General features: G+C 39.4%; 3 protein-coding genes across 10 annotated transcripts; 1 reads left to right on the top strand and 2 right to left on the bottom strand.

Annotated features, from left to right (window-relative positions):
- The first annotated feature begins 44,783 nt into the window (after window positions 1-44,783).
- Window positions 44,784-82,196, top strand: GNB4 (G protein subunit beta 4). Its single transcript, XM_079766245.1, has 10 exons — window positions 44,784-45,141; window positions 61,254-61,351; window positions 67,963-68,001; window positions 71,357-71,463; window positions 72,736-72,799; window positions 74,448-74,610; window positions 77,062-77,128; window positions 77,235-77,436; window positions 78,414-78,630; window positions 79,516-82,196. Exons 2-10 carry the CDS (start codon window positions 61,295-61,297, stop codon window positions 79,620-79,622), a joined length of 1,023 nt encoding a protein of 340 aa, XP_079622371.1. The 5' UTR covers window positions 44,784-45,141; window positions 61,254-61,294; the 3' UTR covers window positions 79,623-82,196.
- Window positions 82,197-83,609: 1,413 nt separating this feature from the next.
- MFN1 (mitofusin 1) lies at window positions 83,610-120,386 on the bottom strand. Of its 2 annotated transcripts, none has more exons than XM_079766243.1 (18): window positions 120,288-120,386; window positions 119,069-119,187; window positions 116,240-116,375; window positions 113,794-113,956; window positions 111,122-111,246; window positions 109,155-109,263; window positions 107,689-107,796; window positions 104,552-104,705; window positions 104,372-104,439; window positions 97,957-98,078; window positions 95,862-95,988; window positions 95,571-95,675; window positions 94,979-95,081; window positions 94,619-94,848; window positions 92,890-93,033; window positions 91,877-92,073; window positions 89,718-89,852; window positions 83,610-87,763 (listed from the first exon to the last, which is right to left on the bottom strand). In XM_079766243.1, the coding sequence occupies exons 2-18, from the start codon at window positions 119,178-119,180 to the stop codon at window positions 87,682-87,684; spliced, it is 2,220 nt and encodes a 739-aa protein (XP_079622369.1). In that variant the 5' UTR covers window positions 119,181-119,187; window positions 120,288-120,386; the 3' UTR covers window positions 83,610-87,681. The 2 variants fall into 2 exon arrangements, with proteins under 2 accessions (XP_079622369.1, XP_079622370.1); XM_079766244.1 differs by having other exon boundaries at window positions 119,069-119,184; window positions 120,288-120,384.
- A 1,735-nt stretch (window positions 120,387-122,121) lies between these two features.
- Window positions 122,122-132,313, bottom strand: ZNF639 (zinc finger protein 639). Of its 7 annotated transcripts, none has more exons than XM_079766763.1 (7): window positions 132,185-132,299; window positions 130,667-130,802; window positions 128,908-128,978; window positions 128,187-128,255; window positions 126,807-126,917; window positions 125,533-125,667; window positions 122,122-125,400 (listed from the first exon to the last, which is right to left on the bottom strand). In XM_079766763.1, exons 4-7 carry the CDS (start codon window positions 128,242-128,244, stop codon window positions 124,247-124,249), a joined length of 1,458 nt encoding a protein of 485 aa, XP_079622889.1. In that variant the 5' UTR covers window positions 128,245-128,255; window positions 128,908-128,978; window positions 130,667-130,802; window positions 132,185-132,299; the 3' UTR covers window positions 122,122-124,246. The 7 variants fall into 7 exon arrangements, with proteins under 7 accessions (XP_079622889.1, XP_079622887.1, XP_079622886.1 ...); XM_079766761.1 differs by having other exon boundaries at window positions 130,674-130,802; XM_079766760.1 differs by lacking the exon at window positions 132,185-132,299 and adding an exon at window positions 131,978-132,173.
- Between the last annotated feature and the right edge of the window lie 11,866 nt (window positions 132,314-144,179).

Below are 144,179 nucleotides of genomic sequence, written 5' to 3'. Positions count from 1 at the left end.
AGAGATGACTGGTCTGGAGGTAACTAGTTTCATGATATGTGGTCCTGGGAAACCGTTCACCTTTTCTGACTCAACTTAACTTTGTTTATAAATATACCCACTGATTCAGCTACTAAAGAAGGGAAGGAAACGTAAGAGACAATTTTGCTACCCACTTCAGCTTGTCTTATTCAGACATTGAAATTGGTGGATCCTGAGATACTTAAGAATTTCTAGTTCTAAGTCATTTGCCTTTGTTACTTTTCTTTATAAGGATGTGGAAAATACTTCAGTTTCCAGAAGAAAAACTGTTTTGACTGGGGCCAGCTTCATGGGTGTGCAAACTCTGCAATGAAGAGGCCCTGTGCTCAGAGGGTCCTGCACTTAGTTTAATGCAGGGCTGTCACCATCTTGAAATTCTTAATAAATTTTGAACAAGGGTCTTGCATCTTCATTTTTCACTGAGCCTCAAAAAGTATGTAGCCTGTTCTGATTTTTCCTTTCATCCCTGAAAGTGGTGTGTGGTGAATACATGGTTGAAGTTAGGGAAAAGCTGTAACTGGTAAAGTGAATGCTGGGTACTCTAATACTACATGCAATGGGCATGCGCACTTGTAATCTAAAGGATGATGAAGTCTTTGGGACAGTTCAAGGGAGGAGACTCTTAGGAGTAATCAGTCCTATACAAGGCTCTTCAAAATACTTCCATAAATCAGAAGAGTGGTTGCCTATAGAGAGTGAGTGGGGTGGGGATTAAGTGGGAAGAAGCATATGGGAACTCTCTGGGGTGACAGTAATGTTTTATATCTTGATTGGAGTTTTTATGCTTTTTTGAAAAAACTCAGCAAAAATACACTTGAAATTGTGCATTTCATTGTTTGTAAATGTTATATCAAGAGGAAACCTATTGAACTCTAGTTAATGATATTTAGGGTAAAGTATATTCGTGCCTGCAATTTTGTTGCTTGAAATGCATCAAAACTGAGATGGATAAAGGTATGGACAAGGGATGGATGGATAGATAGATAGATAGATAGATAGATTGATTGATTGATAGATAATGTGATAAGGCCAGTAGAGTAAAATACTAATGGAAGACTTTGGGTGATGGGTATATAGGTGATCATTATAAAATTCTTTCAACTTTCTATAACCAAACTTTTTTTTTATAATAAACTGTTGGGAAAATATACTTTCAAAAGAAAAAGGCAGTTTCCATTTGTTTATGAGATTTACAGTGCCAACATTTTAGTGGATTTGGCAGTTACTGAGACAGAACAACTAGGCCAATAGCTGAATTGTGTTTTGCTTAAACTAAAAACTCAAAGATGCTCTTTTCAGATTTGTAAGTCCTTAAAAAGTGTATGAAGAATGTTTTTAAAGTGGAAGATTTCTTATGCTCATCTTAAATCCATCTAGTGCTTGCATGCGCCTAAGAATGCTGGTCCCTGGAATGATCTATAATGCATGGAGTGTGTGCTCTCAGCAGTGTTCTTCCTCTTTTCTTGACGTCACTTGGCATTTGTAAGGGTTGCCAAGGTAATGACCAGACACATCTAAAGACAAGCCTGCAAGAAAGGACAGCATACTTATTTTTTCCCTTTCAGCATCAAATATATTTAAAATTCATAACACATCGGTTTGATAAAATTCTACTTCACAGAAAAACAAAAGTTCACAGTAAAGAACTCTTCCCACCCCACCCCCCTTTTTTGCAGCTCTGCTTTTAATTACTGGGTTTTTTAAAAAACTGTATGTAGACTTTTAAATATGCTACAGTTTTTATCTGGGGAATAAAGTGTGAGGACGTGCTGGTTGTATTTCATAAAATCATTTTGGTCAAGTCAGTAGAAAGACCTAGTTTACCTCAATTGTAGGCAGGGGAAAAAACAGGATCTGTTCAAAAAGGAATATTTTATATTTCTTGAAAAGTAAGTCATCTTAGTAAATTAGTTAAGGAGTAATTTGGGAGTTATCAATCAACATGGTTAATTGATATGTTTCCAACGGAGCAGATCTGTCACATTACACTGATTCCAACTTTTACATCCCTTAGATTTTCTTAATAACCCATTGTGGATTTCATGACTGAACATAAACCTTTATTTGTGACAATTTCTATATTCAGCCTTAACCACTTCTTGGGTAAAAGATTCGATAAACTTAGTACCAAGGGTGTAAGATTGTAGCATAAGGTTTTTTATGCATCTTAAATGAAGACTCAAGCTTCAAATCATGTGCATGTTTGGTATGGAATCTCATGAAAAATTCTGTGTCTGATCCCACAGTTCACCTTTTTCCTGACTTCCAGGACTAGATCGAGCCCCTCTCCTGAGTCTTCACCGCAGACCTGCGGCTCAGAGTTCAAGCCCTGGAGGCCCTTCTCTCTCCTAGTTATTATTATTATTTTTTAATTTCTACTTTGGAACTTCTCCAGCTTCATAATGTCTTCCTTTAGAGTAATCAACATTTCATGTGCATTCAAACAGATTATAGTTTGATTCTTAAATGAATGGATTAGTATATGTCCAATGGTAACATCTTCATGGGATGGAGAAATTGCTGGTGTGGGAAAAGGGCAAAGGAGGGGGAAATTACTACTTGAAACACCCACTGGGTTGTGTTAGCTTTCTCCAATTTTCTGTTTTGTTTGAATTTTAAGGCTAAGAGGCATCTCTTCATGAATCCCGATGGGCAACTTTATGAAAGTGAATCTGTCGCTGCGTACTGACCGAGCCCCTGCACTGAACCAGTGTCGGCGCCTTCCTGCGACTTTCCCACGTACCAAGCTTCAGAGACGTGTGAAGAAAACCAGTACGCCCCTCTGACGCAGGCACAATCCGCCCCTTTCTAAGCTCCCATTGCTTACGGATTCTCTGGCTTCGGGTTCTTTTTTCTGGCTTTCCTTCTTGTAGTGTGACCAGCTCAGATCTCCTGTCTGGCTTCACCAACACCAGTTCTGCACCGCCACATCCAGCCTCTCACCTGCCTCGTTTGCTTACTTCTGCCAGACTGCTCCCTCTCAGAAAGCCTCTTCCCACTGAGGACCTGCCCTGGCACCTTCCTCCTCCGCTCTCTCAGTCTTCTCACCAAAGGAAAGGAGTAGACTTTTTCCAGGTAAACTTCAAAAGTACAGAGAGAGCTACTGCGCGGAGCTCACAGAGAATTAATACAGCAGGCAACAGAGTTGAGAGCTGTGTGACCTTAACAACTCTGAATCTGTTTTCTCTTCAGTAAAAGAGAGAAGATAATGTTCACGTCACTGGATTATTAGAGGGATGAAATAAGGAAGAACCTTACACATAACAAGCTTTGAAAAAGATGGTAGCCATTATTATTTTGAGATTATTTCTGAATTATTCTTTGTTATATTTGTGTGGAAGTCTGAGCCTTGGTTTGAAAACAACAATAACAAAACAACAACAAGGAAATAAATCCGTTTGATCCATAGACATTTAAAGTGAAAATGAAGAGATGGCCCATAGCCACTCTATTTATTTACGCTTCTTACTTTTATGCATGCTCATTCAACTAGCATGCATGAAATGCTTTCTGTTTGCCAGGGGTTATGCTGGAGATAGAGAGCTGAGTAGATGGTCCTCTCCTCCAGACACCTGCAATTTGGTGAGAAGACAAACATATAAATAATCATTTAGTGCTATGTGACAAATATTGAAACGTGAGAAGCCCTTGGCTCTGCCTGGGAAGGCCTGGAGAGGCCAAACCCCTGCTCCCAGCGCCCTATAGAAGCAACAGGGCAAAGAGGAAAGCTTTTACACTATTGAGCTAGCCAGGATTGAAAACTGGTGGCCTATGGGCCATATTAGAACTGCATGCTTGTTTTGTTTTGTCTATAGTACAGGGTTTCAAAAACCAAGAATAACTTACATAAAAGTTCAGAAATATAGATTTTCCTGAAAGAATTATGAGATCTGGCAATTCTAGACTATAAGCAACTGAATCTAGACTTGCTGCTTTTAGTTTGTTTTATGTTCAAACCACTTGACCCGTTTGACCTAACAGGCCTCTGTGGGTATTTGAGATTTCAACCTTTCACGCAGACACACTTGGGTCCAAACCCAACTTTTACCACCGACTAAATGTGTTGCCTTCAACACTTGACCCTCAGTTACCTGTCTGCTCATGGTATGGTATGAATAATACCACCACCTTTGCCTTTTTTATTTTTTTTAATTTAATAAATCTTTATTGTTCAGATTTACTACAATTGTTTCTCCTCCCCCCCCCCCCCCATAGCTCCCCTCCACCTGGTTCCCACCCCACCGTCTGCCCTTACCTCCCCCACACTGTCCTCATCCATAGGTGTACGATTTTTGTCCAATCTCTTCCCGTACCCCCCACACCCCTTTCCCCCTGAGAATTATCAATCCACTCCCATTCTATGCCCCTGATTCTATTATATTCACCAGTTTATTCTGTTCATCAGATTTTTTATTCACTTGATTTTTAGATTCACTTGTTGATAGGTATGTATTTGTTGTTCATAATTTTTATCTTTACTTTTTTCTTCTTCTTCTTAAAGAATACCTTTCAGCATTTCATATAATACTGGTTTGGTGGTGATGAACTCCTTTAGCTTTTTCTTGTCTGTGAAGCTCTTTATCTGACCTTCAATTCTGAATGATAACTTTGCTGGGTAGAGTAATCTTGGTTGTAGGTTCTTGCTATTCATCACTTTGAATATTTCTTGCCACTCCCATCTGGCCTGCATAGATTCTGTTGAGAAATCAGCTGACAATTGTATGGGTGTTCCCTTGTAGGTAATTAACTGTTTTTTTCTTGCTGCTTTTAATATTCTCTCTTTGTCTTTTGCTCTTGGCATTTTAATTATGATGTGTCTTGGTGTGGTCCTCTTTGGATTCCTTTTGTTTGGGGTTCTGTGCGCTTCCTGGACTTGTAAGTCTATTTCTTTCACCAGGTGGAGGAAGTTTTCAGTCATTATTTCTTCAAATAGGTTTTCAGTATCTTGCTCTCTCTCTTCTTCTGGCACCCCCATAATTCTGATGTTGGTACGCTTGAAATTGTCCCAGAGGCTTCTTACACTGTCTTCAACTTTTTAAAAAAAATATATATATATTTTATTGATTTTTTACAGAGAGGAAGAGAGAGGGATAGACAGTCAGAAACATCGATGAGAGAGAAACACCAATCAGCTGCCTCCTGCACACCCCCTACTGGGGATGTGCCCACAGCCAAGGTACATGCCCCTGACCAGAATCGAACCTGGGACCCTTGAGTCCGCAGGCCGACGCTCTATCCACTGAGCCACACCGGTTTCGGCTATCTTCAACTTTTTGGATTCTTTTTTCTTTTTGCTTTCTCGGTTGAGTGTTTTTTGCTTCTTTGTATTTCAAATCTTTGACTTGATTCTTGCGTTCCTCTAGTCTGCTGTTGGGTCTCTGTATAATATTTTTTATTTCAGTCAATGTATGTTTAATTTCTAGTTGGTCCTTTTTCATATCCTTGAGGGTCTCATTGAATTTATCGGCCTTTTCTAGGAAATTCTTATAACCGTGGTTTTGAACTCTATATCCAGTCGTTTATTTTTCTCCATTTCTTTCGTTTGTGATCTGTATCTTTGTCTCCGCATTTTCGCTGTTTCCCTGAGTTGGTAGGATGGCTTTGTGTGCTAGGTGTCCTATATGGGCCAGTGGGTCAGCTTCCCAGTTACCTGAGGTGGACACTCTTGGTGCACCCCTTTGTGGACTCTGTGTACAGCCTTGTTGTAGTTAAGTCTTGTTTGTTGTTGGTGTCACTGTGAGGAATTGACATCCAGGCCAATTGGCTGTGAGGACCCGCTGTGTCTATAATGGAAGAACTGCTGTGCTGGAGACATGCTTATGGGGCAGGACTTGCTTCAGTGGGGCTTTGGTGCTCACTGAGTCTGCCTCTTGAATGTGTCACTTATGGATATGAGTAGTTGAAATCTGGTGTCATCTCACACTGACCACTAGATACACTAGCTTCTGGATCTCCATTGGGGTGCAGGTCAGCTACTGTCTGAGGCCTACCAGCAGGAGCTACAGCAAGAACTACAGTTTTCTCCTCTTTGCTTGGGGTTTGGAGGTTTTGGAGCTGTCTGACCAGAGCTGCAGTTTGTTTGGTTAAGCTTCGATAGGGCAGGCCATTTATATGCAAAAGCCATTGCGCAGAGCTTGGGTGGGTTTGTAGATTGTGCAGGGTGGGGTCTCAGGGAGTCACTAGGCTAGGGCGTGGCAAACAGCGATGGCTGCCAGTTAGCCATCTCTGCATCTCCGCGTTTCCAAGTCCCCATGTCCCACGTCCCAGCGCAGTAAACAATGATTACTGGGCACACCTCTGCAAGAAAGCCGCCCTCACTTTCTGACCCGATGGCAGACAGTCCAGCTTCTCCCCGTAGGGGTTTGGGTCCCCAGCGTCTCCCCAGAAACTGGAGTTCAGAGTAATCGGGAGCTTGTCTCCCTTTGGGTTGAAAGAAGCAGCGCACCCAGACACCCGCCGCCAGCCCGATTCGCGTGCCTCCGTACCTCAGCTTTTCAGCGCTTGTGCACGTCTCAATGCTCTTTTCTCTTTGCTTGTAGTTGTAGAACTTCCACTCAGCCAGCTTTCCTGTGGTTCTGGGTGATAGACGTTTTGTCTTTTAGTTGTAGTTTTGAAATTGTTGTGCGCGGCAGCAGTTTAGATGTTTACCTATGCCGCCATCTTGGTTTCTCCCATCTTTGCCTTTTTTAGAAAGTAGATTCTAGCCCAACCCGTGTGGCTCAGTGGTTGAGCATCGACCTATGAACCAGGAGGTCATGGCTTGATTCCCAGTTGGGGCACATGCCTAGGTTGCGGTTCAATCAATCCCCAGTGTGGGGCTGTGCAGGAGACAGCCGATCAATGACTCGCTCTCATCATTGATGTTTTTATCTCTCTTTCCCTCTCCAAAATCAGTAAAAAAATATATATTTTTAAAAAGAGTAGATGGTAGAAGAGCATGGATTGGAGCAGTGCTTTTTAAAATTTGGCCAACAAACAACTTTTATTAGTATCACATATGACAGTGCTTCTCAAAATTTACTACTCATATGAATGACCTGTAGAATGTGCTCTTTCAAAGTCATAGCATGTGTCAGCTAATACAATCCCAATACTGTAGTCACATTAGCCATGTGTGACTATTTACATTTAAATTAATTAAAATTCAGGTCCTCAGTCACACTAGTCACATTTTAAGGGCTTAATTAAGTGTGCATTGTGGCCTGTGGCTACCTTAGTGGACAGTGCAGCTGTAAAACATCTCCATCATTATGGGAAGTTCTTTTAGATAGTGTTGTAGACAACATTGTCTAATAAATCCACCCGAGATCACCGATTATCTGGGGGATGCAATTTTATTTGTTCTACTACATTTTATTGTTTAGGACTCCATGTCTTTAAAAGTAGGTGTTAACTTCACCCTAGTTGGTTTGGCTCAGTGGTTGAGCATCGACCTATGAACCACTGTTTGATTCCTGGTCAGGGCACATGCCTGGGTTGCAGGCCCAATTCCCAGTGTGGGGTGTGCAAGAGGCAGCCAATCAATGATTCTCTCTCATCATTGATGTTTCTATCTCTCTCTCCCTCTCCCTTCCTTTCTGAAATCAATAATATATATATATATATATATATATATATATATATATATATATATATTTATATATAGTATATATATACTTCTAGACGATTAAGATGCAAATTATTTTTATCTAATAGAGATACAAATTATTCATGTCCAATAGAAATCTTTTGGTTTTATTGTGCTGTGGAACATTAGTCAGTTTCCTATTCTTTAGCTTACTTTGCGATCTACTCAGCATTCTTTTCTTCCTTTGCTAAGACATACACACATGCACGCAGGCATGCATGCAGGCACGCACTCAGGCACGCACGCAAACACACACAATCTCCTATCTTCCCCCTTTGAACCAGCTTGTTTCTTCATAAATGAGGCAAGTAAATCTTGGACAAATATATTTGTATAAAGATCACGTTTCTAACTTTTAAAGATTTGTCCTTTGACAGGGGCAAACTATTTAAATTTATATTTTGGGCAAACTATTTAATCTGCAAAGCCTCAGTAGGCTCATTTATAAAATGAATAATTTCTAAAACAAAGACTTTCCTCATAGGGTTCTTGAGAATTGAGTGAGATAACAATTATAAAATATTTAACACAGCTCTTGGCATGTAAAAATCGCTAAATAAATGTTAGGTATTGTGATTATTATTTAAGAAGGCTTTATCAATTGTATTTCTAGATGTCTAAGCCTCTTAATTCCTATTCTTATGTCCCTCCATACAAATGCTGGAAGTTCCAAATGTATTCTGTGCACAATGCCTGTATCTCCCCACTTTGGCTTCACTACTCAGCATGTTTTCATCCTTTCTGCAACAATGGGAGAGGATCTCTGGCCAATATCTGGCTTCAGTTTGTAAGAGAAAGTCTTCCAGGCCCAAAACAACTAGAAACCTTCCCCTGCAGGCACCCTCTCTCCTCTCCCTCCCCCTTCTCCTCCACTCTTTCCAGCTAGCAAAAGTCATTGACTCCATACTTCCTGCCTTGCACTGTAAACATTCCCTCCAGCTGCTGCCTGCATTCATTCCACGTTTAACTATTTAAATGCTGAATACCCTTTTCCCAGAAGAGTGCACGTACAACATTGTTATCCTCTGAGTTTAAAGAATTGTTCACAGGTCTGGCTGGTGTGGCTTAGGGGTGATGAGCATCGACCCATGAACCAAGAGGTCACGGTTCAATTTCCGGTCGGTGCACGATCCTGACTGATGAATCTCTTGTCATCATTGGTGTTTCTATCTCTCTCTCCCTCTCCTTTCCTTTCTCAGAAATCAATAAAAACATTTTAAAAAAACAAATTGTTCACAGAATTTTCCTCCATTTCCCTTAAGCCTCCTTATGTTCCCTAATCTACGACATCCATTTGTACCATTCAAATATAAAATTAAATTTTTTTGTTGTTAATTCTGGGAATGGTGCCAAGAATATTTTTTCTACAGCTCAGGACTGTTTATTGAGAATCTTCGATGTGTGTCACATTATAATTTATTTATCACCTAAGAAACTACTCAACAAGGAAAAGAGAGAGGAAGATTTTGTTCTTTGGTTTTCCAAGTTTGTACACTAGACTTAGAAAATTCAATCTAGAATGTAACTTGACAGGGTCCTGGCACAGAAGCACCGTTCAGACTTTTGCAATAAAGATAATAAAGACAGTGTTGAGTTAGAGAGAGAATAAAATAGACATGTGCCGGAGAGAGATCAATAGACCATTCAAATAGCTTTGTAGCGTGGCTCTCAGGGGTCATAAGAGTAGTCCTTAGCTTTATGGGCCCAGAAACTTCCATGTTTGGTTTAAACATTAGAATTTCGTGAGGGATGTTTTGGTCATACATCTGCAAATTGGAATGTAACATGTTTTCTCTTCAGTGATCCTGGGGTGGAGAGTGGCAAAGAAATCTTGAATTCAGTTTGAAGCCAAATACTCATATCTTGCTGTTGACTCACAACACCACATGGAGCACTAAGTTTCATTACAGAACGTATATTCTATTTAAATTTTGAGTTGCATCTGAAAGTAAGCAAATTGTCCTTAACACATTGTCAAACAGTAATGCTTCCTATTAGGATGTTAATAATAAGGACAGATGTCTAGGTGAACTAGGCCAATTCCATTTGTATCATTCTCAGTTCTGAATTTTCTAGCTTTAAAACCTGGGGCAAGCTGCTCCACCTTCTTGTGCTTGGTTTCCTCCTCTGTGAAATGGGGACAATGATAGCAACTACCTGACGGGACTGTTGTGAGGATTAAATATAGGAACACTTAGAACAGTGTCTGCTATCGTGTAAGCACTCAGTGTTAACAGCTATGTTAATTTTATTGCTATTATTAAGCCATTTTACCTGAACTCACTGTGTGCTATAAGAATGACTTTTGAATATTTGTATAGAAGTTGGCATATTGTAAATATGAATGGGTATTCAATACCAGGCGGTTGTGCTAAATAACAACAAAACACAGCAATGGAATCAACCTCACTTCTTTAAATAGAAAAGCAAAGCTTGAAGGGGTAGGAACAGTTTCATCATTTTAAAAAGTGACCATTTGAAAGTCTATTCTTTACTAAGAACCAAGAAATGATCTACATCAAATGCTAAACTCTGTGTATCACTTTGCTAGGCCTGCCTCAACAGAGTGCCACAGACTGGATGCCGTAAACAACAGAAAAGGCATTTTTCACAGTTCTGGAGGGTGGGAGTCCAAGATCAAGGTGCTGGCAGGGTTGGTTTCTGGTGCGGCCACTCTCCTTGGCTTGAAGATAGCCACCTTCTTGCTGTGTCCTCACCTGCTGTACATATACTCCTACTTTCTGTGGTATTAAACAAGTTTTAAGTATATGTAATGCAATCCATTTTGAAATACCATTTTTACCACATATTGAGCCTGCAACTTATTTTCTTCTTCTGGTCTTTTAAAATATATATATTTTATTGATATTTTTATTGATTTCCAGAGAGGATGGAAGAGGGAGAGAGAGATAGAAACATCAATGATGAGAGAGAATCACTGATGGGCTGCCTCCTGTACACCCCACACTGGGGATCGAGCCCGCAATCTGGGCATGTGCCCTGATCAGAATCGAGCCAATGACCTCCTGGTTCCTGGGTAGATGCTCAGCCACTGAGCAACACCAGCTGGGCTCTTCTTCTGGTCTTTACTACCACATGGAAAGCTATCCCAGAGTTCCAGAGAAAAAATAGAAATTGTTTTTGAAATTAAAAAAAGCATAGAATCATTCAGTGATAATTAGGAGAAAATAGAGTAAATGTTAATATGGTTAAAAACAAAATAAGGCCGAAGCCGGCTTGGCTCAGTGGATAGAGCGTCGGCCTGTGGACTGAGGGGTCCCGGGTTCGATTCCGGTCAAGGGCATGTACCTTGGTTGCGGGCACATCCCCGGTAGGGGCGTGCAGGAGGCAACTGATCGATGTTTCTCTCTCATCGATGTTTCTGACTCTCTATCCCTCTCCCTTCCTCTCTGTGGAGAATCAATAAAATATATTTTAAAAAAAACACACAAAAAAAACAAAATAAGGTAAAATCTATTTCAGAAAATACCTTCTGGCCCTTATGCATACCTTTAGGATTATCTACACAAAGCTGAATTACAGACACATACACACACACACACACACAGACACCTTGTGGTAAGAAAAGCTATAGATATTTATGCTCATTCCGCTTAACAATGCATATGTGTAGAACCTAAAACTATGGTTGGTTACTTTTACTCTGAACACAAAGTAGAAATGAATCCAGACAAAACATGAAGTGTGCTTTCCCAGAGTCCTATCCTGCCATAGAACACAGCGAATGTTGTCCTCTGGGAGAGAGACAAGCCATTGAAATTCAGAGAACAGATTCTTAACACTGGCAAGCTATTTTTAGCTCAAGCTGTAGCTTAATTTGGAATCCAACCAGTTAAGGTCTTGCCTTTTTCTTGGATTGATTTTTTTTTTTAATGGCAGTAGATAGCTCTACATATGGAGAAAGAGTTCTTCCAAAGTAGCATTTTTAAATGTTCTTGAAGAATATAAATTTTAAAACTCATAGAAAAAGTATTCATGTTAGAGCTTTGAAAGTTTTTAAAATCTGTAGACGGTTGTTTTTAGAGTCTCAGTGTATGGCCCTAAAAGAAAAAGAAAAAGAAAAAAAAGATGCTCTTAATTGGTTTATTCAACCACAGTTCTAATGGGGTATGCCAGCCTGCCCAGCTACCTGATAGAATAGCAATGCTACCTTGATGTCAGGTGCCTGGCCTGGGAGGCCTGAGCCAAATAAGGAAGGATGTGGGGCGTTTCTTGGTTTACTGGAGACTGTGCTACTAATGGTCCAAAGGATCTCCCTGGGCTTAAAGGGTAGCTGATTCTATCAGCCATGATGACTTATCTGCTGCAAGGACCCCCGCTCTTTTTTATATATACGTGTGGGGGTTTTTTAATTGATTTTTTTAGAGAGAGAGGAAGGAAGAGGGATAGAGAGATAGAAACATCGATGAGAGAGAGATATCGATTGGCTGCCTCCTGCACACCCCCTACTGGGGATCTGGGCATGTCCCCTGACCAGGAATTGAACCAGGGACCTTTTGGTTCATAGGTCGATGCTCAACCACTTAGCCACACCAGCCGGGCAGGATCCCTGCTCTTGACTGTCCATCAGAGTGGTCTAAATTCAAATTCTAATAAAATAAAAATTAGCCGAAACCGGTTTGGCTCAGTGGATAGAGCATCGGCCTGCGGACTCAAGGGTCCCAGGTTCGATTCCGGTCAAGGGCATGTGTCTTGGTTGCGGGCACATTCCCAGTGGGGGGTGTGCAAGAGGCAGCTGATCTATGTTTCTAACTCTCTATCCCTCTCTCTTCCTCTCTGTAAAAAATCAATAAAATATATTTTTTAAAAAAAAAAATAATAAAATAAAATAAAATAAAAATTAATGTCCTCAGTCACACTAGCCACATTTCAAATGTTCGGTAGCCACATGTGTCTAGTTGGCTGCTATATTGGATAGTGTAGAATCTTTCCATCATAACAGAAAATTCTACTTTTTTTTTTTTTTACAAATACATATATAAGGCTTACTATTTACCAAGTACTATTTTAAGCACTTTATAAGTTTCATCTTATCCTCATAATAACCCTATGGGCTGATATAATTACCCCCATTTTCCAGATGAGGAAACTGAGGTGCAGAGACATTAAGTAAGGGATAGAACCCGGATATGAACCCAGGCATTCTGACCTCAGAGCCTATGGTCTTAACCACACTTAATTTCGCCCTTATGAAGATTCATGTGATTTTGAAGAATAGTTTCACCTCACTCAGCAAATCAGGAAAAGTTGACCAAATGCTATTTAAGGTCCTTTCCACTGCCAATGGTCTAGGACAGTGGTCGGCAAACTGAGGCTCGTGAGACGCGGTTTGCCGTTCTGTTGACTAATGAGTTTGCCGACCACTGACCTAGACTCTCGATTCCAATAATTACAGGCTGTTGTTGTTCCTTGTGATTAAGCCCCTATCCCAGTGGTCGGCAAATTCATTAGTCAACAGAGCGGCAAACCGCGGCTCTCGAGCCGCAGTTTGCCGACCACTGGTCTAGGATATATCCACTTACACAGTTGTTGTTGAGTGCCCGCTCTTGGTAGGGAGTATATTAGATGCTGCAAACAAACAAAGCAGATATGAGCCCTTGTCCTCACAGTGAGAGAAGCAGACATGAATCAAACACATAAGTAAACTACATGGACAAGTGCAATGGGAAGCAATGTGACAAAAGGTTGGCTTTTGGTGCTGAGGGTGTTTAATGAGATTTGAACAGAGAAGCCAGACATGGCTCTTTTGAGCAGGCAGAACTTGCTGGAGCAGTGCAGCCCAGAGGAGGGGAGATCAGGGAACCTCCACTGTCCTGGCTGCTGCCACCCAGGGCGGGTCAGCTGTGCCCACATGCCCCTGTGGTGGTGTGTTTACCATGGGTCTCTGGGGATGGGGGACAGGAGTGGGGAGGGGAGGCTGGAGGCTGTGGGTGAGCAGGGCCACAGAGAAACAAAAATGTGCCCTCCCTCAGGGCACTCTTCTCCTTGGTTTGCCCAGATTCATGTCTCCTGGGCAACCAGTGCATGTGCCTACGTCAGAGTTAAAAATGGAACATAGGCTAACATCTGTAATGGGGACCAAAAATAATTTGGGTCTCAGCCCATGCACAGCTTACACACGGGGATCGTTGAGCACATGCCTATGTCAGTAATGTCAGTGTGCGACAAGGCAAGTGTGTACAAGATTTCAGCTGGAGAGTCGAGGCAGGAAACTTCAGGTTAGAAGATGATTTGCTTCAGGGCTTCAGACTGCAGAGACTTCGCTCCACAAAGAGCACTGATTCCCAACGCTGTGGGTGGGAAATTTTGTTAAGGGGAAAAACATTAAAAGAACAAAAAGAGCAAATAGGAACCCATTCTGAAGAGGCTTCTATTCCTCCTCTCATTTTTCTGCTGTAGGTTTTCCCCAAGGCTCGGGCTTCAGTGTCTTTTGCTTCAGCAAACGCATTCCAGCTCATGGCTTTAACCAGCTCATCAGTAGATGGTACAAATGCAGACAGAAGGCCAACAGGGAGATATCCTACTCTGGTCTTGAACCTGGATACTAGGAAGAAGGATTGCCTTCTGAGGGTTAACCACTGAACGAGGGCAGTGGCTCAGAACAGTGATTGGTCCTATAGAGGTACCTTAAAACTGGGGTTGCAAACACAGTACCTTTAGCAATAGAACCGAGGGACCCAGGCTGGGCAGAGACCATGATCAACTGAGGACTGTGAACGGCTGCCATTAGTCCAGCTAATTAGTCCTTTTTCCTATTTTTCTTTTCTTTTCTTTTTTTTTAAGGGAAGTCAGAAATCTGAGTCTTTGTGTGAAATGTGGGCAATTAATGTTGTTAGTTAAGTGGCACAAGATGTCTGAAGGGACAGATGTCTTTTGCTGCTTAGACTTGATCGTCTTGTTATATCTAAAGAAAGAGGCTGCCTATAGGGAGGGGAGTGGCCTGAAGAAAAGCATAATGAGCCCTAACCAGTTTGGCTCAGTGGATAGAGCGTTGGCCTGTGGACTCAAGGGTCCCAGGTTCGATTCCGGTCAAGGGCATGTACCTTGGTTGCGGGCACATCCCCAGTAGGGGGTGTGCAGGAGGCAGCTGGTCGATGTTTCTCTCTCATTGAAGATTCTAACTCTCTATCCTTCTCCCTTCCTCTCTGTAAAAAGTCAATAAAATGTATTAAAAAAAAGAAAAAGAAAAAGAAAAGCATAATGAAAGGAAGGTGAACAAGAGTGAACAGAGGCGAAGGGCCTCTAATTCTGCAATACCGGGTGAGAAGGGCAAAAGAAACCACTCCACGTAGTAGGTGCATGTTGAGTCTTATGTGTGGAGATGGCCTCAGCTAACCATGGTTTGATAACAGCAACCACTGGGATTAACCAGCTAACTCTATCCACACTGGTTTGGTGCTCACCATGCTCCTTCGGCTTATAGTTTGTTTTCCCAAGATCTGTCCACAGATAGAGAATGCAAATATGAACATTCACTTTATCTGGTAGTTTTACTTCACTTCCCAAAATAGTAAGTGTGCATTCTAATTGTACAATTTTGGTTAAACTAAGTGTGTCCCCCAGGACCTCCTGGCCTAAGACATGCTTGAAAATTAAATTTCTATGTGATAATCGTATGTATAATCAGGTCTTATGTCTGGAATCACTCATTCCTCCAAGGAGCCTTGGCTTCTGGAGTGGGAAATGGTATTTAAAGGCCACAATCTGTGCTGTTATTATAACGAGGCCTTTTCAGTGGTCAGAGCTAGGAAGTACATATTTCTGGAAATTAAAAAAAAAAATCACAGGCTCATACTCATATCTCCAGTTCAAAGCTAACATTATAGGGAATATATATGTACTACTGTGGAAAATCTTGATTCCTAACAAAGAAGTTATTTGCTTTATTCTGCAATATAAAAAATAATTTCAGCCCAGCCAGCGTGGCTCAGTGGTTGAGTGTCGACCTATGAACCAGGAGGTCACAGTTTGATTCCCAGTCAGGGCATATGCCCAGTCTGTGGGCTCAATTTCTCTCCCTCCCTCCCTCTCCCTTTCTCTTTGAAATCAATAAAAATATATTAAAAATAGTTTCAAAATAATACTAATATTACTGTTAACAATGAAACTATTTAATGCATGGTTTATGATTAAACTTGCAGCAATTATTTTCTCTGGATAGTTATATCTCCAACTTGAAGTAGAGTTAAAAACTATAAAATATTCATTTAAATTTTTAAATTTTTAATTGATTTGAGAGAGAGAGAGAGAGAGAGAGAGAGAGAGAGAGGAACATTGATTTGTTGTTCCACTTATTTATGCATTCATTGGTTGATTCTTGTGTGTGTCCTGACAGAGATTGAACCTGCAACCTTGGTATATTGGGACTATGCTCTAACCAACTGAGCTACTGGGCCAAGGTCCAATTTTTTAAATGAATTTTTAGGGGTTACTTTTTTCTTTTTGATTTATATTTTGGATATGTAACATGATAACAAGACACCAAATGTAAAACTGTATTATAAAGTATACTCTGGGAGGAATTACTTCCAACTGCATTTTTATTAGTTTTGATTTAGCTTTGCAGTGTTTCTTTTTAAAAATATAAATAGATAGGTATGTATTTTAATCCTATCCCTTTTTAAAACAACACTAAGAGGAGGGGGACCTTGGGAGCCTCACACTGCCCAGGATGCTGCCACTCCAGTGAGGGGACAGCTATGTCCCATGTCTCCCAAGTGGTGTGTTTGCCATGGGTCTGTGTGGGTGAGAGCATCGTGGTTATATCTTTTCCCTTTGGATATAGTCAGTTCAAATTCATCATGGATGAAGCAAAAGCATCAGCCTTCTCCTTAAACTAACTCTGCCTTCAAACTTTCCTCAGAGCTTCAGTTTTCCTAATCACCCAGTATCAAAACTTTGGTCAACTTGGCCCTCGCTGGTTTGGTTTAGTGGATAGAGTGTCAGCCTGCAGACTGAAGGGTCCCGGGTTCCACTGTGGTCAAGGGCATATGCCCGGGTTGCAGACTCAATCCCCAGTAGGGGGCATGCAGGAGGTAGCCGATTAATGATTCCCTCTCATTGTTGATGTTTCTATCTCTTTCTCTCCCTCTCCCTTCCTCTCTGAAATCAATATATATATACATCCTACATAATAAAAGGGTAATATGTAAATTACCATCATTCCGCTACGCCCATGATTGGGCCAGCAGGAGGTTCAGGGGGCGGGACTCGGGGTGGCTGGGGTGGCCGATTGGGCCAGCAGGATGCTGAGCTCGCGTCGCCAGCAGCTGCGCGAGCTCAGCATCTGTGCCAGCTCAGCGTCTGCGCCATGGCTGTGCTGCGGCACAGAAGGGGCCTCTGGGACAGCGAGCCCACGTCCTGCTGCGGACCATCAAAAGCGGGGAGCGAAAGCGGGGGAGCTGGCTGGCTGTCCGCTCCGGCACCAGGCCTTTCGAAAGCCTCCGCCACGCCGGAGGCTTTCGAAAGGCTTGGTGCACCAGCGGACAGACAGCCAGCTCCCCCGCAATCGAAAGCAGGGAGCTGTGTGTCCACTCTAGCACCAGCGGACCCCCTGCCATCAAAAGCGGGGAGCAGGCTGCTAGCAGTGTCCGCGGAGCGTGCTAGGCTTTGCAGGGCAGTGGATATGGCCTGGATGGCAGGTTAGGCCTAGGGGACCCTACACATGCATGATTTAATCATGCACTGGGCCTCTAGTATATATATATTTAGAAACTTTGGTCAACTTGGACTCCTCTGTTGTGTGTAGTCTTCACACTTTATTAATCACCATGATACTTAATGTTAATACTTTTTGAGCATCAACCATAAGCCAACCATGCAACAAATAAGACATGATTGGTGATTTCAAGGAGCTTATATTGCAGGAAGGAAGACATGGAATAATTAAATGACCCTAGTATAGTAAAGAGCTGTAATCAAAGTAGGCTGGAGGTGTTTTGGGAGAACAAAGGAAGTACAGAAAATTCTAATAAGAAGGACTTCACAGAGGAGGTAATGCCTGAGCTTAATTTTGGGGGAAGCACTCCTGATGCTAAAGATAAACACTGTTAATATTTTAGGGTTTGTTTGTTTATTTGTTTGTTTGTTTGTTTTTGCCTAATGAAGAGGGGGAGAGAAAATATACACTTTTTAATTTAAAAAATGGGAGTAGAATTTAATCAGGAGAAAAAGAGAATGAAATTGGGAGAAAGAGCATTCCAGGCAGAGGGAGCTCAGAAGAGGGAGCTCAGAAGTAAGTAAGAGCAGGATGTGTTCCAAGAACTACAGATAGTTTCAATATGCTTGGTGTGTCATAGTTTGGCAGGAGGAAGGTACAGACCTGATGGTGAAAAATTTTGTGTACTCACCAGGAAAAATTTTGTTTTGTTTTGTTTTGTTTTTAACCTGAACTCTCTGGGAAGCCCTCAGAGGATTTAAAATTGTATAGTGATGTAATCAGAATTGTATTTTAAAAAGATCACCCTGGAGGTTGGCCAGAGAATGAGAATGGAATGAAAGAGGAAAACCCTGTAGGCAGGACTAACGCAATAATACAGGGAAGAAATGATGAGTGCCTGAACTAAGGACAGTGGCAGAAAAGGTGATGGTCAGAAAACTGACTTGAGAGACATGAAGGAGACAGAACTGATGAGACTTGGCGAGTGGTTGATGACTCTAGGACACTCAGACTTCTGGTTTGGCCAACCGAGTGGGTGGTGGCACTTAAAATAGGAGCACAAGAGGAGAAGCAACAGGTTGGAGGATGAGGAGCAATGAGGAGGGTATCCCAGCGGAATACCACTATGAGAACATTATTCATTCAACACATATCTATTGAGCATTTACTATGTAAAAGACATAATGTTTTCTAGGGAGTGAGCAACAGATTGTAGATAAAGTCAAGGGTGTGCAGGAATTTATTTACAATAGAGAGAGAATTAGAAAGGGTGACTTAGGAAAAATGAGAGGGAAAAGAACAGTAAGATGAGTATTAATGGGGACAAGAGAATGGAGGTTGCCTTTGAGAAGCATGAGAAAGTAACTGATCTAAATATCGAAACAGTATGTTGACCTAAAATTGCTTCAGTATGAATGAATGCTGCAGCCCCAGAGAGTTTCAAAGCTGATGATGTAAGTTCTATCAATTCTTCTTCTACATGGCTTCTTATATATTCCTTTTCATTTCCATTGCTATTACCAGAGCTTAGACACTATCTTCCTATTCCTTTCATTTGTATATCCCTCCTGCTTTGTTTGTATTTTTTAAAGTATGTTTCCTTCTTTACATCATATAAGCAAAAAAAGAAAGAAAGAAATTTTAAACATAACACACTCCTAATGTTTGAAGATAAACACTGTTAATATTTTAGGGTGATTTTTCTTTTTTGCCTAATGAAGGGGGGTGAGAAAACACATACTTTTTAAATTAAAAAAAAAGATCCTATTGTATACTTTGATTTTTAACATGCTTTAAAAAATTAAACAGTACAATATGGGCCTCTTTTTCTGCTCTTAAAGATTCCTCTATAACATAATTTTTAATGCCCTTATAACATTATATTGTATTCTACTAAGTTGTTTTCAATTTTTGGTATTAAGAACAACTCTGACCATTTCAGCATTATGCTATCTTTTCCTTCTCTAAATTCATAACATTTATTGTCAGTGTCACTTATTTTACCTACCGCAAGCTACTTAATGATATTTTTACATTGTTTTTTTTTAAACTTTTTATAAGCTTGTATTTTGGTTTTAGCAAATACTGTGTGTATTAGTCAGCTTAGATTAGTTATGCTGCAGTAACAAACAACCCCCAAATCTCAGCGGCTTACAACAAGAAAAATGTTTACTTCTCACTCATCATATTTCATGTTGGCTACAGGGTAGCTGTGGAGGAGCTTCACGTGCTCTTCACTTTGGGGTCTGGGCTGAAGGAGCAGCCTCTATTTGGGACAAGCTGTTCTTGTGGCAGGGGGCAAAGAATGATGGTGGAGTCATGTGATGACTCTTAAAGTCTCAGCTTAAAATTGTATATCACTCCCATTCATATTTTACTGGCCGAAACAAGAAACATGTTAGTGGATGGGGAAGTATAATCCTCTCACTTAGAGAGACAGAGAATCATTGGAAGCAGTAGTAAAATCCACTTCAGCTCTAAATTCCTAGGAATACATGTACAGTATTTTGCTTGTTCTTTATGTATCATCTTTATGAGCTAGCTGGGTTTTGTGAGGTGAAATAATTAAGTGGCTTTATTTTTCTTACTAGAGGCCCGGTGCACAAAAATTGTGCACTTGGGGGCAGGGGGAGTCCCTCAGCCCAGCCTGTGCCCTCTTGCAGTCTGGGAGCCCTCAGGGGATGTCCCTGATGGCTTAGGCCCACTCTCCCACCACCACTGCACTCACCAGCCGTGAGCCCGGCCTCTGGCTGAGCGGTACTCCCCCTGTGGGAGTGCACTGACCATCAGGGGGCAGCTCCTGCGTTGAGCGTCTGCCCCCTGGTGGTCAGTGCGTGTCATAGTGACCAGTTGTTCCGCCGTTGGGTTGATTTGTATATTAGCCTTTTATTATATAGGATTGTCTTTCAAATGAATGGCATCCCCTTCCACAAGTATGAATTTTTTCTGGGGGCAGATCTGAAAGATTTTCTTAAAATTGTGAGGCATTCTCACAGTCTTTTCTTCATGACTTAAAGGGTTTAATTTGTTCAAAATAAAAACTTTAATCCCTTATTCAGTTTAAAGCACCTTCTCTCCCACAACTATTCATCAGACCTAGGTTTGGACACTCGTGTGAGAGTGTCTGCCTTTCTCTATTGTCCAAGCCCTAATCACTGGGCTTGGCTGGTGCCACAATGGTGCAGGCCCTCGGTCTCACCGATGCAGAGTTGCTGGTTCTTTCGCTCAGGGGATGATTGGTGAGCTGTTCGAAGACTTTCAGCTAGAGCTATCCACTGCACTGCTTTCTGAGGTGGTCAAGCATCTTCCAGCTGACCCCACAACCGTTCCCATAGCTCTTGCTTTTGGCGTTACACTTTCTCTTAGGGCTATCTTGTTAGACACACATATCTCTGGAATGAAGATGCATAAAATAATTTCACCATTATTTTTAAGAAACACAGACTTGTGAAACAGCAAACAAGACTAGGAAGTTCAGCATTATGGTTACCATGAATGAAAAGGATTATAATATCAAAGGAAAGCAGTTGTGAGAACTTACCTGTCCCCTCCATACCCGGAAACTGTGATCAATCAGGAAAAAGCTACACTTAGAAAGATCAGAGAGTTCAGAACCCGGAGACATTCCCCAGTTTAGTTCAACTTATCTTTATCTGTCATTAATCTAAAAAGCAATGCAGAGACCAGGAGTAATATTTCAAATCTGGGGGGCAAGCAAATGAAAAACAGATTGAACAAATTTGGCTTGTGAGTCATTCTACAATTTAAAGCCACTGTCCTTTAATTTAATCTTGTGAATGAAACTAGGGTAGGTTTTCATCCTTGTACTTGGATAAAGAGCCAACCTACCCTGAAGGCTGAAGGCTGTGTGTGGGGCTGTTTGTTGGCACTAGATAACACTGGGTACTATGACATTATGCTCCCAACAATGTTAATTATAAGGGTTTTATAATAGAAACATAGAGCAGAAAGTCAAAGAGGTTCTTAGTTCACCACGAGTGAGCCAACAGCAGGCCACTAATGGCAGAGCCTCTCTTTGTTGGGGTTAAAATCCACTGAGATATTGATGAGCTATTGAAGCCCAGGATACTTTAATGGACTATGTAGTGGATAAGAGAATTTTCCCCCCAACATTTTATCAAAATTTTCAAGTTTACCAAAATTTGATAAAATTGTAGTAGCCTCTCCTGTTTTTATCACCTAGAGTCTATAATTAACATTTTGCTATTTTTTAAAATATAGAGATATTACCTATCTACTCATACATTTATCCATTAATACCTCTTATTTTTAATGCATTTCAGTATAAGTTGCAGACATCTAAACACTTCAGGATGCCTATTATTAACTAGAGTTCAGTATCTGTTGATGTTGTTGTTTTTCGGGGGGATGGTGTGGTAAAATTACATGCAGTGAAAAATGCACAAATCTTAAATGTGCCCTTTGTCAAGTTTTAACAAACCTAGAACCTTGAGTTTTAATCTCCAATTAAAATAACTATATTTTACTTCCAGGGTTGCATATTCAGAAGATTTTACTGAAGTTTAGCAGTGTTTTCATAAGCTTGAGTTTCCAAGATCACCAGAGGGATAAACTACAGGCTACCACCACCCACTCATTATTGCTTCCACTTGTTTAACAAATATACCAGCAACAGCAGACTGGAAAATACGATAAGAATGATGCTGTTTTACAATGGCATCCAAAATACAAAAATACCTCAGGATGAGTTTACAAGAGAAATGTGTAACATAAATAAAGGAAACTATAAATCTACTGAAAGATAAAAGGTTTTAACAATATGAAAAAAATAGCATATTTCTTAGCCGGAAAGATTAAACATTGTAACACCTGTCAGTTCTCCCAACTTCATTTATAGGCTTAAGAACATTGAAACAGAAATACCAATGGGACTGTATCTCTATAATATAATGAAATGATTAAAAAAATTTATGATAGAAAAGTCTAAAGTAGAGGAATAAAGGCCTAACCCTATGACATAAATACATGTGCAATAATCCCAGAAGAACATGTGCGGGGAATAAAGAAGCAATAATGGAAGTGGTGAGAGTGGTCAGATTCCGAACATTTTAAAGGAAGAGGAAACAGAGTTTGATGATGAACCAGATATACAGGATGAGAGAAAGAAAGAACTCAAGTGTGATACTAAGTTGTTTGTTTATTTGTTGTTTACCCGAGTTATTTACTGAATGTAGAAGATGGGAATAGAATACAAGGAAAAAGGAGGGAATTAAGAGTTCGACTTTAGCCCCACTGATGTGGCTCAGTGTCAATCTATGAACTAGCAGGTCACAGTTTGATTACTGGTCAGGGCACATGCCCAGGTTGCAGGCTCGATCCCCAGTGGGGGCCATGCAGGAGGGAGCCAATCAATGATTCTTTCTCATCATTGATGGTTTTTTTTTTTTTCTCTCTCTCTCTCACTTCCTCTCTGAAATAAAGAGTTTGATTTTAAGTTTTCAATGTTAATTTTTAGATGCACATCACCCATTCAGGACAAAATGTGAAGTAGGCTATTGGATATTAGGATGTAGAGTTCAGGAGAGTGAAGAAATCCAGGCCTAGGCTAGAGTTATTAGCACAAGATGAGGTCACCTAGGGCATAGGAGGAAGTAAGGAAGAGGTGAAGAGGTCTGAGATCAAGAGCTTGGTAGAGAACAAAGATATTTCCCAGATTTCCCCTTGAGGAAAGATTGGAGGCCTTGCTGTAGGGAGGCCAGTCAGCAGGCAGGCTCCAGTTCTTGGCTCCTCAGGAGCTTCCTCAGCTGAAAGAGTCCCCTCACCCAAGGCCCCGCCTTTCCCGGGCAGCCCAAATCCAGTGCCTGAGCAAGTCTGGGGTACAAAAGTTGTCCAATTGCAGGACAAGTCTGACCAGTACTGTTTGTTCTAGGCACCCCACTGGGTAGATCACAGCGCTGTGGGCCCTGCACTGCAGTTTGACTTCTCTCTGCCCATTCCTGCTTTCTTCTCTTTCTCTTTATGGGTATCGATCCCTAAGACACATTTTGAACACTAAACTCTGTCTCAGCATCCTCCTCCACAGAATTAAACCTATAACATAAAAATAAGAAGAGACCACCTAGGAGGTAAAGAGGGGCTTTTGAAGCAGGAGAATAACCAGGAAAGGTTGCGGCTTAGAAGCCAAGAGAAGTTCAAAGAGGTTCTCCATGAAGTCTACTGTATCAGAGATCTCAATATCTGTTCTTGTCTTCTTCCTGGTTCTTTCAATGCTAAGTAATTTTGGATTGTGTTCCTGACAGCTAAAATATTATAGGGCTCTGGGTATCATTGAAGTCCCATGAAGATGTTGATATTTTTATTTCGACAGGTCATTGAACTGGTTGAGTTCAGGTTATAAATTTTGACCACTCTTTTGGGTTTGGGGCTACCTTCAGTTCAGGCTTGAGGATATTGGAAGATTCAAAATTGGAAAGTCACCACCAACTCAGTGATACTTAACGTTCTGATCTTCTTCTCCAATCCATCTGCTACTATTTACTTTTCAGAGTCCTAATATAGCTGTTTCATGCATCCCGTCTAGATTTTATAGTTGTGTTTAGTGGGTGAAACAGATGAATCGTGCTTACTGTATCTTACCCAGAACAGAAGCTAACTAAACCATTTTTAAATGTATGTCCTCAATGTCTATAGAGGTTAGATAGAAGAAATGACTATACAAAGAATGGCTCGGAGTTTCTAGTAAAGTTCTTATGATGTGTCAGAAGAAGAAGAAGAAGAAGAAGAAGAAGAAGAAGAAGAAGAAGAAGAAGAAGAAGAAGAAGAAGAAGAAGAAGAAGAGAAGGAAGGAAGGAAGGAAGGAAGGAAGGAAGGAAGGAAGGAAGGAAGGAAGGAAGGAAGGAAGGAAGGAAGGAAGGAAGAAGGGAAAGGAGGGTCAAAAGGGCTGTATAATAAATCAATGAATAAAGTAACCTCACAGGGTGATCTGATCAGAAATTCCTAACTGGGCAAATCATGGTGGGTGGTCACATCTCAGGCCTATAACTTCCCTAGTAAAATGTTATCTCTGCCTTAAGCAAGCCCTGTCCACTGTTGCTGTGCATCTAGATGAATATGCCTTCGAAATACTTCTTTTTCAGATTTCTCAGAAGCATAACCACCTCAAGAGAGCACAAAATCTTGTTAACTATCTTGTAATCAAATCCTAGAAATTTCTCTGCCTTGCTTTCTCTCATGTAATCTTTCTATGCTCCCTCCTTAATTCCAAATGCATAAAAGAAACTACAAACTGTCATTCTGGGAAGCATTTTTCTCAGTCTGTTGAGATCTTCTTGCTTCTAGGCATGTCTCCTGTTTTGCTCAAACTCGAATAAACTCACAAAAAAATGTCTACAGCCCAGCCGGTGTGCCTCAGTGGTTGAGCATCAACCTATGAACCAGGTCACAATTAGATTCCTGGTCAGGGCACATGCCCAGGTTGTGGGCTCAATCCCCAGTGTGGGGTGTGCAGAAGGCAGCCAATCAATGATTCTCTCTCATTATTGATGTTTCTATCTCTCTCCCCTTCTCCCTTCCTCTCTGAAATCAATAAATAATATATTTTAAGAAAAATTCTACAGGTTTGATGTTCTTATGTCAACAATGGAGTCACTTTTGGTAAGCCACTGTCACCAAACCAAAACTTAATAACTAACCTAACTGCAGTTCCAGAGTGGAATTTTAAACCAATCATCCCTGTTGAGGTAATCAGCCTGAGAGACCCCCTGCTTCCCCCTAAGAGAAGGTGTCCATCCCTAAAAGAATCCACTCTTTTAGCTTCTTATTCCCCCTCTCTTTCTGCCCAGGGAAACCTTCCATTTTGTACTATTCATCAGGGTACCTTTCTAGTTGCTAGATGGGATGCTGCCAGGTCCTGAATCACTTAATAAAGCCAATTAGATCTTCAAATTCACTCTGTTGAATTTTGTTCTTTAACAGATCTAGCTTGTTGCATTGTAGGATTTCAAGTTCTCATATGGTATTGCTAAGCTGCTGGGAATGTGGGAAAAGTATAAACCTAGGAACTAAGCAGTCCTGAGTTTGAATCTACATTGGAGAGTGAACTAATACAAAGCTCACTGAAAAGATTAAGTCATAGCATGCATATAAATTTCCCAGCATACATAAAATAGAAGATAAATGTTTATTCCACTTCCTTTTATAATTTAGTTTTAGGGAAAAATCGCTTAAAGAAATAGTATGCTTCTTTTGATCATGTGGTAAGAATTACATAATGTGTACATTTCTTTTAATTTTTATTTATTGATCTTTAGAGAGAGAAACATTGATTTGTTGTTCCACTTATTTATGCATTCATTGCTTGATTCTTGTACTTGCCCTGACTGAGGATTGAACCTGCAACCTTGGTATACTGGGACAATGCTCTAACCAACGGAGCTACTTGGCCAGAGCAGTGTGTATATTTCTTTATGTATATAGACAGGAGGCTCAGAGCTAAGTGTAATGAGAATCAGTATATTCATTTGTGTATGGTATATTTGTCTCTGTGGGATAAAATGGCATTTTATTTTCCATTTTTTATTACAATAGCCAAATTGTATAATGTGACTTTTATGGTAAAATATTTTAAGCTTTTGGGATATAGATAGAACATAGCCATTAAAAAAAGCTAGTGTATCCTGTGCCTTTTAATTCATATGGTATTGCTAAGTGTTTTATGTTCCTTAATTGAAAGTTTGCAGTTATTTCCTCATAAAATAAATCACTTAGAATTAAGAGATAGTTATTTCAGAGTCATGAAAATTTGGCCATAGAATAATTACATCTTATACTTAGAATTTATATTTAGCATGTTAGATCTCAAAAATCTTCTTGCTCCTGTATATGACCATTTAAAAAACATTTTATATAAGGTGCTGATAACACGTGGAGAATATTTTCCTAATGAAATAAGAAAATCGGATAAAATGTAGTTATATGATCTTCCTTCCCTCACATGCTATTAGCATAGTCATCAGAGTTAACAGTATGCCTTTCTTTGTTAAACACTCTAGGGATTAGTTTGTAGTCCAAAGACATTCATAGTAAGCACATGTTGCAGTAAACGACTCTGACTGAAAATAGGTTTGGTTAGATTTTGAAATAATGAAGTGTCTCATGCTTCTGATGAAAGCTTTCTCTTTTTCCTTCAGAATTTCCTTAGAATGAGCCATTATTAAATAGAAGCATTTTCTAATTACAGGCCCGATTTCTCCAGCTGGATGTATGCCAAAATGGTTTTAAAAGACTTGTATGATTATGTTTGAGGCCAGATGTTTGAACAGTTTTGTTTTGTTTTTAAGTTGCAGGCACAAGCTCACTTTCCACAGGGCAACCCAACTTCCTCATTATTGACTGAGAGTTGTTTCTGAAGACTTCGATTTTTCCCATTAATTCCGTTGATGGCAATGCAGCCATACGTTTATGCACCAGCTTACTGAAGTGGAGGCAAAACCTAGTCTTTTAAAACTGGTTGGGCCAGTTTCAGTCTGCTCAGATCTCCTTTGGGCTTAAATGTGCTTATAATTTGCCACATCAAATGAAATAGGATAAAAAAAAAACCTGTCCTACTTCACCAGGAATTCCTCTAGAAATTCCTTTGGAATCCTGTGATGGCTCATGGACTCACTGCAGGAGAGTCATTCCTGTTTTCTCTGTATTTTCTTACTCTTGTGGGGCTGAAAGGCATACACATACTCTTCAACTTTAGGCAAATAGGAATGACTGTAGCTGGGAAGTGGGAAAGCTTGACTAAGAGCTCCTTAAATTAGCATCATGATTTTAAGAGGACGAGCACAGCAAATTATACAGGGAAATGCTCACGGTTAATAAGGGATTTATTACGTAAATAAACACTTGATTATTTTAACTTGTTTAACAGAAGAATGGCTTGAAGAATGTTCACAGTCAGTGGAAAGAAGGCAGTTACAGAACCCACATCCCAATCCAGCCTCACCATCGGCCCCGTTGGCCCTCCAGTCTCACAGGGGTTGGAGGTTTACAAGCTGTCACAACATTGTCTTCCAGGTGGACCTTCTTACAAACTATTCCTTCGTTCCCCTTATTTTCTTCCAACTTCAGCTTAAATATTATTTCCTGACCCCTGGGAATAGGTTAGACCTGATTTGCCTTATCCACTTTTAGTTGGCCTCTAAAACAATCGTGGGAGGTAATTAAGCCACGTAGTTCAGGAGATAAGGAAGGTAGCTCAGTTGGCTAAGAGCATCGTTTCGGCCCACCTGGTGTGGCTCAGTGGTTGAGCATCAACCTATGAACCAGGAGGTCACAGTTTGATTCCCGGTCAGGGCATATACCTGGGTCTCAGGCTTGATCCCCAGTGGGAAGCAGGAGGCAGCCGATCAATGATTCTCTCTCATCACTGATGTTTCCATCTCTCTCGCCCTCTCCCTTCCTCTCTGAAATATATATCCTATATAATAAAGAGCTAATATGCTAATTAGACCAGATGGTGGAACGACCTTCCAGAATGACCTTCCGGAACCACTTTCCGGAACAACCAGTGGACAGGGCCACAAGGCAGCCAGGGCTGCAAGGGCCAAGCCCCTTGCACAAATTTCACGCATCAGGCCTTTTATTCATATATATATGACCTATATATTCATATATATAAAAGGACCTCTTTTCTTAGCTAAACACCTTTAGCTCATTATATATATATATATATATATATATATATATATATATATAGAGAGAGAGAGAGAGAGAGAGAGAGAGAGAGAGAGCATTGTTCCCATACCATTGCTTTCTGCAGGCAGAACTATGTCTACACCTTATATTTATGGGCATCATAGTTTATCTGAGCAAAAACTGAAGACAATTGCCAGGAAACAAGATGTAAAATGCTCTAAAGAATAAGTTTTTATACATTTGGAGGAAATGTAATAAAAAGATTACATGAAAGTGGGAGAAAGCCAGGTGGGGAAATTTGGATGAATGAATTACAGGATAGTTAACAAATTATGAGCTTTTTGACAGTGGTTACCTCCCAAACATCTGAAAAAAAGGATTACTCTGGCATTTTAAAGGGGTGTTCATTTAGATGCACAAGAACAATGGTCAGAGCTTGCTTAAGGCAAAGAAAAACTTTCTAAATTATAGGCCTGAGGCATGACTACCCTCCCGGACCAGCCCAGTTAGGAATTTGTGGTCAGATCACCCTGTGAGGTTACTGTCGGTCACTGAGCGTTGTCAGATTTATCACAGAACCCCTTTTTGTTCACAATCGTACTCACATTATTTTAGCAGATGTTTACTATATCTAAAAATCAGGTAGAGATGACGGAACAAGTTGTAGATGCTATGAGCGGGGGAAGACCAGTGTTACCTATGTGGGTGTTTGAGCAGTCATTTCATTAGTGAATATTTTCAGGTGTCGACGTGAGAATGTCCAAACCTGCAGAGAATTTTTATAAAAACTTATTTGAGGCAAACAGAGGATACACCTGGAAGCAAGACCTCCACAGACTGAGATAAATATTTACTGTAACAGCTGTTGGCAGCTTCTTTTATGCACTTGGAATTGGGGGAATCATAAGGAAGATTACATGAAAGCAAAGAGGGGATTAAATTACAGGATAGTCAACAAGATTACGTGCTCTCTTGAGCATGGTTTTGGCTTATTACAAAGGTGTGTTCATCTAGATGCACAGAAACAATGCACAGGGCTTGCTTAAGGCAAAGATAACCTTTTACTAAAGGAGTTATATTCCTGGGGCGTGACTACTCACCATGACCTGCCCAGTTAGTTTATGATCAGATCACCCTGTGAAGTTACATCCATAGAAGCCCCTTTTCATCTATAGATGTAATAACATATTTTGATTCTTACACAATATCTTATCTGAGTGAACTTGGATAGTAAACACAAATCCCTCTGCACACGATGACAGAATCGAGTAGTGGGTGGGAATGTGTGTGCTATGAGATAAGGCTGTGCAGAAGACAAATGATTTCCCAGGCTCCTCCTAGAAGAAGTCAGGACCTTGGGAATGACAGAGGCTGGTTTTTGTTGGAGAGAAGGAAAAACACAAACAGTGATAATTAAAGAGAGACAGGTGTTTAGAGTTAAGCACCTGAAAATTGTTATTGCTGTTATTACAGGGGGTCAGGATACCTGAGTTTAGCTACTAAATGTATCCAATGCCTTTAAGCAAGTCACTTTCATTGGGGCACTTGTTATTCCTTTATATATGAACCAGGAGGTCACTGTTTGATTCCAGTCAGGACACATGCCTGGGTTGTGGGCTTGATCCCCAGTAGGGGTTGTGCAGGAGGGAGCCAACCAATGATTCTTTCACCATTGATGTTTCTATTTCTCCCCCTCCCTTCCTCTCTGAAATCAATAAAAATATATATATTTTAAAAAGAATATTTGAGCTCAGCTGGCGTGGCTCAGTGGTTGAGTATCGACCTATGAACCAGGAGGTCATGGTTCAATTCCCTGTAAGGGCACATGCCCAGGTTGCAGGCTTGATCCCCAGTAGGGGGTGTGCAGAAGGCAGCTGATCAATGATTCTCTCTTATCATTAATGTTTCTTTTGTTTGGAAGACAAAATAGCCATTCTCCCAACATAGGCTGGATGGTGTTTCAATATCTTATTTGTGAAAGGCATAGTAGAGGAGGGATGAATTCAGAGATAAGTGAGTTTGACTTTATTTTTGCTCTCCAGGGTCTTTATTACTTCGAGTGACAGCAGATATTGCTCCCTGATTCAGTAAATATATCAGACCGCTAATGAAACTCCTTCAAGAAGTTGGAAATAAAAAAATCTACTCTTCTGCTCTTTCTTTTCTTAGCTAAACACCTTTAGCTCATTATTTTTCTTTAGACGTTCAATACAAGCTTTCTATCTGTTTTTCTTTCATTGTCCTCTGTTTCCTCTCTTTTATCTTTATCTCTCTCTCTCTCTCTTTTTTTTGTATTTACAAATAGCGTCAAGTTAGGTGGAAAGAATGTTATTTTTATGTACAATAACCTCTTTTCCCTTAGATTGTCAAATTAAAAAATGACAACAGCCAACACAACAATAGCCATTCACTGTGAGGTGTGAATGAATCAAAATCATACCTTTTTTTTTTTTTTTGTCAGATCGGCAAATATATATTTTTTTGGTGTGCCACAGAATTTTAATCATTAGTTTACGTGTACCATGAGATGAAAAATGTTGAAAATCATCGATTTAGGCCAAAGTGGACAGTAGTGACATAAGTACGCAGTGTAGTATAAACCATGTGCTGCAAAGATAAGAAACAAGTAGAGACGTGCTCAGTTGGGAAGATCACACACGGCTTTGGAATGGATCTCTCTATGAGGCACTTAGTTTGTGAGACTAACACAAGAAAAATGGGAAATCCCAGGACCTCTTCTCAGAAGTAGGAAGAGCCAAGTTTCAGTGGAAAAAAAGCATAAAGATAAAGCTGGAAAGGGCAGGTTAGGGCCAGATCATAGATGGTTATGCATGCCAGGTGAGGCAGGAGCCTACAATTCAGTGAACAACTAGAAACTGTTGTAGATTCTTACCCAAGTCACTTAAGAATAGCTAAACTTTAGGAGAATAACTTCAATAAAAGGCAACATTTAATAAATGTCATTAAAATGTACAAAATGCCATGGTAGTTGTAAGTTGAGGAAGAAAAAGATGTGTAAAGTTGTTCATTTTTAGTTGGTGTAGTTTAGATTTATTAGGCAATCATCGTCAATGAGGGGGAAAAATAAAGAACTAGGTCTGATTTTATGGAAAAGAATTGAATTAGAGATATTTAAACTTTCTTGAAATTTATATTTCAGCTTATATGTGGACCCAAACAATTAGCATACCACCCACAAACCAAGCAATCCCTTCAAATACTAATACTTGAAGTCATTTTTTAAATTATATATTATTTAGATATGCAAAAAGGCTAAGTTAAGAGTATGTGGTGTTTTTTTTAAATATATATATTTTATTGATTTCAGAGAGAGGAAGGGAGGAGAGAAAGATAGAAACATCGATCTGCTGGCTCCTGCATGCTCTCTATTGGGGATCAAGCCCACAACCTGGGTATGAGTCCTGGCTGGGAATTCAACTGGTGACTTCCCATTGCACGGGTCAGTGCTCAACCATTGAGCCACACTGACTAGGCAAGAGTATGGTTTTTAAAATAAAAAATAAAAATCTACAGTAAGTTTTATTTTTAGAGGTGCTGCTTTATCAATTAAATCAAGATGAAACAATTACTCATGAGATGACAAAGTTGTTTTTATTTCTCCTTAAATTCATTTCTGAGTTAATACAAATCTGACTCATTGTCTCCAAAAAAGAGGAACCTTCTTGCAGAGAACTGTGCAGCTGCCTTGGGGTCAATCTCTACAGAACACATACTAACCTTTTGAAAATGCTGATAATGTAAATGCTAGTTAATTGAATTGGGGGTTTGATTGTAAATAAATCAGATTTTTTAAATAAAATGAAAAATTGGACTAGAATTCTCTTTGAAAAATTCTGGTTTTAAAAATGCCCGGCTGGTGTGGGTCAATGGTTGAATGTTGGCCTATGAACTAGGGGGTCATCGGTTCAATTCCCGGTCAGGGCACAAGCCTGGGTTTTGGGCTCGATCCCAAGTGGGAGGCATGCCAGAGGCAGCCCATGGATGTTTCTATCTCTCTATCCCTCTCCCTTCCCCTCTAAAATCAATAAAAAACATATTTAAAAAACACATTCCTTACAATATGTAATTTTTTAATGAGGCAACATACTTGTTACTTAAGAAGATGCAAATTCCAAAACACTGACTCATTTGCAATGACGAAGTCCACAAATTCTCAAAAAGTAAGATAGAGTATCATTCTGATTCAGAGCTAAGCTAGGAAATTCATCTGTCAGAAGGGAAAGGAGTTCAAGTTCATATCAGTCAAATCAAAACAGAAAGAGCAGCAAGTATTTAATCCTGATAAGAGACAGCCAAAAAGGAGCAGCAAAGAAGTTAATTTTCCCAGATTGAAAGAATTTGTGAAGTCTCTGGGATTTGGTAAGTTGGGTGATGGTGGAGTGGTTAAATTCCCCACCTGCCTGATTTCTATTATGTGATACAACTAAAGAGATAGAAAACTTTTGAGGCATTCGTTAACTGGAGGTTTTGCCCTGATTTATTTAGAAGGAAATACAATATTCAAAATGCAACCTAAGAGAAAGTAGTTGTGTTACTGCTGGAGGGTACCCTCCTAAGATCAGGGACAGGAACACACCTAAGCACTCGGTCAGAAAGTTCTGGCTTCATATGTCAGCTCCACCATTTATTAGGTGTTTGATTTGATATAGGAGAGTCTCAGGAGCTAGGCTTTTGCTGTAAGTTGTATAGTTACTGGGGTCGCTTGGAGGGCTGTTGGAGATGAGGGTTGAGGGGTAAGAAGAATGAGGGCCCGAACCCACTATGCCCAGCCACTGGCACTGCCTCAGGACCTTGAGCAAGATTCTACTCTCTCTGAGCCTAAATCTCTCTTTGAACAATGGGAATAATAAGATACCCTAATAAGTCTATTGAAGATTTTTAAAAAATGAGGTGACATGAAGTGCTGGCTCCTAAATACTTAATAAACATGTATAAACCTAAATGATATTGAAGGGGAAATACTAAATTAGGATATCCATTCCAAGGAAGATTATTTGTATTAGGGAAAGTCTTTTTCTTTTCTTTTCTTTTTCTTTTCTTTTCTTTTCTTTTCTTTTCTTTTCTTTTCTTTTCTTTTCTTTTCTTTTCTTTCCTTTCCTTTCCTTTCCTTTCCTTTCTATTAACTCTGCCTTGTTCCTACAGCATTTTAGGTATACTTAGTCCTAATTGCTGATTTTTTTCTCCTTCAGGTACTTTAAAGAAGAGCAAAAGCAGTTCTTGTTTAAATGATCATTACCCTGCTTATATTTTAGCTCAAATGCAAAAGGCTGGGCTTTCCCACAGAGCACTTAAAATCAGGTGATGATATCACACCCATTAGTGCACCCAGCACACATGCAGAGAACAGAGGCTTGGTTCTGCTCAGTAGTTTTCTTCCATCCTTGGTCCCTGAGGAGGTGAATTGCTCTAGAAGTCCTTATTCGCTGCTGTCCTATAGATGGCAAAATATTAAAGCAGTCCTCCTGTCCTTCCGCACACCACATTCAGAACTACAGTGACAACCAAAGGGAATGTAAGCTGCTAAGGTAGCTCAATGCTCATGTGTTACCTCAGAATAAAGGAAACGTGTAAAATGCTTTAGAACTGGTGCCCTCCTTCCACTCCAGCTTCACCACCTCCCCTGCCAGAAGACTCAGGGCCTAGAAGTATTAATGTTAAATCAAGCATTTTGCCAGTCTGATTCTATTCATTCTAAATAACTATGAAGATATCTTTTTTTTTTGCTTCTGGTCAAGGTGGCAGATAGGTAAACATGAAACTTAGAATCTCCCACCACCTCATCAGAATTACAACTAAACCACAGAACAACCATCATTCAGAACCGCCTGAAATCAAACTGAACAGAAGTCCTATAACTAAAGATATAAAGAAAAAGCCACATGAAGCTGGTAGGAGGGGCAGGGACACAAAACAGGCTGGTCCCACACGGGGGACAGTTAAAAATTGGGAGTGATATCTGGGCCCTGGAGGACCCCCCAGAATATCCAGGGGTCCCAGCTCCACACCAAAATACCCAGCCTAGGTTCCAGTGCTGGGAAGAGAAGGCCCCATAACTTCCGGCTGTAAATACCAGTGGAGATTGTGGCTGAGACAGGGGCCACTGGAGTCTCACACAAGGACTTACTCAGACTCACTCCCTCTGAGTTCCAGTGCTGGGCAGCAGCTTGAAAGGCACCAGGGATATATGGGGAGGAACTGATGTGTCTGGCTTCAGGACCAGAACTGGAGAGGGAGCTTTCTCCCAGACAGAGGTGCTGGCAAAGGACATTGTTCCTTCGCTGAGCCCTCCCATACAGAGCAGGCAGGCAGGTTCCATGTCTGTGTCCCCATCAACCTGGCTTACACTGTTTGCCCTGCCCTGAGATCCCAGCCCACCCAACTTTTGTGCCCATCTGAGCCATTTCCAATGGCTTTCATACAAATGGCCTCTCTTAGCTAAAGATCTAGGCCTTCCTAAAATCTCTCAAACAAGCAACATCAGGCCTCTGTGTATCCCCTACCTCTTGCCAAGTGGCCCCAGGCCTGGCACAAGTGGCATCCAGCCTTGGTTTGCAGCTTGGCCTTTCCTTGGCACCTCGAAGCCCAGCACAAGTAGCAGCTATCTGCAAATGCTCTGTAGCTCATGTCAGGTGGTAGCACCAGGCAGGGCACAGACAGGGGCTGACCTTGGACTGCACTTTCTGGAAGGCCCCAGAGACAGTGCACCTGATGGACAGCTTCAGACCATGCTGGATTACATCCCATTGCCTCCATGAGCAACATCCTCAAGGGGCAATCTTGGCAGGCACCAAATCCCCTCTGAAGTCCTGCTCCAAGGGGTGTGCTCCTGCACAGCAGCTCCTCTGCTGTACTTGCAGCTTTTTCTCAAAGCCAATCAGCCTGGGGGTCAATCCCTCCCAGTGATGTGCTAACAGCAATCAAGGCTTAGCTGCAACAAGAGGGTGCACACAACCCACACAGTAGGCACACCTGGAGTGCCCATCTCAAATGAGTTGGGAGGCTGTGCCATTGGAACCCATAGGATACCTACTACATAAGGACCCTTTACCTAGACAGGGGAACATAGCAGCTCTACCTAATACGTAGAAACAAACACAGGCTGGCAGCCAAAATGAGGAGACAAAGGAACAGGTCACAAATGGAAGAACAAGAGAAATCTCCAGAAAAAGAACTGAATGAAATGGAGGCAAGCAAACTACTAGATACAGAGTTCAAAACACTGGTTATAAGGATGCTCAAGGAACAGAGTGAGAACTTCAACAGCATAAAAACAAAAATGGAAACCTTAAAAAAGAATCAGTCAGAAATAAAGAATACACTAACTGAAATAAAGAATACATTACAGGGAATCAACAGTAAAGTAGACAAAGCAGAGGATCAAACCAGTGATTTGGAAGATAAGGAAGCAGAAAACATCTAATCAGAACAGCAAAAAGAAAAAAGAATTTTAAAAAATGAGGATAGAGTAAGGGGCCTCTGGGACAAAATTAAGAATACCAACATTCACATCATAGGTGTACCAGAAGGAGAAGCGAGAGAGCAAGAAATTAAAAACCTATCTGAAAAAATAATCACAAAAATCTTCCCTAACTTGGTGAAGAAAATAGACATACAAGTACAGGAAGAGCAGAGAGTACCAAACAAGATGAACCCAAAAAGGCCCACACCAAGACACATTATAATTAAAATGTAAAATGTTAAAGACAAAAAAAGACTCTTAAAAGCAGCAACAGACAGTTACAAGGGAACCCCCATAAGACTGTCAGCTGATTTCTCAATGGAAACTTTGTAGGCTAGAAGGAATTGGCACCAAAATAATCAAAATGATGAAAAGTAGGACCTATAACCAAGATTACTCTTCCCAGCAAAGCTATCATTTAGAATCAAAGGGCAGATAAAGAGTTTCATAGACAAAAATAAAAAAGCTAGAGTTCATCAACATCAAACCAGTATTATAAGAAACTAGACGCCCAGCATGTGAAATTGTGCGGCCCCACCCACCCGCGCCGGTCTTTGGTCCTTCCGGTGTTAAGGCCACGGGCTTTTTATATATATAAATATTAAAGAATCTTCTTTAAGAAGAAGGGGAGAAAAGATAAGAAATGTCAGTAATAAAATGGCAATAAATGCATATCTATCATCAATTACTTTAAATGCAAATGGATAAAATACTCCAATCAAAAGACATACAGTGATTGAATCAATAACAAAACAAGATCCTTACATATCCTGTCTACAAGAGATTCACTTCAGATTGAAAGACACACACAGACTGAAAGTAAAGGGATGGAAAAAGTATTTCATGAAAATGAAACCAAAACAAACAAACAAAAGGCTGGGGTAGCAATATTTATACCACATAAAACATACTTTGAAACAAAGCTATAGCAAGAGACAAAGAAGGACCTAGCAATTCTATTGCTGGGTATTTATCCAAAAAAAGCCCAAAACACTAAATCGAAAAGACATATAGCCATAGGTTTATTGCAGCAATATTTACAATGGCCAAGATATGGAAGCAGTCTGGCTGCTCATCAACAGATGAATGGATAAAGAAGTGGTGCATATATACACACTGGAACATGACTCAGCCGTAAAAAGGAATGAAATCTTTCCATCTGCAACAACATAGACAGACCTGGAGGGTTTTGTGCTAAGTGAAATAAGTCAGACAGAGAAAGACAAATGTCAGATGATTTCACTTACATGTGGAATCTAAAAAACAAAACAGACGCATAGTTACAGAGTACATTTTGACAGTTTCAAGATGGCAGCGGGGTTGGGGAGTGGATGGAAAAGGTGAAGGGATTTAGAAGTACAAATGGGTAGTTACAGAATAGTCATGGGGAAGTAAAGTACAGAATAGGAAATATAGTCAATAATATTTTAATAACTATATATGGTGTCAGGTGGGTACTAAATTTATTGGGGCGATCACTTCATAAATTATATAAAAGTCTAATCACTGGGTTGTACACCTAAAACTAATATACAATTGTACATCAGCTGTTTTTTTTTTCCCTTTGATGAGAGAGAGAGAGAGAGAGAGAGAGAGAGAGAGAGAGAGAGAGAGAGAAACATTGATCAGTTAGTTGCCTCCCACATGTGCCCGGCCTGGGAATCAAACCCACCACCTCCTGGTGTATGGGGCAATGCTTCAACCAACTGAGCCACACTGACAAAAGCTACGTTAGCTGTAATTTGAAAACTAAAAGAAAATTAATTAGAAAAGATATCTTTCTGTCTGAGAACTCATTAAATACTTACAAATGAATGGCTGAATAAATGGAGTGACTAGTGACCTTTCCTGAGAGTTCTGCATTCACTCATTCATTCATTCATTCATTCATTCATTTATTAAACAAACACTGATAGATCCCTCCTATGTAGAGGTTCTGCACTGACACTGTGGGTATTGTGATAAGACATGAGTCCCCGAGGAGTGAGATTTTGGCACAAAATGGTCATGCAATGGTAAACCTCTAGATTACACAAAATAATATGTTTTAAACACTGTCATTAGGGACATAATTATACAAGAAGAAAGCTATCTAGAATGTAACTTGAATACATCACACACTTGACCAGAATTGAATTTGCTATTATTAACAATGTCACTTGACTTTCTTAGAATTTATATGGGCTTTTGGAAACATGATTAAAATATCCTGACCCACTTAGAGAAGGGGGCTAAGGAAGGCTGAGCTCAGCTCGTTTTTCTCTTTTCTTAAATATTCCTTTGAGCAAGCATGGGCGTTTAAAATCATTCCCTTGGCCCTACCCGGATTGGCTCAGTGGATAGAGCATTGGCCCCTAGACTGAAGGGTCCCAGGTTTGATTTCCGGTCAAGGGCACATACCTCAGTTGCAGGCTCAATCTCCAGCCCTGGTCTGGGTGCGTGTGGGAGGCAACCAATCAATGTGTCTCTCTCACATTGATGTTTCTGTCTTTCCTCTTCCCTTCCACTCTCTCTAAAAGTCCATGGAAAAAAATATCCTCGGGTGAAGATTAACAACAACAACAACAATCATTCCCTTATTCTTAGAGGTTTGTACTAAAGAACAAGTTTGTTGTTACTGATACTGAGAATGGTGTTTCTACCACCAAATAAAAATGTTTAGCATAATAGTGGTTTACCATATCTCCCCACCCTCCCCCCTTTAACCTTCTAAGTAGAGTCTGAAGACCAGGCTAAGTGGCTTGGTATCAGATCAAAGCAATAGTTTCCATCAGGAAATTATTAATGTTATTCAAACATTCTCTCTCAGCTTTCACTGCTGAAGGGAAGTGACATACTGTTGACAGCTATCAGAGCTCCTCTTCATGCTTTATTGGAAACGCATTTGAAAAATTACCATATCATTAAACTCAAATCTCAAAAAAAAAAAGTTTCAAAAACCTCTGAGAGAACTTCTAAGACAGACATAAGATAATATTATTGCTATATATGCACTCTGCCTTCTAACGTTCAGACACTGGTTCAAGGAGAAAGGGGCTTGGGGAAGGAAATGTTCCCTGGGGGAATGCAGTGTCCCTGAAGAGAGGCTAGCCCCTTATCTTAGCTCCCTTCTCTTCTCCAAGTGGGGGGCAGACCAGTAGAATCACTTGGAAAGTTCTTGGTCTCTATAAGCAAAGGAGACTCACTCCCCAGCTGGATGCCAGCCGGGTCCTGGATTTGCTGATTGGTCCAAGAAGGTGCTCTCAGAGCCTGGGAAGTGTCTGGGAAAGACTGCACAGTATTTCATGGTGGTATTCCAGGCACAGAAGGTCAAGGACAGTCCCCTCAAGTTGTTGGCTTTTGATACAGAAGGAAGGACAGAGGAGCCAGTTTTTGGAACAGCACTGACAGAGAAGGCAAAGAACCTACTCTCAGAGAAGCAAAAGAACTAGGTGGAGCGAAAAATACAGTAAAACAGTAAAAGATGAACCTGGAAAGGTAGTTTGGAGCCGGATTATGTAAGGCCTTGCATGTCAGGGCAAGGCAGGTGTACTCAATTCAGTGAAAAGTTGGAAACCATTGTAGGTTTTTAAGCCAAAGGGGATCTCAGAAGTGCTGTGGTTTAGGAAAATCCATTTGACAGAAATGCATGGACTGGTTCAGGGCAGGGGAAGGTAAGAGGTAACATGCATGTGTGATGCTAAAGAAGATTTAAAATTAAGCACCATTATGAGGTACCACTACACAGCTATTTGAATGGCTGACATTAGAAAAATATCCTATATAATAAAAGGGTAATATGCAAATTGACCCTAACGGTGGAACGACTAGAACAACTGCTGGACCAGTCACTATGAGGTGCACTGACCACCTCTCGGTCTCTTTCCCTGGCTGGCAGGCTCCAATCGCCCAATGGCAAATGGGGAACTGGGGTGAGTGGCGGCGGGGGCAGGGCCAGGGAGCAGGCAGAACGGCCGACCTCTCGGTCCCTCTCCCCACCAGCTGTCAGGCTCTGATAGCCTGATGGCAAATGGGGAACCGGGGGTGGGTGTTGTGGGGGGGGGCGGGGCAGGGCCGGCTTCAGGCAGCCAGGGAAGATGGCCCTGATCACAGGCCAGGACTAGGGACCATACCTGCGCATGAATTTCGTGCGACAGGCCTCTAGTATACTGATAATATCAAGTGCTGGTGAGGACTCAGAGCAACTGAAACTCCCATATGTTGCTGGCCAGTTTGGCTAAGTGGTTAGAATCACCCTGCACACTGAAGGATCTGCAGGAGGCAACCCATAGATGTGTCTCTCTCACCTCTCTCTCTCTCTCTCTCACTCATTCTCTCTCTCTTTCTCTCTCTCTATCTCCCTCTTTCTCCTCTCTTCTCTCTTTCCTCTCTATCACTCTCTCTCTTCCCTCATCCCTCCCTCCCTCCCACTCTCTCTGTAAAAAATAAAATAAAATAAAAATGTACCAGCTACTCTGGAAAATGATTTGGCAGTTTCTCATAAGGTTAAACATACACAGACCATATAACCCAAAAAATCCCAGTCATAGTTATCTACCCTAGAGAAAGAAAAATATATGTTAACATAAAAACCTATGGATGAATGTTTATAGAAACATTGTCCCCAAATGAAAAACATCCCAAAAGTTTTTGAGTGGGTGAGTGGATAAACAAAGTGTGGTACTTCTGTACCATAGAGCACTACTCAGCAATAAGAAGGAACAAGGCATTATGCTGAGTGAAAGTTTCCAGTCTCAAAAGATTTCATGCAGGATGATTCCATTTACATAATATTCTTTTTCCCCAAAAATATGGTTTTATTGATTTCAGAGAGGAAGGGAGAAGGAGAGAAATATAGAAGCATCAATGATGAGAAAGAATCATTGATCGGCTACCTCCTGCACACCCCACACTGGGGATCAAGCCCGCAACCCAGGCATATGCCCTGACTGGAATGGCACTGTGACCTCCTAGTTCATAGGTTGATGCTCAACCACTGAGCCACACCAGCCAGGCCATGCTCTTCTAGAACCTTGCTATTCCTCCATCAAGAGGTCAGTGTCCCTATCATTTGAATGTGTGACTGCCCTAGACCGAGAGAGTATGGTAGAAGCTACAATATGGGCTTCCTGAGGCTAAATCATGAAAACCACAATGCACTTCCTCCTTGTTCTCTTAGAACACTTGCTTTGGAACCCAGCCACCGTAGTATGAGACATTCCAGGACACCCATGGAGAGGCCCATGTGAAGAGGCATGGAGGTCTCTGTCCACAGCCCTGGCTGATCTTCCCACCGAAATCCAGTGCCACTCGCCAGCCATCTCAGCGAGCCATCTTGAAATAAGCGTCAAACTAGCCGACACTGCCTGGAGCAGGAAAGTGTGTGTCTGCCAAGCCCTGCCGAAGCTGGCTATTATGAGCGAAGGAAATGAATAAGGAAATGGATGCTGTTGTTCTAATCTACTATTAGATTTGGGGTGGTGTGTCACACAGCAATGGATAACTCACGTAGTGCTTTTACTCACTTATCAACATTAAAATCAGAGCGCCTTCCTGGTGTGTGGTGGTCAAAAGAATTCCTGGGACGGGGTGAGTCTTAGAGGGAAAGATACGTGATGGATTAGTGAAGTTACACATTGGGCATAGTACTGACTGGTGGAATTGGAGATATTGGCCAATCCTGTTAAAACCCAGAACTTTCCTTTTAACTGTTGAATAAGACAGAATTCAGGGGAGTTGTGACCTGCTCAAGTTCATGCAAATATTTAGCACCAAAGCTAATGCTCTAAATCAGATCTTCTGACAGGCAGTTTAGTATTCTTTTCACTTTGCTTGTCCCTTCCCAATAACAGATTCCAGAGACCTGAATCACAGGACCTGGAAGAGCAAGTATATACCTGGGTGTTTTTACTCCCTACCCCACCCCCAATGCCTGTGACATACATCATTAGTTACATACAGCACTCTCCTAGGGTCACTGATGTGTAGACCATAGGCCCAAATTACAATTAGAGACCCTGAATAGGAAAATGCAAGAAAGATGCTGTCACTGATTTGCTATCAGGAGTGTCAGAGGCACACAGCAAAGGTGGACAGCTCAAAATATAAGCTGTAAAAATGATTTACTATCAAAATGCATTGTGCCTGAGCAAGACGGGAGGCTTTAGACATGGCTGCCCAGGATCAAGCTGTCTGAAAAAAAAAACTTATAAATTTATTTCTTACAAGAATCTACTTAGGAATCCATTACCATATCCTTAGGGAACTCTGCCGTAGATCCTATTAGACAAGTTCCATTTAATATTTTAAAGTTATTTTTTTGTAGTTGGAAGAAAACCTTTACTTTAGTTCTAAGGTTGCATGTATATAATCTGGCCTCATCCCAAATACAATAGAATTGGAATGCATGCAATATATACAACAGGACAGTACTGGAAAATTGTACACTTTGATGGTTCTGTTCTTTATAATGCACTTGATATTGACTGAGAGCAAAGTAGGCTAAAAAATTAGACCATTTCTGGAATATGATTTAAAAGCAGAGTTTACAGACTTATGGCATTGTGGACTTTAGGGTAACTCATCTAATATAGGACCAAGAGCAGAACTTCTCTGAACTCATCATCATAGGAGAGCAAAACACTCTGCAGTAGCAACTGTAACTAAATAATGATTGTTCTCCTCTCTCTAGGATTCTGAGTAGGGTATGGGGGTTAAGTATTGAAGGTTCTTTGAGTAAAATAAGTAGCCACATTCGTTCATTCATTCATTCATTCATTCATTCATTTGTTCATTCACTGAGTAGCTAGTATGTGCAAAGTATTCTGTTAAAAACTACTGAGAATACAAAGATGTAACAGGCAGGGAATTTGTCTTCACAGGTTCTCTAGCAGGAATGCCACCATCCTCTCTTAATAGAGTAAGATTTGAGCCCTGGCCAGTATGGCTCAGTTGGTTGGAGCATCATCCCATAAGCCAAAAGATGCAGGTTTGATTCCCTGTCAGGGCACATACCCAGGTTATGGGTTCCATTCCTAGTGGGAGGCAACTAATCCATGTTTCTCTCTTACATTGATGTTTCCCTCACAGCGATTTTCTCTCTCCCTCTCTCTCCCCTCTTCCTCTCTCTAAAAAAATCAATTTAAAAAAAATAAAGCAGGATTTAAGAACATGGGCCTAAGGACTTAGAAATCTAAATATCATCCAATGGCACCCAAACACGAGACCCTTGGGTTTCATCGTTAGAAGCAGGATATATCACCACAATTGTCTACACAAATTAGCAGTCTTCGAAAATATTAATAGCATGTTCTTCTTTCTCTCTCTCCCCTTTTTTCCTAAATTGATTACATTATCATTTGAAAAATAACTAATTGCTGGATCACTTGGATGCATTACTGTGCTCTTAGGAAATTATTCGTGGTAATGAAATTCTTTTCATTAGCTCCACTTTCAGATTTGTAGTACAGGCTTGTCCTTTAACAAGTAAGTGTTCTTTTCAGAAAAAATATTCCGCAGATGTGGCAAAACAGAAATGGAATATTCTTGGAAGTGGTCTCGTTTGGATAATAATTAAACTTTCCTTTTTTGTACTTGGACTTTATTCTTCTAGTAATTTTTCTGTCCATGTAAAATTTTCAAGAAGGTTAAATTCATCATTTTGTGTTAATTTATTCTCAAATCTTCAAAGATCAGTAAAATCTTTTCAGGTTTCTGTGCTCAGAAGCTATTGTTTTGTATTTCCCCTAATCTTTTCTGGAATAAAATATCTCAGTACTTCCCACTGGATTTTCCTAAATACCAGCAACTTGTTTTTCAACTGATACTCTTAACCTAATCACCTCCCCAAACCCTATAAAACCTGTTAAGTGTCAGTGCCCAAGAACAAGACAGAAAGAATCGTGGTGGACTTTGGAGTCAGGCCAGCTTGGGTTCCACATAAAGCTCTGCCACTCCCTGTGAGACTCCAGATAAATTACTTAATCTAACTGAGCCTCAGTTTCCACATCTGTAAAGTGGGGATACGACACACATTGTAAGATCATGATGAGAATTAAGTATGATTTGAAAAAGCAGAGAGCCTGGTACTTAATAGGCTCTCCTTAAATAACAATTTTCCTTTACTTACTTCTGAAAAGGATAATAAGGCTCAGGATTTAATCACTAAAACACTTAAAAAGTTACAGTTGCAAACCACACAGGTCCGAATCAACTTTCCTGACACGTTGATATGTGGAGGATTTGGCATTTCTCCCCTTTCTTAATGGGAAATAGCACCCCACCTTAGTGAAAATGAAAATTTGAGCTAAAACCACCTCTAATGTCATCGTCCTTCGCCCCACGAATCTTTCCACTTTTGTCAGGGTCTGGCTTTTATACAAAACGGTCACATTTTTCTCACAGTCGCTATCAGGGTGTGCTTATCGTGGCAACGCCGCTTTTAAGGTACTGGAGAGATTTTTTCCAGATGATAATGGGAAGCTGCTGAAGAAGAAGGACTGGCAGGCTGCGGAGGTGAGGCTCATGATACTGTTGAAATCTTTCTCAGGCGCAGAAACTCCACAGAGAACTCCTCTGCAGTTTTCCTTACCCAGGGCTATTTCTTTAAATTGTTTGACGTCAGAGAAGGAATGCTATAGCAACAGTCTGTCAAACTGAAATTAACTCAGAAGAAAGATGGGGGGGTGGAGAAAGGAAAACTGCTCCCGGGCGGGTACTGACTTCAGAGCAACTAAATTGGGTAGTTGCATTCACTTTATGACATTTTAAACATCAAACACCCAGAGGAATGAAAGAAAAAAAAGTCGCTGGCGATGCCTATGATCTTTAGCTCATGCAGAGAAGAGCGACTTGACATACAGGGTTATCTGGAAGGCCTTCATTAGCGACAGTCGTAAGGATACCTTCCAAGTATTGATCATTTATTTAGAGGCAGGCTCTGTGTAAACGTTATCTCATTTCACATTTTAGCACCTTTCTGGGGCAGGTATCATCCTCCCGATTTTTCCAACGACGAAAACAAGGCCCTGAGACGGTACGGTCGCACCACTAGCGATGGCAGCGCTGGGATTGCAATGCAATTTTGTATAACTCTGGGCTTCAGTTTACTTCTTACTTGAGAATGTTATAATGTCCAATCTAAACGGGACCTTGGGGTCTTCTGAGTCGGCCCCGCTATCCTGCCCACGAGCGAGCGCACCGAGGCTTCCGCGGTGCCAGGAAGGAAACCGGCCACACCACTTGGGCGCTACTCAGAAGTGCGCGCCGGCGTCCAGGCGCCACGCCGACAAGAAAACGAAACTGCCCGGGAATTAATGTTTTTCTTCTTCTGGCAGGAAACGAGACAGAAAATAGGAAGCAGAAGCTGCCCGCTCCCTGCGCCCCCCGCCCAGGCCGCGCGCGCGCGCGCGCTCCAGGCTCTGCGCGCGCCCGCAGCGCGTCCCCGCCCGTTCCGCGCGCCTCGTGCCTCGCGCCTCGCGCCTCGCGCCTGCGGCCACGTCCACGCCCCGGCCCGGCGCGTCGCGGAGTTGGCAGCGGGGAGGCGCGGGCCTGGGTGTGGCCGACGGATCTCGGCGGCGCTGGTCTCGGCGGTGCGCTGCGCTCTGCTGGCCAGCTCGGCGCGCGTGGGGGCTGCTGAGAAGCCCGCGGACCCAGGCAGCGCCCGGTCGACGCGGGCCCGAGCTCCTCCAGGTAGGCGGCGATCGCGCGAGTGGGGCTCGTCGGTGCGCCCCGTAGGGGGATCCCGGGCTTCCCGCAGGGGGCGTGAGGCGCCGCGGGGCCGCTCCGACGGAAGCCGGCCCGTTGGCGGCGCTGGGCCGGCTGGGTGCCTCCTGACACGGGGACCGGGGACTCCCGGGCGGCAGACCCCGCGGCGGAGGGACGGGGCGGGCGCGTCTCAGTCGCGCTCTGCTCCCGCGCGGAGACCGGCCGCTCGGCCGCCGCCTTGGGCACTTCCTGGGAAGCGGGAGGACGGTCCGTATCCCTGGCCTCGGGACCCCCGGGTTCCTCTCCGCGCCCCGAGCCCGCCGGGGGCAGAGCGAGAGCTCGTGTTTACCTTGAAAATAGCGGTTATTGGGAAATGCCCAGAAGGGTTATTGGGTGGAGAGCGCTGGGAAAGCTCCTAAAAGTTCTCTGCTGAGTGCTAAAAACGAGCCCAGCGGCTTCGAGTTAAATTTACTTTGGAGATGATACGATGCCCAGCATTTTGGAGGCGGGGTGGGGGAAAATTAATGGATGTCGAACACTTGTAAGTTGAGTACGTGGTAAAATGTTCCCCTTTACTCTCCACATCCTTTTTCTGTGCGAAACGCAAACGATGGCCGTGTGTTTTGATACTTATTGCTCTTTCGCTAAGGGAAGATGGACTTTCCAAAAGCTTAAAAACAGACTTTCATTTGTTTAGAGAAGCAACGCGTTGTTATTTTGCATCCTCTCTCTTCCCCTTTTTCCACTCCTTCCATTTCTCCTTTAGTGGAGGCTTTGGATGCATCTGTCTGCCGTGGGCAAAACAGCTCCGCTCTCGTGGATTGGCACCCTGCTGGGGAGTTGTCTTAAGGCATTTAATTGTCGATTAGATCACGGTGCTATCAGCCCATTTTAGCGTCGTAAACCGAGACGGGGAGCTTTAAGTACCTCTTGTAGAGTCGAGATAGAGCACACACTGCTTATTTAAGATGAAAGAGAAGTCGTTCCTACTCGGGAGGAAAACCAAGGTCTGTGTACCCAAGATGGCATGCGCCGAGTGTCTGCCATGGCATATTTTAAGACTCTTGAAGCGTGGGGCTTTCGGGTTATGACCGACCCTCGGCTCTGTGGAGGTGAGAACCTCCCAAAGCTGTAGAGAATTGTTAGAAGAGTTTATTTGAGCCAAGCTGACTACATTTGGGGATGCAAGACGTCAAATGCTCCTGGAGAAGTACAGTTCTGCAGTTTTTTGGGATTTTTTTTTTTTACATCTGGAATTAAGGAGGGAACATAAGGAACAGTGTATGAACCCATAGGAAAAGGCGAGGCAGGGAAGTCAGTGGTCGATTGGATCACAGCAGCAATTTTTTTAAAAAAAACAACCCTTTTCATCTCATGGCACACATCATTACTAAAATTCTGTAGCACACCAAAGAATATGTATTTTTGGCCAATCTGACCTAAAAATACAATTTTGATTCATTCATTCACAATGGACAGCTGTTGTTGTGTTGGCTGCTGTCCTTTTTAATTTGACGATCTAAGAGGAAGAGGCCAGCTATTGCACGTTTTAAAAATGCTTGCGGCACACCAGTGGGCCTGCCCCAGGACACCGGCTGAACATCGCTGGATTGCAGGATCCTTCACAAGGTTATATGCTCTCTCCAGCGGGTCTCAGAAAGGGGCATTTCAAAGGCGTGTTCACCTAGATGCACAGAAAACAATGGACGGGGTTACTTACGATAAAGGTAACCTTTTACTAGGGCAGTTATAGGCCTGAGGTGTAACTTCCCACTGTAACCTGCCCACTTAGGGATTTCTGATCAGATCACTCCATGAGGTTACTTTTGGATAGATTTATTACAGAGCCCCCGCCCCCCCCTTTTTTTTGGTCCACTGCTCTGAAAGTTTATCGTATATTTCAGTATTTGGTTAAAGTTCACTTTAAGATTTTCCTTGTTGCATTTTGGAAAATGTGTCTACTCTGTAGACACATTTGAAACTGAAATAGAAACTTTTATAAAATGTCTTCTTTTTTTAAAGTGTGGTTTTTTGTTTTGTTTTTTTAAATATATTTTTATTGATTTCAGAGAGGAAGGGAGAGGGAGTGAGAGAGCGAGAGATAGAAACATCAATGATGAGAGAGAATCACTGATCAGCTGCCTCCTCTATGCCCCTACTGGGGATTGAGCCTGCAACCCGGGCATGTGCCCTTGATGGGAATCGAACCCAGGACCCTTCAGTCCACAGGCCGATGCTCTATCCACTGAGCCAAACCAGCTAGGGCCAAAATGTTGTTTTCTGAGCATGGTTAATTCTCTTGTGTGTACACATTTATAAAATTATAAAATTGTTTAGTATGGCTTGTGACATATTTAGGTTTATCTCTTTGTGAGCCATAGGCATTATTTAGGTTATTCTGAGTCATTTCTCAGAATAACTTATAGAATTGCTTCTTTCAGTATTTCTCCAGCTTTATTGAGATAAAATTGACATATAACATTGTTAAGATGTACAATGTGATGATTTTATATATATATATATATATATATATATATATATATATATATATATTGCAAAATGATTACCACAATAAGGTTAGTTAAACACACCCATTACCTCACATAATTGCTTTTGTGGGGGTTGGGGTGTATGAGGGCATTTAAGATTTCTCTTAGCAACTTTGAAGTGTGCAATGGAATATTGTTATCCATACTCACCATGCTATACATAAGATTCCCAAGACTTACTCATCTTGTAACTGGAAGTTTGTACCATTTGATGGACATCTCTCCAGAATGGTTTCTTTTAAATCATTGGCACTTTAGTATGTCAGCACATATTTTTACACTTTAAAAATAGAGTCTGGGACATTTTGAAGATTGAGAATTGCAAGTAAGTGTTGTACATTTTCCTGCCCTTACCAAATACTGCCTGAGATGGTGTGATTTCTCTGATTTCTTTCAGGCATGTTGCTGAGGTACACTGTGTGATTAGTTTCTTTACCTTGATGACTAGCTTAATCTGCATTTATTATAGGGACATCTGTTTATTGAACATCTGTTCTGGGTCGGGGCAGTGTTATACATTATTCTATTTATATCTCCCATTAACTTGGCAAAGGAGGCATTATCCAGTTCTACAGTTAAGGAAACCGCCTCTGAGATGTGCCGGTGATCATGTAGTCGAGTAACTCAGCTGGGATTCAAGGTCAAACCTCTCCGTCTCTAAAGTCCACGTTCTCTGTGCCACGTTGACTTAGAGCCAGGTCACGAGGAATGATCCTCAATTACTAGCATACATTATTAGCATATTTGTAACTTTCCCAAAACATGTTAGAGATGTGGTCTGTTTTTCCAGTATGATCGTTATTGTTCGTTTGTGTTATTACACAGATCCTCACATGAGCCATTCTCCTCTCACCTGTCTATTCCTGATCAAATGTCTAGCTCAGAGTTCAAAACCTACCTCTTGCTATGGCAGAATTTCTTCTATTGACATTAATAGGTAGTGACAGCTTAGTTGTCCTTCCAAAATAATAACCCCATTTTAATGTGGGTTCTCTAAAGCCATAGATATTAACTAATTTGGAAGGTTACAAACAGGATGGCAACCTATTTTGAAATATGGTAACCTTTTGATATCCCTCAAATTAAACTAGAAGATTATATATATATATATATATATATATATATATATATACACACATATATATAGTATTTTCAATCCTCACCCGAGAATAAGTTTTTCTTGATTTGTAGAGAGACAGGAAGGTAGAGAGAGAGAAAGAGAGGGAGAGAGATTGGTTGCCTCCTGTATGTGCCCTGACAGGGAATTGAACCCACAACCTAGGCATGTGCCTTGATGGGGATTCGAACCTGCCACCTTTTTGGTGTACCAGACAATGCTCCAACCAACTGAATCACTCAGCCAGGGCTAAACCAGAAGACATTTTGATAGATATTTCCCCCTGTTATTATCCTGTCCCTCCTACAGCTTCAATTTCAGTTTCTATGGAACATTTAATTATTATACAAACATTCTGTTATGTGTGCCATCCTATATAATAAAACCCTAATATGCAAATTGATTGAACGGTGGAATGACTGGTTCCTATGACGCGCACTGACCACCAGGGGGTAGATAGATGCTCAATGCAGAAACTGCCCCCTGGTGGTCAGTGCGCCCCCACAGGGGGAGGGCCGCTCAGCCAGAAACTGGGCTCAAGGCTGGCGAGCTCAGCAGCGGTGGCGGGAGCTTCTCTTGCCTCCAAGGCAGCGCTAAGGACACCTCAAGGGATGTCCGACTGCCCGCAGGGAGCAGGCCTAAGCTGGCAGGCAGACATCCCCCAACGGGTCCTGGTCTGTGAGAGGGCACAGGCTGGGCTGAGGGACGCCCCCCCCCCCCCCCCCCCGAGTGCACAAATGTTTGTGCACCGGGCCTCTAGTCTTAAATAAAATTCTCGATTCAGTATTCTGCCCCATCTCTGCTCCAAATGTAGAAAGCATAATTTTTTGGTAGAACAAAAACAAATATTTGGAGAGATAACCAGAAGTTAGTTACCTAGAGGGGGTGGGTGGTGGGTAGGAATGAGTAAAAGGGATAATGGAGGGAATGCTCTGATTATACCTTTTTGTATAGTTTTGAGTTTAGGAAACTTGTTAATGTTTTATATGTTCAAAAATAAAAGTAATGAGGTTGGGTGGAAAAAACCTCCAAAATTGAATACAAACAGCAATAACTGAACCAATTGTATTTCAATGAATAACATCAACTCTCAGAGGGGAAAAATGAATCCAAGTATGTTTTATTTTTTAAAAATTTTTATTAAATTTATTGGGGTCTCATTGGTTAATAAGATCATATAAGTTTCAAGTGTACATTTCTATGATACATAATCTGTATATTGCATTATGTGCCCCCCACCAAAAGTCACATCATCTTCCATCACCATATATTTGGCTCCCAAGTGTGTTTTGAACATAGGACTTTGACTATATACCTTTACTATAAAGGTAAAAAGAACTGCCAGAAAAATCTTGAACCCTGTATTGTAGGCTATTATTTATAGTGGTAGAGATGAGACATAGCAGTCCTGAAATAGATTTGTGTATATAGTAGGATTGGGCACATGAGTAAATTTATTGATATTTGGGGATCTGGGGTTTTAACTGTGGGAGAAAGGAAATAAAAAATGAAATGGAAGAAGGCAATGAAGAACTCCTTGGTGTTGGATTGGGATTAGACTTATCAATATGAACTTGTGATTAAAATATACATACATTCATATGTTTATAGGCATATATTTCCTCCGCCTGTCTAACAAAAGGGCGTAGAAACAATGACATCCCAATAGCAATGAACACAACCAGTGCCCAGATCTAGATAGCTGGTTCCAGAGCTGGGGCAGGGGAAGTATAGGATGAGCCTAGAACACAAAGTAAAGAAGTGTTCAAAAAACTGATGGGGCATGTGAAAAGGACGTAGGAACTAGCTTGAATGGCCAACTCTGGGAAAATTTGAGCATCAAAATGAATTAACGAGCCCTGACTGGTTTGGCTCAGTGGATAGAGCATCGGCCTGCGGACTGAAGGGTCCCAGGTTTGATTCCGGTCAAGGGCATATACCTTGGTTGCGGGCACATCCCCAGTAGGAGGTGTGCAGGAGGCAGCTGATCGATGTTTCTCTCTCATCGATGTTTCTAACTCTCTATCCCTCTCCCTTCCTCTCTGTAAAAAATCAATAAAATATATTTTTTAAAAATGAATTAACGATAATAATGGATTATAACCTATTGACTAAAATAAGAGTTCACAAATCTATAATCCTATATAATAAAAGCCTAATATGCTAAGTGTCCGGTCATCCAGTCATCCATTCAACCAATCAAAGCATAATACACTAATGATATGCTAAGGCTGCTCACTGCTCACTATGACGTGCACTGCCCACCAGAGGGCAGACACTCCAACTGGTAGGTTAGCTTGCTGCTGGGGTCCAGCAGATCGGGACTGAGCGAGACGGGCCGGACACGTCCTGGAGCCCTCCTGCAGTCCCTCCAAGGCTGGCCAACCTCCCGTGTCCTTCCCTAGCCCAATCGTGCACTGGTGGGGTCCCTCGGCCTAGCCTACACCCTCTTGCAATCCAGGACCCTTCAGGTCAGAGAGCCGGTTTCAGCCCGATCCCACAGGCCAGGCTGAGGTACCCCACAGATGCATGAATTCATGCACCGGGCTGCTAGTAAATAAATAAAATAAGGAAAAGGGGAAAGATCTGCCAGGTAGATTGCCAATAAAACATGTATAAGAGCCTGGCCAGTGTGGCTCCTGGTTTATCACTCTATAAACCAGGAGGTCACGGTTCGACTCCCCAGTCAGGACACATGCCCAAGTTGCAGGCTTGATCTTCAGTAGGGAGTATGCAGGAGGCAGCCAATCAATGATTCTCTCTCATTGTTGATGTTTCTCTCTCTCCCTTCCTCTCTGAAATCAATAAAAACATATTTTTTAAAAAATGTAGAAGAAACGATAGAAGTCAACAGTTTGCAATTATCATGGTAATAGTAATTCAGGCAAGTGCTACTAATGGAGAAAGTTTGGTAGGGAAAATGATATTAATACAATTTCCAGTGATCTCTCTAGAAGTTAATGGCCAAGGGAAAAACAGCTTCACAGTAGAGAAATCTGGCAGACACCACTTCAACCAAGTGATCAAAGTTAATATCACTGGTAATGGGATAAACATATTCTTCTTGATGTGCTTAAACTAGGGACATCATTACTCTTCTGTATTGTTTCTAAAATGCATGACCAAAATCTAATCATGAGGAAACAACTGAGGAACCTTAATTGAGGATTGTTCTACAAAGTAACTGGTTGTAGTCTTCCAGTATGTAAATGTCCTGAAAGACAAAGAAAGGCGAAAGGAACTATTGCAGATTAAAGGAAGTTCATGATACCTGGCAGTGAAATGCAATGCATAATCCTGGATTGAACCTTGGATTGAAAATTCAGTTGCAGGAAGGAAGGAAGGGAGGGAGGGAGGGAGGGAGGGAGGGAGGGAGGGAGGGAGGGAGGAGAGAGAGAGAGAGAGAGAGAGAGAGAGAGAGAGAGAGAGAGAGAGAAGAGAGAGGGAGGGAGAAACGGGAGGGAGGGAGGATCCAGTTGCTCAAGAACATTATAAAATTTGAATATGTACTGCATATTACATTATGGTGGTGTATCAATGTTAAGTATCCTGAATTTGATTGTACTGGGATTATGTAAGAGAATATCCTTGTTCTTAGAAGATACACAGTAGCCCTGGCTGGTTTGGCTGTTTTTGCTCAGTGGTTAGAATTGCCCTCAGTTCCCCTGTTTCACTCACCAGATATCTATTCTTCCATTGCAAGTATTATGGGCTCTAACTTAAAAATTATTCCATCATTTCTAATGCCACTACTTTTGTGTCAAAACACCCTCTTTCCGGGCCTGAACTGTTGCGGCAGCTAACTAACTGGTCTTTCCACTTCCAATCTCTGTCCCCCAGCAGCCAGCACGAACTTTAAAAAATGTCAGACGAGTCAGATGTCTCTCAGTCATCTGAACCCACTCGGGGTAGATAAAATCTGAAGTTTTCACTATGGTCAGGAGGCCTCCTTGATCACATGGTTGGGTTCCTCCCGCCGGTCTCCCTAATCTCTTCTGCTTTGCTCACTTCCCTCCAGCCTCTCTATCCTCTCTGCTGTGGATTGAGCAGCACGCCAGCTTGGTTTCTGCCGCTCGGCCTTTGCATTTACTGTTGCTTCTGCCTGGGCTGCTCTACCCCATTCAAGGCCTCACTCATTCAGTCATTTCATTCAGGTCTTTACTTAGATTAATTTATTTAAAAATAGCCTTCCTTGTCACCCTCTAATTTCTTGCAGTATTTTCCCCTGTGTAGTATTTATCTGTACTTGAAATTGTTACTTATTTCTCTGCTTTATTATCTGTCTCCTAGACCGATGTACTAGTAGAATAAGGCTCCATGACAACGGGAACTTTTGCTTGTTTTGATGACTTTTGAATCCCTAGAGCCTGGAATGTGCCCGGCATGTGTTTGGAACTCAGATATTTAAATAAATGAATAGCTAGATGAATTAATGTTTGCTGACTTTTTTTTTTTCCTGTGTTTTACCTAATCCTATTTTCAAGTGACACCGTCTCAGAGAATCTTATAATGTTAGTGCTGCTTAAAGTTTTTTTGGTGACACTGCTACAGCTTCTCTGGAAGCTAACAAGTTACCAACTCTGTTTTCTATAGCTTCATCTTTCTTTTGTCTGCCCTCTGGTGGGAGTCATCATAATAAGCAGCAGATGAATAGAGTAGGTTGGTAGGAAGAACCCAAAATCGAAGAACCTTGCCCTGTTCGGTGTGGCTCAGCAGTTAGAGTGTCGGCCCGAGCACCAAAGGGTCTCAAGTTCAATTCCCAGTCAAGGGCACATACCTGGGCTGCAGGTTCGATCTCCGGTCTCACATCGATATTTCTCTCTCTCTCTCTCTCTCTCTAAATAATAATAATAATAATAATAATAATAATAATAATAATAATATGTCTGCTTAAAAAGAATTCTTTCCATTAAAATACTTTAAATATTTTCCCATATTTAATCCAAAGGCACCTTTTTCTCAACTGTAATAAGAATTTCGGTTAACCTTTGTTAACTTTTCTACATGTCAGTTAACATACGCCAGGGGAGAAGCCAGCGTTCAAACCCTCACAGCTGGGGACTAGGGGCAGCACTCTTATTTTTTAATTCAGACTCTGCTCTTCATTTTATTTATGTTTTATATATTTTTATTGCTTGCAGAGAGGAAGGGAGAGGGAGATAGAAACAGCAATGATGAGAGAATCATAGATTGGCTGCCTCCTCCATGCCCCACACTGGGGATCCAGCACGCATCCCGGGCCTGTGCCCCGACTGGGAATGGAACCGTGACCTCCTGGTTCATAGGTTGACACTCAACCATTGAACCACACTGGCCAGGCAGGAGGCAGCGCTCTCAATTATTATGTTTCACTACCTTCCTAATGTCCGAAGGATGGTACAGGTACCAAAGAATTTCCTTTGGTGCAATAGTTATGTCAGAAAGTGTGTGATAAGTTCCTCAGTACCACCTGTTCCTCAATACCATTTTTTTCTAGGATGCATTACGGAGAGCCTTTTCTTCTCGAATTGCTGGGAACTATATCTTATTTAATGTTTTAAAATATGATATAATGGCCCTACTGGCTGATGTGGCTCAGTGGTTGAGCATCGACCTATGAACCAGGAGGTCATGGTTTGATTCCTGGTCAGGGCATATGCCTGGGTTGGGGGCTCGATCCCCAGTGGGGGCATGCAGAAAGCAGCCAATCAATGATTCTCTCTCATCATTGATGTTTCTATTTCTCTCTCCCTCTCCTTTCCTCTCTGAAATCAATAAAAATATGTTTTTAAAAAAGTATGAAATGATTTCAATACTAATGTGCTAGTGACCTAAAATAATATTAAAATTTCTCTTAATGTCCACATTTTATATTCATTTATTTATTTGTTATTAAATTTATTAGGGTGACATTGGTCAACATGATCATATAGGTTTCAGGTGTGGGTTTCTATGTTACAAGAAAAGGTGTGGGTCTCTATTGCACCATGTGCCCACTACCCAAAGTCAAATCTTTTGTCACCGTGTATTAGGACCCCTGCAGGAGTATACAGCTTAAATTCCCCCCTCCCCAATTTTGGTTGTAGCAGTTATTACCGAGGAAACTCCGTACATACTTTGCTGGGTAAGGGCAAACTCCTCCCACCAGGATGCTTATCTGCTTACAGTTGGAGCCCCAAAAGGGAGCATTTGTTCAGAGGGCATTATTAGTGTTGGCATCTTTGCAAGTACTTAGAGCTCCAACATTCTCTTCTTAATAGCCACATAATGTTTCCTATCAGCTCTCCTGTTGATTTATATTTGTAACTAGAGGCCCAGTACACAAAATCGTGGGGGTCCCTCAGCCCGGCCTGCGCCCTCGGGGAATGTCCGACTGACGGTTTAAGGTGGCAGCTGGACATCCTTAGCACTGCCCAGGAGGCAGGAGAGGCTCCCACCACCGCCGCTGCGCTCGCCAGCTGTGAGCCTGGCTCAGGGCTTCTGGGTGAGTGGGAGCGCACTGACCACCAGGGGGCAGCTCCTGCATTGAGCGTCTGCCCCCAGGTGGTCAGTGGGCATCATAGCGACCGGTGGTTCCTCCGTTTGGTCGATTTGCATATTAGCCTTTTATTATGTAGGATTTTTTGTTATATAAACATTTGGCAATAACTATCCTTAAACGTTCATTCTTATATATTAAAAAATACCTTGTGTTTAAAAGCCTCGCTATTTCTTCATCATCTAACTTGTAATGAATTTTAGCCACAGAGAACTAGATGGACTCTGTACCATAAAGTGAGAACGACTACCTTGGGAGAGACAAAGGTGAGAACAGTGGTCCTGGTGCTCAGAGAGCTCATCATCTCTGGGCTCTTCCAGAGGAATGTTTGATTTTTTGTTTATGGTAACATTTAGCAATGGCTTGACTCCAATTTCCCCCCCTTCAATTTGTATGAGTTCCCCACCTAAGCACCTTTACCCAGGAATTGTTTCAAGTGCAAAAACTGGGTTTTAACTGTGTGGTCATGTGAAATTAAGGCCCAGTAATGCAGCTTAGGCTGAATGAGGCGTTGTTGTCTAATTAGCATGTGACATAGATTATACTGGTACATTTTATCCAGGATAGTTAATAAGGCGTATAGTGACCAGCTGTTAAAAGGAAATAACTAAAAATATTTCTTTTTACTTTCTAGACTTCTGTGAATTAAATTATCTATTTAAATGGGAAATGGTAGACAGCTGATTACTTAGGGAAATTGAAATTTGTCAAGGGCTCGTCAATATGTGCATCACTTATGAAATGGGCCTCTAGGGAAGCTGTTGGCAGTGGGGAGGGGGAGTGTCAACTCTGAAAAATGTTGTCTCCTTATCCTATGGTGTAAAAAGCAAAAGCAGCTGGTACTTAATGATTTTTAAACTTAGATGTTAGTCTTCATGGTTATGTATTAACCTTTATCAATGGGAATTAAAATTTATTAGCAAGGGATTTTATTATGTTTATTAATTGTTAATGTGCCATTACAGAGACTTTTGAGAGAGAAAAACAAACTTAAAAACACACACAAAGACTCCTCCATGTCTTAAGATATAAAGAAGAGGAGAAACGTTGGTGTATAAATCTCACCCATGGTTATGTGCTAACTAATCTTTCAGTGAGGGAATGTCTTTGTGAAGTTGTTAGAGGTGATAATGAGAGTATGAGGGATAAGGAGTAACCTGTGTTCCCTTTTAAGGCTGCTGGCATATGTGATGCTAAGTGTTGCAGGATGCACACATCAGGAGAATCAGTGCAGCAGAATAAAACTAAATGTGACAAAATGAATTCACTCCTCAGGTCCCTTTGATTGATGGGTTTTGAGAACATTGGTGGTGAGGAATAAGGAGTTGGGGATGGAGTGGAATCCCAGATAGCTTGCCTGAGTTACTCATTAGCCGTTGGTCTAAACCCCTGACAGCAATTGTATGGTATTTGGGTAAATAAAGTGTGATGCTGAAGTAGCATTGGTGGATGTCTGTTCATCTCAGACCAGTGTCACACACTTGCTTTTTAATTAGTAAAACCTCCAAGGTCTTATCTTGTCCCTAGGTGTTACGGCTTTCTGTTAGAGAGAATGAAATCGGCTGCACTGGGAGAAAGACACTAATTAACACTCGAGTGCTAATTATGATCAGCAACTTATTATTGGTAATGAGAGAGAGAGAGAGAGAGAGAGAGAGAGAGAGAGAGAGAGAGAGGGAGGGAGGGAGGGAGGGGAGAAGAGAGGGAGGAGAGAGAGGGGGAGAGAGAGAGAGAGAAAAGAGAGAAGAAGAAACATGGGTGTGTGAGTGCACATTAACCAGTTGCCTTCTGCAGGTGCCCCCACCAGGGATCCCCTGCAACCTAGGTATGTGCCCTGACCGGGAATGGAACCCGAGACCTTTCAGTGTATGGATGATGCTACAACCAACTGAGCCACATGGGCCAGGGCTATTATTGGTAACTTTAAATATTTTACTTTTGTTAAAGCTGTGAACACATGGAATTGTAGCTACCTTTCCATGAACATGTTAATTGCACAAGTCACATTTTGTCCAGTGAAGCCAAGTCAGCAAGTAAACTAGACCATGATGCCTGTTAAGCTCTCATAGACATTTGCTAGATGGAATTCTCACCCATGTTGTCATATTTTCATTCTTTAGCAGTGAGATTCATTAAATTTTTTTTAATATAACAGAGTAATATGTAACCAAGTCTGATAAATTTAAGGATGTTTTTTCTGGTTAAACAAAAACAAATTATGTGACTTTAAAGCGATACAAGACTATGTGACTTAGTGATACAAGATGAACCTCACATGGTCCTATCAAAAAATCCAAAAGGTGATAATACTTGAGTAGTCAAATGAGAAAAGATAGACTGTCAAGGTTATGGTTTGTAATTTACATAATCATGATTTATTTTCCTAATGTTTAGTTCACAAAGTCTTAGAAATCCTAAAACTAGAGTTGTCTTGACTTAGAGAAGGTAGTTTTATGGCTAAGTAAAAGGTAAATAAATTCACTGTCAACTATGCTGTTTGACATAGCTGAGAGTGAATTTATAGAACTTGTTACTTTGAGGTAGTACAGCTAAAAATATAAGCATACTAAAATGGTTTCAGCAGATACACCGACAATGGTTTCAAAATGTATTGCATAAAATTTAAGGGAAATCTTCAGTATATTGAGTTCAGCTACGTTTTCATGAAACATTTGATTTTGGTGACATAAACCTTTAACATGTGCTCATTGTAGCACTTGCATCTTGATGCAATTATTATTACTCAGCTGCTATTGCTCTATCCCTTTCCCTTCTCCTCTCTCTAAAAATATAATAAATAAAAACATATTTTTAAAAAAAGCTTATGTGATTTGAATTCATTTGGTGCCACAACCTGACCTGATCTAATAGGACACTTGCTAGTCGATTTCCCCACCTCGTTATGAATGTGCTTACATTTTGCTGCAGGAGAACTCCTTCCTGATTATGTGACATCCTTCCCCAGGGTCTCTTTGGGGTATTATGTGATATATAATGAATGCACTTTTTTGAAATCTGGAAACTTCCAAATTTTGAAACGCATCTGGCCCTAGGGCATAGGGTAATGGGTTGTGGACCTGTGAGAGTGTGTGCTTACACATCTGCGTTTCCTCTTAGACTGCCAAGTGCTGGAGAGCTGGGACTGTGTCTTATTCACGCGTAGCCCCGTTTCTTGGCACATAATAGAAATTCAGTCAACATTTGGTGAAAGAATGAACTATGACAGAAAATACCGGTTAGGTGAAGGGAAACAAACCTGACCCTGGGAGCAGCCCTTGTTTCCTGAAACACGGACAACACAGGTTGCCTTCGGTTTACAAGACGCTGAATTGGTTTACTTCTGGGGCACTTAAAAATACTCAGTGTAGCCCTAGCCGGTTTGGCTCAGTGATAGAGCGTTGGATTGCAGGCCAAAGGGTCCTGGATTTGATTCTGGTCAAGAGCACATACCTCGGTTGCAGGCTCCTCCCCAGCCCAGACCCTGGTTGGGGTGTTTCTTTCACATCGATATTTCTCTCTCTGTTTCCCTCTGTCTTCCACTCTCTCTAAAAATCAATGGAAAAATGCCCTTGGATGAGGATTAAAAAAAAATAAAAAATCCCACACCCTACCCAAGGGAAAAAAAATTCAGTGTAATGGGAAATTCGGTAGCAAAATAAGCAACCAAAACTTAATGCCTATGCTACAGTTTAAGCATCTCAACTTCTATTTTTCTCTCTTATCCATTCACCCATGCCACTCTAAGTTTTTGCTGACTTCTTGAGAGAGAAAGCCACATGGGAATATTGGTATACAGAATACTTGGGATGAGTAGGCAAGAGTGTATTTAAATTCCTTGATAGGAATGATCATAAAAGCTTTTCAAATATCTTACCAAATTCATTATGGGGTTATGGTTTTTTGAATTTCACAAAGTGTAGAAATTATATTTTCATTTTATATGCTTTCATGATCAGAATGAAAATTATTAGTAGCTAAGCTACTTGTATTTCTCTGTCTCGTATGATTAAAATAGCTGTTCACTAACACAGCAGTATAATTGTACAAGCTACATAATGCCTTGCTTTATTAAAAATTCTGTGGACATTTGAAGAAGTGGAGGGAGAAGGCAGTTTGAATTATGCAACTGTATTTCCCATTTTGTTTAATAAATTGGCTTGGACACAGTGGCTCATTGGTATTTTTGATATTTGTAACTGGCACAGCTGGCTTTTAAAATATAACCGATATGCTGCTTTCTGCTCCACTTACATGCTCTCACCATATGATAGTTACCTAACCTGTGTTAAATGAATCAAATATTCATGTCGAAAAAGAACTTAGTCAAGAAGTTACAGTAATTGAAAGAGCATTTTAAACTAGCAGTTACTAGTTTCTGTTAAATTATTAGTTTAAAATTGTTTAACTCAGCAATTTCAATACCACTTTAGAGTTGAAGTGAATGAAGGATGGATACCCGAAAAAAAATTCTTACGGGAATTTGGGTCCTAATCATGCCCTGAACAGATATAAACTGAGCCTTGTGCTCAGAGAAGCAGAGGAAGTTATTCTGTAGAAAGAGGAAAAAACAAAGATCTGAAGAGAAAGGCAGGACAGTTAGAAAACAAATACTACTAGTTTTTAGCCTCTCGTCTCTTCCTGAGGTGGCAAGAGCCATGCCTTTTGGTTCTGTGATTCATCTAAATCGTTAGAACAAAGTTCCCTTTATTTCTTAAGCGATTTCAGGTTAGCTTATTTCCTGAAGAAGAAAGTGTCATAGGTGGTAGTGATACAGCCAAGAACAAAGCAAACGAAGTCCCTGCATTAAGGAGCTTATATTCTGCTAGAAGGAAGCAGACAACAAATAAGCAGATACATGCTAAATGGTGTTGAGTCTTTGGTGACCTGATTGAGAGAGAGTGAGGGGGCTAGGTGGGTGCATAAGTGCTATCAGGGAAGGTTCCCCCCTACCCCCCCCCCCCACCCCCGAGAGGTAACATCGAAGCAGAAGTAAAGGACCTGGGGTGGGGGGAGGAGGGAGTGTAAGAGCATTTCAGGCAGAGGGAAGAGCAAGTGTAAGGACACTGAGGCCAGAGCAACTTAGTGTGTTCAAGGAACATCAAGAAAGCTTTTGAGTGGCTGGATCAGAGTGAGAGAGAGTGATGGATGAGGTCAGAGGGGTGTGTGTAAGAGTTGAGTAGGACTCTGTAATTCAAAATAATGAGTAAGTCTCTCCTCCGAGTGGAGTGGAAAACTGTGGTAGGATTTAAAGCAGAAGAATGACTTGTGCTTTGAAAGGATCACTAGTTGCTAAATTTAGAATAGATTGGAGAGTGGTTGAAAGCAATAGAAAGGAGACCAGGTGAGAGATGATGATGGCTTGGACCAAGGTGCTCAAAGTGGACATAACCAGGGTTGGTCAAATCCTGGATACTTTTTTGAAGGACTGACTGGCATGCTTTGCTGATGGTTTACGTGTAGGGTGTGAAGGGAACAGAAGTTAAGGATGACTCCCAGGTCTTTGGCTTAAACAAGGATGGGATTACCATTTATTGAGATAGGGGAGACTTGGGGGTAGGATGGAGTTAGTATTGAAGTAGTAAGTTTGAGGTGTCTATTAGACATTTAAGTGGGTATGTCTGTTTGTGCCCTATTGAGAAGTGTTTCCACGAGACTCCATTCTAGTACTAATTCTCTATAATTTAGTCTTGAAAACTACAACTCAAGATTTTGCTTCCATCCTCTAATCATATCCACCATAATACCCTTTATAAATAAGCTGGATTTATATTTACTAAGCAATTTTACATTCTAGTAATAATTGACTATCTCATTGGCATTTCAGAAGGAATAAAACGAAGCTATATGTCAATATTTTTAAAGTACATTAACATGTAAATGGAGAACTGAATTCGTCTCTCTCTATTTTTTATAGTTGCTTTGTGTTGTTAATTTTGAAGTAAAAATTTTCAAAAAATGAGTGAACTGGAACAGTTGAGGCAGGAAGCCGAACAACTACGGAATCAGATCCAGGTAAGAGCAATCCTTTTCATTTTCTCAAAAACATTTTTAACATTTTTATCTCGTACCAGTAATGAACCAGATTTGTTCATTAGGTCATCAGTCTAGAGATGTTAAGTAATTTATGAGACTAGAAATGGTCAATTTGTTTTTTATCATATCTCTAAAGAACTCTCCAAAAATCATTCCTAACAAATACAAATGTTGGACTGATGGCCTCTGTGTCCCAAAGAAGTGAATATCATATATGTAATCCCTCCTGAAAGACAAGCATAATTCTCTTCTTAGTCACACACCTGGAATCATAGTTTGACTTTTTTGGTGCAATACGATGAGGCAGATTATCACATTGTAATATACTAAGACTTACTCATCTGTAAAACATTACATTGCAGAAAACATTAAAAATTATCAGTGGCATAATAAAGACGTGTCATCTTTTACTCTTGGAAATCAACTCAAAACAGTAAAGAGCATAAGAAACAAATACAAGCTCCATCTTTAACACAATTGAAAGACACTTGGAACTTCATAATAAGATGGGAAAGTTGTCAAATATAGTGATGTTGGGGGTGGGGGGAAGGCTCTGAGAGGGTTTTCTACAGCTGTGAATCTCAGACAAAGTAGGTGGCACTCCCTCAGGGACAACTCCAATAGTCCTTTCTTTGGAACAATGGCAACAGATGCTTCTCTGGACTGAGGAATATCAAGGTAGGCAGAGAAAAAAATGGAAGGATACAGACTTGCCCTCTTTTAGGAAGCCTCTTGTTGAAGAGTGGAGGAAAGAGACTAATTGTGGGTGGCCTGGCGCGGCTTACTTCTTTTCACAGGGAAGAAGTAAGGGCTAAAACAACTTACAAGTATAAATGAAGGCCTTTGGCATGAAGCAGGGAGAATCTCTGATAACTTGGACTACTGCTGTGGCCCTCTCCAATATGAGCTTTTGCAATAGGTATTTTGGAAGAACTCATCTCATTTAAAAGTGAAGAGTAAGAAAAAAGGAACAAGCACAGGCTCTCTACAAAGATATTACAAGAAAAGAGGGAAAGGAGCAGGGAAAACAAGGAATGGGCAAAGACTGATTGAAATAACCAGTGGATTGAAATCATAACCCGTCTTATTGCCAGGAATGCAAAGAAGTTAAAGATCTAGATGTGAATAAGAACTTGGGGTTGATACCTTAGGTGTCTGAACAAAGCTGACAAAACAAAGAGGGATTTATTTTGCCTGGAATGAACAGGGAAGGCTCCATGGACTAATTTCTGGATTAGAATTTGTTGCCACCACCAGAAAGGATTCCCTCTCTCTCTACTTTTTGTGACTTGCTCCATGTGCTGAGCAAGATCTACTGATTTAGCCAAGCACATGGTCACATGCCCATCTTATTTTTAGAAAATTTCTCTGTATTTATGAGTTTCTTTCTTTTTTTATTGGAGATTTTACAAATAAGTGAGATCATAAGGTATTTGTCTCTCTGACATTTTCACGTAGCATAATGCCCTCAAGGTCCATCCATGTTGTTGCAAATGGCAAGATTTCATTCATTTTTATGGCTGAATAATATTCCATTATATAGAGGTGTCATCTTTACTTTATCCATTCATCCGTCCATGGACACTTAGGTTGTCTCCATTTTGGGCTGCTGTAAATAATGCTGCAATGAACATGGGAAGTCTGTATCTTTTTGAGTTAGTATTTTCATTTTCTTCAGACAAATACAATTCTTCAGAAGTAGAATTGCTGAATCATATGGTAGTTTTATTTAAAAAATTTTGAGGAACCTGCATTCTGTTTTCCAAAGCGGCTGCACCAATTCCATAGTACACCCCAACAACAGGGCACCAGGATTCCCCTTTCTCTACATCCTCACCAATACTTGTTATTTATTCTTTTCTTTTATAATAGCCATTCTAACATGTAAGGTGATATTGCATTGTGGTTTTGATTTGCATTATCCTGATTATTAGTGATGTTGAACACATTTTCATGTACTTTTTTACATTTATTTGGAAAATGTCTATTCAGATCCTCTACCCATTTTTTTAAATCAGATTTTGTTGTTGAGTTGTATTGGGTTTATATGTGGGCTGTCTTCTGTTCCATTGATATATGTGCTTGTTTTTATGCCAATACCATACTGTTTTGATTACTGTAGCTCTGGAATATAGTTTAAAATCAGGGAGCAGCTGATGTCTTCAGCTTTGTTTTTGTTTCTCAAGATTTCTTTGGTTAATTGGGTGTCTTTTGTGGTTCCATACAAATTTTAGGATTTGTTTTATTTTGTTGAAAAATGCCATGGGCTTTTATGGTGATTGCATTGAATCTGTAGATTGCTTTGGGTAGTATGGACATTTAAATAATATTAAGTCTTCCAATCCATGAGCATAAAATATCTTTTCATTTATTTGCATCTTCACTTACCAATGTTTTATAGTTTTTAGTGTTTTATCTCCTTGTTTAAATTTATTCCTAGCTTTTTAATTTTTTGATGCAATTGTAAATGGGATTGTTTTCTTAATTTCTCTTTTTGATAGTCCTTTATTAGTATATAGATACACAACAGATTTCTGTATATTGATTTTGTATTCTGCAACTTTACTGAATCCATTTATTCTAACAGTTGTGTGTTTTTTTGGTGAGTCTTTAGGATTTTCTATATATCATACTGTGTCATCTACAAATAGTGATGTTTTTGCTTCCTCCCTTTTTCCCCCCATTTATTTCAGAGAGGAAGGGAGAGGGAGAGAGAGATAGAAACATCAATGATGAAAGAGAATAATTGATCGGTTGCCTCCTGCAGGCTCCCAACTGGGGATCAAGCCTGCAACCCAGGCATGTGCCCTGATGGGGAATCAAATCATGACCTCCTGGTTCATAGGTTGATGCTCAACCAATGAGCCATGCTGGCCAGGCCTTTTATTTCTTTTTTATTTCTTTTCTTTTTTTGCCTCATTGCTTTTGCAAGGACTTCCAGTACTATGTTGAATAAAAGTGATGAGAGAGTGGACATCCTTGTTTAGTTTCTGATCGTAGAGGAAAAACTTTCAGCTTTTCACCAGTGAGTATGATGTTAACTGTGGGCTTGTCATATATATTATGAGGTATGTTCCCTCTATGCCCACTTTGTTGAGAGATTTTTTTTATTATATATGGATGTTGGGTTTTGTCAAATGCTTTTTCTGAGTCTATTGAGATGATCATATGATTTTTATTTTTCATTTTGTTAAGTGGTGTATCACAGTGATTTGTAGATATTGAACCATACTTGCATCCCTGGAATAAATCCCACTTGATCATGCTGTATGATCCTTTTAATGTATTGTTGAATTCCATTTGCTAATATTTTGTTGAGATTTTTTGCATCTATGTTCATCCAGGGATATTGACTTGTAATTTTCTTATGCTATTCTTGTCTGGAATGACTGGCCAAGCACATGGCCACGCATCCGACCAGGACTGGGGATCAATCCTGCAACTCAGTTACATGCCCTTGACTGGGAATTGAACTTGCGACCCTTGGGTGCTTGGGCTAACACTCTAACCACTGAGAAACACTGGCCAGGGCAACAGATTTATTTTATTTTATTTAATCCTCACTGATTTTAAGAGAGAGTGAAAGGGAGGGAGGATGGGAGAGAGGCAGGGAGGGAGGAACAAACATCAGTGTGAGAGAGACACATCAATTGGTTGCTTCCTACACGAGCCCTGACCAGGGCTGGGGATCAAACCTGCAACCCAGGTTTGTGCCCTTGACTGGGAATGAACCCATGACCTTTTTTGTTTTGTAGACCGACACTCTAACCACTGAGCAACCTGCCAGGGTGGCAACGGAGTTTTTCATTGAATGACTGGATTAAGAAGATGACCTAAATGATATAGTTCATTTCATAAAGCTTAAAATCAGAGAGCCCTTTTTATAGAATTTAGTCTTCAAGTCCACCATTTTTGGAACATGGTTCAGGCCATCACTGTCATTTTTGGAAATTCTTTTCATTGCAGGAAAGTGGGCTAAATCATTCCTTGCCAAATGAGGTTTCTTAACCCACAATTTGACTAAGAATGAGAGAATCAAATCGTATGTTTGTATAACTACTTATAACACCCTGACAGAAATATTCTAAGTGTTTATAAATAGGTTGAAAGGGCAGCCAGAAAGATTATGCATTCCATCTAGTCTTTGCTGCAAGTGGAGGCAGCCCTTTCCCCTGTGGCTGTGGAACACGTCCATGTGGCACATTTATTCGACAAATATTGTGTGCTTCCTCTTTACACGAGCACGCTAAGCACAGTAGGGAAGAACAAAGTTGAAAAGGATACTACCCTAGCACTTGAGGGGGAAAAAAGTTTCAAGTCTAGTAGAAAGAATTAGTTGCACTTCTGATTTTCCCATGTATATGAAGTCTCTAAATTTATTATTACACTTGGTTTAAAACATTTTTTGCTTATTATATATGTTCTTTCCTTTCCTTATTTTGTTATATTGATTTCTGTTTCATTATCTTCCTTTTGATAATTCCCTTCAGTTTGTGTAAAAGTTTAAGATCTCTGAAAGTCTACCCTATAATAGCATTTAAGCTGGTGTTTATGCTGGTGTTATAGTATAAACTGTGGCTGTTATATAAACATTGTTTTTCCTGAAATGTCATGTCTTTTTCTCATATTGGATCTAAAATATTTTATTTCTAATAGCATCTGTATCCAGTGTATTGGAAAGCATTTCCATAGAAGTGCTATGTAGTTTTAAAAACATTTCTGAAATGACCTGGGTTATACTATAAATATCATTCCTATCACCTCGACTTCTAGATGCCAGAACAAACAGAAGGGGAACTCAGATCTCATGCTTTTGCTGCAGCTTAGTAACAAATATAACTGTGGGTACTGTGGCCTTATTAAATCAACCTAGTTCATTGTTACTCAGGGAGTACAATTAAAAATCTCTTAGTCATAAACTCAGTATATATTTGCACAATGAAATACAATATGGAGTCCATAAGTGAGTCAATTAGCCACAGATATATGGTTTTTCAACAAGGGTAACAAGACCATTCAATAGGGAAAGAATAATACCTTTCAAAAATGATGCTTGTACAACAGGATATCCACACACAAAAGAATGAATTTGGACTCCTACATCACATCGTGTAAAAGAAATGAACTCAAATGGTACCCAAATATAATAGCTAAAAGTGTAAAATTCTTAGAAGTTAAACATAGCTGTTAATCTTTGTGACCTTGGATTAGGTAACAGTTTAATATGCCACTCAAAGCACAAGCAACTAAAGAAAAAATAGACTTCATGAAAAGTTAAAAACTTGTATGTCAGAGGACACTATCAAGAAAATGGAAAGTCAGCCTATAGAATATGAGAAAGTTTGTAAATCATACACCTGATAAGGGCCTAGTATTCAGAATACTAGAACTCCTACAACTCAACAATAAACAACCCTACCTCTATTAAAAATGGACAAAGGATTTGAATAAACAGTTCTCCAAAGAAGATACACAAATGGCAGGTATGTACATGTAAAGATTCTCCATATGAAAAGATGCTCAATATCACTAATCATTGGTGAAATCAAAACCTCTAGATACAACTTCACCTCCACTAAGATGGCTGTAACAATACAAATTAAAAAAAGAAGACAGCAACAGTGTTGGTGAGGATGTGAGGACATTGGAGCCTCCCTGTTGGGACTATAAAATGGTGCAGCTGCTATGATGAACAATTTGACAATTTCTCAAGTTAACAAAAACTTGTACGTGAATGTTCAATGCATTATTATGCATAAAAGCCAGAAAATGGAAATAACTTAAATGTCCATCAATTAATTAATGGATGAACAAATGTGATATTTACACTAATAAAGAAAAACATGCAAATTGACCGTCCCTCCACTACGCCCACCAGCCAATCAGGAGTGAGTATGCAAATTAACCCAAACAAGGGTTGGGTTAAGGTGGCAGTTAATTTGCATAAGCAGGCATGGACTGAAGACTGAAGACAGTGCTGCAGAAGGGAGCAAAGTGGCGGAGAAGGGAGCGAGGCAGCGGAGAAGGGAGGGAGCGAGGCAGCGGAGACAGGAGGGAGCGAGGCTGCAGGAAGACCTCTTCTTGCAGGAATCCTGCAACGGGCCTCTAGTATCCATATAATGGACTATTACTTGGGCATAAAAAGAAATGAAGTACTGATATGTGCTACCCCATGGAACCTTGAAAACATTATACTAACTGAAAGAAGCCAGACACAAAAGGTCATCTATTGTACGATTCCATTTTTATAAAATGTCCAAAATAGGCAAATCCATAGAGGTAGAAAAGTAAATTAGTGATTACCAAGGGATGAGGGAAGAGGGTTTCTCTGTTTGAAGTGATGGAAATGTTCTGGAATTAGGAAGTGGTCATGGTGAATATATACTAATCACTCGATTATACACCTTCACGATGACTTAAATGGTTAACTTTGTGTTATGTGAATTTTATCTCAATAAAAGTTGTTTTGAATAAAGATTATGTGGTACAGTAAGAACACATTTGCAAATCTATATTTGCAATGAAAATATTAAGTTGTACCTAGTGATTTCCATGTCTAAATGTTTTATCATCCTCTTTCTTTTCTTCAGGATGCCAGGAAAGCATGCAATGATGCAACACTTGTTCAGGTAAAGTCTTCATCCCCACCCCAGCTCCCAGCCCCCAGCCTATTTACTTCAGTAATTCACATGAACCAGCTTTGCACCAATGCAAATGACATTCAGATTCTTTCCTATTAGTATTTAATTGAAAAAATGAGATCTCTAAAAACACTTCATAATTTGTCAGATGCTGTACAAGTGCTTTTAAAAGCACACTTGTTAAAATAGAAGGCCGTGGAAAATAAATACTACAAAATATGTAGATTCTTTTGTTTCTTTTTAGGGAGCTTCTTGATTCTTTTAGATATACTCTCATTAAGCTTTTTTATTAGGTTAATTAACATTAGTAATTTTCATTAAGAAATGTTTTATGTGCTTTACAAACATAAAACTGGCTTTCTTATAGGAAGTTAAAATTATAAATGTTTTACTCTTTGATTATTGCATGTAATATTATATGTAAGATCATTTTTCTTGAATAATTGGTATTTGTTGCATGTAACATATTTAAATTTTTATTTGGGCTGTTTTTTTTTTTTTATTTGGGCTGTTTTTTTTTTCCCTAAAGTTGGGAGGTATGTCTATTCTTTTCAGTTAATAGTCTACAGAAGATATTCTTACTAGAAGGCATGCATGTAGCATAATTTTAAATCAGTTATACTTTTTTCTTGAACTACATATTGATCTTATAATTACTCTGTGGAATTATTTATATTGAATTACCTTTAATCGCTCTACATTTGTTTTATGCCTGATTTCTTTTTTTTTATTTCAAGAAAAACTATTTTAAATATAATAATGTTACATGCAATAAACCTTAATATTTTAAGAAAAAATGATTTATAAAAAGAAAAATGATTTTAAATATGTTACATGCAACAAATACCAATTATTCAAGAAAAATGATCTTACATATAATATTACATGCAATAAACATTAATATTTCAAGAATAAAAGGATTTTAAGTATAATAATATTACCAAAACTCTACTAACATAGTATGATATCACAAAAGTTGTAGGAAATATTAAAAATCCGCAAATAACAGGTTTACTTCTATTATATTCTAGTATATTTTCCCCCCTCTGGCTCTATTTTTGTTCATCAGTTTATGTTGTTCATTATATTCCACAAATGAATGAGATCATATGATATTTATCTTTCTCTGACTGGGTTATTTTGCTTAGCATGTTGCTTTTAAAGTCTATTTTGTTGGATGTGAGTATTGTTACTCCAGCTTTTTTTTTTCTTTTCCATTTGCATGGAAAAATTTTTCCCATCCCTTCACTTTCATCCTGTGTGTGTCTTTTGTTTTGAGGTGGGTCTCTTGTAGTCAGCATATAGTTGGGTCATGTTTTTGTATCCATTCAGCTACCCTAAACCTTTTGATTGGAGCAATTAATTCGTTTACATTTAGGGTTATTATTGAGAGGTACTTATTTATAGCCATTTTCATTCTATATGGCTAGGTTTCTCTCTCTGTCTCTTCTTCTTAGCAATCCCTTAAAACAATCCCTTCAGCATTTCTTGTAATGCTGGCTTTGGTGGAGATGACCTCCTTTAACCTTTTTTTTTTTTTTTTTTTTGTCTGGGAAGCTCTTTATTTGACCGTCTATTTTGAATGACAGCCTTGCTGGATATAGTAATCTTGGTCTCAGATACTTTCCATTATCTCGAGTACTTCATGCTATTCCCTTCTGGCCTGTAGAGTTTCTGATGAAAAATCAGGTGTCAGCCTTATGGGAACTCCTTTGTAGGTAACAGTTTTCTTTTCTCTTGCTGCCTTTAAGATTCTCTCTTTTTCTTTAATTTTTGGCATTTTAATTATGATGTATCTGGGCATGAGTCTGTTTGGGTTCTTCATGTTTGGGGTTCTCTGTGCCTCCTGAAATTGTGTGACTTTTTCCTTTACCAGGTTAGGGAAGTTTTCTACCATTATTTCTTCAAATACCTTCTCTATTTCTTCCTTCTTTTCTGCCTCTTCTGACACACCTACTATTCTAATATTATTATGTTTCACATTGTCCCACAGTTTCCTTAAGCTGTCCTCCTGTTTTTTAATTGTTTTTTTCTTTTTGGTTCTCTAATTGAGTGTTATTTCCAACTCTGTCTTCTAATTCACTGATTCGATCCTTAGCTTCCCCTAATCAGCTGTGTGTTCCTTCCAATGTGTTCTTTATTTGAGTTATGTCATTCTTGATCTCAAACTGTTCTTTTTTCATAGTTACTATATCTTTTTTCATACTGTTGAGCATTTTTAACATCATTACTCTGAACTCTGTTTCAGATAAATTTCTTTTCTCTGCTTCATTTATCTCTTCTGGAGAATTTGCTAGTTCTTTCATTTGGAGGTTGTTTCTTTGTTTCCTCATGTTGGTTGTCTGGGTTTGTGACTATGTTTTAGATAGATCCTCTACAACTCTCAATCTCTAGTGCAGGACAGTGTTAAAGGCTGTTTCTTACTAATTGGATCAGGCAAAGACTCAGACAACCTCTGTTTACAGACTAATAGGATTCCGACTTGAATTGTCCCCAGGCATTTGTCCTCAGGTATGGTGAGAGTTTTTTCAACAGGGTGGGGCAGTTGCTTCTGCCTGGAGGTTAATTATTACTTTTAATCTCTTAAGTGGCCTCAGGGCAAGATGTTTTCCAATTGGGTGTGTCGACTGTCTTCCCCCCAGGCAGGGCAGATGTCTATGTGGGGAAGATGTCCTCCACTGTGTGAGGGAATGACTCAGCCCAGGAAACTTGGGGTGTCTGCCTTCTGAGCTCTGCCCCCCAAGTCCCCAGTCCTGGATTCTGCTCCAGTCCACTTGACCCTCCCTCTGCTGGAGCACAAGTTGGTTGGCTCCAGAGGGAACTTAGTGTGTTGGCCCTTTAATGGGGTACCCGAACTTTTAGCTGCCACTCCCTGGTAGACAGCACCCCACTGCTTTTCACAGCTAGATATTATGTGGGTACCCTCCTCAGTTTGGTGCTCTGTGCTGGGGAGCCAAGCTTGGGGATTAGATCCCAGAGTTCTCAGTGGCACCCCACCTCCCACAGCTGAGATATCTCTCTGGGGCTTCAGTTGCCGTCTGTGAGTGCCCGGCCAGACCTTTTATGCCTCTGCCCCTCCTACCAGTCTCTGTGTGGTCTCCACCTTCGGTCCTTGGGTATCAGGGTTCTCTTCTGTGAGTTTTCCATTGATTATTCAGGAAGCCTTTCTGTATTTCAGTTGTAATTCCAGCTTTTTCCTGGGAGCATGTCCATGCAGCATCCTCCTACTCTGCCGCCATTGTTTATCCCTTCTTATGCCTGATTTCTTGCCTATTAATTGTTTTTACTTTATTTTCTGAGCTATGTCTAAGGTAAAGAATAACATTCATGTCGCTTTCTAAAGATCACATCAAATATGGATTCCGTGGGTCGGATACAGATGCGAACAAGACGTACGCTGAGGGGGCACCTCGCTAAAATCTATGCCATGCATTGGGGCTATGACTCAAGGTTTGTACATGCTATCTCCAAACTATCTGCAGAATTATATTCATTAAGAATCTCCATTTGCATTTCCTTTAAAACAAATAATTTTACAGTTAGTAGACAAACTATATTTATGAAATGCTTGCAGAAAATGCATCCAATATGAGACTTTGCTTTCATTAAAAATAATCAGTGACACTTGAAAAGTTTAGAAACCTTTACTATGGAAATAAATTGATCTCTCAAACATATCCATTATTAAATTATCCAGGTAAACTGTTTAGGGTTGTTTACTATGCCAAAAGCAGTTCTATTGTATATTAACCTTGCAATTTCAGTTAATAAGCAAATATTGTTGAATATTGCTATGTACAAGTTTCTGGATATTGTATAATTATTACCTAAATTCGCAAAGGATGGAAGTACATATGTATCGTTAGCTCTACAAATTGCATCTTTCAAGATGCATTCTCTTTTGTGAGACTACTTGGTTAATTCAAATAGCAGTTATGTTTCCATCTTTTACTTTGGTTTGACATTTATTTTATGCTACTCTTCTAACAGTTTTCACTTTCTTGATTTTTTTAAAAATACATTTTATTGATTTTTTACAGAGAGGAAGGGAGAGGGACAGAGAGTTAGAAACATCAATGAGAGAGAAACATCAACCAGCTGCCTCCTGCACACCCCCCACTGGGGATGTGCCCGCAACCAAGGTACATGCCCTTGACTGGAATCGAACCTGGGACCTTTTAGTCTGCAGGCCGATGCTCTATCCACTGAGCCTAACCAGTTAGGGCTACTTGATTTCTCATATGTGTAAATATCTTATCTACCAGGTAGTGGAGGCCTCAAAGGTAGGAAGTATTTTCTGTGTGTACCCATAACACTACCTTCACATTTCAATTGATACTTTTCGATTGAATGAAATATGGTTTTTAGGCTTACATGTACTCTATTGTCATTAAATTTATATCACTAAACACAAACCAGTCAGCTAATACCTACCAGAATCTTGAATAAGAATCCAGAATGCTATCATCATGAAAAAGTTGAATCATAACCAGACATTTTTAGGATAATGTGTAAATTTTGCTAAATTTTTATGTTATGATGAAAATTTTGGCATGCCGAATACATTTCTGTTAAAGTTGGAAGGCTGTTTTCTGGTATCAAGTTTTTAATTCAAGAAATTATATATATTTTTTCTGAACTGTTCTACATTAATGCCATGCATAACTAATCTAAACTACTTCTTTCCTCTAAGTGTCAAATTATTTTTGTTTGTTCCTCTAGGCTACTAGTCAGTGCTTCCCAAGATGGAAAATTAATTATTTGGGATAGCTATACAACAAATAAGGTAGAATTTCTTAATCATTCTTTTAAGTAACCTATTATTTGATTTGATGTTCATCAGTTCTTTCCTTTATTCTGTTGCTTCCAACTGTAATTTTCTTCTAAGATAAATTTATTCTATTTAATCTAGATCCTCTCTTGAAGCTTAGGCTTTATTTTAATATTTAGCCCTATTTTCATGCCCAAGGACACCTGCAGGAATATTTTTCAATATGTTTTACTAGACTTTCATATTCCATATTTGAATATTAGAGAAGAGTGTATATCAGTTTTACATAGAAATAATTTTCTAAACAAATTCCCATTCCCCAATGTGCCATGACCCTGAGATTTTTATTTCTAGCTGTGGGTGAGGAAGCTTTTCGTTGGTCCACTCTAGGCACTGATGTGTGTTTGGGCCACTCGGAAGAGACAGTGGACAGCTTGCGTAGAGCTCCTCTGGGGAAACCAGCAGGTCCCCCTCAGGTGTCCACTGGAAGGAATGCCTGACACACCGGTGCTGAGTGGGAGTGGAAAAGCCTCAGGAAACTTCCACAGGTCAAATTCCTTTAGGTTCTGTGCACTCTTTTATTAAAGTTTAAAAAGTATTACTTTGTGAAGTAAACAGTATCTTCAGCCTGTTGGGAATTTAAAAGTAGCCAAGACAGATTTGCATTATAACAGTTCTTCTATATTAATTGACATTAAGCATGGGTCTTTCAATTATATTTTCCTAAAACAAAACAAAAATGTGTATTGAAAATATTATTATTATTATTTTAAAATATATTTTATTGATTTTTTTACAGAGAGGAAGGGAGAGGGATAGAGAGCTAGAAACATCGATGAGAGAGAAACATCGACCAGCTGCCTCCTGCACACCTCCAACCGGGGATGTGCCCGCAACCAATGTACATGCCCTTGACCGGAATCGAACCTGGGACCCTTCAGTCCGCAGGCCGACGCTCTATCCACTGAGCCAAACCGGTTTCGGCAAAAAAAAAAAAGAAAATATTATTTTAAGTTAAGTGAGAGCACAGTAGTAATCACACACAATGTGTTGATTCTCTGTATGGACTACTTAGCCTTGCAAGTCCCATACACGTTAAATTTTACTGCCTGACCTGCCGATGATTGGTGTTGGGTAAGAAGGCACCAGACAGTGGTATGAGTAGGTCGTGGAAACTCTTCCTGTTGTTTAAATTTAAGCCCTATGATTAGAGGAACCATGTCTGCATGGAAGAACCATTTTAATAGACTCTGATACTTACATTACTCAATGTTATGTTGGAGGAAATTCCTCTTTTGCACAGGACTGCAAAGATTTTAAGAATTTTATTACATTTTTTTATCTTTAACATTTTACATTTAATATTTTAAGTTGTTATATTGCATTGAAATATCCTTGTTCTTGCTTCTCTTAAAAGAATAATTTCTGAAAAGAGCAGTTAAGTTGAATTATTTATAATACAGAAAAAAATAATAGGTATTTCAGTGTGCATTAGTATTTTATTTTTCAGTGTTCTCTTTCTCAATCCATTGCATTCTTTATTTTACCTTAATTTTTAGATGCATTTAATTTTCCATAATATTTGCTTCTTCGTAAATAGGTAGGAAGGTGAATGACTGTTGTTCCTTAGTGATAGGTTTTGTGCATTCCATTTGTTCTGCAGATGCATGCCATTCCTTTGAGGTCTTCCTGGGTGATGACCTGTGCTTACGCCCCCTCTGGTAATTATGTGGCTTGTGGAGGACTGGACAACATCTGCTCTATATATAACTTAAAGACCAGAGAGGGAAATGTGAGAGTGAGCCGAGAGTTACCGGGTCACATAGGTGAGCTTCACTGAATATTGTCCTTTTTTTCTTAAAAAGGTATTATTTTTGTAAAGGTGATAAATTTATTGCAAAAATTCACACAATAATGAAAATATAAAAAGAAAGCAAATGTTATTTTCTGTATTCTCTGCAACCATATAACATCATAGAATTTTGGCATATATACTTGATTATGTAACAAAGTATATATTAAGACCAGAGACCCGGTGCATGAATTTGTGCACCAGTGGGGTCCCTTGGCCTGGCCTGCATGATTGGGCTGAAACTGGCTCTCCGACATCCCCCGAGGGGTCCTGGATTGCGAGAGGGTGCAGGCCAGGCCAAGGGACCCCACCGATGCATGAATGGGGTGGGGAGGGATGCAGGAGGTTGGCCAGCTGGGAGCGACCACAGGAGGGCTCCAGGGTATGTCCAGCCCATCTCACTCAGTCATGATCGGCTGGACCTCAGCAGCAAGCTAACCTGGTCGGAGCGTCTGCCCCCTAGTGGTCAGTGCACATCATAGTGAACTGTTGAGCAGCCTTAGCATATCATTAGCATATTACGCTTTGATTGGTTGAATGGCCAACCGGTCAACCAGACACTTAGCATATTGGGCTTCCTATATAATAAAGAGGTAATATGCAAATTAACCTTCATGGCCTCACAAGATGGCTGCCTATGACTAGGCCGGCAGGGGGACTAGTGAGGGACTACCAAACGACTGTACAGGAGGCCGGTGGAGGGGCCGTGAGGGGCGACCAGGCTGGCAGGGAGGGCAGTTGGGGGTGACCAGACCAGCGGGGGTGGGGGGCAGTTGGGGTGATTAGGCTGGCAGGTGGGGCAGTGAGGGGCAACCAGGCTGGCGGGGGGGCAGTTAGGGGCAACCAGGTCGGCAGTTGGGGGCGACCAGGCTGGCGGGGGGGCAGTAAGGGGTGACCAGGCTGACAGGGGAGCAGTTAGGAGTGACCAGGACAGCAGGGAGGGGGCAGTTGGGGGTGACCTGACCAGCAGCGGGGGGCAGTTAAGGGCGACCAAGCCGGCATGGGGGGCAGTTAGGGTCGATCAGGCTGACATGCAGAGGCATTGAGGAGCGATCAGGCCGGCAGGGCTGGGCAGTTAGGGGTGACCAGGCAGGCAGGCAGGTGAGTGATTAGGAGCCAGCAGTCCAGGATTGTGTGAGGGATGTCTGACTGCCGGTTTAGGCCCAATCAGGCCTAAATCGGCAGTCGGACATCCTTCGAGGGGTCCCGGATTGGAGAGAGTGCAGGGTGGGCTGTGGGGACACCCCCATGCACGAATTTTGTGCACTGGGCCTCTAGTTTATTATCTATATCTACAAAGAGGTAATATGCAAATTAGGCCGGGACACCGTAACGGGTCACGACTGGACAGGAGGAGGTTGCACATGCAGGTGAGGCCCGGAGCAGAGGCAGAGACAGAGACAGGGGGGCCTGCCCGAGCTGGCGTGGTGGCTCTGGCGGCCCGGAGCAGACACAGGCAGTGGGGCCGGGGGACCTGGGGCGGAAGTCAGGCATGGGTCTCGGCCACCCATGGCGCCGGTCCGGCCTGACTCCTGTGGCAGCCCGCGGGGTGCCTCCTCACACGGCGGGAGGTGGGGTGCCTCCTCGTGCGATTTCAGTCGCGTGCTGGGCCTCTAGTATAAGATAACATTTATAAAGTGTTTTTCACTATGATAGCACATTGCTTTATTCTTCAGAGTGCACACAAAACCATAATTCAGTGGTACAGCATTTGGTTAGCAGTGTTTATTAGGATTTTTGGCCACTCATCAGGTTTCTGCCTCTCTGAATTCCTTGCAATACTATTTGACCATGCTTTTTACAAAATCTCTACAATGGCATTTCCCTGCCATTTTCATATTTTGAAATACTGGTGAATTCTGAACATTAAAATGCTACCTTTTTCACGAAGCCTTCACTGGGGTGGTAGTTCTAATTTCTCAAAATACTTTTAATCTTTCTCCAAGGTACTTAATCCTATCTGCCATATATTGTAGACATTTGAGAGGAGTATGTCTCTCAGGTAATGGTAGTAGGTGGGAGGGACTTCGTCTTACTCAGGTTGTAACTTTTAGAGTGCCCAACATGATGTCATTGACACATTAAATACCTAAGAAAGAGTCAGTTGATAAAATTTAGTTTCAAATAGCATAGTTTGAAGTAATTAAAATTTGAAATGTAGAATATACTAAAAAAAATGTCCAGTTATTATATACTTAACAATATATATTAGTGTTTGTCCTTGGCTGGGTAGCTCAGTTGGTTAGAGTATTGTCCTGATATACCAAGGCACATGCAGGGAGCAACCAATGAATGAATAAATAAGTGGAACAACAAATTGATGTTCCTCTCTCTCTCTCACTATATATGTATATTAGTATTTCATATGCTAATTGGGTTATTTAATCAATTATAACCTAAAATTATGTTACTCTCTATGCTATAGGCTACTTGTCCTGCTGCCGTTTTTTAGATGACAGCCAAATTGTTACAAGTTCAGGAGATACAAATTGGTAAGTTTATTTCAGAACACTGATTTGAGTGTTGAGGTTGATAGTAGGAACAGTATTACTGTAAGAAGATATAATGGTCATTATTTTTATTCATTTTTAATTGCAGTGCCCTATGGGACATTGAAACTGCCCAGCAGACCACCACGTTCACTGGGCATTCCGGAGATGTGATGAGTCTTTCTCTGAGTCCTGACATGAGGACTTTTGTTTCTGGTGCTTGTGATGCCTCTTCCAAGTTATGGGATATTCGAGATGGAATGTGTAGACAGTCTTTCTCTGGACATGTGTCAGATATTAATGCTGTCAGTGTAAGTGAATAGCATTTCTAAGGGACATTTATTGTGTGTTTAAAGTACGAACTCTGTAGCATGATTTTCATAACACATTGCCTTCAAGGATTCTTACAACTTATAAAGTCTTATAATGTGCTCTTATGACATTGAATTCCCAGATAGTAAGCGTTTGATTTAAAAAAGAAAAAACCAGCCCTGGCCAGTATGGCTCAGTTGGTTGGGTGCATCATGTGTACCAAGAGGTTGTGGGTTCGATTCCTAGTCAGGGCATACACCCAGGTTGTGGGCTCAATCCCAGGTAGGAAGTGTGCAGGAGGCAGCTGATTGATGTTCTGCTCTCACATCGATGTTTTACTCCCTGTCCTTTCCTCTCTAAAAATCAATAAAGACACATCCTCAAGTGAGGATTAAAAAAATAAAAAAGAGCCCTAACCGGTTTGGCTCAGTGGATAGAGCATCTGCCTGCAGACTCAGGGGTCCCAGGTTCTGTTTCGGTCAAGGGCATGTACCTTGGTTGCAGGCACGACCCCAGTGGGGGGTGTGCAGAAGGCAGCTGGTTGATGTTTCTCTCTCATCGATGTTTCTAACTCTCTCTCCCTCTCCCTTCCTCTCTGTAAAAAATCAATAAAATATATTTAAAAAAATAAAAGAGTACACTTATATAGATTCTTTAAATAGTAATATTTACACTTAAATATTTTAATAAGACATATGGAGGACCAGAGCTAATATTTACTGAATTACTTGCTATGTGTTAAATAATAGTCTGTGTACTTGGCATATGTTATTTCATTCAGTCTTAACCCACACTCTAAAACTGAAACTAAGGCCCAAAGTGTTGAAGAATCTTTAGTGTCCAACAGCACTCACTGGTAAGAAGCCAGGTTGGAATTTGAATCTACGTCTGTTTTACCCCAGAGCCTGTTATTACACTGTCTCACGTGATTTTTGTACATGTCCATGGAATACTTGTTTGTTGCTTTTCTTTCTAGTTTTTCCCAAATGGCTATGCCTTTGCCACTGGCTCCGATGATGCCACTTGCCGTCTCTTTGACCTTCGTGCAGACCAAGAGTTACTATTGTATTCTCATGACAATATTATCTGTGGGATCACCTCTGTAGCCTTCTCAAAAAGTGGGCGCCTCCTGTTAGCTGGTTATGACGACTTTAATTGTAACGTGTGGGACACACTAAAAGGAGATCGTGCAGGTTAGTACCTACGTCCACATTACGTTTGGGTTTTGTCAGGGAACGTGAAAGGTTCCCGACTGTTGTTGGAGGCTCCTGGATACCCTGGATCTAGGGAATGGCAGGCCAGCTATTCTTACTCATGGTCATTGTTGCCATGTTCTCTGAGATGGATTTTCCACTTCCCTCCCTGGAATGGATAAACTGGCCGCCAGTTTAGGGCTGATTTCAGGAGGAAAGCTGGGTGGTAAAACAATTAGCAACTCAATTTTCTTTATGCCCCATTTTCAGCACAGTTTCACCAGTCTCAACTGGGGATTCTTCTTTACTCTCCAGCAAATCAGTCTCTACAGCCTCATGTCTTGGTGCACGCTGGAGTCCCCTGGCTCTGCAGTGCAGGACACCCGGGAAGCCCGATTCCTGAACACTTTCTAGCATCTTACTTTTCCCCAGCTCTGCCGCCACCTGGTTCCAGAGATGCCTGGGCTCACGAGGACCTTCCCCTTTGGGAGGTTCTGCAGTGTAATTTTGTTTCTGGGCTTACCAGCCCATTTGCTATGAACTGAGCGTTTTAGGGTCCACTAAGAGTCCCCACCATCCAGCTTTGTAGCCATTGCCTGCTTTCATACCCTCATTGAAGTTTCTGAGGGAGTAAAAGTACAACATGAACATTCCCAGGAATAATTTTCTACAACCTCTCTTAAGACATTGTAGAAAAGTTCACAGTTTGCATTTTGGAGCTTTCTGTTGCTCAAAGCCAATTACTTTTTGGAAGTATTAGGTGTTTTGCCTGGGTTGAATCAATTAGCATCCATAACAAAACAAAAATGTGTTTCTTTCCTATATTTTTAAACACATGCTTGAATTTAAAACTTGCCATTGCTATTTACTGGCTTTGTTTTTCAGGTGTTCTGGCTGGTCATGACAACCGGGTCAGCTGTCTGGGTGTAACTGACGATGGCATGGCTGTGGCAACAGGCTCTTGGGACAGTTTTCTTAGAATCTGGAATTAACAGTGCATACAATTTTGCTGTTCTCTGTTGATACCTGGAGAAATCAGTGCTACAGCCTATAGCTGTGATAAAAAAAAATTCTGTCTTATATTTGCTGTTGAAAATTTTTCTATTGAGATTACTACATACAAAAGGAAGCTTTCAGTAAACTACAAAACAGAAAAGGATGAAAAAAAAAAAAAACACAAAAAAACACAAGGCAAAGGTGCTTGCTAAGATCAAAAGGACCAGTGCATTGAGCTCATTTAACCTTGAAGTTTTGCTTTCACTGTCTAATTGTTTTCTTTGTGTAGAACAAAATGTACACATTATAGCAACCTGTCATGTTTGATTGCTTTCATTTATGAACTTCATTTTAAACTTTGTATACACCAGAAATGTCACATTTTTTTATTTCTGTAATGGGGACACCAGGCACAGTAACAGATGAACGTAATACCATGTGTTTGTCCTTAGGTTTGAAGAGTCTCCTTGAATTCTGACCTCCCTTTTTAATCTAAAAGATCCTGGTTGCTTACTGTATTAAGAATGCTGACAGGTAGGTCCCTGAGGAGAGCCCTTTTGAGTATCATTAGTTTCTTGGTGCATCCTTTGCCATCCTATCAGTTTAAATAAGTGCTCATTTTCAGTCCTTTGAGGGGAAGATAATCTGAAGGGTAGGGGATGGAGATTTCACTCTGAAACTTTAGACATACGTAAGAAACTTTATTAATAGGTAGACAGCAATAATCTCTTATAAATGATTCTTGGCATTTTAAAAAGCAGATTATGATCAAATAACACTCTGGGTAATCCTCTAAATAGTTGGACTTTCCTATTGATTTCCTATTCCAAAACTGAGTTTGTAGAGTATGCTCATTATTCCAGGACATGGATGAACACTCGGATTGTCCTTGCACCTGAAGAACTTTTCCCAGTGTTCTGTCAGTATGCATCTAGATCTAAGGAAATAGGACAGCGTTGTTTTGAAAAGTGTAAAATCTAACCCATCACTAGATCTGAGTAGTTATAGTTGTGACAGGGTGGCTTTATGAATTCATGTTCACACATATGAAATCTGAATTGATGTAAACTGTCACATTTTAAAAAGGAAACATTTAAGCTCTGCTCTTCTGTAACATTTCTTTCCTTCACACAAAATACTGGTTTCTAAGTGGTGTGGCTCTGCTTTGAAGAATGACTAGATCCAAGTGGCTCCATTTTAAAGCCAAAAGGAAAATTCCAAGAGTAAGTACTAAAGGAATCAGAGGAAAATACTAAGCAATTCATTCCTCTGCTTGTCAATGGTCTAATAAAATGTTATCTATTACTAGACTGAGCCCTCCTGGATTTAAACAAAGATACTCTCCCCCTTGGATTTTCTCCTACAAATAAATCTAAATGATTGACATGGGAAGATTGTTAGTCTTGCTTGATGGTGAAGTCATGGGTTGTCCTGATACATTATAGAAGTGTACTGTTAAATCAATAAACTCACTTACTGTTGAGAAAGGTCTCTGTTAACTTTTGATCACCTGGAATCCTAAATACTCCCATTTTTTATGTCAGTTCTCATTTTTATATCATGAATGTGCTAGTAAGTGCACCAACTATAATGAAGTCAGTTTTAACATCAGTTGATATTGAAAAGAGAATAAAATGAATAAAGGAAGATTAAGATATGGGTCCAAAAAACATACTTGTAGATGGCAGGCATGAACGTATATTCACTTATACACAAATTTCTATGAACTTTTTGCTATTAATATTTGTGGACTATATCACTTCGTAAAGAGCAGCTCTTTGAGATTAGGCAAGAGTATTTAAAGCAATATATTCATTTCCAAAAGGGGGTGAGGGTTTGCCATATAATTCAGCAATTCATTCCAAAATCTTAAGCACTTCTGCCATGTGCAAAATAGCCTTGTGTAGAGAGCGTATCCCCTCTACTTTAAAAGTTATTCTAGGAATTTTAGTGAGAGGCACACAAACTATAGTTCTATGGTCTTAAACATGTTGATAAAAATGATTTATTTTACTGTGATTAGTTTATGTGGATAGTTGAAAAGCAATTCCCATAATTAAATATGTACCAGGTAACTGAAACCTACTAAGATTATGGCTAATTACACGTGACCAGATGGTAACCTCCTTACCACATTAACTCACTAAACTTTTGCTTTCCAGTAATATGGGTTCCAGTTGGTAAATATATTTACTTGCAATTGAAGTTCAGCTGATTAATTCTGTTGTTCATGAGACTTCCTGATGTCCAAAAGAACAATATATAATTTGTAGAAACACTGTAGTTTGAATCTTAGTTTTTGAAGACTTAAAAAATATGGCCAAATGTAGTTTTAAAGAACTTGTATCATCAAGAATATGGCCCTGGCTGGTTTGGCTCAGTGGATAGAACATCGGCCTGCGGACTCAAAGGTCCCAGGTTCGATTCTGATCAAGGACATGTATCTTGGTTGTGGGCACATACCCAGTAGGGAGTGTACAGGAGGGAGCCGGTTGTTTCTCTTTCATCGATGTTTCTAACTATCCCTCTCCCTTCCTCTCTGTAAAAAATCCAAATTAAAAAAATAAAAAGAATATGGCTGGTTTTGCTCAGGGGTTAGAGCGTCGGCCTGCCAACCGAAGGGTCACAGGTTTGATTCCTGGACTAGGGCACATAACTTGGTTGCAGGTTGGTCTCGGCCCCTGTTGGGGCATGTGTGGGAGGCAACCAATCGATGTGTCTCTCTCACGTTATTTGTCTCTCTCCCACACACCACCCCCCCCACTCTAAAAATCAATGGGAAAAATGTAATCAGGTGAGAATTAAAAAAAAATATTGGAGTTAACTGAACCCTATTTTTTTTTTTACCTTATAAGAAAAAGGTTTTATTTGTAGACTCTCTAATCACCTCATAAAGTTGTTTTTAGAGATCTGACAAGAATTTTTTTAATATTTTAAAGACATATATTCTTTTCTAAAACAAATAGTGACCTGCCATGTGGTTAACTAAATCACCCAAAAACCTGCTCAAGAAAGGACTTCTTGCTACCATGAGCTAGGTCCCTCTATACTTGTGACTCCAAGGTTACACACACCATATTGAGTTCCATCTTCATAGAGGCAAAGATTTGGGATTAATATTTCAACTATAAGAGACTAACAAGTAGTTCTTTTAATTTAGATTCAGCTGAACTGATGAATACTTTGTGACAAAAGTGTAGTCTGCTAGACATAATGGATGTAGGTGCTTCTGGAGTATAGGGTAAATAATGTAAACGTTAACCTGATAGATCTTGACTTCTCCAGGTGAGAAAGTGAAATTTTATTACTGTTAAAAAAATACTGTGAAATATTATATAATTGACCTTACCCAGCATTTATGAGGTCTTAGATTTAATAATACCGACTGACCATTTTAAAAGTGAAAACCTTCAGGGAAGCTTATGCTTTAAACACTGTGAATGTTTCACATTATAAAACTATAACAAGCCCCGCCAGTGTGGTTCAGTGATTGAACATTGACCTATGAACCAGGAGGTCACAGTTCGATTCCTGGTCAGGCATATGCCTGGCTTGTGGGCTCAACCCCCAGTAGGGGGCGTGCAGGAGGCAGCCGCTCTATTTTTCTTTCATCATTGATGTTTCTATCTCCCTTTCTCTTCCTCTCTGAAATCAGTAAAATACATTTTTTAAAAACTAACAAAATTGAATAATTGTGATTTATTTGTTGTATATATACATATGAAAACTGATTATACACAGCCCCCAAAAGTTTATTTTAATAATTTCCTTTCTACAATTTTTCTTTTCTAGAGTCTTTAGGGTGTGGGTCAGGCTTAAAGAATTTTTTTTTTTAGAATTAATTACTATGTTCAGCTTCTAGTTCCCCTTTTGCCATTGTGGAAAGCAAAATTTTAAACTTTCTCTCATCCTGTTAGAATTTTTAAGACCCACAAGCTAAACTGTCTTTCTTGTGAGTAAAGGTAGCACAATGATAAAATTGGCATTTTAAATTTAAGTAGAATGTAAAGTACTTTATACTTACTAGTTTTTCCCTCATTCATTTTGAGTTGCCTTAAGTTTAGTGTTTTAAAAAATATTGATTACCATAGGTACTCATGAAAATGGTTTGTATTTGAATGTATTAGCTAGCACCGTTTTAAAGAGTAAAGGTACAACTTGTATTTAGCAAATTTGTTTGCATGTTGATAAAATTTCCAGTCTTTTTTTTTCTTAATCCAATTACCCTATAAAAGATAATGCAGTATTATGAAAAACACTGGTTGTGTTCTAACTGGTGTTCAATGTGCCCGACAAAAAAATCATACAATATTTATTTCTTAAAGGACCTTAGAGATATCCTTGGTATTGCCAGCCTTTGGTGTCACACAATGGTGCTCTATCCTTTTTTTTTCTTTACAAAGAAGCATCTGAACACTGCATTTGCATACTCTTATCCAAAAGCATTCACATCTAAGTGGGTTTTTAAAGTTTGATTTAAAAATTTTTTTTTCCACTTAGAATGGTTTTTACACAATTGTAGCCAATTGACTTGGGATGTCAGTAGTATAACTATGGGAGAGGTGAACATATTAAAGTTCTTGTAAGAGCTTTAAACCAAACAAAAGATGGATTTGTTCCATGATTTAACAGTATTCTTGGATCTTTCTTGCAGTGATTCATTCCTTTATTTGTACAGTAGCTCTGTGAAATGTTGGCTGTGAATTGATATTGTAACCAATAAAGTACTTTAACCAGATTTCATGTGGCATATTTTAAGTCAAACTTAGATTTTAACATTAAGTCCCAGAACTAAACTCCAAGCCCAATGTCATGCTCAGCCCTAATTCCTTTATCTAAATACTAGAGGCCCAATGCATGAAATTCATGCAAGAGTAGGCCTTCCTTCCCCCAGCTGCCAGCACCGGCTTCCTCTGGCACCCGGGACCCGGACTTCCCTCGCAGCTCTGCTTTGTCCGGAAGGATGTCCAGTCTAATCAGCATATTATGCTTTTATTATTATCCTATATAGTAAAGAGCTAATATGCAAATGGTCATCACGCCCTCACACCGTAATGGCTCATACACTCAACACTGGGGAGAAAGTGGAGACCAGCCAGGCTGCGGCCCAGGAGAGGGACAAGCCACCCACACTGCAGTCCTGGGAGCCAGTGGCTGGGGCTGCAGCCCAGGAGAGGGACAAGCCACCCACCCCGTGGTCCTGGGTGCCTGAGACTGGCCAGAGGAGGGAATCCTGGGTCCCAGGTGCGGGGCAAGGCAGAAGCAGTTAGGGGTGATCAGGCGAGCAGTTAGGGGCAATCAGGCAAGCAGGGGAGCAGTTAGGGGCGATCAGGCAGGCAGGCGAGTGGTTAGGAGCCAGCGGTCCCGGATTGCAAGGTGCAGTCAGACATCCCCCGAGGGGTCCCGGGTTGGAGAGGGTGCAGGCCGGGCTGAGGGACACCCCCCCACACACGAATTTCATGCACCAGGCCTCTAGTAGATTTGTAATGGGCTTCCAGAGCAAGAGATCATAGTGCTCCTTTAATACTATGTTAGCTTACCCTTAAAAGGACCACAAATTTTCATTAAAAAGCAAAATTAAGTCATTCTTTCCCTGAAACTCCCTTAGGATAAATAATTCCATTGCTTATAGGGTAAGTTTTTGTTGTTTTTGTGTTTTTAAAAAATATATTTTTATTGATTACAGAGAGGTAGGGAAAGGGAGAGACAGAAACATCAATGATAAAAGAGAATCATTGATCAGCTGCCTCCTGCATGCCCCCTACTGGGGATCAAGCGGGCAAACCAGACGTGTCCTTGACTGGAACTGAACCCATAGTGAAGTGCCATCCACTGAGCCAAACCTGTCAGGGCTAGAATTGTAAGTTTTTATTTTCATAACCACAGCCTTGGGGGAGGATTAATGAGGAAACTTCCAATATATGACCAGGCACGCTAAATAAGTAAATCCAATCAAAAGATGAGACAGTCTGCCCAAGATAGTTTATATACCTACCATAAAATTAAGAGCAAGACTCACTAAATGCCAGTATAAATGCTACATTTATCAACTGTCAGACAAAAGTTTTATTCTCACCTTGCAAGTTTGCATACTTATTTTAAAAATGTAATTTTGTAAAAAGGTTGAGGTTATACAAAGTTTATAAATGAATCTGCAAACACATAGTGAACAAGAACTCGGAATTACATCAGGTGTAACTTACATGATTTCATAGAATTCACGGGCTGGGTCATAGGTGCCCTTACCTCTAGGCATAAAGGTTGGGTCTCATTATTTTAGTGTCCATTTCCAACATTCACATATATCTTCAAACTTGATCAGTTGGAATGCGTTCAAACTGGTGATGGAAAACTTACCACAAACTTATATACCAGAATCATAATTCCTGAACTTCCCAAATGTTAGCATGCATCAGGATGACCTGGAAGGCTTCTTATAACAGAGTCCTGGCCCCCAGAGCTAGTGTTCGATTCTTGGGTCTGGGGTAGGATCAAGAATGTGTACCTCTTACAAGTTGACAAGTGATACTGTTGATCCAAGGACCAAACTTTGAGAACCATAGTAGTATACTAATGAGGTGATACCAAACCAATATGCTGTTTCAAAATTTCAAGTACTTTGTATAAATTTAAGAACTAGAGCTTGTAACTTTAGACATCAAGTTTTCATGCTGCAAGTGTTACCTGATCCACACTTGTTGGTGGCCTGTACCAATTTTGGCTATAAAGCAACAACAAAAGCTATAAATTAATATTTATTGCAAATTTGGCATCCTAGTACCTGATTGGCATAAAAATATATTTTTTGAAAGGCTTATGGCCTAAATAATATTCTCCTTAAAATATCCTGAAAAATAGTGTTGTTGCACCACCAGCTGTGAAAAGACAGAATGGCATCCAGGAGCCTTAAAGGCACAGAAAAGGAAGCACTGAGTATTAAGAGAAGAAAGGAGCCTGGAACATTATCCCTCCCATAGAAAAGAAACACTGTGTCCTCCTTGCTTTCTCACAAGCACCTAGGGGACTGATGCTGATTTGGTGGTCCTCAAGGCTCCCTTTTGCATAACAAAGCCCTAGAATGTCATTTTTTAAATGTTTCCATGTAAGTTTCAATTAGTTTTCACCACAAACACACACAATACTTGAAACCATAAACATTTCATTAAACTAAAAAAATACAGTGATAATTTTTAACCATGCCCTGGCAAATTCATACAATTAAATAAAAGGAAAACCACCCCAGGGGGACAATTCATCAGTATCCTCAACAAATACCTTCTGAAGAACAGAATTTGTACATGACTATAACCACTCAAAATTCAAACCTCCCATCTCTGGCTATTTTTATCACTTCAAACTTCTAAAACTTAGCTTCCCTTACTGTACTCATAGCTGAAGCTGAAAATGTTTCTCTAGAAACATCAGGAGGCTATTTCGACCCAGATACTTTTAGAATAACAAACCTTTATACTGCTTTACATTAGCTTTAATGGGAATATAAGGAGTAAACAGCAGCTTATTTATTAGTGGTTTACATACCTGCCAGAAAGGCAGAAACGACTGTAACTCGCAAGATAATACACTCAAGAACATTACACACTCCTTTTTGGTGGTTAAAACAATGCAGGTATAAAACAAAACAGTGACTATTCCCATTAAAGTGACATCAAAAATTAGTTTTGAGAAAGAGCATTCTCTAACTCCTGGATGCCAGGAAGCAGAGTGTTTCAGAAGCAAAAACAAAGAGAGCCCTAATTAAGAGTAAGGCCCCACCCCTCAGGGGTCACATAATTGGTTCTGCTGTTCTTAACTAATTCATCACTTCAACACATCAAACAACTTAGCCTGTTCTTTACCCAGAATTAAATTAAGAGATATAATAACACTCTTCAGAAATGCAAACACCCTGAGATAGATCATTACCAGAATCTACACAAGAATTTGCTATTTAGGTATAGTGAGTACAATTCATATTTAAAATCGTATCATAAAAATAACTGTCCCAAATCATCCAGGCTGCATTTTCTCCTATGATGATCACCAAAGCGATTTCTATTAAGATTCTTCTTCATTGCTTGAATGTAGAAACTGCTTAGTAAAATTCTCCAGCTCATTTTTAAGTCGAACAGCTTTATTTCTAATTTAAAAAAATGAACAAAACACCAAAATCATTAAGGTCAATTTTAAAATGCATTCCATCCAATCTCAAAAAGTAAAAAACAACAACAACAAAAAAAACACACACACAACACTAGCCAACTGCTGCTACATTCATCTGAACTCAGACTACACTATAAATACCCTTTTAAGAGTATGTATATGTGCTACTACAGCTCTCCAGTAAACAGAGTTCAATGCTCAGGACTTAAAAGAATTACTAAAAAGCACAGGAAACGAGAGTCCTATTGTCTTTCATGGGAGTCAAAGCCTAAGTCACGTATAGTTATAACTGTCCTTGAATTCTCTTTAAACATCAAGTACAGAATAAGTGGTTTTATATATGGACCATGGTATACCAAAAAAAATTTTTTTTTAAATACTAGAATTGTATTTGATTGCCAACTGTCCATACAAGGAGGAAAACTGGACCTAAAATTGACCAAGGAACACAGATTTGGTCTCCCATTCTCATACTGTGCCAGCGCACACACATATACTTGGATGAGCTTCTCCCTTTCTTTTTATCTTGGTCTTGTTTTGTTGAGTGCATATGCTTGAGGTCATATAAGTTAAATGTACATATGAATTCTGCTGTATATTTCTTTGAACCACTCTCCTGAAATACTAGGTACGTTAAGTTCTATCTCAATGGCTGAGCCTGATCCAGTAACAATGGAGATTCCAATTATCTATAATAATAAAAGCGTAATATGCTAATTAGACTGGATGTCCTTCCGAAGAAGCCGGGGCTGCGAGGGAAGCCCAGGTCCTGGGTGCCAGAGGGAAGCTGGTACTGGCAGCCGAGGGAAGGCCTACTCTTGCATGAATTTTGTGCTGCGGGCCTCTAGTGATATATATATTTTTTATTTTCCTCTTAGAAAAAGGGTGAATTAAGAGATCAAAAATATTCATACTTATTCAAGTCAGTCCAGCCAAAATCAGAAAAGTACATAAGTGCCAATTATCTGTTTTGTCATTTATGTTTTGCTATGACAAGATGAAACACTATTTAAAAATCTCCCTAAGTTAAAAAACAAAAAAACTTCTACTGCATATAGTTTTACCAACTTTGAAAGGTTGTCTTTGGGAAGATCTAACTTGAAATAGGAGCAATGGAGCACTTGGGTGTGTCTGGTTGTGAGAAAGGGGGCTGGGGCCTAAGTATAGGCAGTCATCTTCTCTGGAGTCTGAGACTGAGGTGCACTGAGAGTGTGCCTGCTGTCAGATTGGGACACCATGAAGAGACATGACCACACGTGCTTTAAATAGACGTCTCAAAATTCAGGACACAAGGACAGCCTCTCCAATTTGCAGACATTTCAGACTGCTCTTATATGGGCAATTTTATGTTGTAGGTACCCTGGTAAGTAGCAGCAGGGACTAAATGATGCTTAATGATTCCCTCAGAGTCATACGTAAACCAGCAAATGGGTAATGAAGTGGAAAGTTGTTAATTGCCAAGAGGTAGAGACCACATGGTGAAACTTGTCCCCTAAAACAGAATTTAGACCCCCGGAGAATCCATGATAAACCATATTAAACCAGAATTCCACATTATACTACTTGTTTCTTTACTTTTATAGCCTTAAATTTAATATTCCCCAGTGAAAATGGAAGTTATGGGTCTTGGAGATAAAGGACTAAAAAGTGATACTTTTAATTACAGAACTTGTACTCTCAAAAGGGACTAATATAGTTTAACAGAGAGTTCGAAGTTGACATCTAAAAGCATCCATTTACATCAGATGTTTCTTCTTGTTGAAATTAGCATTCACTGAAATTTCAAAACTATGGAATTAAATATGGAATATTATAATTTAAGCCACCAGAAAGCTCAAGTTTTAATATAATCACTAGTAATTTACACAATTATATTTTGGTAATGAGACCAATAAATGTTCATATTATGGAGAAAAAAATGCTTTAAGTACCTTAAAAGCTTTGAATTGTTTTGTATTTCCTCCAATTGATCTATCTCTTTGGAAAATCTAGCAATTTCTTCTTCCAGGTGTTTTTGTGTAATATCAACTTGTTGGCAAAGGCGAGCAAAAGTGGTTGCCATTTCCCTTAAAATAAAAAACAATTTTATCAGCTATCACAAATGTCTTAAAATGCATGGGCTTTCAAAAGATTATATAAAAGATCACAAGTTTAAAATACTCTTAAAAACATAAGGTTTTAAAGAACAAAGTGCTAAGAATGGGATGAGGGAGGCATGGAACTTGTAAGTTTAATATGACTGTGGGCCTAATTCCATCTGGCTTCAAGATCAATGTTCAATAGGCACTATTTCCACTGCCATATGGTTGTAAACATGAACAAGCTATAAAAAGGCAAAAGATGGGTATATTTCTTCAGAAGCACAGTAAACCTTACTCACCTCCTGCCATAAAAATAATTACTCAGAACAGAAAAGAAAATTTCATTAATCCTATTAACTTATGCAAAAAAATACTTTAAATCATAACATTTAACCATGTTTCTAGAATCAAAGGGCATTACTTCTTTTGTCTGCTAGTTCATATGTTATATTTTGTAACTGGGAACATGCCTAGCAGGTATATATTAACTGTCTTACTCATTTTTCTCTGCCAATTATTCTCCTGCACATCTTTCCCATTCCATGGTCTTTAATTACCAATATTGAACAAATGAAGCATCTTTCATTATTTTAATGTTTTATTAAATCAATATATAGCTAGTATTACTTTGACTGAGTAATTAGTTAAGGTTATCTTCATCAGAGTGTGATATCCTCTAGGGAAAGGATCAGGTTATCTTTAACTTTTTATTTCCTATAACATCTAGCAGTTATTGTCACATGGTAGACAATAAATGTTTGACCATCAGTTGAATGGAAAGCTTTATTAACTTTGTTTTTATGTGAACCTCAGCTGATTTCTGTTGGGAGGTCCAGCTATATTCAATAGAAGAAAGATCTTCCTTAATATAAAATTAAAACTATTACATATGCCCTGGTTGGTTTTGCTCAGTGGTTGCAGACTGAAGGTCATGGGCTTGATTCCTGTCAAGGGTATAAAACTTGGTTGCAGGCTAGATCCCCGGCCTAGGTCGGGGTGCGTTCGGGAAGCAACCAATGGATGTGTCTCTCTCACATCGATGTTTCTCTCTGTGTCTCTCCTCCTCCCTGCCACTCTGTCTAAAAATCAAAGGAAAAAAATATCCTCAGGTGAGGAATAAAAAAACAAAAACAAAGAACAAATTAAAAAAACCTATTATATAAAATAGGAGTTCAATAACTATTTGGTAAATGAATGAACTAATTCAGTGGTCTCAAATCCATGCCCTCATTATCTCCATTCTCTATAGCTCTATTAGTACAGGCTTTCATCTTGTGTCTGAAACAGTACAATCTCCCTGCAAATTCTTGTCTCCTTAATCTAAACCATTCTATACACATCACACCACTGCAAAGCTATTTGTCCTATCCTAGGGCTAAATGTTAATGATATCACTTCCAGGATTCCTAATTACCCAGGCTCCTGTCCTACTGTTAGGTTCATTCTTGAATGTACTCCCCATCCCCATATATACATTTCTCACTGAAACTCTCCTGTTTCTGAACACATTCCTTTTCCTCTACCCTCTTGCCTTTGGTTTGGGCTGTTTTCCCTGCCTATATCTTCCAATTCTGCACATTCTACCCCTCCTCTAGGAAATCTATATTGATCCACTAACCTTCATGATTTCAGATTCTAGTGCCTCACATTAAAAAACTCTCATATTATCACTTTTCACTTTTATTATAATGATGTACATTATGTCTTCTATTAAGTTGTAATCATGAACTTTTTAATTCATCTCTCAGTAGTATCCAAATACAGATTATTATGCACTGACTTAACTGGAATTCTACATATTTTTACTAAATCAATGAAATATTTATGATACATAAAAAAAGACAGTCAATGGACCCACGTGTTTATGTTAACAACAAATGGGTTCACATTGTAATCTTTGCACTATATTCTTATTTCTGCATGCATGGCATACTTCAATATACCTGCCCTTTTTTAAAGCTGAAGATGAATTTTTCTTTTTTCTCATAGAGATGAATTTCTCAACTTACTGTTGTACTTGATGGCTGCAGTTTGCACTTGTGAAGCTAACAATCATCTGCAGTTTCTCAGTTGCATAGTTCACAAACTGCTGCTTAAAAGCTCTCTCCTTGGCTCGGGTGGTCCAGGCCAGCCTTTCATAAAGATATAAAGCTCCATACATACTTAATGAAACAGATATGAGTTTCCAGCCTACCGTTTTCCAAATCTGTAAGATAAATTTATAGCTTACTTTGACAAAGAAAAACACTGCTGGGGAGATTGTACTCAAAGGAGATTGTACTATAGGTCTTATGAGTCAGATCCATGTTTAAGAAATTTATATTCATTCTCTAAGAGAATCTAAAGTTATCAGAAATCAAACAAGCTGAAAAAGGAGTAGCACATAAATATCAGGCAAGAAGTTTTATAACCTGCTAGACATTTGGTGAGATGATTTAATACATCTTGAAAAAGGAGGTTATTTCTTTTAGGTTAGGTTTCAAAACCAAAACTTGTAAATTGATCCTGTTAATGATATGAAATTTTTTTTTTAACATGTAAGAACTACTACTAAGAAGTAATCGTTACTACTTTAAGGCAGATCCCTTTGGTATTTAGATAAGATTAGATATGGGACCTGGATCATTCTTGTTACTCCATATACAAATACCATTTCTTTGTGTGCTGTGATGGAAAAATAGTTGGAAAGCATTGTTCAAGGACCAACTAACTGGTGGTATTTCTTTCCTAAAGATGCATTTAAAAAAAATGTATATTGTGGTAATAATTTCACTATACATGTATTTGTCAAATCATTATGCTATACACCTAACACTAACACAATGTTAGTGTCAATTTATTTCAATTTAAAAATGTAAGATGAGGCTTATGAAACTCTTCTTAATTCACTAACTTTAACCTACACCTTTTGATGTCATTTTATAGATCCTGAAAACAGAAGTAAATATACCTCTCTTTGCGATATAGCAGAAAGCTTTGTAAAATTTCAATTTTCATTATAATAAAAAGTATTGTTTCTTACCACTCCTCCGACAACAATGATGCCCATAGATGTTCTGGATGTAAGAGAAGCTAATGTTGTTATTAAGGTAACCATGATTTCTTCCTGTGATGCATTATCTGGTGTTGCTGGATTGGTGGGAGTGGAAGCTAAAGACCTGGGGAGCTAATAACGTTGGGTAAAAGGATTAAAATTAAACAACTCTAAATGGAATAAAGTTTACTATATTATATTGTATTTCTTTTAAAATTATAGTAGTAAATCAATGAAAAGAACAACTTTAGTTAATGAGTTTACCATAAATACATGTAGAAAATAAGTGATCTGAAACTTATTTCGATGACATAATTTTCTATGACTTAGATATTGTAAAGAATAATGAATTTTCATAATATACAATGAGTTTATCTGTAACAGTAGGCCTTCAAATTAAACCCTGGTCAGTTTGCCACAGTGGGTAGAGTGTTGGCCTGCGGACTGAAGGGTCCCGGTTCAATTCCGGTCAAGGCACAAAACTCTGTTGCAGGGTTTGATTCCAGTTGGGGTATATATAGGAGGCAGCCAATTGATGTCTCTCTCTCTCACATCAATGCTTCTATCTCTCTGTTTCCCCGCCCCCACTGTCTCTAAAAATCAATGGAAAAATATCCTCGGTGAGGATTAACAAAAAATGAAAAATTAATAAAAATAATCACAAGAGCCCTGGCCAAGTGGCTCAGCTGGTTGGAGCATTGTCCTATACACCAAAAGATTGAGGGTTTGATCCCTGGTCTGGGTGCTTATAGGATACAACCAATCACATTGATGTTCTCTCTCTCCCCACCCTCACCACCTTTCTCTCTCTAAAATAAATATACCTCAGGTGAGGATTAAGAAAATAAATGAAAATACATTATAAGAAAGTTCAAAGATAAGCCACAGATTAGAAGAGCATATTTAGAAACTATATCTGATAAAGGACCTGTATCTAGAATAAAGAACTCCTACAAGTCAATTAGAAGCCAATAACCTAATTAAAAATTTGGCAAGTGATTTGAATAGACATTTTATAAAGCAAGATACATGAATGGCTAAAAGCACATGAAAAAAAAAGCACATGAAAAAAGGTTCAAAATCAATATAATCAAAACTACAATGAGATACCACTTCACATACTCTAGGAATAAAAAACAGATAATAACAAGTCTGGATGAGAATGTTAAGAAAAAGAACCTTAACATGTTGTTGATGGGAATGTAAAATGCAGCCACTTTGGAAAACATTTTGGCAGTTCTTCACAAAGTTAAACATATTTGCCTTCGGTATAGCAATTTCACTACTAGGTATATACTCAAGAGAAGTAAAAACAGATGTCTACATATAAGAGAACAAGAGTCCCTGGCCAGTGGGATTAGAGCATCGGCCTGCTCACTGAAGGGTCGAGGGTTTGATTCCCAGTCAAGGACAAGTATCTGGTTGCAGGTTTGATCCCTGGTCTGGGTTGGGGCAAGTATGGGAGGCAACCAATCGATCTCTCTCTTTCTCCCCCCATCCTTCCCTAACTCCTTTCCACTCTCTCTAAAAATCAATGGAATAAATATCCTCAGGTGAGGATTAACTAAAATAAAAAACTCCACAAAAACAAAACACAAAATAAAAGGAGAATCTCAACTGGTAGAATCAAAGCCATATACCTGTGTAGCAGTACAGCAATAAACACCTGATAAAAAGACTACTCCAAACAATAAAAACAAAGCAAAAAAATCTGTACCTGAAAGACAGGCTCGGATAATCCTAGAAGCACCCTCTGTGCATTCGTAGGACCCAAGAAACGATGGACAAGGGAAGACCAGCCCAAGGAAAAACGAAATACAATATCCTCTTGAAAGTCTGAACATAACATGTGGCAATTTAGGTCATAGCTGAGATCAAATTTCTTGCAAGGAACCAGTGTATGTAGTTTATTCTGTACATCAGAAGGAAGTAACGGTTTCAAATTTTCTAGAAAGAACAAAAGTAGGACATTTATTTTAAAAAACAACAGTAAATAATGTTTTACATTTTGTAAAATATCTAAAGGAAAATAAATCCTTTACCAACAAAATAAAGAACTTGTAGACATAAGTATTACCAATAATTTCTTGCTGGGATTGAAGCATTGAAGCGTTGACTTCACTGGTGCACCGATCAGCCAAATTTCTTCCCATCCCATCTTCTATGTGCTTATTTAACTCCTGTTAAAAACAGTTAATGTTCACATTATTTTTTCTTTAGAATATAAGCAGTTATATAAAAACATTAGAAATTTAGTAAGCACTAAAATGATCTTATTCTAAGACAGGGGTCCTCAAAATTTTTAAACAGGGGGCCAGTTCACTGTCCCTCAGACCGTTGGAGGGCTGGACTATAGTTTAAAAAAAACTATGAACAAATTCCTATGAACACTGCACATATCTTATTTTGAAGTAAAAAAACAAAACGGCAAAAACACCCGCATGTGGCCCACGGGCCTTAGTTTGAGGACGCCTGTTCTAAGAGGCTAACTTTTCTGTATACTTTATATACAAGGTAGTTTACATTTATTACAAGAGTTCACAGGAGATGTTAACAAGTTAATTGAGTATTGACTGCCATAAAGACACCAATATAGACAAACCACTACATAAGAGTATAGAATATAGTGAGGGAACTATATGTATAGCTTTAACTACAATTTAACTTACACTTTTATATACTTTCAATACACTTGGAGTAGGATGAAACTCAGAACAAAATTCATCAACCAAAACAGAAAGTCGACAAATTTCATCTGTCATTGCACATGAAACCTGAAAATATGGGGGGAAAAAATCAGAGTAAAAAAATTAAACAAGATCATCAACCATTCAAAAAACCAAACTGAAAAAAACAACAACACAACACAAAATATTCCTTTAAGGCAACAGGGATAACATTTTTAGCATTATCAAAAATATTTCCATTCCCAGTTTAGTCATAAAATTACTGTTACCCACCTTGTTTGCCACCTCCTCTGTGACCTCCCTGATTTTCTTCTTAACATCCAGTGTCAACAGGTTCATCTGATTTCGGATAAAGTCCAGTCTATCAATGTGGTCTTCCCTCTCTTCCATCGAATAAACCCTATTACGGTATGAAGAGTAATTAATAATCAGGGAATATTAAAGTCTCAAAGCAATTAAGCAAGGGCACTCAGTTATGTAATGAATCATCTGTTAGCATGATAAAAGAAAAAAAATCTCATATTCCAACATTGAAAAGGATTCAAACTATATTTCACTTATAAAATATTTTATAGATGATTGGATATAAATTACTTTGTTTCTCTGCCTATGTGTCACCTGAGTCCCACCAAAGGATTAGTAAGAATTCTACATCTCCAAACATTTCATATACATGAACAGAACTTAATACTGACTTTATATAACAAATAAGGCCATCTAATGGCATCCTGTAAGCCAAATGCAGCAGCTGCTAGTTTCTGTTAAAGTTTTCTTGGAATATAGTTATGCTCATTCATGTACAGTAGGTCCTCGGGTTACATCGGAGATCCATTCCTACAGTATGAGGTAACGCGATTTTCGCTATAAGTCGGAACCCACATAAGCACCTACGTCACTCACATGGAGCACATACACAGCAGTAATGAAGCGAAACAGTAAAAAAAATTTAAAAGATAACAATTCCTGACCTTTACCTGTGGTAAATAAATAATAAAAAACATAAAGCACATATGTACATACGTCGAATGACAGAACTTTTTTTTTTTTTTAATAAATGGCGACATAACCATGAAACGACGTACTTCGAGTCTGAAGTAACCCGAGGACTGTCTGTACCTATTACCTAAATGCCTGCTTTAGCTCTACAACTGCAGAATTGAGTAGTTGCAAGAGATGGTATGGCCTAGAAAGCCTAGAATATTTTCTCTCTGGCCTTTATAGAAAATTTGTCAACCTGTAGATGATGTAGGGAAAAAAAGACCCGAGATCCTTTTAAGATCATCTTTAACAAGTTTCTAAGACATTATGATTATACAAACCATCCTCAAATCACATATTTTTTGTGCCATGTTTAGTTCAATGTCCTATATTTTAAAAAAATTAGTAAGGTCAATCCAGCTGATTGACTTACTTTGGCAACTACAATAAAGCTACTGAGCTGAAAGGGACATAAATGGCAATACAATCTCATTATACCGAAAAGTGCACAGAGCCTGAGATCAGATACTGGGGTCTCACCCTTTTGTTTTATATTTTGGAAATTCTCTAATTTTTTAGATAATACATTCCTGCAAACGTGTTAAAATTACGCAATAGATTTAGACATGAGAGTTGTTCCTAGCAACATCAAATACATTTAAAATTCCCAATTATATGTCATCTTTAATGCTTTATATCTTTCTTTTGATTGGCTTAAACTCACTAAAGGTTCAATTGAGACTTACCATCAGTATATTTGTCACATCTAATAACATCCTGATCATTGTTTCAAGTGTATCAAGGTTGTGACAACTACCTTTTTCTTTTATTTCTGCCATTTTCATGCATTCATTTTCATTTTTATAAAGTAATAAATGGAATAAAATCGTGCAGTACAGTGTGACATAGAGAGTAGTGCTTAACAAACTGAGTTTCTGGCTGGCAGATAATATTACCTTGTTTGTTTGCCAGCTGATAAAAAACAACCATTGGCACAAAAAAGTGATTTCAAGGAATCAATGTATGAATATATGAAAGATGGATCACGGGTTGAATATAAAAAAGAGGGTCACCTGCTTTGCACATTTTAAAAAACTTAGCTTGAAGAAATGCTTCTTCCATTGCTTTACAGATATTTTAAAGCCACTAAACATTTTAAAACCACAAGCCCTACACAATGCTGAGATCCAGGGAATGCAAATGATGTGTACAACAAATAAACAGAATATTTACATTTAATATTCATTTAAAAACATGCAAGTAGACACCAGCTAAACTCACAAGGTTGATTTTAGTAGGAAATTTATAATGTAACAATTTCAAATCCTAGTTTAAGGAATTCATCTTGATACAAAAACACACGTTTATTTTGCAATAAATGCATTCATACCTTTTCTCTGCTGCTGCCACGTTTATTGAATCCATTATGTCTTGCACAGTATCTAATATCTGTTTAGCTCTGATAGTGTGCTGTTCAAACTTTGTTTTCACTGCTGACTGCGAGATACACTCCTGCGAGGGGCCCAAGCCATAACACATTACTGTAATTCCATCCCAACATTTTTAGGAATTGAAACACAAAAACTTGCTGTTTATAACTTTAACCAAAACAGAAATTAGGATAGAAAATAAATACATGATAAACACAACTTAAAATTACAAAGGTTAAAAAAAATTACAAAGATGCAAAAGTAAAAAGTGTTTTCAAACAGCAAGTTCAAATCTTTGTGTTAACTTTACACAGTAATGTGCAATGGTTTTTACTATATTATTTTTCAAAATAAATAAATAACGGTCAAAATAAAAATTTTCAGTGTTAAAAAAGATTTTCTTTTATAATTACTAATTTTATTTGTATTGCCTTTAATCTACTTCTAGATTTTTCTCATACTTGCAATAGATGTCCTAATAAAGTTATTGAGTTATAAATTAGAATTCTACTGCATTAAAAAAATTTAGTTGAATGGTATGATTCACATAAGGTCATTATAAAGGACTTCTGCAGATGAAAACTTGCACAACTTGAAAAATACTCTTTAACAATAATCTAAGTAATATTTTAACCTTCCTATTGTCATTGGTCTACAGTGTGTGCATATAAGTCTCAATGATGCCCTATCTCAGTGGTCGGCAAACTCATTAGTCAACAGGGCGGCAAACGGTTTGCCGACCACTGCCCTATCTCATTTGTTTTACCTTCAAGCTAAATACAGCTCACAACCTGTTAATAGTTGTACAAATCAGAGTTTCATTACTAGTGTTTATTTAAATAGGAGAAAATATATCAGAATGTATAACGTATAGTAATGGATGTTTATTTTGTGAAGTTTTAGTTTCAATTTTAATATATGTGCATACTACTTATTATTTAAAATATTTATAGTGATTCATCATCGAATGCTTGCAAAATCATTAAATTAAAATCAGCCTTTCAGGTTTACTTCACAGAACATAACACTTGAAAACAACTTCAAGTATTTACAGAAGAATACTATCTGGACTTTGAACAATCAAGAGATGTCCATCTGCCCTGACTGGATGGCTCGGTTGGAGCATTGTCCCATACACCAAAAGATGGTGGGTTCGATTCCAGGTCGGGGCACATAATTAGATTGTGAGTTTGATCCCCAGTCACGGCATGTACAGGAAGCAACCAATTGATGTTTCTCTCTCTCTTTCCCTTCCTCTCTAAGATCAATCAATATATCCTTAGGTAAGTATTAAAAAAAAAAAAAGACATCATCTGGGTCACAACATTAATAACAATAGATGTTTTGGAGGAGGCCATGTTTATTTTCTATGATGAATTTTAAAAAATTAGGCATATACCCCAACTCCAATATTTCTTTGAATTCATCTTTTTGAACCTCTTTGTATATGTATAACCAGTACAAAATTGTGGTCATTACTTCCTAAAGTTATTACTATCCTTCGTTAAAATAAATAGCTTTCAGGATTTAGCCCTGGTCGGTGTGGCTCAGTTGGTTGGGTGTTGTCCCATGCACCAAAAGGTTGCTAGTTTAATTCCTGGTTAGGGCACATGCCCGAGTTGTGGGCTCGATCCCCAGTATGGGGTGTGCAGGAGGCTCTAAATATCAATTTAAAAAAAAAGCTTTCAGGATTTAAAGGGTAACCACCTAAAACTCTAGAGTTCTATATACAGGCTGGGGCAAAAGTAGGTATGTAGTTGTGAGTACAAAAAACACAGAGTTTATTCTTGTATTATTATTTGTTAATTATTATATTATTTTCCATACAAACAACTGTACACCTACTTTTGCCTCACCCTGGATATTAACTTGAAATCAGTATGTTACATATTCATTTATGTACTATTTATAACCTATGCTTAGCCTTCAGGTCTCTAAAATGTTTCTGTTTACTTCATTAAGGTAGAAAAGACGTAAAATCTCTTTTGCTACTTTAGTTGCCCTCTTCAGTATTTTTTGAGGTATAGAACACAAAACAAAAATCATTTCTTTAGCTGTAAGCCCACAAGGGTAATTAATTTAGCTAACAGTTCATACAGTTTTAACTCAGAGATGTTACTCTCTTCCACTGCATACCCTCACTTTTGCTGGTGGTTAAGCTCACTTATACATCACTCCATATCACTAATCCAGAGGATATTGGTGGTAGAAAGTTCCAGCATTCCTGTTCAGTACATGCCAAAGCAAAAACCACCAAGAACTATACAATATTAAACACTTAAACAACCAAAACTTATGTTTTACTTTAAATAACTGTCTCATAAATTGCCAAATTATCCTCCACAAAAACGATAATAAAAGCATTAAAATATTTTTAAAAGGAAAAATGGTTAAAAGAAACTATGTTCCTCGATGAAGCAGATCTAGATATCAGCAATGAAGATTTCAATTTGTAGTTAACAGCACAGTATTAGAGCTAGACTAGACAGGAAAGAAAAGATCTCCAAAAGTTATTAGGCAATATAAAAATTACTTCTTGATTAAAAAATATACAATGATGAATAAGTTTAAAGGAAAACACAGAAAATCTTCTTGTAATAAAAAGTATCGCACAATGGTATTTCCACTGATCAGAAAAATATCAAGAGTCAACCTGCAAAAGAAATACTCCATTTTACTGATTTTGCAGAACTCATAATAGACTAATATGTTTTTGAATTTCATGAGATATATATTTATCAGGAACTCTAATTTTTCAAAGTTTAAATTACTACATCAAACCAACTTAAATTCCATCGTGACAAGGTATCATTAAACTGTTTTACAACTTATTAAAGATTTAGAACCAAAACAATAAGCATATCTCAAGATAGTTTTCTGATTTTCGAAAAACATATAAAGAAGCCTGCTGGTAAGTAATCATACACAGCTACACAAGTAAATATTAATATTTATGTGTAATTAAAACATAAAACAAACTTGTCAAGACCTCCTTGATAACAGACCCCAAACACTCAATAACATATAGTCCTATTTACCACTCTCAACTTATTATCTTGAAATATTTTTAAATGACAAGAAAGTGTAAGAATGAACATCAATATAATATACCTTTTAAGTAAATGTACAAACTATTAACATTCAACTTCATTTTTTTAGGCTTCCTTCTCTGCCTCTTCATACAGATATATAGTTATGCCTCTATATAGAGATATACATATACTTACGTGTGTGTGTATTCCTGCTATAAACACACAAGACACACATATTCCTGAATAATTTGACAGTTCACTGCAGCCACCACCTTACTACTAAATATATGAACATGTGTCTCCTACAGATCCATGAAAACAATTATTGTACTCAGAACATTTATCACTGGGACAATACTACTAACCTAACACAGAGTCCATTTTCAAATTTTACCAGTTATCCCAGGAATGTTCTTTACAACAAATTCACTGACATTTTACAAAATAGTTATTTTATATATTTTTTCCACCATACAACCAAAATTATTAAAAAGTTAATGGCCAAATAACTGAGCAAAGATATTTAGATTTCTCAAAGGCTTAGAATATACAACTGTCCAAATACAGGTTGTAAACAGCAAGAAAGCCCTAGCTGGTTTGGTTCAGTGGATAAAGTGTTGGCCTGCGGACTGAAGGGTCCTAGGTTAGATTCCGGTCAAGGGCACATGCCCAGGTTGTGGGCTCGATCCTCAGTAGGGAGCATGCAGGAGGCATCCATCAATGATTCTCTCTCATCATTGATGTTTCTATCTCTCTCTCCCTCTCCCTTCCTCTCTGAAATCAATAATATATATATTTTTAAAAGAAAACATATTATATTAGAATTAATGTTTATTTTCTTGATTTAATTTCCAAGCTTTGTTTAACTTGGTATTCTATGTTTGTTCATTAATATTCAGCTCCTTTGAACCAAATTAATCTCAAAGAAGTCCATGACAAAGATCGGACTTTGATAAAAATGATGAATTTGGCAGTTTTCCTTCTCACAGAAATCATAAAACTACAAAAGGAAGGGAAATTTTAAAAATGAAGACAAAATGTATATAGAGGCCATAGTCTGTGATCATAATGCAAAGAAACCAATAAATTAATAAACAAAAGTTGGATAAAAAGAATAAAAAATCTGAATTTTAACTCCTGTATTAAATAGGATATTCCAAAAACTATTAATTACAAATAAATAATGAAGAATAAACTGGATACTGAAACCCATGGAATATGTCCAAAGTTACACTCACAGAGAAATTCATAGCCCTGAATTCTTTCTTAAAGAACAAAAAGCAGAGCGCACTTTCCCCAACTGGAGCTGAAACACCAAAGACATCTCTGGGAGCAGAACAGCGGAGGAGACCAGCGCAGGCTGGTTCAGACTGTTGTGGAGCTGCCTAGCAGAAGAGGGTCCTGGCCTCAGGGACCCGCCCTAGGCAGCCTCACAGCTGCTCTGTAGCACTACTGAGCTGTTCCACAGCAGTGCTGTTTTCACAACCCTGCTGCATTACCATTGAGCTGTTGGCACTAAATAAGGTTTCCTTCTTCAAAAGAAGAACAAAAAGCAAAAACAATGCCACTTAAAATGCTTTGGACACCCAAACAAAATTTTTGGCCCATCTTGTTATTTCTGTAGATAAATTCAAACAATTTCTCCCTGATTCTCATCTTAGATCTATAATAGTTTCAACTAAACAAAAGTTTCAAATTCTAAATCCTGACATTTTCCACAAGTTTATTTAAAAGCTCTTGTTCATAAGCAGTTTTTTCTGTTTACAATTTTTAGATTTCCAAACAAAAAAAAAGTAAAGTGCCAATTTCCTCCTACAAATATTAAAAAGAATAGTTCCCAAGTCTGCCTGATTATTGCAATCAGCTGGAAAGCTTTGAATACATACAGATTCCTAGGTCCATCCTAGCTCCACTGGATCAGTCCCTGGAATAGGTCAGGAATCTGCAGATCTCTAAAGCACCTCATGTTATTCTCAAGATCAGCCATGTTTGGGAACCAATACTCTCTAGTACATCTGTTATTCTTCTCATCTCCACCTCTTCAAGGAGCTATTTTGGGAGAGCAAAACTGTACCAGAAACCAGTATAAAAGAGGTATAAATGTAAATTATTTGGTAGAAGAAATCAATGACAAACAGGGAAGGGAAAGGGATGAAAGAAGGAAAAAGTTAATAAATAAGGAAAGACAATGGAAACAGAACAATAGATCCTCTCCCCAATATTTTCCCTATTGGATAAAAGAGTGAGATTAAATCTTTTATGAAAGCAAAGGGAAAGAAAATAGACAGCAATGGTCTTTCAATAACTGAGACTTCATGTATCCTATAGCCTAGTTTGAGAGAATACGTGCTGATATCCCAGGGGTCTCTGAACTATTAGAGATCTTACCAAGAAAGCTGGTATTGGGTATCTTTCTTTAACACTTTTTCTTCATCTACCCAATCATCTTTCTCCCTCTCACCAAATTAAAAACAGGGGAGAGTGAGCAAATATTTAATTCTGCCTAGTACATTCAACATTCATGTCCTTACCATTAAGGCAGTTACAGCTCATAAGGAAGAATAATTACAGCAGATCATTCATGGGTGAGAATATGCAATTTAGGCAAAGCTAGATTAAATAGGGCTAAATAAGAGTACAGATGTCTTTTAACATCTATAGGACTATTCAGCCAAATGCAGGATAAGTTTTAATGTCTCTGAATAAAACATCTACACCAAGACATAAAGAAGTATTCTCCCTCCTCAATGTTGCATACACACCAGCCAGCTATCTTAGAGCTTCAGTGATTCCTAACAGATTTCTAAAGTACAGATCTTAATTATTTTTGTATTCATTCATGTGTTCAGGGCATTTGGCATAAAATGTGGAGAATTAACAGGTGATAAGACAGTTTAGAAATTTAACACACTTTCATCACATGGCATCAACTATGTTCTATCTCTATAAATACAGAGGTACAAAAGAAATAAAGATGATCTTCACCTTGCTCTATTATCCATTCCAACAGCAACTGCATTTGTTTAGTCTTAACCCAAATTAGAAACTAAGTTCAATATAAAGAACTTCCCTCAATTCACAACAAAAGAAATATTAGAAAGCAGCTTCTCATTTAAATGTAAATACATAAGAATGTAAAAGAAATTAGAATCTTTAATTCTCAATTCTTACGAATCATCCATTTTGCAGGGACTTGAATTCTTCAAACTTTCCTTGTTTCACTTGCTGTGTAACTCTACTAAATAACAGTAAAATTATCAACAAAGATAAATAGTGAAAATATAATCACTCTCCATTCAATGATAGGGTTTTATATTAGCCAATACATTCACAAAATTCCTACCTCAAAGATTCGTTCAAAATTCTGAAACTCCTGTAATCTTGCCTGAAATCCTTCAGCAAGTGCCCCACCTGTAACAGTTAGGTGAAGATTTTAAAACCATATAGTAAGGTAGGATTTCTGGCATGCCATTTTTATAACGGATACTTGTATTTCAAAAGTAAGTCTATAATGAGTACATACCACCTTCTGGCATCCCCTGTGCTTTGTGCATTCTAGCACTAAGAACTTCCTTTGCAGAAACAAAGAAAATACGATTCCTTGCTTCTGAAGGATCCACAACTTTGAGTTCTTCCACCAAAAAATGTAGGCATCTTTCTGTGTGCTGTCTGCGTACCTAGAGCAAAACAAGGTATTAAAGAATTCTAATAACGAAACAAATATAATTGCAATGGATAGCTATAGACTTAAACTCCATTTATAGTGATATCATAGTTATAGTTCCCATATACTTAACAAATCCTAATTATACTTGTAATAATTAAAGTTTGATACTTGCTGACAGGAAATTTCTGTCTCTTAACTTAAAGTAATGATTCTTCCATAGAAAGTTTAATTTAAAATTCTGATGGACCATTCAATACTACATAGTCATTATAAAATATACTGTAGACCAGTGGTCGGCAAACCGCGGCTCGTGAGCCACATGCGGCTCTTTGGCCCCTTGAATGTGGCTCTTCCACAAAATACCACATGCGGGCGCGCACGTACAGTGAGATTGAAATTTCGTGGCCCATGCGCAGAGGTCAGTTTTCGGCCTGGGAGAGTCTATTTTGAAGAAGTGGTTCTAACGCTGAGCCACACTCAAGGGGCCAAAGAGCCGCATATGGCTCGCGAGCTGTGGTCTGCCGACCACTGCTGTAGACCAATATTAGTACTTAATGGAATAGTAAGACATTCCTAATTCTGTATTGAAGATATACATGATTATACAACAACAACAAAATGAAGTGTATACATATATATATTTATGTAAATTAATGTGACATGCAGGCCAACACCTACAAAAATGAGTGGCATTTTTACTTCTTCCTTATGCTTTTATTTTCCACAATGATGCTAGTAATATCTTTGAAACCAGGAAATAAGAGGCACAATAAATTTGCTACAATGAATCTATTTTTATTTTGAAGTCAGAACATATACAATATATTCCTCTTCTTAAAAACACTGGTAATCAAAATTGGGGAGAATGTATTAGCTAGGAATTAGAGTGCAATGTTAGGTTTAAGATTAGCAACTGGGTATTAAAGTTAGGACTAAGGGTTAGAATTAGGGCTTGGTACTAGCCTTTAGCATTATGGCTATGATTTTTAAAAATCTCTATTTTAATACTTAATAAGACTAAACTCATAGAAACCCACACTTGAAACCTATATGTTCATGTTGACCAATGTCAACCCAATAAATTTAAGTAAAAAAATAAATAAATAAACCACTCAATAAATAAAAAAAAAGGCAAAAAATTTAAGCTATATAAGAATAGAGAAAAACCACCTTTGGATGATACTTCCTAATTCTCTGATGATTAAATGAGACCCCAATTTGAAAGTGTGATATTATAAAACAAGAGTTAATGCCCTGGCCAGTTTGGCTCAGTGGTTGAGCATCGGCCCATGGGATGAAGGGTTGAAGATTCGATTTCGGTCAAGGGCACATACCTTCGTTGTGGGCTTGATCACCACGTGCAGGAGGCAACCAATTGATGTGTCTCTCTCACATCGATGTTTCTCTGTCTCTACCCCTCCCTTCCACTCTCTCAGATAACCAATGGAAAAAATATCCTTGGGTAAAGATTAACAACAACAAAAAATTTAATACCAGGATATAAAACTTCATATTAAGCAAAATTCTAATTTGGTGTGTGGGAAGAACAATGAAAGCAAATAATCTAACATGTGAACTGTAATGGAATAGTGTAAATTTTAATTTTTTATGCATTTTATATATCTTTTATGATAAACATATACCACTATTAATTAAAATCAGAAATGGTGTCAAGCAAATTAAATAAAGATTATTTACAGACCAAATGCCAGATAGTCTATTCTTTTTATTTTTATGTTTTTAATCCTCACCAAGTACATGTTTATTGATTTTGAGAGAGAGAAGAAGGGAGGAAGAGAGGGAGGGAGGGTAGAAGGGAGGGAGGGGGGAGTAGAAAAGAGAGAAATATCAATTTGTTGTTTTACTTATTTATGCATTCATTGTTTGATTCTTGTATATGCCCTGACTGGGACTCGAACCCACAATCTAGGTATGTGCCCTGACAGGGAACTGAACCTACAACCTTTCAGTGTACAAGACAACACTCCAACCAACTGAGCCATACTGGTCACTTCTTTTTAAAAAGAAGTTTCTAAAATCAGTAACATGACTAAAATACCAAGTGTTGATGGGGATATAAATCACCTGAAACCCTCAGTTACCTGGTGGGAGCATAAACTGGTATAAGCACTTTAGAAAACTCTTGGGCTATGTTTGCCAGTAGCACATTTACCCAGTTATGACAAAAATGTCTTCAGACATAGCCAAATATTCCCGGGGGTCAAAACTGCCCAACCCCTCACATTGATAACCACTGATATACACCCAAAAGAAATATAAACCTATGTGTTACAAAAAGACATATATATAAAAGAATATGCACAGTACCATTATCCACAGTAACTAAATACAGGTAATTTACCCATATGCCTATCACTAACAGAATGAATAAATCAAGTGTAGTTAATCACAGGATGAAATATTATACAGCAGTGAGAATGCTCCTTAACTATGCACAACATTGTGACTGCATATCACACACAATGTTGAACAAAAGAAACCTAACACATAAAAGTAGATATGATATGACTATTACATAAATTTGAACACCTGGAAAAATTAATCTAGGGTGTTAAAAGTCCGAGGTAATTATCCTTTGGAGGAAGAACAGAGGGTGAAAGGGAGGGAATACTGGAATGCTGGGAATGTTCTGTTTCTTGATCTGGATCCTGGCAAAGTTGTGCTAAATTTGTAAAATTTAACTGAGCTGGAATATGATTTGTACACTTTTCTATTATGTTATATAACTCAATAAAAAATTAAAAGAAAAAAAGTTTCAAGATCTAAAATGATTACATAGTACTTTTATAACACAATTTTCCTTCCAAGTAGCTTAATAACATCTGTTACAAACACTGACTTCAGATTTCCTATAACTATATTCTTTTAAGTGAGACAATAGCTGCTTATGATGTGCTCTACTATAGGTATACAGTTCCCTCCCATAACAATGTACATAAGTATATTTCAAGTATTAAGGGGGAAAAACTTACATCTTCCATATATTCTGGCTCTGATGCAGAGGCGTCCCAACGATTATTCAGAATGAAAATGTTAGGCTTGGAAAGTCGCTCATTTACCTTGTGAAAAAACTGTTTTTCCTAAAAAACATCAAATGGCCAACAGTATGTTCACTTTTAAAAACTATTTTTATTTATAATTTAGACTTTCTTTTAATCTAAAATTTGGAACCATTTAGACAACAGTGATTAACAGCCATTGATAAAGAACTCCAAAGCACATCCTTTTCAAAGATGAGGAAACTAAAACATAAGAAAGGGAAAAGTAAAGATTTTCCTGATCCTGCCATTAATCTTTTGAAATTCAATTAAACAAATACATAAAAGGTATTGCTTGATATGACAGTCCAAATTTTCAAAAAGCTACAGCAAATCTTTTTTAAGATTAAGACCCGTTTACAACACATCATAATAAGCAACAGAGAAAGGTATGTGCCAAAAATATTATAAATAAATGCTGGTACTATTCAAAGGAAGGAGACACCCTGTCTAGTTGAAATTATGAAAAGCTCTATAAAGAAGGAAGAGGTGATAAAGATGGGCTTGAAAGTACTGGTAACGGGGCTTTTTGAAATGAAGTTGGAAGGGGGGAAGAATATGGGCAAAGAACAGTATAAACAAAGGCATCAAAGTCAGGATGCATATCAAAGTTTGTTTATCCAACACCCCAATAATGGAATTATTCTAACAGATTTTAAAGATTTATCTATTTTTTATACCATCAGGTTATAAACGACTGTCAGTGTTGTCACAACAGCCTGGTCTATGTGACACAGATTAGGCTACTGGCCACTCAAACACTAATAACACTGTGATAAAACAAAGATCTTGCTGGCTATACCTAGGTTATAATAGTGTTTGGGCATTTATATGCTTTTGATGAATAACAACTTTTAAAAATCGTAGTATACTTTTAGATACAGTATTAGATTATCTAAAAATCTGGCAAGTTTATTTGGGATTAATTTGGCTCTAGAAATTTGGAATAAATAATCTTCTAAGTTTGACAGTAGTTTAGTATATCTACACAAGTTAAGCTAGGAAAGAGTTGACAAACCTCAAAATAGAAAATCCTTGCCCACGAGACAGGTGTGTGTGTGTGTGTGTGTGTGTGTGTGTGTGTGTGTTGGTATTATACTTGATTCAAGAGACTTAAGTCAGTATCCTAACAATGCTGGTGCCCATTCCTTCTGAAACTGGCAAATAACCACAGTGAAGGTCAACAACGCACAAAGATTCAGTAGAAGCTAGTGCCATCAAACCCTGGGAACACTCAAGACCAGACTAAGCCCTTTCAGTCCCCTGGAGACACAAACCCCTTCATTCACCCTTGATTTCGAAGTTCCTTCTAATCCAAGATTTGGATTTCCCTCACTTTTCAGAATTAAAACAGACACTATTTCATTTCCTTCCACTAACTGTATATGATTAAATCCTACCGTGTTCATTAATGTTGATTCAGAGTTGGCAACCAAAACGAAGACATCAGCATCTAAGCAAAACTTATCAATCCAGCTATCCAGCTCTGTAGTGACATCTGTACCTGGACTAATGGAAATAAAAAATTATATAACATCTCTTAAAGACAATTTTTTAAAACTTTTATAATTAGTTTAAAGTCTAAAGGACAAAATTTCTATCAGTCATCAGTATAAAACCCAGGAGATTTACATTACTTTCTCACCTACAAGAAAGTACTTGTGGCAAGATGAGAGCCTGTGCTTTAAATAATTCTCCATATTTATTCTGCTGACAAGGAACTTCCAGAGCCTATCCAATTGAGAACAAATGCTTAAAAAAATAAAAGAAAGAAAGAAAGAAAGAAAAAGCCACCCAGCCAGGGCAATAGTTTAATCTCTTCAATGTTTAGCTTTGGAAGGCTAAAAAATAAGTACTAAAAACAAACAAGGCTAATGTGTAATAAAAAATGAAGGTGCTGCCCTAACCAGTTTGGCTCAGTGGATAGAGCATCAACCTGCGGACCAAAGGGTCCAGAGTTCGATTCCAGTCAAGGGCACATGCCCAAGTTGAGGACTCAATCCCCAGAAAGGAGTATGCAGGAGGCAGCTGATCAATGATTCTCTCTCATCATTGATGTTTCACTCTCTCTCTCTCCCTCTCCCTCCCTCTCTGAAGTCAATAAAAATACGTTCAAAAAAACAAAATGAAGGTGCTTGTCCGGCTGGTATAGCTCAGTGGTTGAACATCGACTTATGAACTAGGAGGTCATAGTTAGATTCCAGGTCAGGGCACATGCCCAGTTTGTAGGCTTGATCTCTGGCAGGGGGCATACAGGAGGCAGACAATCAATGATTCTCTCTCATCATTAATGTTTCTATTTTTTCCTCTCACTTCCTCTCTGAAATCAATAAAAATATTTTAAAAAGAAAAGAAGGAATTAAAAAATAAGGTTATAGCAGCTACATTCAGTACAGCTCAGAAAAGACTAGGTGCTTATAAGCATAAATAATGAAAAATAAAACACCCTCTACTAGATGTAAATATAGTGTACAATCTATACTGTAAAATTTATAGTGCAGCTATCTATCAAGTTGGCTTGATGTGTCCTGAAACAAGTTGGTGAGTTGACAGGTAAGTGTCATGGATACATTCTGACCAGGAAATAAAAGCAAAATTAATTAGCTAATATTACTCTATTTAAACCAAATATTTTTATTTTACAAGCATCTTCTCTCTCATCTGAGCTATTTCTATTAATTGAAAAACTTTTCCAATTAAAAGGAATGCCTGTCCTCAAAAAACAAAATGGGTTCCACAGAACACTGAAATTTTAACTGAAGAAAACAAAAGAACACATAATAAATAATTTAAGTACCTTTTTTGGTAAATGACATTGTTAACAGACATGAATTATCATTTATTAAGCACTAGTGTAGTAAGGTGATTTAAAAACATACGTAAATGCAAATTAATGAGAAGAGTTGGAAAAAAATTCCAAAAGTACTTGATTAATTCTTGACCAATGAAAAGCTACATGAATTGTCCAGCAAAGTTATTTTGGGAAACTTGGTCTCAAGAATAAATTCATTACTAGTTTTAAAAATTAACCATTTATAATTCTCTGCCTAGGTACCTAGAATTAGACAATCTCTAAGGTCCAGCCATTTACACAAACTATGAAGTCCATCTAGAGAAACAAAGAAATAAGACAAAAGTAACTATCCTTGAAATTTCTTATAATAGAAATAGACTGATAAATTGGCACTTTTATGATATGATTAAGATACAAAAACAAACACCTTATTTGTTCTTTAACAGTCTAGAAAATAAGAACAAAGCAGCAATTGAACATTTTAAATTTTTATGTACTACATGCTAAAGTAAGCAGCATTATTTTATAAATACACCTTTACAAAAAGAAAATGCAATTCACATGTAATTTTACCTGTCTACTAAAACCAGGTCATCTCTCAAGAGGGCACATTTTGCCTTTGGCCAAAACACATGCACAAGAGAGCCAGCTTTTAAGTCTTTGTCCATATGCAGGGCATGGGCCAGCTGATTAACTGTCTGAAGTGGGAGGAAAAACAAAACAAAACACTTACTTGTAATAAATTGTAATAAAAAGTAAGAGTAGTATAATTTGGCATAACATTTACTTTTGTAAATATGCATAAAAATCAGAACTTAAAATAATTTGAAATAAAACCATTTGAGAATCTTGAAAAACCCAAGTTTTAGAATTACCAAATAGAAGGGAAAAAAAAGTGATACCCTTAAAACGGTTTATTCATACCATTCTGCAAAAATAATCAGGGCTGTAAACATTTTAATTGCCCCCCAAAATGGAACTTGGTAGTGGAATCCTATTCAGTCCCAGAAATTGATGTTACATGTAGGAAAAGAAATTATAACAAGGGGGAAAAAGCAAATCAGGAAATAGCACATGACATAAAGCCATTCTGCTTTAAAAATACAGAGAAACACAAATTTAACTCTATACCAAGGGGTTTCCATTGGTTTTGGGAAGTGAGTTTTGTTTGGAGTTTTTCTTTTTGTTTATTTATGTACTTTCTGACTCTTCTAAAATGCATGTATTTCTATGTATTGCATAGAAATAACAAGGAATAGAAGAAATATCATTGAGGAAGGGCATCAGCACATATACTTCTATGGTTCATTTGTGATCTATATCAAATTGTAAAAAGGAACATCTATTTTCAAATGGGCACAATAGTCCTGATCAGGGATGAAGTGAATTTCCATCGTAACACTATTAGGTAGGTTGTGTTTTTTTGTTGTTTTCATAAACTTTTTGATAGAATTATAAACTTGTACTAAAATCTTGATGTCTCACTTATAAAGTTAAAATAAATGCATCTATTTATACAACTATGGTGAGGTTTGAGTTATCACAAGTACTTTGAACAGTTCCTGGTACATAGTAAGTGTACAATACAGTACTAGCTATTACTGTTGCATTTCTTTTACTAAGTTAACTATTCAAACATGAGCACAAGACTCAGAGTTTACCTATACCTTAAAGCAGGCCACTACCTGAGGTAAACAAATTTAAATTTTGAAGTAAGGGAGGGGAGTAAAAGAACACGAAGGAAGAGGACTGGAAGTAGAGAGCACAGATCAGGAAAAAGAAATGATTACTTTAAAATATCACAGCATACCTGACTTGAGGATCTAAAGCCACAGGCAGTTTGAATTCTAATTTGCTAAAAATCTTGATTTCGCCCTAACCAGTTTGGCTCAGTGGATAGAGCGTTGGCCTTCGGACTGAAAGGTCCCAGGTTCGATCCCGGTCAAGGGCACGTACCTTGGTTGCAGGCACATCCCCAGTGGGAGGTGTGCAGGAGGCAGCTGATCGATGTTTCTCTCTCATCGATATTTCTAGCTCTCTATCCATCTCCCTTCCTCTCTGTAAAATATCAATAAAATATATTTAAAAAAAAAATCTTGATTTCACAATAAGTGATTCCTTCACTTGTATGGGTTAAAAGTTTAAAGAAGTAGTTTCATAAACTTTACCTCATTCCTTATAACTACTCTGAAGGGTATTACACAGACTGAGTTATCTGATAAACATCAAACAACAAACACCAAATCCATGAATTCACCTACAATTTACCAAAAACTAAAATGATATGGATCTTCAAACATTGAACTTCTGCATTTGTGCGACAGAAATTGAGACTTAGCCCAACTGGAATGGGAGAGTGGTTGAGTGTCGACCTATAAACCAGGAGGTCATGGTTCAATTCCCGGTCAGGGCACATGCCTCGGTTGCAGGCTCGATATCTAGTGTGGGGCATGCAGGAGGCAGCTGATCAATGATTCTCTCTCTCTGTTTCTATCACTCTGCCCCTCTCCCTTCCTCTGTGAAATCAATAAAAATATATTAAAAAAAAAAAAAGACAAGAAAAAGTGACTGAAGTGAGAAACAATGCCTTTAACCAATAGCTCTCATTCCAGTCAACTCTTATATCCAATTTTTTTATTTTATAGTTTTTAGCTGAAGGAATCTAGTGGTACTGAATCCATTAAGAAATTTATGAAAGAAAATTTTCTTTAAAAAGACTTCAACTTTTCATTGGGACATTATTTTAAAAACTTAGTAAGCTTTTTTTAAAAAAGAAAACAAAAACAAACAAACCCTTACCTGAGGACATACTTAGAGAAAGAAAGGGAGAGGGAATGGGAGAAAGACAGAAAAATCAACAATTGATTGCCTTCTGTAGGTCCATATATGCCCCAAGGGATCGAACCCATAACCCAGGTATGTGGTCTAACTGGAAATTGAACCGGCAACCTTTGAGTGCACAGGAGGCCACTCAACCAACTAAGCCACTTGGGTCAGGCAAAAACTTAGTAAGCTTTTATCTTTTATTAACCTACATTTAAGTTAAGGATAGGATTTCTTATCCCAGTAATTTAACTCTGAAACAAAAGAATTTTAAAGAATTTAAAATATTACTGATGGTTTAAAAGCCATGAACAGACATTAACGCTTCTTCCATCCCCAGCAAGGCAGACATCTTTTAATTCCCTTTTAAAGAACTAGGGCATGGTTTAAGATACATTATGTTGCTAAGTCAAATGTAATACCTTCACACTCTTTTTTTCATCTGATCCTTCTGTCATAAGATAGGCTCTATCTCCATCGGTTCCTTCAACACTCAGTAAGCAATTGGTTGTATGGCCAATCCCACTGGGGAGGACTTTATCCCACAACATTGCATTGATAACAGAGCTCTTCCCACTGCTTGTCCTGAAGAATGAATATGCAAAATCATGAAAAACAAAACATAACAGTAAAAACTTTGTTCTTTCACTGGGTCTAAGACTGACTTTTCTAGAATTCAAATTTTGTTAAAATTTTATCAGATGACATTTTTCATGAAAGAGTTGATAACTTATACAAATATTAGCAATGTACATTTCAGAAAGATACAGTAGAGGAAAACAAATCCTGCCTTTCCCATAAAGCTATCCTTGCCTTCTACTTCTTGCTTCTTGGGGTAATTTGAAATCATAGCCCCAAATTCTATGACACTACCCAGCCCAAAATGTGGTCTAATGTCCCATGTCCTTAAATCCACAACTAACACCTATTTCTCCTTCTCAAGTAGGACAAGTAAGGCATCACCCTCTAGGACAGTGGTCGCCAACTGGTGGTCCGTGAGGTCCGAAAGGTTGGCGACCGCTGCTCTAGAAGGCCCTTTGCTTCCCACTCTTACTCCACCTTAACCTGGGGTAAGGCCTCTTTAATAGACCTACCTCATCCTTAACTCTCAAAGGCCTTGAGAATATATGATTAAATGGGAGAAGCAGACAATAAAAACGTAAAACAAAAATAACAGAGCGCTGTAACACTGTTTTAAAGGACATAAACAGGGTGATTTAGTAGAGAATAACCAAGAAGGAATATTTAACAGTGAATAGGAAAGGTTTCTAAGGTAGTAACATTGAGGATGAGATCTGAAGAGAGAGAAGGAGCCAGACATACAGTACAACACAAAGAGAATTCTATGAATAGGAAATTGCAAGTTTCCTATTCATCTAAAGCCCTAAGATGAGAAATAGCTTAGAAGGCATATGAGGTGTAGTGAGTACATAAATGGCTCTATTGGTACATAGCACATATTTGATCACCAAGTATGAGCTAGTCATTTGTCTTTGCATCCCTGGTGCCCAACAGAGTGCATGGTACTTAGGTAGTTAACAAATGATCCTTGAATGAATGCAGAAGCTGCGGCAGAGATCCCTTTATCACTCCAACGGGTTACATTAAGTACTGGCACTTCCACCCTAGCCGGTTTGGCTCAGTGGATAGTGTTGGCCTGTGGACCAAAGTGTCCCGGGTTCGATTCCATTCAAGGGCACGTACCATGGGTTGCAGGCTCCTCCCCAGCCCGTGCCCTGGTTGGAGCTCATGCAGGAGGCAACCAGTCAATGTTTCTCTCTGTCTTTCCCTCTTCTGCTCTCCCTAAAAATCAATGGGAAAATATCCTCAAGTGAGGATTAACAACAACAAAAAAAGCTTAATTAATTCTCTGCATAATACCTTGTATTAAAATTATTCTTAAACAAAAAACAACAAAAGAAAAAAAATCTGGCACTTCCTACTCTCTGGGAATCATGGGGCTGAGAATCCTTTCAGAAGACATACCTGACAATCAACAGAAGCTTAACCCTTTGTACTCGCTTGCTTTTTTCTCGATTCCTTTATTCTAATGCTAACCGTGTCGAGTCACACTCGACATCCAAGTGCAAAAGGTTATTAAAAGAGTAAGTCACAATTATGTATATTATTATCTGCATTTCTATTCTTTTTTAAAAATGTTTTTATTGAATTTAGAGGAGGGGAGAGGAAGAGGTAGAAACTTCAATGAGAGAGAAACATCAACATAGATTGGCTGCCTCCTGCACACCCCCTGCTGGGGATTGAACCGGAAACCGAGGCATGTGCCCTGACCAGAAATCCAACCAGCGACCTCTTGATGTATGGTTTGATGCTCAACCACTGAGCCATAGCAGGTGCGCTGTATTTCTATTCCTATAACTGGTCAATTCTTAGATATGAGCATCCTTAAAAAAATAAAAATATGGCCGAAACCGGTTTGGCTCAGTGGATAGAGCGTCGGCCTGTGGACTGAAACGTCCCAGGTTCGATTCCGGTCAAGGGCATGTACCTTGGTTGCGGGCACATCCCCGGTGGGGGGTGTGCAGGAGGCAGCTGATCGATGTTTCTCCCTCGTTAATGTTTCTAGCTCTCTATCCCTATCCCTTCCTCTCTGTAAAAATTCAATAAAATGTTTAAAAAATAAATTAAATAAATAAATAAATAAAAATATGATTGACCTCCATAGCTTCATTTTATATCAGGAACTAAAATAAACAAATTATCTTACATGCTAACATATTTACCATAACACAGACAGAAACTGTTGTGGGAGAAATATCACTTGCTGGAACATCAGAAATAAAGCTGAGGCTATGAGAAAAAAAGGTGGTTTCTGGAAACTACCCTTGAGAAGAAATAAAGGATTACCTGCCAAAAAAGGCCACTTTCATGTGTCTCCGAGACAGCACCTCACCAATGATGGAAAGCTTGTTTTTATACCCCCGTATTTCTACTAGATCATCCTCAGTAGCTATTCGATCAAGTTCTGAATTCCTGTATGTTGCTGCAAAATTGCAAAGGTATTAGAAAAAGTGACACAAAGGAATATTAAGAATTATATAATGTAATACCTAAGATATGTATGTATTTTGGCTCTGTTCTATATTAACATGCTATTTGAAAAGTAAAAATGCCCATATCTGAATATTTGGTAAAAGATGAATGCCTTCTTGCAATGGTTCATAAGAATCCTGCCCAAAAGAATGTCAAAATTATTAAGACATACAGGGGCCTAATCAAAAGGGTACATTTGTTATTCATCTGGGTCTCAAAAATACCAAACAGCCAACTAAGACAAAAATGAATATCTGAACAGAGAAAGTAGAATATGCACCTATCATTATCCCATCCTGACTGAATCTTCAAATCTTGAGCTGAGAAGAGGGATACACATGTTAAGAGTAAAATTTGAATGGATACCCCCCAAGAAACAAAGACATGGTTCAAGATCTCCAAGCTAGGTAAGACTTGGCTACCTTATCACTTCTTATCTGCTACCCACAGGGATGACCAAAACAACTCATTTCACATGAAAGAGAACTGCAGATTGAATCCCACCCCAGCCCCAACCTCCCCTTCCCCAAGGATAAGCCTGGGTTTGAAAAATAGAAAAGCCCTTCAGTTTTGTTTTTATTTAGAATTATAAATGTTTACAGTTATATTTTTATATCTCAATTTTGCAGGCAAAAACATGGAGATTCATTTGGCTAACTGGAGACAAACTGTTAAGGGGTAGAAATAGAATACTGGGGACTAGCTAAGAAATAAAAGAAATATTAATCATGCTCTGTTAACCCTGATTGTTTTGCTTTGATTAAAGAAAGCACATTTTAACCTGACTGGGAGTTGTATGCCTCTGGGACCTGTGAGTCAACCTTGGAATGTGGTCCATCCTCACTCAAGAACTGCTTAATATCAAGGAAAGATTACAATCTTGTCAAAACAATGGAGTCCCACTCCAGCCCCCTCTCTGCACCCCCCAGCCCACCTTGCTTACTTCCCCATGCCTATATTCCTGCTTTCCCATGTAATCTTTGTCCTACCCAATATAAGCAGCTGTCTTATGGGGGCTGCAGAGCAGATTTTTGTGGATGACCTGTTGTTCTCCCATACCGCCAGCATAAACGCTCATATGTAATTCAATCTTGTCTCTACTTAATTGGCTCAAGTAGTGACAGGCAGCCCGGACCCACTGGTTCTCTGGTTACAAAACAATGATATAGCTTACCCAGTACTCATCTATTCAACTTAAGCCTTTCATATCTCATCACACTTTTCAAGTGCAATAATAAAATACGTGGGGTCTGGTAAATAAAGTTAAGTAAATGAATAAGTACAATTACATTCACCTTTGTTTTTCATTTTATTCTTGTTCTTCTATATTCTTCCTGATTTGCTTTGTCTATTTTCATAACATTTTTTCCCCTGAGATTCTAAAACCAGTAAAATCGAATTCAGATTTTAAAGCTGCTATTCACTAGCTCCAGGCATGACACTCAATTTATAACTAGCTCGTAACACAAAATATATTTAATTTTATCTTCACTTCCTATCAACTGTTTTAGAATAAGATACAATTCAAAGTCACTGTTCCAGTTCAAATTTTTCCCAAACCGTAAATATAAATGTTCTACACCAGTACTTTTTTTCTCACTCCAACAAAACTGGACTTGTGTTAAGGCTTGGTGATAGAGACACAATAATAAGGCATGATCCCTACCCCCAAGGAGCTCAAAATCTGGTGAGGGAGGGTAAGGAGGGAAAAGTAAAGTTTGATTCTACTAATCTATTGAATGTGTCCCAATTGTCACTGGAGAGGTTTCTGGAATCCCTCCCTTTTCATTGTACCCTTGAAGGTCGTGTAATCTTACGAACCGGAAAAGTTTTCAACAGTTATCTCCAAGGCAAGTATTCCCTAGCAAGCCACTCCTATCCACCTTTGTTTGAACAGTTATATTCATTTTAGGAAGACTTTTTTGGTCCTTTCCCACAGCATCCCAGCCTCATTTGAGAGACTAAAATAGGCCTGAGATCTTGGCTTAACTACTGAGTTGGGGAGAAGATAAGTATAATGGCTAACTGTGGGTTGCCTAATTTTTAGTCTGGGCATTTACTAGCTTTGTGGAAAGAGGAAGAAAGAGACAAACACTGATGTGAGAGAAAACCATTGATAGGCTGCCTCTTGTATGTGCCCTGACTAGGGATTGAACCCAAAATCTAGGCATGTGCCCTGACGGGGAATCGACCCCACAACCTGCTGGTGTAGAGGAGGACACTCTAACCAACTGATCACGTCTTGGGCTTTTTTATCTGTAAAATGAGTGTGATTAAAATTGTGTCTCAATGTTGATATGAGGATTAAATAAGCTATTAGTGTTACTGATTTGAGTTAATAATTATAGTTAAAATTTAATTTATTTTATATAATAAATATAAAATGAGTTAAGTTTTTAATTTGTTAATATAATAAAGTGCTAGGATAGTACCTCACATACAAGCACTTATTTCTTAGTTGTTAATAATTCCATTTTATCTTCCTCCTCTGGAGGGCAAAAATGGGTTTTATTTGTTACGGTATCTCTCATGGCATATACCACAATGCCCCTATATTTGTGTTCAGTAACTAAGCCTGAAAGAATAGTGCACCCTCTGTATATTTTCAACAGCCTTTATTTGAAAAACTTATGAGAAACTAACCTTCAATAAAATGTGAACCTTGAGTAACAAATTCCAGTAACTGGTCAAAAATTGCAGTGATTGCCTTCTTAGCCAGCACAAAGCGTTTCAGGGGAGAAGCGGTTTCTGCCATTCTGCTACTGGGAGGGAGAAAATAAAAAAAGTTAGGAGGGCACAAATTAAACTGGATCACAAACACCTGCAAATCAATGACACCTTCCAGCGACACTGATGAACTTACCCAAGGAAATAAAACCAATGCCGAAACTGTTCTCATCATCGTTGGAGAGAAGGGTTTTAGTCAGACAACTCGAGATGCTTTTGAGCAGTATGCCCCTAAAATAAGTGAAGGCCATTGGCCAAAATCTTGGTTGCAATTTCTACTCTATTTCCCTTTGGCGAAGATGAAACGAACTGTGGCTAAACTGCGACTACCTGCGACGACTCTTAAGCGTATCAGGAACAGGGTGAGAGAGAAGCCAAGCTCACAACCAGTAAGTGATTAAGTTTCTCAACCTGGAGCTCTGGGTGGGTGGAGGTGGCTATGCAGAGTGAAGAAATAAAATTCCAAGGCCATACTTCAACACTGAGGTTTAGAAAGCAGTAGTTGTCGCGACGACTAAGAAGGGCAAGGCTTAAAGCGAGCAGTGACGTTTCCTGCCCAAGTACCAAGAACTTCCAGGAATAGAAGTTTAAAGGGAACAACATTTCCCGACAGCCCCTCAGGAAAAAGACACTAAACACACACACACACACCACACAAGAATAAACACCCATCGTGTGTGTGTGTGTGTGTGTGTGTGTGTGTAATGGAGCAGAGTGGGCATAAGGAAAGCTGAGGATCGGGAATCGACCGAGCGGAGGAGCCGCGTGGGACAGGCAGGGCGACGGCAGCGCCCCGCTCCATCCCGGGGACAGCGCCTACCTTGGGGAAGGCCTTCCACGCCGTGCACCGCGGCCGCGGGACCCCGCCGGCAGGGCTAGCGGCCAGACCCCCGCCGCCCCGCGCGCCGTCCGGACCGGGCTCCCACCTCCCGGGCTTCGGCCTCGCGGGCTCCTCGGCCCAGACCCGCCCGCCGCTCCACTCGCTCGCTCCTGTCCCGCAGGACCGCGGCGGCGGCGGCAGCGGCGGCGACTCGTCACAGAGCACCCCGCGCACGACTCCCCGCCCCGTCCCGGGCCGCAGAAGGTCACCCCGGGCGAAGGACCCCGGCCGGCGGCCAAGGCAGATGACACTCACACTGGTCCTGGCTCCGACCCGTCACCGGCCACAGCACCCCGGCCAGCAGCCCGCAGTCCACTTCATCCCGGTCTGGCAGGCCGGGAGGCGGGAGGAGTGCCAAGGGGGCGGTAACTTCCGGCCTCGCGCCCTGACGGAATTTGTTTGGCTCCCTGGCCGGAAGTGCCCCGACGTCGGGCGCCATTTTTGTTACGGGCAGAAGGCAAGGTTTGTTGTGGGTAAAGCATGCTCCCAGGGGAATGATTTGTCGTTTACCCTTCCTTCCCTCCTCCCCCTACTCCAGCCTCCCCTCGATTCTCCCTTTCGAGCGGACGCGCCTCGGCCCAGCCTAGGCTTAGCTAACTGCCAGCGGCTGGTTGACGGAGGGAGAGCGGAGAGGAGGTCGGGTGAGGTGGGGTTGGAGCAGCCAGACCCGAGGGGTCCCCGCTTGCTGAAATAAAGGAAAGCCTTTTGGCCACTCCACTGCTGTCTGCCCTGAACGGGGTTTCTGGGCTTGGAGCACAGCTGTGAGTTGAATTACTTTAGAGGTGAAACAGGAAATGGATGCTTCCTTGTCTGTTGCTTCTCAGACTTTGTAATGAGGAATCACTTGGGGATCTTGTTAAACTGCAGATTCTGAGTCGTTGGCTTAACATCCTTGGGGAGTGGCTGCTGCTGGTCTGTACGGGGCTCCACACCGTTCCTGAGGATGTCTTTCTTTAGAGCTGGCAAGGGAGATGCAGTTTTGTTTTTTAATTCTTTATGGTTGAAAGTATTACATATGTCTCCTTCCCCTCCCCCCCCCCATTGACCTCTCCCAGCCCGCCCCCAGCCACCAGCACAGGCCTTCACCCCCCCATTGTCTGTGTCCATTGGTTATGCTGATAGGCGTTTTGAAGGGAAGCCGCTTCAAGTTCCTGAGCCTGAGGTTCTTCATCAATAAAATTGGAGTGCTAATAACACCTACCTTGTTTGTTGTGAAAATGGGTCAATATCATGTAAAGTGCTTAGAACAGTGTTGGGCGTATAGTAAGAGCTGGATAAATACGTATTTTTCTTCTTGTGGACAAAAAAAGGGGTTCTGTGGAAAGTAACATCACAGGGTAATCTGATCATAGAGTCCTAACTGGGCAGGTCATGGTGGGTAGTCATGCCCCAGACCTATACTCTTTAGTGAAAGGTTTTAAACCAGCCCTGCCTGCCCCTTTCTTGTGCATCTCAGTTAACACACTTAACCCCCTTTGCATTCTCCAATCTTTCTTACGTCCCTTCATTAATTTTAAATGTAAGGAATTCAATAATTCAATTATTTGTAAATCAGATTTAAAAATTAGGAATAGTGTTAATCTGTTGAAAAAGAAAAGCCTTTATATACTATGCCTGCCAACAATTCAGCAACCACCTAATAACCTGCTACAGGCCCAGTGGAACTGAGGAACTATTATGTGATGATGTCCATTCAAAGAAACCTAAGAAAGGTGATTGAAAATAGTGAAACTGGCAAATTTACAATAGGGAGAGTCTTTTGAGTAGTGCACAATGACCTCGAAATTTTGGAGTACAAGAGAAATGCTTTGGGATTTCAAAAGTAGTAACTCATTGCAAGGTGGAGATAAAAACAGCAAGAAAAGACCTTTCACTACTGATCACTGACAAGAATTCTATTGTAGTACTAATAAAAAACATTCATACTTGAATTGTGGTTCAAGTCAGAGTACAGTGGAAATGCCATTTTGAGAAAAAACCCAAAAGTAGTTAGAAAATTTTCATTTTAGGTATGATTTTCCAAAGAAGTCCTTTAAGTAAAATATAAACCAGCTACATCAGCAATTTATAGTCAGTCACAGACTTATTTGAAAGCTGAATCAAAGCCAAAAGTTTTTATTGGGACAAGCAGTCAGTGGGATGTCACTTCAAGCTGCAGATTCATCAAAAATACAAAATGTTTATATGTTTTTAAAACTTGGATTTACTATGTTTAGTTTCATGACAGTCTTTTTAAATTTGATTACTAATACCTGATCAAAGTAAAGCAATAAGTTACAGAATTTTACAAAACCAATAAGGCATTACTTATTTAAGGTTTGTTTCCTGAAAATCAAATTCCTGGAGCTTGATGTATACCAAAAAAGTGTAAAAACAGAATTACCAAGAAGGCAGCTGAATGGCTAGGTTAAATAGCCATGAAAAATACCCAAGGACAAAGCTTAGATTTTTATGTAACATAGTGTAATGGAAACATTAGACCAGAAGCCAAAGAACTTGGATTCCCTCCTGTCTGCTCTAATGGTTTTGTGTCCTTGACCCAACAACAACCTAAGTTTCTATTTATACAAGAAACTTAGAAAACCAGAGGGTTTAGATGAGATGGTTTCTAATTTAAACTTATAATTTTAAGTCTTCTAAAAAACATTTGTATGAGACAGCCTTGCCTGGAAAGTTATAATCAGATGGGATGGCAGTTTGTAAGAATACAGATATACATACATGACAAAACATTAGAGAAACAAATGATTGGTTCTAAAAGTACTTTTTGCTGCCAACATTTTCAAAATAGATTAAATTCCCATTGTTTTTGAAGTGGAAAAACCATAGGTCATAAATTGGTTTCTTCAACTGTATCTATATTCCTGAACAATATTGTTAGCTGCAGTTTTTATTAAATTTGAAGCCAGTGATATGCAAAATTTTACCTTCTTGATACTATTTAAGAAGCTGCTTTTGAATTGTGGTGATTGTGTCTCCCTCCTTCCTCAGAATTCATATGTTGAAGTCGTAGGCCCCAGTACCTCAAAATTTGGCCTTATTTGGGGATATTGGTCTTTACCATATCCAAAATGACTGATGTCTTTGTAAAAAGGGGACATTTGGAGACAGACTTGCATATAGGGAGAACACCATGAGAACATGAGAATGTCCATCTACAAGCCAAGGAGAGGGGCTCAAAACAGATCCTTCCCTCACAGCTCTCAGAAGGAACAAACTATGCCAACATTTCAAATTCTAGGCTCTAAAACTGAGACAATGCATTACTGTTGTTTAAGCCACACAGTTTGTGATAATTTGTTATATTAGTTTCCTATGGCAGCCACAGGAAACTAATATAGAGCTAAGATTATTTTACCTTTACCAAAAGTAATCTGTACGTTATCATGCCAGCAACCCCTTATCGATTAGATCTTCCTAATTCTGTGTTAATATTTCAGTGGAATTTCTCAGTCAACAAGTAAATGGAAATAAAAAATTTGGACATGACTTTGCAGTTGTATAACTGAAAATGAAATGTGAACAGGTTAAGAATTATGAAATGTTATTTTTTCATTGTCTAATCCCTTACCAGTTCCTCCCCACCCTCCACCTTAACTTCTTGAACATATATACACCATTTAATATATATAAGGACTAAAATAAAGTGAGAAGTAAAAAAAAAAAAAAAAAGACTGCCAATAACACTGGCCTTCTAGTGTTACTAAAAGAATCACTCGGATGGAGAGCCCTGGGGATAATTACTGATGGGGAATGCAAAAGGAGGGTCTGGGTTCTTATTAATGGGAGTACCAGTAGACTTAATTGTATATTATGTTACATTTTAGTTTTGGTACTGCAGTACTTTGACGTCTTCATACATGAAAAACTAAGCTTGTCTTGAGTTTTAAAAAGTTAACAGCACCAATGGTTATGGAAGGAAAACAAGTCTAGTATTTTTAGTACATCTGATTCTTAACCATTCATGAAATCAGAGCACATGCACAGGATAATAAACCCCAAGTGGTTAAAATTATGCGCTACCATGCACTGAAAATATCATATTTTGGATACATCCATATACTGAAAAATGTAGCCATGCCAAAAGAATTGGGCAATTAAAAATCTTGCTTGTTAAAGGCAGTTCTCATAAATTGTTTAAAATCATCCTTAACATCTCCAAAAATGTTGTATTTATTATTTTACATTAACATTATGGAAGTTAAAGAGAATAATCAAGTTGTCTCATGGACTGGAATGTGACTTAATAATTCCCTTTCATTTCCAAACCTCATCAAGCAGTCACTACATTTATGAGGTAAGTCAGCCGAATGCTTAAAGTCTAGGTGAATTTTAAGATCTTCAATTTGTCCTGTTGAATATTCACAGTATTGACATAAATAAATCCCTTCAGATAAATGTGAATTTAAATGTTTGCAATATTCTAGCATACTTGAAAAGCCTTTGCCACAGTCATCACAAACATGAGGAAAAATTTTAGTATGTTCAATAGCAACATGCCTGTTAACATTTGTATGAAGTCTACTCCGAAAACCACATACTTGACATACAAAGAAGTTTTTACATTTGTCAAAAGTAATTTTGCTCAGGAGGCTGTACTGTCCATGCTCTCCATTGTTATATTTGTCACTTAACTCTATTAATTTACATGCATGCTCATTTACCACATGGCTATGCAAGTCTTCTGGATCATTTGTTTCATGTTCACAGAACTGACACAAGTACTGTTCATCACAGCTGTGCTCCTGGAAATGCAGGTAGAGCTCACTGCTTGAGGAGAACTGTACATCGCACTGCTCACACCAATAAAGGTGATCACTAAAATGGGTGTCGGCAATGTGCTGGCTAAGGTTCTCAAAAATTACTGTCTTATAATCACAGTATTTACAAATGTAGGGATCCTCTTCGTGCAGTTTGGCATGTTCGATCAGAAGCATGTTGGTAGAGAAACTTTCCTTGCACACTCGACACACATTTGAATCTGTACGCTTATGCTTCAGGATCATATGCTGCTTTAAATCAGAAAAATATTTGCTGTTGAACTCGCAAAGTTCACATTTATAGAGGCCACTGCTATTAGCTCTCAGCAAAGGCCATTTCTGCTGGGCAGTCACATTCAGAGCTTGGCTCTTATCAAGAATTTTGCAAAGTTTAGCTGGTGGCTCTTCATCAGTTTGGTCTTGGAGACTCTCAGAGGAATTGTTTTCTGTCTCTAAATCGTAATCTTCAGAAATTGCATGCACTTCTGCAGCAATTGGAACGTCTTCAGCAGTGTGAACTTCTATAGGACTCTCCTCTGGAGTTTGTTGGTTTAGTGATTCAGGTGAGTCACACTCCTCATCACAAATTTCAACATCGGCAGATTTTTCTGAAAAATAAAACAAGCTTATTATTACTATTACTAAATAAAACCTACCTAATAAATAACTGCCAAAAATTTATTTTATGCATTATCTCTTCAATGATCTATAAGAATATGCAAATGCTATTACTTACTAACCTGTAGAAAAGGCAGTGTGGTCTAGAATTCTAAGTACGGGACTGGGAACCAGATAGTTCTGATTTCTGTTTCTGGCCTTGACTCCGTCTGTAAATTTTGGCAGATCATTCGATGTCTCTGTATCAGAATCATCATCTGTAAAGAGAAATTTGGAAAAACTTATTGTTTATATCAAAGTATTAAATTAAATGTTAAATATTGTAACACAAAGTACCAAATATTTTAAATATAATTTTGAATTCCAACAGGAATAACGACTTCGATTTGAAGATGTTATGTATATCACAGACACACAAAAAATCTGTCCAAATAAGCAAATGCTTTTGCTTCCATGCCCCATTTGGAGTAGAACACACTTTTTAATGTTACTGAATTTGAATAAGCTTTTATCCCCTCAGCCCAGCTCCAATTTATCTACATAAATAATTTGGAATTCTTCTGTACAAGGAATTTGTTTCTTCCCAAGTCTTGTCTGGGAGGGGTCAGTAAGCAGTAGGCATTTCTCCAAGAAGCCCTAATTCCTTTCATTGGAGAATGATACTAGCCACCAAGATCCCAACACTAGATGTGCTCACTGCTACTGGGTGTCATTTTTTATGCCCTCTCAGACAATGAAACAAAAAATATATGTTTGTGTATACCACCACATTTGTATAAACATACCTATAAATATTTCTGTATGTTACATGTGTCTATATGAAGCCAAACATGAGTTCATACTGATGTCTCTGACTCCATATTATTTTTAGTAATTTATGTTTCTGTGTCTGTAACAGGAGCTCAAGAAAACTGAGAATTTTGATGGTTACAGAGGAGAGAGAAAACAAACCCAAGTTGTTATCATTCATTCAATGCTCTAGAAACGAGAAGCCAACAGAAGATGAAAGATTGAAAACGACCAAATCCTTTACTCTCTGTTCTTTCCTTCCATTAGTCCTCCAGACTGAAAGGTATAGTTGAAAGAACCATGTATAACACTATTCTTAACTTTTAACCATAATACTCCCAACTCTGCATCACTCCTGCTTTGCCACCAATTCCTAGCGAACTAAAATAGATTTAGGAAAATGTACTTTTTATTATATATCTGAAATAATGTTAAAAATTAAAATTCACTTACTTGCTTTATTACAAAAAAAATAGTTTTCTTACATTTAGACAAATTTAAACACTTGCCCATTTTGAAATCATAACTCACCCACATTTTCAAATAAGTAAGAAATGATTATAAAAGTAATTTAAAGAAAAAATATTTTGGAAAATATTAGATATACCTTTGTTGTCAAAATATTTTAAGTCTGGTTGCCTCATAGAACAGACACTGTAACAATGATCAGAAAAAATTCCACTGAATCCATCTGCAATTCTGCTTATTCCAGAGGAATCTGAACATAAAACAAAATTTTAAAAATTTCAAGCACAGTAAACACATATACATTAAATGACAGCCACCCCTTTATCCAACATATATAAATATTTATAGTATCTGTAATAAAGTAACAGTTCCCTCAATTCTGATAGCTTTTATATTTCAGACCTGATATTAACATTGAGTTTTGAAAGAACCACATTATACAAATTATACAATATAAAAATATAATACTCTGAAGCATAGGTATAAAGATACCTGTCTAAATCCCACAAAATAAAAATATGCAATTAATGTGTTAATTGCAAAAACAAAACAAAATTAAAGAACACCCCAAAACCTAAATTAACTCCAAGAAGACATTCTCTGAAGTACAAAAAAAGCATTAATGAATAGGAAAAATGGTGGACCAGTTAGGGCTTCTGAATATAGTCATTTCAAGTCTTGTCTGGGAGGGGTCAGTAAGTAGTAAACCAGATTTAATTTCCTTAGATATGAAGAAAGTGTAGGTTGGGTGCGCTAACAGGTATGCCTGAGATTGTTCCAAGTACTGTACATGTGAGGTATAGTACAGATGACCACAAAGATCTCTTTTCCTTTTTAAAAAAAATATTTTTTTTATTGATTTCAGAGAGGAAGGGAAAGGGAGAGAGATAGAAACATCAATGATGAGAGAGAAACATTGATCGGCTGCCTTCTGCATGCCCTACACTGGGGATCAAGCCCACTACCTGGGCATGTGCCTTGACGGGGAATCGAACCGTGACCGCCTGGTTCATAGGTCAATGCTCAACCACTGAGCCATGCCAGCCTGGCAAGACCTCTTTTAAATACCTCCAAGACAGCAGAGTTAACCTCAACTAAAGGTTCTAACATTACAAAATCAAAATAAAAGTTCACATTTCTGAAATTAATATATAGAATAAAAATTTTTTCACAATGCGCAAAATATCTTCTAACAAGGTTATTGTTGTGCTTAAGCACAAGGTTGGGAAGCACACAGACAAATTTCAATTATGCTGTATAAGTATCCAACCTTTGATATTTAATTTTAAATATCTATAAACCCTGAAGTTGTGAGGATTAAATGTCTTTAAGTTCTAATGTGTACCTAACACGTGGTAGACAAAGAAGAATTTATACTCAGAGAATTTATTTAAAATTTTCTCTTATTTAAAAATTGATTCAGATATATAACTTTTATCCGATCATTTATGAGAAAATAGATTGGAATACAATTGCATGGAAATTAATCCATGGCTCAACTTTAAAATAATTCACTAACCTGAATAACGAGAAGGGTGTAAAGTCTTCCTTTTTCTTTTTTTAGGGTATTCATTCATATCTTTTCAATCTAAAAATGAAAAAATTTAACAAATATGTCACAAATAACTATTGTTACTATTGTTATAAAAATTCCTTCTAACCAAAGAAATGATTGGCAATAAGAAATGTGTGTGCCACCTGAAAACCTACTTCATAAGAGAAATGTTAAAAAAATGCTTCTGTTTATATTTTAAATTTATTTTTCTAATCAAGTTTAAAGGCAAGACACAAATTTTTGTGTTTTTTTCCTTCTTCTTGAGTTTGAGAACTCTTTTTCAAGTGTTGATGTAATTGTGAGAATTGGATAATTACAATAAGCCTTATGCTTAAATTACTTTTTTATAAAAAATAAATTGTGCCTATGATACCATATTAAGAATGAAACAGGTGCATTTTTTAAAACTGGGAAAATTTTGATATAGTTTTCAAGCAAAAGGTGAATATGATCCCTTAAAAATATATATTTTCACAAATCTGTATTGATTCCCTGGCTTCCAGGAAAAATATCCATTACATTGAAGCTCAAAATATAATTTTCAACAAAAAAACCCTTTTCTTACTTATGAGGCACCTTCAACAATCTACTGAGAACAAAACATGTATGACAATAACCAATGTATAATTAAATTCTCATGGACTGTTATAAAATTGACTCATTCGTTTTGCCACATTCCACTTACTGATATAGTTCTTAATATGGAAGTGAGGAAAATTGAATTACAGCGAAGTTTTCACAGTTGGTAAAAAGTACCTGTAGGAAAAATATGATATAAATCACAATGTAGTTCATTTCTGAGACTCAAGAATGGTACCAAGATCTTTAATCAATTGGAAAGTTATACAGAATTAATTCAAGTATAATATTCTTTTGAATATACTGTATTTAAGTACTCAAAATTATATATTGCTAAATATGTGAGTATATGTAAATGTATCATATTTCTTTGAATGAATTTACCTTCTAAAGCTAAATCTTAACACCAAAATAGGAATGCAATTCTGCATAAATTTATTCAGCCGTAATAAAAGCAAATACCAGACTTTTACTATTTAAGTCCTTATAGATTACTTACCAATAGAAGAATAATGATCACTTAATGAGCACCAATTATGTACCAGGCTATGCCTTATCTTATTTAATCCTGTGATATGCAAAATCCACTACACTCTCTCAAAATCATTAGTGGTAAGAAATTGAGGCACACATTATTTTTGCTGCTTCACAAAGTCCTGGGTATATCAGCACCACAGGGGATGTCATCATATGGTAATAAGTAGTGCTTTTTAGTTTATTAAGAATTTTCTTAACCCTTATTTTATTTAATCTTCACAACAATGCTGTGAGGTACATAGAGGAGCTACTACTAAACCAACTCAATATTACTGATGATCAAACAGTCTCAGTAAAAGTCAACTAAGTGGCAGAACCAGAGATAAAAAAAACATGGGTTTTGAACAGCTAACTGTGTGAGTAAATCTTCACTGTCAATCTCTGCTACCAGCAAGTTACATCTTGCTTCCAGTTCTTACTCAGCCACCAATTCAGAGAAGGGGGAAGGGAATCACCCAAAGAAACTGACGATCATGAGATATATAGAAATGATATCAATATATATAAAATGCCTCACCTAACAAAATAGCATTTCTTGAGCCCATCCCAATCAAGTGCATTCAAAAGTAAAAAAAACATTGTTTTCATTTTTTATGTAATAAACCAACATTTCAAGACTTAATATGTCTTTTTTACACTTCCAAAATTTAAACAGCTAAAAGCTCTATACTTCATGTTCTGAATGCTCTACAGGTAGCTGGGAAAACACTGAAAATTGGCAGCCAAAACATGTTCAAGTAGCCTCTTTTTACTTCACAATCCACTTCAAATGCTTTCGAATGAAGAATAAAAAAGAAAAGGAAACCGAGGATGGCGTTAAAATTAATGTTGCAAGCTGGTCTGGATTCAGACTATTAGGTGAAATAGGATCACCTTGATCAGAGAAAGATTTGACTCCTACTTAATGCTGAACAGTATCTAAACGTTTATCAGACCTCCTTTCAGTGAGGTGGTAAAATGCCCACTCAAGACCAAACATTTTTAACCATCCTTTATTTCAGCAAATGTTTTCATGTGCTTTTTGTATGCACAACTGCCCAGATGAAGAAGTTTAGCTTTTACTTAGGGACGTCATATAAGCATTTGCTCACTAGTCCTCACCTCATGGGGAAGATTCTGAATCAATCTATAGGTACATGTCACTGCCGGAAAATTAGAAAAACATTTTTAAATTAATCAAGTCACCTAGAATCTATACACCCAGAAAAAACACTATTAACATTTTGGTGTATAGACTTCTAGACATTTTTCTATTCTAAGGCATACGTTAATTTACATGTACAAAAATGAGATCATGCCACAAGAAACGATTTTAAAAAGCAACTTACAAAATACCTGTCAGGCCGTGGCCAACTTTGCTCAGTGTTTAGACTCTCGGCTAGCAGACGAAGGGTCTTGGGTTCAATTCCCAGTCAATGGCATGTACCTAGGTTGCAGGTTCGATTACTGGCCCCGGTCTGGTGCCTGCGGGAGGCAACCAAACAATGTCTCGCTCTCTCCCCTTCCCTCCACTCTCACTCTTTTTCAACAATGAGAATATCTACCCACAAAACAGACTACACATAATAGGCACCGCCTTTTTTAAAGGCCTTTCAGGCAATGTAAATATCCTGTTCCTAATTAGTATAAAAATAAAACAAGCATGTACAATAAAAAGCTACATTCTTATACTAAAGTTTTAAAACCACGTTCTTTTCCGCCTTCATTTAAAAATAATTAAATGGCCCAGCCCCTACGGCTCAGTGGTTGAGCGTTGACCTAGGAGCCAGGGGGTCACTAGGATTCTCGGTGGGGACACGTGCCCGGACTGAGGGTTTGGTCCCCAGTAGGAGGCGAGCAGGAGGCAGCTGGTCAGGATGTTTCTCTCCACGACGGTTCTCTCTAGATCCCTCTCCCTTCCTCTCCTTCTTTCTAAAAAAAAAAAATCAATGAAAACATACTTTAAAAATAAGTAGATGTTTTCCCGGTTTTAAGTGAATTTAAACACAAAAATGTTGCAGGAGAGCTTGAATTAGAACCCACTTATATGTCCAACTTGTGTCCGTCTTTGCCTCTGCAAAGAGATAGACTGCTTCAACTTACTCGTATCCCTCGGTTGTACCGAAACACACACACCAAAGCCCCCAAAATCAAAAGGGGTGTATAAGCACCCCAAAGAGTGGCGTATACCACCGGCTGCAGAGCCCGGCCGACGCCTGCTCGCTGCGGCCGCGCTCCAGGCGCGAGCTCGGGGGTGCGCGGCCGGAGGGTCGCCCTGCCGCCTGGCGGGGCCCGCGGCCAGCGTGGCACCTACGGCGTCGGCCAGAAGCCGCAGGACCCGCCCGGCCCCCGCCGCCTCCACCCGAGCCACGCACGGCCCCGCCTGGGCCCGGCGACTAGCGGGGACTCCTAAGCCCCGACACTAAGGGGCCCGCGGGGGAAACGCAGCGGGGGCCCCGGGGAGCCGGGTGGCGGCGTCCCCGGGGGGTGGAACTGCTTCGCGATGGGGGAGGGGACCGCCATCCCGCCGGGAAACGAAGGCAGCGTCGAGGCTTCCCGGCCGCCATCCGGCCTTTCCTGCCTCCCGGGGTTGGGAGCTGCGCCCGCACGCGGCGCCCCGCAGCAGCCCCGCGCCGCCCGGCCGCCCCTCCAGCACTCACCCGTCCCCGGGCCCGCGGGTCAGCCGGGGCGCCGCTCCCAGGCGGCGGCGGGGATGGCCGGAGGGGCCGCGCAGCCCCGCCCGCGGGCACCGGGTGGCGGGCGGCGCCGCTCAGGTCCTGGCGCTCCGCCGGGCCGGCCCCGCTCCCTCCCGCGCGCCCCACACCCGGCCCGCCGGGTCCCCGGCCCAGCTCCGCGACCACACTCACCGCCCCGCTCCGCGCCTGCGCCGCGAGGGCGGGAGGTGACGAGGTGAGGGTGGGGGCAGGGGATCGGGCCGCGCGGCTCCGCTCTCCGGCCTGGGAGGGACCACCGGCCTCCAGCCCCGGGGGTGGCCCGGCGCCCGCGCCCCCTGCCGGCACCTCTGCGCCAACGCAGGCCCCTTCGGCGCGGGGTACCGCCCCTCCCTAGCGGGGCGGGCGTTCCATCCCCGAGAAAGGCTCCAGGCGAGGCCGTCCGGGGGGTTGCCCCGGCCCGCTCCCAGCTCTCCCTCCCGCCCCGGAAAAAGTGGGAGAAGCGCCTCGCGCCAGCAGCCTTTCCCCACCGCCTCCTCCAGGGGACGTGCGAGAAGGATCTTGCGCGGGTTAGGCAGGGCACGTGGCCTTGCAAACCCTGCGGGTGGGAGCAGCCTGCAGGGGACAGCGGAAAGGGCGCCCCCCGCGTCATGGTTTTACTGACGTTGGCCGACGAGCCACCCGGGGCTGCAGTGCTGTCCCGGGGCCCTGGGTGAAACTCTTGAAGATCGTGAGTTATTATTAGGCTGCAGCCGGATCCCTTGGCTCCCGAAATCTTGGTGGAAATAAATATGAAATTATAGGGATTGGATTAGATGATTTGATTCCTTTTCCTTGAGTTACTATGAGCAGATATAGAGAGGATTAAACTAAATAAGCATAAACAAACTTGTGGATACGGGTTGGAAAAGGAAGATTTCTGGCCCCGCTGGAGTGGCTCAGTGGTTGAGCGTTGCCTCAGGAACCAGGAGGTCGTGGTTAGATTCCCGGTCAGGGCACAGGCAAGGGTTGCAAGCTCCATCCCCAGTAGGGGGCCTGCCAGGAGGCAGGTGATAGATGATTCTCATCATTGATGTTTGTATCTCTCCCTCTCCTGAAATCAATGAAAACAGAGTTTGTTTTTGTTTTTGTTTTGTTGTTGTTGTTGTTAATCCTCACCTGAGGATATTTTTCCCATTGATTGTTAGAGAGAGTGGAAGGGGGAGATACATAAATTGGTTGCCTCTCACTCAGGTCCCAGACCAGGGCCAGAATCGAGCCTGCAACTGAGGTACCTGCCCTTGACCTGAATCAAACTTGGGACCCTTCAGTCTTATGGGACATTGCTCTATCTCCTGAGCCAAACTGGCCAGGTCTAAAGACATTTTTTTTTTTAAATGAAGATTTCTGTCCAAGAGTGGCCATATACTTAACCTTTTTGACAAGTTGAGATGGTTAGTTCCAATTTACAAATTAGAAGAGTGAATTTATGAAGGTCTAGAGACTAGGTCTTATTCATTTTTGTAGCCTCAGGACCAAACTGTTAAGTGGATGAATGATTCCCATGTGGATTATCAGGTGCTCAAAGTCACTGGTCTAGTCAGGGCTGCAATCCGGCTCATTTTATTCACATTCAAAGTGCTTTTTCAGATTACCACATATGTACCAACCAACAGCTGGATAGTAATAATCACAGATCTTACTCCAGAATCTCTTCAACTATCTCCCAGGAGGTAAAGCCATATTTGCAAAACACTAGTTTGTGAGGTTCAACTCTTATGGCCTCATAACTTCTATGTGTGCTCAGCCTAAATAAATGAATATTTACGAATGCTGGCAAGGCCTGAATACAGCAGGAAGAGATTTAATGGCATTTTATCCTAGTATAGTTAGTACCTGGCACAGAATAGGGAATGCACACATGTCTGCTGAGTTTATAAAGAGAAGTATGTATCACTCCCTCTTGGCTGGTTGGGCTGTTGCCCAATCTGATATAGTGCAAGCCACAAGGGGGTGTTATGGGACCATTTTAAGTTACTGTTTTGCTCATTGTAGCCCCTGCCAAACAAAACCTTTACATTCTAAGGTTGAAGTTCTATTCCAAAACATACATTTCATAGTGAGAGCAAACACCACCCTCATTACTTTAACAAACAAGCCCACACTATTTACCCAACAAAGTAAATAAGAGCATCCCAATGTTTACATGTCATTAAACATAATCATGAATCAGAGGCAACTTGAGATTCTGTGATTGTATGTTTTTCAGTTTGATTTTTAAATCTTCCTTTTCCTGTTCTTCCTCTTGATGATGGTGGCTGTGAGGATAAAACCCTCAAATCTCAAGAATACCAGTTTGTTATTCTTTTCTATATTCTATTTTAGAATATACTTTGTTATATTCTGTTATACTTTGAGGGAATATTGAATCATCATTCTTCCAACTTTTGGCAACACTTTGTAGTATAGCTTATTTTTTTTCCTCATTAGAAAAAGGATGCATGTTATCACATAATGGAGACAATAGAAGGATATGAAGAACAAAAAAAAGAGGTATAAGAAGAACAAAAGAAAAATGTATCAATTCTACAACCCAGAGATAACCACTGGAACCATTTTGCTCCAATATGTTTCCCTTATTTTTATATCTTTATCCATATAGATTTGTTTTTTTAATTAAGATTTTATTGGTTTGTATTATTTTGTAACAGCTTCCCCCTTTTATTTCATGTAGCATGAACATTCCTTATGCTCTTAATGTTAATTGCACCTTGGGATTCCAATATAAGTGACCATACAGTTAAATAGTGGACAATTAAGCTGCTTCCATCTTTTAAAATGCTCTGCTGCCCTGGCTGCTGTGGCTCAGTGGTTGAGCATCGACCCTACCTATGAACCAGGAGGTCAGGGTTCGATTCCCAGTCAAGGCACATACCTGGGTTTCGGACTTAATCCCCAGTGTGGGGTGTGCAGGAGGCAGCCGATCAATGATTCTCTCTCATCATTGATGTTTCTATCTCTCTCTCCCTCCACTTTCCTCTCTGAAGTAAATAAAAAATATTTTTAAAAAATAAAAAGCAATGGAAAAAAATCCTCACTCCTCGGGTGAAGACAAAAAGAAATGCTCTGTCAATTTGGTAAGTAAAATATACTATTCAATTTTAATTTGTATTTCTTGTTTTTTTTGTGAACTTGAATATTTTCTCGTGTTTATTGCCATTGTATTTTTGTGTGTGTGAATTTTCAGTTTGTGTCCTTTGCCCATTTTTCTACAGTTTTTAAAAAATTAAACTTTTTAGCTTTTTGTCTAAGATATGTGTTGTGTATATTTCTAGTTTTCTTTTTTTATTTATTGATTTTGAGAGGAGGGGGAGGGGGAAGAGAAAGACAGAGATAGAGACATTGATTTGTTGTTCCACTTATTTATGCACTCATTGGTTGGTTCTTGTATGTGCCCCGACCGGGATCGAACCCACAATCTTAGCCTATGGGGACAACATTCTAACCAACTGAGCAACCTGTCCAGGTTCAAGTTTGTTTTCTTTTTAATTTTGTTATGTTACAAATGTTTTAAATTGTTGCAAAAGCAAGCCTATTAACCTTTTCCTTTTCAGGTTATATCATTGGCTTTATGTTGAAATAATGTTTTTCTACCCGTTTTTTACTTTAACTTTTTAGTTTATCTGTAATTTATTTTAGGGTATGAAATAAGGAGAATGCTCTCTTTCGCTCTGTCATAATCCTTTTTTCTTATCTTCCTTCAATTGTATAACAGCCTGAAATTATATTTGTAGTAATAAAATAGCTTCATCTGATGCTCAAGTAACTTTCTTTCTTTTTTAAAGTATGTTTTTTATTGATTTCAGAGAGAGGGAGAGAGAAACGTCAGTGATGAGAGGGAATCATTGATGAGCTGTCTCCTGCACGCCCCCTACTGGGGATCAAGCCTGCCACCCAGGCATGTGCCCAGACTGGGATCGAACTGAATTAGATCTCCTGGTTCATGGGTTTACGCTCAACCATGGAGCCACACTGGCCGAGTTCAAGTGATTTTCTAGTATTGATTTTCAAACTTTAACTGCACCAGACTCAAAGATTTTCTTACTCAATCTCCAGAGTTTCTAATTGGATAAGTTTGGGCAGGAGCCTTAGAGGCTGCATTTCTAACAAGTCCTCAGGCTTTCTGCATCCCACCCCACAGTGGCCAAAAAGTCCTTCTTACTATCCCACAGATAGGCTCGAGCTCTTTCTCAGCTGTGTTTCAGCGTGTTTCCTCCATCTACAGTCCCTTTCCTTCCTCTGGGTAATATCACACTCATAATTTATCCCTTTTATGAAATCTTTGACTTTCCCAGCAGAAATCTCTGATCACTCTTCAGAGATTTCACAGTATTCAGTACATTAGTCCATTTGTCACTAGAGATGCATTTACTGTGAAAATACCATGGCTTAAACTTCAAGTCTCCTCAAATGCATGAACCTCTCCCAAGATGAAGTACTTAATTTTGCATTTATAATTTTATATTATTGCTCCTAAGTTGGTCCCCTTAATTTGTATAAGCTTCTGTCCTCACAAAATTTGGCTCCACTCCTGTTTATTCTGTTGTGTCTCCACTGACTGTGAATTCTGGTTTTATTGTATTACAATCTGCTCCATCTCCCTGCTTAGCACAATGACTTACATAGAGCCTCATTCATTTAAAAAAAGTGTTTTTAATTTATTGATTTCTTTTTAGAGAGAGAAACGTCAATTTTGTTGCTTCACTTATTTATTCATTCATGAGTTCATGCTTGTATGTGGCCTGACCAGGGATACAACCCGCAACCTTGGCATATGGGGAGGATACTATAGGGGCTTCATCACAAGGAACAACAACAGCCTGTAATTGTTGGAATCGAGAGTCTAGGTCAGTGGTTGGCAAACTCATCAGTCAACAGAGTGGCAAACCGCGACTCGCGAGCCACATGTGGCTTGCGAGCCGCAGTTTGCCGACCACTGCTCTAAACCAACTGAGCTACCCAGCCAGGGCCCTTCATTTTTTAAGTAAAATATTTATTGCATGTCTACCTATGTTTGGCACTGTACTAGGTACTGGGGATACAGTGTGAGCAAGATAGACATGGTCTTTGCTCTGCTGGTCATTACCACAGGCTAGACAAGCTAGGCAGTTAAACAGCAGTAGAAAGTGATGACTAAGTTGATGTAAGTTAAGAGTTTATGGAAGCACATGACAGGCAGCCTAGCATGGGTCTAAGGAGGATGGGGCAGGTAAAGAGTCTAAGCATTCACCTTGTGGAATTAATTGATCAACTCTTTCTGACCACCTACCTTGCTGGCACTAATGGTGACCTACTCCTGACTCAGAGATAAAGCAGCTGCAAGATCTAACTGTGATAGCCACTGTGGAGGAGACAATACAAAAATATGTTTTTAGTTACCTTTCTGGCAGTCTTATCAGGCCACACTGCAAATCCCTGTAAACCTGTTAGAACTGTAACTTTTTTTGTTTGTAAGTTCTCACGTCTTACACCAAGGGGTGCCACGTACTCAGAGGTAACCCTGGGAGCTGCTTTTGATGACCAGGCATATCCAGAAGTTTACCTTTTCCAAACTTTGACTAGCTCAAACTGAGTAGCATTGCTTTCTCTGTTTTGGACAACGGGGAGTCAAAAAAACAAAAAGTCATCGTGGACAGAATAAAAGGGGTTCTATGGAAAGTAACCTCACAGGGTGATCAGATCATAAATTCCAAACTGGGCAGGTCATGGTGGGTAGTCACACCCAGGCATATAACTTTTTAGTAAGAGGTTTATCTGTACCTTAAGCAAGCTTTGTCCATTGTTTCTAGGCATCTAGGTTAATACACCGTAGAAATAAGCCCAAACTACCCTCAAGAGAGCATCTCATTTTGTTTACTATCCTGTAGCCCAATCCCCACTTTGCTTCCCCTCACCTCTATGTAATCTTCCTTCATTCTTTCCATTTCCAATGCACAAGAGAAACTGCTATTCTCCTGAGCACTTGAGACTTGATCCCCAGCGCATGATGTCAGTTTATTTGATGTCAAATAAACTCTTATAAAAGCTCTTTCCGGGTTTGGACGTTTCTTACATTGACATCATAATTATTTGTAATTCTTGTTAATCACAATAAAAGTGAGTGGATAGGGAGAGGCTCTGTGTCTTCCCCAGTAGACTGTATACTTTGTGAAGGTAAGAAATGAGTCTGCCTTGTTGACGGCTAATCCCCAAAGCCCAGCACAGTGCTGACCCAGAGTAATCAACTAACAGCTATGGTCTGCATGAAGGACACAAGGAAAGGATGCAAGAAATTTGTATAATATTTGTGTAAATGTGTACAGTGTTGATATTTGTTCAATGTTTAGTCCATTTTGTGTGTTCAGAGTATGTTTAATAGCAAAGAATTACTTAGTAAGTATTCCTTCTCATTTTTAATTCCCCCCCTAAATATGTTTTGAAATGTGAAATTTTCTTTTTTCTTTTTCCAAGGCCCAGGCCCCTCTCTCGGGTCGAATCTATTCGAGGGTGCCTTGCCTTTCACTGGGCTCCCGCTGGCTTTCCATGTAGGTTGCATTACCTCACTGGGGAAATCCATTTTGCAACAGAAAAATTGATGTGGAATCTTCAAGGGGAAGGGTAACATCAAAGCAAGCTTAGCTTAGTTACTCTTAGAGCTACAGGATTTTCAGCTATTTTGAAACCATTAAGAAAATAAAAAAGATTTAAGGGGGAACACCAGAAGGAATACAGGTCTTGATTTTTCTGTCCTTCCCAGATATAAAATTCCTTTATTTAATGATTTTAAAATGGATTATGTATCATTGATCTACTCATTAAAATGATGAAGTTTGGTATATTCAAAGCGTAGTTTACTTAGACAGTAATCTCACTAAATTGTTTCCACTTTTAGTTTTCATGCCTTTTGGGTATTTTTCATGGCTTTTATAAACTTTTTCAAACATAAACAAGGATAGAATCATAAATGAATTCTCATATACTTATCATTCTATTTTCAATAATTATCACACCATACTTTACTTGATTTATTTTTTTATTTTTCCCCTTTTGTTCTTTCCCCTTCCTTTCTTCCCTTCTTTCTTCTTGTCCTCTCTTTTCTAAAGCATTTTTAAAAATCCCAGGTCATTTCATTCCTACATAATCTACACTAATAAAAGAGAAAGATGCAAATTGACTGTACCTCCGCGATGCCCACCAGCCAATCAGGAGTGTGTATGCAAATTAACCTGACAAAGATGGCGGGTTAATTTGCATATGCAGGTGCCCAGCGGCCTGGGTCCCGGGAACATCCTGGGGACCCAGGCCGCTCAGAGCCTGTAGTCCCACATGTAGGCCCTGAGCGGCTGGGGTCCCAGAACGCCCCTGGCCACTCCTGGCCTACGGGCCTTGGTGCCAAGTGGCTGAGGGCGGGGCAGCAGAGGCTTGAGCAAAGCCAGAGTGGAGCTGGGGGTGGGGGTCCTGCCCAAGCCGCGGCACAGGCTTGAACAGAGCTGGGGGGGCCCTGCCCAAGCCACGGCGGAGGCTTGAGTGGAGCGGGGGCTTGAGTGGAGCAGGGGGCCCTGCCCAAGCCACAGCAGAGGCTTGAGCAGGCCCGGAGATGGGGGTGTGTGCCAGCCTCGGCTTGCCAGCAGTCCTGCCTCTGTGCATGAGCTGCAGAGGAAACACCTTTTCTGACCGCTCATTGGCTAAGCTCCCTGTATGCCACTGGTAATGTTCTTGGTAACTTGGGTATAAGAATTCAAAAAGGTGATCTAGGGTATTCCACCACACTCCTGGAGGAAAAAATGAAGGTCTGCTGCTGGAGGGCTAAGAAATGTCATATCCTGCCCTAGCTGGTTTGACTCAGTGGATAATTCCTCGGCCTGCTGACCACAGGGTCCAGATTTGATTCTGATCAAGGGCATGTACCTAGGTTGCAGGCTCCTTCCTGGCTGGGGCCCAGATCAGGGCTCATGCAGGAGGCAAGCAATCAAAGCATCCCTCTTACATTGATATTTCTCTCTGTCTTTCCCTTTCTCTTTCACACTCTCTAAAAATCAATGGAAACATATCCTCAGGTGAGGATAAAAAAAAAAAAGAAATGTCATAACCTATGAAAGACACATCTTGAAAATGCCTAAAGAAAGTTGTCATTTTTTCATGGTGAAGGGACTGGAGTCCATGTTGATGAAAATACCTTGGTGGCTGCGGTGACTGGCAGTGGCTGCAGCAGTGGGGTGATGGGGCTGGCGCCTTCCCTTGATCAGCCCGGTCGCCTCCCGCAGAGGGAGGCCAGACTGCGGCTTACGCCCATTCCCCATGGGGAGCGGGCCTAAGCCATCAGTAGGACATCCCCTGAGGGCTCCCAGTCTGTGAGAGGGGGCAGGCTGGACTGAGAGACTTCCCCCACCCCAGTGCACGAATTTCGTGCACCGGGCCCCTAGTTCTCTATAAAATATGGACTTTATTTTTTAATGAACACAATTTTATTTTTACACCTAATGTAAAGAACATTAATTCCTTAATATCTTCACAGATACAACTTTCACATTTTTTTTTCAGTTGTTTGTTCAAAACAAGATCAAACAAGGTTCATAGTTAAATCTACTTCTCATGTCTTTTTAGTTTCAATTAAGGAGGAAAAACCCTCTTCCTTTTTCCATGTCATTGATTTGTGGAAGATGAATTTCTTTTCCTTTTTTTTTTTTTTGGTCCCTTTTTTATTGTTCCTTTTTTTTTTTTTTTTTTTTTTGCATGCATTATTTTTTTTCTTGTGGGAAATTGATTTAATTTTTTTTACTTTTAAATGTTTTAAATTTATTGCAAACAGGACTCCAAATATTTGCACTTTAAGGAATCTTGCATCGGTTACTCTTTGCTAGCTTACAAAAAGTAGGCAGTTTCAAAACAAAATAACTAGCTTTATGGGGGTGAGGAAGAAATTATTCTGCTTTTATTACTTTATTTAAAAATTACTCTGTTTATATTAATTTATTTGGATCCATAATATTAAACAGATTTAGAGGTCTCATTTTCCAAAGAGAAACAATACATTACTGAGTACAACATAAGTACTTCAGTCACATTTTCCAAGTTTATCACTTTGACACTTGTGGCTTCTTCATTTTAGGTGTAAGGACCTCTGAAAATGAAAGGTTATATGAAAATCAAGATAAACTGTTAAGAATGAGACTTCCAGTTCCCTATCTAGTGTATATATTACCTTCTTTCTTATGAACCATATCCTTACTGACACAAACATCAGAGATGTATTTTAATGGTGACTCCTAGCAACAACAGTATGTTTGCTTCCCTGGAGGCAGAGAGAAGAATCTGAAGCTATTGCATTGTTCTAGGTGACAGGTGATAAAGACTTTGAAACAGGGCAGCCAGTGTTAAGGACAGAGGAACAGGATAAGTTTAAGAAGAATTTAAGAGGTAAAATTGTCAGAATTTGGTGATAATAGAATGTTTGGAAGTGAGGGAGAGGGAGTAGTATAGAAAGGATTCCCAGTGTCTGGCTTGTGTGACTGATAAGAGATAGATTAACTGGCATAGGGACTGCAGGAGGGAAAAGAGGATGAGTTAAATTTGGACTTGCTGAACTGAATATACCATTGGAGTTTGTTAGGGAGGTCTAACACTGGGTAGAAGGGACTGGGTCTGGGAATATACATATATGATCAGCATTCAAATGTCATGGCTCGTATGCCTAATATAGGAGATGCTATGTTAGATTCATTCATTCGTTCACTCACTCACTCATTCTTTTTATAGTGTATTTTCTGCCATTAACACTGTCAAGAATCTGATGCCGGATGGATGTATTTCAGAGGGAAGGGAGTGGGTGGGAAGAGATTAACCAGAGAACTTATATACATATATGCTTAACGCAGGGACAGACAATAGTGAGGTGAAGGCCTGGGGTGGGGGCCAGAGCAGAGTGAAGGAGGTCAGTGGGGGGGAGGAGATAGCTGTAATGCTTTCAACACTAAAAGCAAATTAAAAAAAAAAAAAGAACCTGTTGCAAGTGATAGAAATCCAACTTGAACAACCTTAGGCAACAGAGTATTGGCTCACAACAACAGGGAAAGAGAGAATGCAGCCTCAGAGAAAGAGGTCAATACCACGGAACTGGAAAGTAGACACTCAAGAGTTACCTACCTTAGCGGACCACAGAAAGCTGAATTCTGTCCACATTCACCAGTCCAAGATCACCAGGAACACACCTGGAGCTAAATAAAGTAATGTCTGCTTCATTTTCTGAGCAAGGGAGGACACACCCCGAGGAATCCTGGGAGCATCCCAGTGAAGGAGAATCGAGAAGGAATTCTTAAAGGGACGGGTTTGTGCGGCATGATTCTAAGGAGGGATTAGGGAAGCAGTGTATCACTTCTGAATGGGATGTAGTTGAGAAATGGGGGAATTTCAGCAACTGGATATCTCAGAAGTAATTTGGGGGTGGGGGGGCGCACTGAAGGAATAAAACCAGACTGGGGATGTCGTTGTCAACAAAGTCAGCAATCGTGTGAAGGAAAGATGGTTAGTCGTTTTTGCAGCTGTGGTATGGCCTTGTTTATGTGACCTTGTCCAGGTCCCTTGGAAACACTGTTTATGTTCAGTTAGGAATAGCACAGCCTGATTCCCAGAAGGGCTGATTTTCCTTTTCTCAGATCTAACCGCCTGAGAAGAGGGTAAGTCCAAGAAGCAAGCCAGTGTTCAGGCTAGTATCCCGGAAAGGCTCAAATTGGACAAAACAGGCATTGGTATGAGTTTGATTAAAAACTTGAGAAATTCTATGTGGAAATGAGAGTGGGCATAAGAAAGCAATTAGGCTTATTACAGACTGTTGTTTACCCCCCACCCCAAATTCTTCATGGGTTGAAATCCTAACCCCTATCTAATGTTATTAGCAGGTGGAGCCTGTGGGAGGTGACTAGATCATGCGGCTGGAGCCCTCACGTTTGGGATTAGTGAGTGTCCTCATAAAAGAGACCCCAGTGTGGCTCAGTTGGTTGGGTGTCATCCCATGCAACAAAAGGTTGCTGGTTCAATTCCCTGTCAGGGCACGTGCCCCGGTTTTGAGCTTGATCCCCAGTAGGGGGCGAGCAGGAGGAAACCAATTGATGTTTCTCTCTTACCGTAATGTTTCTGTCCCTCTTCCTTCTTTCTCTGAGACCAATAAAATTAAAATAAATAGATAATAAGACCCCAGAGAGCTCCCTGTCTCTTCCATCATGTGAGGACACCGTGAGAAGACAGCTGAGTGGAGAAGCCCAATAAAATGGTTTAACTTAAAACATGTACATATGTTACTTTTTAAAAATATATATATTTTATTGATTTCATAGAGGAAGGGAGAGAAGAGAGACATAGAAACATCAATGATGAGAGAGAATCATTGATCGGCTGCCTCCTGCATGCTCCACACTGGGGATTGAGTCTACAACCCGGGTATGTGCCCTGACTGGGAATAGAACTGTGACCTCCTCCTGGTTTATAGGCCAACGCTCAACTACTGAGTCACACTGGCCGGGCACAAAACATTATTTTAAAAAATCATAATAATTGGGAAAGGAAGGTAGATAGGTGGAAACAATTGGAACCATGAAAGCGCCCTCTCTCTCTCTCTCTCTCTCTCTCCTCCCCCCTCCCCCCCCCCCTCTCCTGTGTTTCTCTGTGCAACTGATTCACATTCCCTTACTGTGGGATGGAGGAACTAGGGAGGGTGGCGGTTACCAGCCTACACATCCTAGCTAGGCATGGCTCCTAGTAGTTCTGGACTCATTATTCTCATAGCTTTGCTAATTGAGAGCAGAGGACTTTTCCTCAACTTCAGTTAGTATAAGAATGACTTGCATTTTTTGCTCTATGGCTCTCTTCTACATCTGTGAAGGCTACTTTAGTGTCTTTTGGACCCTTCCTCCTAATGTGGATGGGCTTAGTGATTATGAAAACATTTGTAAATAAAGAATTTATTTGCTTGTATTTGCCAGTATTTCATTTTTCAGAACAACTTGAAACCTCATGATGCTTTCCAGTGGTAGCAGCTGCTATTACTATTTTGGTAAGGAGATAAAAAAGAAAACAACTAGCCCTAGCCCGGTTTGGCTCGGTGGATAGAGCAACGTCCGGCAGCCCAAAGGATCCTGGGTTCCATTCCGGTTAAGGGCATGTACCTTGGTTGCAGGAT

The sequence above is a fragment of the Cnephaeus nilssonii genome (genome assembly GCF_951640355.1).
Source record: "Cnephaeus nilssonii genome assembly, chromosome: 3".
Taxonomy (NCBI): domain Eukaryota; kingdom Metazoa; phylum Chordata; class Mammalia; order Chiroptera; family Vespertilionidae; genus Cnephaeus; species Cnephaeus nilssonii.
The sequence above is the reverse complement of the archived record's forward strand: the minus strand, read 5'-3'. Positions and strand labels throughout refer to the sequence as shown.

Coding starts and splice junctions, on each gene's coding strand:
- MFN1 (XM_079766243.1), bottom strand. CDS start 119,180: ATGGCAGAAACCGCTTCTCCCCTGAAACGCTTTGTGCTGGCTAAGAAG. Junction 104,440..104,551: donor ACAGGGGATGCCAGAAGGTG/GTATGTACTCAT, acceptor TAACTGTTACAG/GTGGGGCACTTGCTGAAGGA. Junction 98,079..104,371: donor ATTTTGAACGAATCTTTGAG/GTAGGAATTTTG, acceptor GGCCCCTCGCAG/GAGTGTATCTCGCAGTCAGC.
- GNB4 (XM_079766245.1), top strand. CDS start 61,295: ATGAGTGAACTGGAACAGTTGAGGCAGGAAGCCGAACAACTACGGAAT. Junction 68,002..71,356: donor ATGATGCAACACTTGTTCAG/GTAAAGTCTTCA, acceptor CGCTTTCTAAAG/ATCACATCAAATATGGATTC. Junction 77,129..77,234: donor AGTTCAGGAGATACAAATTG/GTAAGTTTATTT, acceptor TTTTAATTGCAG/TGCCCTATGGGACATTGAAA.
- ZNF639 (XM_079766765.1), bottom strand. CDS start 128,244: ATGAATGAATACCCTAAAAAAAGAAAAAGGAAGACTTTACACCCTTCT. Junction 126,918..128,186: donor ACACCCTTCTCGTTATTCAG/GTTAGTGAATTA, acceptor TTTTATGTTCAG/ATTCCTCTGGAATAAGCAGA. Junction 125,668..126,806: donor AAAATATTTTGACAACAAAG/GTATATCTAATA, acceptor TTCTCTTTACAG/ATGATGATTCTGATACAGAG.